Source organism: Trichomycterus rosablanca, chromosome 2 (assembly GCF_030014385.1).
Source record: "Trichomycterus rosablanca isolate fTriRos1 chromosome 2, fTriRos1.hap1, whole genome shotgun sequence".
NCBI classification, from domain to species: domain Eukaryota; kingdom Metazoa; phylum Chordata; class Actinopteri; order Siluriformes; family Trichomycteridae; genus Trichomycterus; species Trichomycterus rosablanca.
The window spans coordinates 21,183,963-21,328,141 of NC_085989.1; the positions used below are offsets into that span (position 1 = coordinate 21,183,963).

A 144,179-nucleotide genomic window follows, 5' to 3' on the forward strand; every position below is an offset into this window, starting at 1 on the left:
CCAGCATCTTCAAAAGGTTATTTGCTGTGATCTTCTTGGCTTGATGTGTGCTTTTCTTACCAAAGTACATTCATCCATGCATCTCCTTCCCCAATGGTATGATTGATACATTGTTCCATGGTGTTTAAACTTGCATATTATCATTTGAGCAGCATTGTTGAAGTCCATATAACTTTTTTAAATGTATTATTATTTTATGTCACTTATTTCTTTTGATTGTTCTCATGATGTTAAGCAAAAAATCAAGTATGACCTGAAGATAAGCCTTAAGATAATACTGCAACAGGTATGCCTCAAATTAACTTAAATGATACCAGTTAGCCTATCAAAAGCTTCTAAACCATGTTATCAGTGTTTGGTATTTTACAAGCTATTTAAAGGCACGTTTAACATGGTGTTTATTTAACTGAATTATTGAATTATAAGTGAAATGATCAGTTTATAAACATTTGTTTTAAAAAAAATGCTTGCCTTGTACAAGGTAGATAACCTAAACAACTTGCTAAAACTGTAGTTTCTTGACATGGAATCTCTAGATGGGATGATGACTTTAATATAAGTATATTTAAACTTTTGGCTTTAACTGTATAGCCAAGCTGACATGTGCTTACATGATCTAACCAACAGCTATTTCATTATTTAACCGGTGATCTGTATCAGGACAGGGCACCTAAATTATTTACTGACTGTTACTGGTCTGGTGTCCCACTACACCATGTCCACCAGTATAAGACCGTTGTGGTATGGCAAGTGAAATAATTCTAATGTCTGTTCGTGTGCATGATGATCAGCCCCCTGATGACATGACATGATACACTGGCAGATGGCGTGGTCCAGGTTCTTTCTGTGTGAAGTTTGCATGTTCTCCCAGTGTCTGTGTGGGTTTTCTTCGGGACCTCCGGTTTCATCCCACAGCCTAAAGACATGCAAATGAGGTGAATTGGAGACACATGATTGTTCATGACTGTTTGACATTAAAACTTGTGAACTGATGAATCTTGTGTACCCAGTAATTACCGTTTCTGTCAAGAATGTAGCAAAAGTGTAAAACATGACGTTAAAATCGTAATAAATAAATAAATATATTCAACGTCTGCAAAGGAGCTTTACTCTTTCTCATGTCAGTGTGTGATTTAACCATGCTGTGGTACCATGGGCTCTCTGACCCCACTTCTCTTTGACCCTTTTTTTTTTTTTCATGATTAGGAACCTCGCCTTTTTGGTAAGGCCTTCCTGTCACTGTGAGACACGTCCGCTAGATTATTTTCTCTTTGTTTATTTCTGTTTAGGGTCAAATGGACCCATAGTACCTTTCATGTAATATAGGTATTTTTCTCTTGATAGGTTCTGTGATGTGCGCAGCATAACACATTGGTGAAACAGAGATTGTCATGATAAGACGTTCTGGCATTTTAAGGTGACAGGAAAACCAAACCAATGCCAGGAGTACAAGTTAGGCCTACAGTGATGTAAATTAATTAAAGACTAACACATGAAGTGTTGTGCAATATTATTTGGATTTTGTAAAGTCAAACATTCTGTATCTGCTTTTATATAGGCTATTTCCAAATTCCTAACACATACACATCTGTTTGTCGATATTTGAGTACATTCATTTATTGTGTATTATAGTAGGTTCTTTACCATGGTCAAATTGACACCATGGTACTGTCAATGTAACTAGTTCCATCAGCATAAGACAGCATATGTTTTAGTGTAGCAAGTAATATAATTCTGATGTCTGCTAGTGTGCATGACAAAGCAGCTCTTGCTGACATTGATGTGCTCTACCCAACTTAGCCTTTACACTGGCAACTGTGAAGTTGCTGCGGTTTATCGGGGGGCAGGGGGTGGGGGGTTGTATCTTGTGTATCTTTAGAGAGCTTGTGTCACTTGTGAGCAAGCATTGTGTCCCCCCCCCCCCACACACACACACTTTTAGGGCATCCAATTTCTGCCCATCAATCATCCTCTCACTAATGCTGGTCCCTGCCCTTGATTGGGGAGGACGAGGCTGCTCCACACCCCCTCCGACACATGCACAGCGATCGAACATCTTATCACCTACACTTGACGAGTGCAATGCAGTACAGCGCTGTGTACGGACAGCCACACCCTCTACCACGCACTCCTTTCCCATCTTTGTGCAGGTGCCACCAACCAGCCAGCAGAGGTCGTAATCGCACTAGTCTGAGAGAGAGCCCCCATCCGGCTTAATCCCGCCCCTATCTCAACAACAGGCCAATTGTTGTGCATGTGGCCGCTCAGCCGGCAGGCAGAGCCGAGATTCGATACGATGTATTCGAGATCTCAGCTCTGGTGAACAGCGTGTGTTTTTATTGCTGCGCCACCTGAGCGACAATGTATACATTCGTTCAACATGGCTAATTGGCAGCTAGAGACAGAAAGGAGCTGGATATACTGGAGCTTATTACTGGGATTTGTCACTGCAATGAAGCATAAATAGGTTGCTTATAGTTAAGCCAATCTCAATCAAAATATTATTCATTGCTTATTGTTGTGGCTTTATTTAACATCACTGCATTGGAAATCAATGGTTTGATCACTGTCACTCCCTAGTGTACATGTGTCTTTATAAAAGATCCAACGTTCCTAATGGGACTTGTTTTTATTTGCAACCCACAGGGACTGTTCCTTAATTAATTAAACCCTGATCCGCAAAATACTTTACTCCCTGTGAAGAAGCAGTATGAGGATTAACCATGTGATTTAAATACCCATTTAACATCAGCTACATATTTACAGGGCACAGTTGGAGGCTTTCTCTCTTCCTCCAGGCCTGGTGCACAAGAGGGAATCTTGGGGTAGTACAGGCCAGGGCAGCTGCGTGCTTTAAACTTGCCAAGGACATTTAACTTCCCAGGCCTGTTCGGTGCCAATAAATGGGTCATTGAACAGCTAAATGGAGTCATTATAACGAGTAATTAAAAGAATAGCGCCCAACACTCCGCGACTCTCCTCTGCCTGATTCTGGGTTCCGCTGCTTTTGGGGTTTCGCAGACTCTTGCTACATAGCAGCTGCTGTAAGCACTTTCACTATCACTTCTTTCACTGGAATGCAAATCACATCTTTCCCAGTTAATTAAACCACATATCAAGGCTTCGCAGTAGCAAAATCCTGACTGGGCTTTAGATTTTCCTTAGGGAAACTGATTTCAGAATTCCAAAAGTACTTGTTGGTCTCAGATGTGGTTTTTCATTTAATTCAGTTCAACTTTGTCATTATGCCAGTTGTACAGTATATGAAATGATGTGAAGCTACTTCTCCAGTGAAGGGATAAAGAATGAGGAATATTAAGCATTTTTAGGGAGCTCATAAGACATAAGATACCCAATATACACCAATCAGCCATAACATTAAAACCACCTCCTTGTTTCTACACTCACTGTCCATTTTATCAGCTCCACTTATCATATAGGAGCACTTTGTATTTCTACAATTACTGACTGTAGTCCATCTGTTTCTCTGCATGCTTTGTTAGCCCCCTTTCATGCTGTTCTTCAATGGTCAGGACTCTCCCAGGACCACTACAGAGTAGGTATTATTTGGGTGGTGGATCATTCTCAGCACTGCAGTGACACTCACATGGTGGTGGTGTGTTAGTGTGTGTTGTGCTGGTATGAGTGGATAAGACACAGCAGTGCTGATGGAGTTTTTAAACACCTCACGGTCACTGCTGGACTCAGAATAGTCCACCAACCAAAAATATATCCAGCCAACAGCGCCCCATAGGCAGCGTCATGTAACTACTGATGAAGGTCTAAAAGATGACCAACTCAAACAGCAGCAATAGATGAGCGATCGTCTCTGACTTTACATCTACGGGGGGGGGACCAACTAGGTAGGAGTGTGTAATAAAGTGGACAGTGAGTGGACACGGTATTTAAAAACTCCAGCAGCGCTGCTGTGTCTGATCCACTCATACAAGCACAACACACACTAACACACCACCACCATGTCAGTGTCACTGAGAATGATCCAACACCCAAATAATACCAATTCTGTGGGGGTTCTGACTATTGAAGAACAGGGTGAAAGCAGGCTAAAAAGGTATGTAGAGAAATAGATGGATGCATCCTTGTAGGTGGTGGTCTGTTGTACAAGAAGTCCATGATCCATTTGCACAGTGCTTGATTTATTTCAAGGACATTTAGTTTGTGCACCAGTCTGGAGGGAATAATTCTATTAAAAGCAGAGCTGGCGCGGCACAGTGGCTAAGTGGGGTAGCACTGTTGCCTCACAGCAAGAAGGTCCTGGGTTCGATCCCCGGGTGGGGCGGTCCAGGTTCTTTCTGTGTGGAGTTTGCATGTTCTCCCCATGTCTGCGTGGCTTTCCTTTGGGAGCTCTGGTTTCCTCCCACGGTCCAAAGACATTCAAGTGACGTGAATTGTTGATACTAAATTGTCCATGACTTTGATATAAATGATGAATCTTGTGTAACGAGTGACTACCGTGTCTGTCATGAATGTAACCAAAGTGTAAAACATGACATTAAAATCCTAATAAACAAACAAACAAAAGCAGAGCTAAATTAAATAAACAGCATTCTGACAGGTGGTGTTTCCTTCCAGGTGGTTAAGAGCAGTGTCCATTGCCAAGGAGATAGCATTCTCAGTGGATCTGTTTAAGCGCTAGGGTCCAAAGATTTGAAGAGACTGCTGTTTGTGTGAGCTAAGATCAGTCTCTCAAAGCACTGTGATTATGGCTTTCTTTGGAACTGGAATAATTATTGTAGTTTTGAAGCGTACAGAGCTGTTGCTTTCCGAGTTGGGACTCATCAGTGTTCTCTTCGCCTCATCTTGTCAGTCTGAGTACTGGTTTAGAGTGAAGGCTTTGATTTTGTAGTCAGTGATTGCTTGGATCCCTTGCCACATGCGTTGTGGATTTGTGTTGGTATTAAAGTAGCCTGCGATTTGCGAGCTGTAATTGAGTTTTGCAGCTCTGATGGTTGTGGCTGGCAGTTTTAAGTTCTTCACTGTTGCCAGATTTGAAAGCTGAGTCGTCTGCTGTTACCAGACTGTAGACTTCACCGTTCATCCAGGGCTTTTGGTTTGGCAGTGTGTGAACTTGCTTTGTTTGTGTTACATAATTTACACGCTTCTTGATGAATCCGATACCGGATATTCATTTATGTCAACCCGAGAGTCTTTGGTGGCTGCATTTTTGAAAATATTACATGGAATGTTTTTATGTTGTGCATGGTCATAGCATTTTTCATTCGTTCAAATGACAAAATAGCATTTTATATAGGAAAGACTTATCAGTGCAAAAAAAAAACATTAAATATACAATGTCACACAGCGTATTACTCAGTGTGTAACAGCAAAATTCAGGGCCAAGTGAAGAAGTTACAGTGCAATCCTGGGCTTTGATATTACCACAATATGTGCTGCGATGCGCCTGAAAATAATGTTCAATTTACTAAGGCTGTAGCTCATGCACACCGTATGTCACACTGCATACTAATGTGCAGTGTTTCAAATTGTTAAATAGTAAAAATGGTCACTTTGCCAGGGGCACTGACACAGACCCTGGCTTTTGGACTTGTTGCTGATAACAGTCTGGATGGTCCTAGTCGTCTTTGGTCCGTAGCACACGACATCCATTTTTTTCCAAAAAAGACCTGGAATGCTGATTCATCTGACAACAATACACGTTTCCACTGTGTGACGGTCCATCCTAGATGCCTCCAAGCCCAGAGATGTTGACGCCGCTTCTGGACATGATTAACATAAGGCTTCTTTTTTGCACAGTAAAGTTTTAAGTGGCATTTGTGCATGTAACTCTGTATTGTAGAGCTTGACAAAGGTTTGCCAAAGTAATCCCTCACCCATGTGGTTATATCAGCTATTGTTGAGTGGCGGTTCTTGATGCAGTGCCGTGTGAGGGATCGAAGATCACGAGCATTCAGCTTGCACCCTTGGCCTTTATGCACTGAAATTCCTCCTTATTGTTTGAATGGTTTAATGATATTAGCATTGTAGAGGGAGAAATATGCAAATCCATTCCAATCTTTCTTTGAGGTACATTGTTTTTAAACATTTTAATAATTTTCTCACACATTTGTTGACAAACTGGAGATCCTCTGATCATCTTTGCTCATCAAAGTCTCAGCCTTTTCTGGATGCTGCTTTTGTACCAAAGCATGATTACAATCACCCTTAAGTTGTGAAATTATGAGAATAGAATTGTCAAGGACAGGACTGGTTTTGTTTCTCTAGACATTTCAGTAGTTCGAAAAAGGTAAGCGTCATCCTTGATTTGTTGACACCAACCATGTTTTATAGCTACTATTAGAAGTTTAATTAGCATTTTGTTTACAGTAGACATATTCTATTGAGATACAAGCTGTTGCTTGCCAATTTACACTACACGTAGTTTGAGCAGTTCTGCATCTTATATTTCCAATCCATTATTCATAGTATAGGCAGCACACTGACCATATGTACAAGACAGACCAGCAATGTACCTCCTACAGACGTAAAGATCCAATTTTCTTAACTCCCTTCATGCTTCATCAGCAATATATTATTCATGGGAGAAAATATTTTGAGTGAAAAGATAATATGCGCAATATGGGCGGTGCAGAAAATGGTGTAAGGTCTAATTAGTTGGGTCTGGCCTGCAGAAAGAAGGAAGAGCCTTTTAATTGAAGTATGAAATTCATTTGCATTAGGTCAGTGACTCGCAGAAAAGAAAGGTTCATGTGCCAGAATGGTTGTGGTGTGTCAGGAAACGTTTACAGTGCCATCCAGCTCTGATCAGCCTGTATCGATCCTCTGTCACTCATTGTGCTAAAGATACAGTGTTTGTATGCATACAGAAATTATTAGCATATATAGTGGAACTAGGTGTATAAGAGCTATCAATGTAAAGCAATGTGATGTGGTCAGAGATAGTTTAACTAGAGATCACAGGTACGTCTTGCCAAAACAGTATTGATTTTCTTGTATATGTAATCTAAAAAGAAAAAATGCCATATAGCTTTTACGTACTTTCATTGTTATTAAACATAGATAAGAAATCTAATACAAAGACAACCCCAAATCAGAAAAAGTTGGGACAGCATGGAAAATGCAAATAATAAAAACAAAAAGTTTCTTACATTTACTTTGACTTTTATTTGATTGCAGACAGGATGAAGCTGAGATATTTCATGTTTTATCTGCTCAACTTCATTTCATTTATTAATAAACATCCATTCCTGCATTTCAGGCCTGCAACACATTACAAAAAAAAGTTGGGACAGTAAAGCATTTACCACTTTGTAATGTTGCCATTCCTTTTCACCACACTTAAAAGACGTTTTGGCACCGAGGATACCAAGTGATTTAGTGTTTCAGCTTTTATTTTGTTCCATTCTTCCTGCAAACACGTCTTAAGATGTGCAACAGTACGGGGTCGTCGTTGTCGCATTTTTTCTTTCAAAATTCTCCACACATTCTCTATTGGGGACAGGTCAGGACTGCAGGCCAATCCAGTCCAGTGTGTGCAGCATGTGGTTTTTCATTGTCTTGTTGAAAAATGCATGGATGTCCCTGGAAAAGATGACGTCTTGAAGGCAGCACATGTTGCTCTAAGATCTTAATGTACTTTTCTGCATTAATGCTGCCATCACAGTAGTGTAAATGACCTTTGCCTAGGGCACTGACACAGCCCCATACCATGACAGACCCTGGCTTTTGGACTTGTTGCTGATAACAGTCTGGATAGTTCTTTTTGTCTCTGGTCCGAAGCACACGACGTCCATTTTTCTCCCAGTGAGGCCTGGAATGGTAATTCATCTGACCACAATACACATTTCTACTGTGTGATGGTCCATCCTAGATGCCTCCGAGCCCAGATAAGTTGCTGCCGCTTCTAGACATGGTTAACATAAGGCTTCTTTTTTGCACAGTAAAGATTTAAGTGTCATTTGTGCATGTAACTCTGTATTGTAGTGCTTGACAAAGGTTTGCCAAAGTTATCCCTCACCCATGTGGTTATATCAGCTATTGTTGAGTGGCGGTTCTTGATGCAGTGCCGTCTGAGGGATCAAAGATCCCGGGCGTTCAGCTTAAGCTTGCGTCCTTGGCCTTTATGCAGTGAAATTCCACCAGATTCCTTGAATCGCTTAATGATCTTATGCACTGTAGAGGGAGAAATATGGAGGAATAACTGCTATCTATTTTAATTTTATTTGTTTTATCTCATTTTAATCAGGACCCTCACACATAACAAAATTGGCAGAGAAGCCACATTTAGGTAAAAAAGAAGCCACAGGCCAGTTGTAAACTGGATGGACTTTAATGGGATTTGGCATTTCAGCCTTGTTAATAAATTGACTATTGCTTTTAACTGATATGAACACTAACTCATGTTTAGTCTCTGAGATAATATTTTTATTTCGTAATAAAAATAGACTGCAAAAATTATAAAAAATACATAAAAGATGGTAAAATTTTATTACTGAAACAATAATTTGGTCCATTTTGACATTACAGATCTTTCCTTTTCCAAATAGATTGGTTGTATTTATATGGAAATTACTGCTCTGGGGCATTTAAAAATGGCTTGTATGTGCCCCATACTTTCAACAGAGTTAGGATCTGATTGTAGAATTGCCATTCAAAAACATGATATTCTAAAACATGATTTGGGATGGCACAGTGGCTCAGTGGATAGCACTGTCACCTCCATAGCAGGAAGGTCCTAAGTTTGATCCCCAGGTGGAGTGGTCTGGGTCTCTTCTGTGTTGAGTTTGCATGTTCTCCAAGTGTCTGTGTGGGTTTCCTCCGGGAGCTCCGGTTTCCTCCTACAGTCCAAAGACATGCAAGTGAGGTGAATTGGAGATACAAAATTGTCCATGACTGTGTTTGATATTAAACTTGTGAACTCATGAATCTTGTGTAATGAGTAACTATCATTTCTGTCATGAATGTAACCAAAGTGTGTAAACATGACATTAAAATCCTAATACATAAATAAATAGTCATTAAACTGTGTTTGTCTTATATTTTAACATACAAAGAACATACCAAATTTTATGAGCGTGAAGAACTTGTGCAGAAGGTTTCACACAATGAACTGAGTATGAATTCAGCTTGTTAGTGTTGTCTTATTGAGTAGTCTATAATTGCAGCTTCAAGCACTTCATGTTTATTAAATAGAAAGGCTTTTCATTGATCAACTGTTCAATCAATAACAGTGATTTTATTTAAGGTGGAGCTATTATACAGTAAAATCATTTAGCTGTTTCTAACAAGCAGCCACAGAAAGCTTACCATGAAATTGTAAAATATTCCAGAGTTTATTTTATATGTAAGAAATGTATATAAACCTTTCAAAATGCTTTACTTCTGTTGTCTTGCATTTTGCTTAGAATTTGAAGGATAGCCGCTCAGGTGGCACAACAGTAAAAACACACGCTGCAACCAGAGCTGGGATATCGAATACATCATATCGAATCTCAGCTCTGCCTTGCCGGCTGAGGCTGAGCGGTCACATGAACAATGATTGGCCTGTTGTTCAGATGGGTGGGACTAAGCCCGATATGGGTCTGTCTTTGTCAGAATGGTGCAATTACGACCTCTGCTGGCTGATTAGAGCACCTACACAGAGATGAGGAAAGAGTTCTCTTAGGGTGTGTCTCTCCATACACAAAGCTAGGTGGCACAACACTCGTCAATGTGGGTGATGAGATGCATACGGCTTGCTGCCCACGTGTCGGAGGGGGCGTGGGTTAGCTTCGATCTCCTTGGTCAGAGCAGGGATCGGCATAGGCGGAGAGGAAGTGTGATGCAATTGGACGCGCTAAAAGGGAGAAAAATGCATTAAAGAAAAATAATTTGAAGGATATAAACTAGGTCAAAACGCAGATAGAGCCAGAATGAATGGCAATGTCCCTTTACCTTTAAACACCTAAAGAAAATAAACAAATCTAACCTACTGCGTCTTTGTGTTTCTCCAGAAAGCGAGAGAAGAGCCAGCTGTGAATGAAGGAGTAAGAGATGCGTGTTCTCACAGCAGTGTTTAGCCTGAACAGTGGGGGTAAGTCCTGCTTAGCATAGCTCCACACCCCTAGCTTTCACATGGTGAGAAACTGGTCGAAGCACCAGCTTTCTCACCGGATTACATCATTAATGCAGATTGGAGTCAAGCCAGTGTTCAGATAGAGTGTACCGAGAGACCTTAATAAGCTCCCTGGAAAAAAATGCATTCTTAATGATGGCCTTCCTTACCTAAACCATGGCTAGTACTGTCAGCAAAGGCAATGGCTCTCCACCAGGTGGGGTAAAACTAAACTAAAATTACACTGCTGTACAATAACACTATTAGAAAACATGCTGTCTTAATTATTCCATTTCAGTATAGCTGTTTCAAAGTTCAGTCTGTAGTGCTGATCACATTGTAATACACTGCATATGTGTTGTATAGTTAGGGCCCTACTAAATACACAGACAAATGTGCTTAATTTTACAGACCTTGTTCAAAAATCATAGATTTTTAAATAAAAGTGCCACATTTCACAGCAGTAATTAAATAACATACATTAATTAAATGAATGGAAGCTGCAATACACAGCACAGCCTACCTTAATAGCTCCCTCTCAAAGACAAAAATACTAGACTGTGTTTAAACATACCCCCCCACACCCCCCTTCATCAACAGAATTAGTTTTCCAAATTCAGTTACCCGAGTCGTTTTTAGCTGCTTTAGACGTCAACATCTTGGACATTTTGTCTAACCCATTGCTAGTGTAACCAAGCATCAAACTATAGACATAGACAAACTATTGGGAGCATAAAACTTTACTGGCTTGTTCTTTTGAGGCACAGCACTACACAGAGATATGATCACGTGTGTAAAGAAGCACACTTTTCCATTGATTATGGAATCCACAAAGGGACAAAATGCACTCAGTACGTAAATACGTACATCAAACATTGTCAGCACACCACACCTCTGAACAGTCTGTTACACTAACGTAATTGCTGTGTGATTGCTAGGACCGCCTCATATTGAATATCACGCCTCATATTTTATATGCTATGCAAATGAAAAATGTTAAATCGCTAATCATAATACACTTCACAGCAAATTGCATATTACACTGCCCGTGATGCAATTTTCATGGCTGTGAATTATGTAGGGACTTATGTATAAGTGAACGGTTAGTCAGTTGAAGCTGGGTGGCCCTGGTGGCCAAACGCTCCAGCGTGACACCGTGTTGGACCATGTTGTGTCTGGTGTATTACTGCATTTTTTAGCAGTGGTTATTTCCTTTTTTGTAAGAATACATAGCAATACAAATGATGGACACTATATGGACAAAAGTATTGTGACGCCTTTTAATTTTTTAATTCATGTGTTTTGTCCACACCTACTAATAGGTATTAAAAAAAATTATATAAAGGAAATTGTATGCTTCCAACTTTGCAGCAACAGTGGCCCTTTCCTGTTTCAGCATGATTGTGCACCTGAGCACAAGGTAAGTTCTGTAAAGACTAAAGCTCGATTTAAAGAAACTCCAGTGGCCTGCACAGAGCCCCGACCTCAGCCCCACGGAATAGATTTGGAATAAACTAGAACATCACTTGAGGTTTTCCTAACCAACATCAGTGCCTACAAATGTCTACAGACATACTTCAAAGTCTTGTGTAAAGCCTGGTTGCTGTTATAGCTGAGAGGTCACATATAGATCACTTTTAATACCATTTGTTTTTGAAATAGGATGTCCAACAAGCTTATGGTCATGACTTATATTTATTCAGAATACATAACCTTGAAAATATGTGTCTTGGATAGAACAAGGATACAAAGCATACTTGCTCTTCTTACCTGCAATACTAAGCAAACCCAAGTGAAATAAGTAAAATCAAATTGCCTCCATCCACAGGGCACAGGGGGTCATTAAATTGATTTACTGTATGAGTATGAAAATGCTATACTGTGTGCAATGGTGTGCTATTCCTCTGGTACAGTTCCCGAGACCTTATGCCCAAGTGGATTGATGCTGATCTGCTGTCTCGTGCTGGCCCAACATCTTTCTTAAATTTGCCTACTATCAGTAATTGTGTGCAATGTTACATCTATGATGGATGTGCTGCTCACTTCTTTTTATTCAAAAATCTCTTTCTGTGTTATCAATACAAAACCTATATATTTATGTTTGTCTACTAGGATTTTAGTCATGTTCTACACTTTGGTTACATTCATGACAGGACAGGTAGTCATAGGTTAAACATAAATCATCAATTTAAAGGCAATTTTGTGAATTTTGGGAGAACATGCAAACTCCATGCAGAAAGAACCCAAACCATTCCACCTGGAAAAAAGAATTTGCAAAATTACTTTTTAAAATAGGTTATATAGATTTTAAATATACGTATATTAACCCTAATACATGAAATATAAATAGGAAATTTAATAAAAATGCTCAAAATGATCATTTAAAAGCTGCATTTTGTGTTTACTTATGCCATCTCCATTTTACAGTGGTACTCAACGTCCCCTAATTGAAACTCGACACCCTTCATCAAGAAATTTGTACTCTTAAACTCAACGTTTCCCTTAAACTCAACGTTTCCCTTAAACTTGACGTGTGAGACTGCTGTTTTGTTCAGCGCTTGGCTTGAGCGGTGTGGTAAAATGTCATGCGAACATAAGACGAATCTGCATTTGTGTGGAATAACCATCAAATTTACTCTGAAAGCTCCACATGTATCTGTGTTTAACTGGATTTCACTTTTAAACTTGTGTTACAGCCCAGGGTTCTGAGAAATTGTACGAATTGGCTGTTTCCGAGTGAACGCTTATCATCATCATCATAAAAAATTTTTTTTTAACAGTGTATTAAAAGAACGACATAGAAACACTAAACCTTTCTTAATTATTACTGCTTATTAGTTCTCTTCACTAATTAAGAAGCATAAGAAAACAATAAAGAAGTAAAGGTAAAGTGCAGGTTTTCTATATTATATTTGTGTTATTTTCAGTGTAAAAACAATCCAATTTTTTACATTAGCCTAAAATATATGCAGTTCCACTGGACCATGGAACGCATTAACAGGTCTCCCATACATCCTAATGGGAAAAAACACCTTAAAACTCAACGCCTTTTAAACTCAACGCCACTCCCAGAGTTTCAAGGTACCACTGTATGTAAATTAGCACTAAATGCATGACTTTTTCACTGACGTCAAAAATCTACATTGTTAGTGTCTTTGAAATGCACACCAGAATGAGGACATGTCTGCTGAGGATAATACAAAGCAATTTAAGCAATTTTGTTATTCGCTCAGGACAAGAGTGTCTGCTAAATGTTAAAATGCATTACTGGCACTTAGTAGAGGTGAGAGACACCTAGTTCCTTTTCATCGTCCTTTTATGTGTTCTGATATATCATGATTAAGTGGCCAATAAGAAGAAGGATTTAATATTTGAGGCTGAATTGCTCAGATGGTTTGACTAGTTTAGGTATTATACATGTTATGCCAGGAATTGCACTACACAGAATTTTGCCTTTAAGGGATCCCTGTGTCACATGCTTACACACAACTGCGTTTAGGCCTCAGTGCTTGCATTCTAACTCAAACTAGCTGATGTAACCTTCGCTGTCTGAGGGGCAACTGCATAGAGATTAGATGCAGCTTCTCACTAAGAGCTCTCATTTTAACCTAAAATTGTCTACATTTCCTCATTATTTTAAACCAATTAAACCCAGTTGATGAATGATTTAAGGCTATTTAAGAGTATTTATAGTCCTTTTTTTATTACAAACACTAAAATCTCTCTCATTTAAAAAAGTATTCGGACCCTTTATTCAATATTTTGTAGAAGCACATTTAATGCAATTACAACTGCTGATCTTGACACAAGTATACAAGCTTTGCACACTGGATTTATGCACTTTATCCCATTTGTCATGGAAGCTGTGTTAGATTAAATGGTGAGCACCTGTTAATTAAGATCATCAGGTCTTTCCTTAGATGTTTGGTGTAAGTCTGGGCCACTCAAGGACATTCAGAGTCTTGCTCAAAAACCACTCCAGTGTTCTTTTGCCTGTTAAAAGGTGAACTGTCACATCAGATTGAGTTTGTTTGTGCCCTGGTTTGGGTTTTTGAGAGCTTTCCTGTATTTGGCTGCATTCATCTATCTCTTAATTTTTACCAGTCTCCCTGTCCCTACTGGTAAGAAGCTGCCACCACCTTGTTTTACCCTAGATATGGTATAGGTCATGTGATTAACAGTGCCTGTTTTACCCAGATACAGTATTTGCTGTTCCGTCAAAATATTTCAGTGTTTGTCTTATCAGACCACAATATCTTTTTGCCACAGGTTGCTAGAGTCCTTTATGCCCAGTTCACAGTACACCATTTTCGCCCTGATTTTCGCTCGCCGAGAGGTTGCCGGCTCAGAGGGCTCGAAACTCGGCTCTCGATCGCTATGTAGAAACTGTTCAACGACTCGATCCGAGCAGCTCGCAGAGCACTCGCAGACTCAAGAATAATATCTAGCATGTTAAATATCTGGACCTGTCAGTGAGTCAAAATCATGTAGTGTGAAAGGTGTTGCCTATCAGGTTGCAAATGCTATGTCGAACTATAGCCAATGAGAACGCAAGATGTGTGTTTTCATGACAAAACGTTGTTTGGTAAGTCGTGTAGTGTGAACTTGGCATTAGCAAACACCGATCAGGCTGACATCTACCTTCTATTTAACAGTGGCTTCTGGACGTTTATTATTTAAACCGTAGACTGGCCAATTATAGGCATTCACACTTAAAATAACCCAAAGATTCCCAGATTTCTGACACTCTTCCATTCACAATCCACACTTTGTTAAACCATTTATAAAAGTTTCATACTATGATACTGCAAAGTTTTTATTGTGCTTTTATAAAAGCACTATGATCCAAAAGATGTTGTCACACCCAACTGTACCAGAAACATTTTCATTTCTTTTCAGTTGCTTAAAAAACGAAATAAATAAATAACCCATGAGAGAAATTGATCTCAAATACCACACCTGGGTCTCTGTCTAAGCCAGGAACAGGATGCATTTTTCATAGAAAAAAGATTAAAGTCATGTTTGGAAACTGGCACCAGCGTTACAGTTTATCTGTAAGAGTGAATAAGCTAAGACAACGTGCATAAATACCAATGGTTCAAATGAAACATTTATTTCATGTATTTTTATGATGAGACATTATTTTGGGTTGACCTTCTACAACCCCAAATCAGAAAAAGTTGGGACAGCATGGAAAATGCAAATAATAAAAACACAGAGTTTCTGACATTTACTTTGACTTTTATTTGATTGCAGACAGGATAAACCTGAGATATTTCATGTTTTATATGCTCAACTTCATTTCATTTATTAATAAACATCCATTCCTGCATATAGGGCCTGCAACACATTCTAAAAAAAGTTGGGACAGTAAAGCATTTACTACTTTGTAATGTTGCCATGCCTTTTCACCATACTCAGTTTTGGCACCGAGGATACCAAGTGATTTAGTGTTTCAGCTTTTATTTTGTCTCATTCTTCCTGCAAACACGTCCTACGATGTGTAACAGTACGGGGTCGTCGTTGTCGCATTTTTTATTTTAAAATTCTCCACACATTTTCTATTGGGGACAGGCCAGGACTGCAGGCAGGCCAGTTCAGTACCCGTACCCTCTTCTTCTGCAGCCATGCCTTTGTAATGTGTGCAGCATGTGGTTTTGCATTGTCTTGTTGAATAATGCATGGACGTTCCTGGAAAAGATGACGTCTTGAAGGCAGCATATGTTGCTCTAAGATTTCAATGTACTTTTCTGCATTAATGCTGCCATTACAGAAGTGATTCACAACTGACAGCGTTATTTATTTAAAGCCGGGAGATTATTTTGAGGCCGAGTCATTGCCTTGCGCTTCTGGTATGGCCAGGGTTGCATTACTTCACTTACATAATTGGTCTGCTCTCTTTATTAAAACTTTAATAAGTGAACTTCTGTTGAATTTAGCTCGGTGATCCATATTCTCTTTTCAAAGAGGTTTAAAGAACCGACTCTCAGACCAGTTCCATTTTACCATTTTTCTGTTAGGGTTGAGGAAGACTCATTGTGGCTGTGATCATACATCTCTGTGTTGATGGATGGAGTAACTTACATACTGGTCCCAGTCGCAGTTCCTCCTAGCACTTTCGTCTCATAATTTCTCATATACTAGTCTTTTGTTTTATTTGGCTCACCCTGCCCATTCACATTCATGCTTTTGATTCACTTTATCCCTTTTGTTTGATGGATTGCCAGCTGCTTTGCTCTTTAGAATTTTTTATTAAATCATGCCGTGGGCAGTTGAATCTCTGCTTTTGATGCCCACATTCAGTGCATTGGATTTTTCTCTTTAATTAATAAAAATCATTACTTTTTAAGAAAGGCCATGTTGTGTGGGTGTCTCCATTTTTGTTCAGATTCTGTCCAGTTATTACACTTGGGTCTCACATTGAGTATGGAGGTTAATTTTGACTGTTGCCCCTAACCACCCTGTTACACTTTATAATAGAGTAAATTAAACTCTTGGTTATGTTTAATATCTTGTGGATGGTTTTATTTTATTTTCCAGACCCATGTGTATTTATAATTAGATTTCTGACTCATTTTAAATGCTCTTTGACTTTAATTTGTTCTGAGAATTATCTTAACATTTTTCTTTTGATTTTGTCTAATTTCCAGTTGGTTTAGTATAATAGTTGGTAGGCAGACCCACCACAGTGATGCTATAATTTATTAGTTAATAACATTACTAGCTAACACACATTATTGCTGAAATCATGGGGACAGTGGTAGCCTAGTGGGTAGAGCTTTGGGCTATTAACTGAAAGGTTGAGAGCTTGAATCCCAGCTCTGCCATGCAGCCACGGTTGGGCCCTTGAGCAAGGCCCAGGGGTGCCGTACAATGGCTGACCCTGCACTCTGACCCCAGCTTCCAAACAAGCAGGGATATGCAAAGAAAGAATTTTGTTGTACTGTATACGTATAAATTACAAATAAATGCATTACGTTCTATATATAGGTTGATTGACAAGTTTATTTGCTGTGTGCTTTCGACTTAAGCAAAGAGCCCAAGCAATGATTGGCCTCTTAATTTAAATTTTCCTTTTCTAATGATTCAGTGGACCTTAGCATTCATCAGTCCTCAACCACTAAACAAAACTCTTGATTTGCAGAACATTAACATGCCTTTTATGTGGATTAAATTATCTGGTATGAGGCTTAATGAAATATCGGAGACCAACAAGGCCACACAGTGGGTGACATGCATTTCTCCATGAATGAATAAATGTATTACCACTGGGAAGCTAATGTTTTCCTCTGCTATACATATTAGCCTGACTCATTGCCTAAATGCCATCATTTCTATGTCCAGCTGAGGAGCAGCTTTCTTCCTGCCACCAGAGTCATAAGTTTTCCAGTACTACCATCTTATTTATAGAGGGCTTGGAAAAAGAGGCATAATGTTCCATATGAGCTTTAAGTGATTTTTCATCTATAATGACTTATCTGTAGAGAGAACACCACTGCAGTCTCTAAAAAGTTTAATAAAATCAAAGATTAATAAAATCCAGTAGCAAATCGAGATTTGGTGGAAGATGGAGAGGCTTATCAGCCTATGTGTAATTTCCACTTTTTACAGAGCAGATGAATGAATCATGAACAGGTCTGCTCATTAAGCACTACATTATCAATCGACTTTACACATCACAGTCGACTGATAATGTAAACACAGAGAAATCTGAATATAAATCAGCAATTTTGAATCATACATTTATAAAGCATAAGTTTACCCACATGGAAATGTAATATGAGACACACATGCCCATATATCAATAATGTTTTTTCCACATATGTTACATGTAAAGGGTTATGCTATATAATATTATTATAACATACGCACTGTCCATTTTATCAGCTCCTCTTACCATATAGAAGCACTTTGTAGTTCTACAATTACTGACTGTAGTCCATCTGTTTCATTCAGAGCACTGCAGTGACACTGACATGGTGGTGGTGTGTTAGTGTGTGTTGTGCTGGTATGAGTGGATCACAGCAGCACTGCTGGAGTTTTTAAACACCTCACTGTCACTGCTGGACTGAGAATAGTCCATCAACCACAAACATCCAGCCAACAGCGCCCCATGGGCAGCGTCCTGTGACCACTGATGAAGGTCTAGAAGATGACCAACTCAAACAGCAGCAATAGATGAGCGATCGTCTCTGACTTTATATCTACAAGGTGATCTACTAGGTAAGAGTGTCTAATAGAGTGGACAGTGAGTGGACACGGTATTTTAAAACTCCAGCAGCGCTGCAGTGTCTTATCCACTGATACCAGCACAACACACACTAACACACCACCACCATGTGAGTGTCACTGCAGTGCTGAGAATGATCCAACACCTAAATAATACCTACTCTGTGGGGGTCCTGACCATTGAAGAACGGGGAGAAAGGGGGCTAACAAAGCATGCAGAGAAACAGATGGACCACAGTCAGTAATCGTAGAACTACAAAGTGCTTCTATGTGGTAAGTGGAGCTGATGAAATGGACAGTGAGTGTAGAAACAAGGAGGTGGTTTTAATGTTATGGCTGATCGGTGTATGTTCATGTATTACATTTGCGTATGGGTATGGATGAACATTGCTGGTTTATATTCCAATTTCTCTGTTGCAGCAGTACTGTCCTATAAGGGGTGAGAAAGTGTTTATTTACAGAAGTCATTCAGGCACATAGATGACTTTATGATTTATCTGAAGTACCTTTATCACTCCTGCTAAAGCAAACATTGAAATCCTTTACCTAATGCAGTCCTTTTATATTAGCCACTAGATGAAAAAGGGGGAAGAAAAAATGATCCACTTTAATCACACAACAGCACAGTGGGGATTTTATTTTGGTTCATTTCCAAACGCAGTGCATCCCACCCAGATCCCAAGGAAAGTGTACAAAACATTTATACATTTTACTGTTTTCCTCTGGTTTAAAATTGGAAAAAAGAGTGATTCTTGATATTTCTCGTTTAAAACATTCATAATGCTTTATATTATCCAGTGTTCACTGCAGCACATCTCTGCAACCATAAGGCACAAAGGTTCATTTCATATGGACTGCTAATTAATTAAAAATAGTATTCACAGATTAGCTAACCATGCAATTCTGAAATTGCTGAGTCTTAGTAAATGTATCTAGGTAATCTGAAACTAACAGTTATTGCATATTATTTTGTCATTTACTTTTTCTTCACCTATATTACAGATTTAAAAACACTGCTGGACAATGGTGAGAGTGGACTATTGTTAAACTCTCAATTAATGTGCTGTCTGTTCCCTAGCCACAGCCATGTTCCAAATTGTGTGTAAAATGTGCCACCATGAGTGCTAGGGGCATAACTAAGCATACACCGCTGTGCTCTGTGGCCAGTGCTAATGACATGTGGGTAACTAAATATTTTAAATTAATAAATACTAAATACTTCACTACAAAAGCACGCATGCTTTAATCTGGAGTCTCCACTTCTAGCCATGCCTAGGTATTTTTTTAGGAAATTAATGCAGAGCACAAGGCCAACAACCTCTCAGCTTGATGTCATGCCCCTTTAGAGAGACTCTTGATATTTTAGGCCCTCCTATTCTGAGTATTATTAATGCCTGCCTAAGCAGTGATACAGTGACATGCAGCAGTTACACCTCTGCTAAAAAGCATAACCCAAATGCTACAACGTTCGCAACTTCTCCTCATCTGCTGATATGATTTGTGTTGTTCCACAAGGCTCCATACTAGGACCTGTGCTCTTTTCTCTGTACATGCTCCCATTAGAGAATTTTTTTTGAAGCACAGTGTCCGCCTTCAGTGTTATGCTGATGATATACAGGTCTACCTCCTTGTTAGACCCAATGGTAATGGTTCTTTAATGTCTCTCAGTAACATTAAGCTGGATTGGTGACAGTTTTCGGTCAGAGATCATTCTATTCAGTGCTTCTTATCTCTGATAATATTAGTATCTCAGATATTTTTAGTAACTTGTCAAATGTAATGTGTCAAATCTTCAGTAAGAAGTGTTGATGTCTTTGACTCAGACCTCAGATTTGATTGACAAGTCAACTTTGTGTTAAGAAGCAGTTTCTCTAGCTTAAGCCATTTCTTGTGTTTTCTGACCTGGATAAAGCTATTCACGCATTTATTTATTTCAGAATTGACTACTGTTACATTTTACTCAATGGGATTAACCACTCTTTATTGCAGTGTTAACAGGTGGTCCAAAATGCTGCGGCTAGGTTAGTTACCGATACCAAGACGAGACCATATCATACCTTGCTTTTCTTTTTGGCCTACCAAATTCTCCCAAACAGTTTTGTTTTTTTATTATTATTATTATTTTCTTTATGCATTTTCTCCCCTTTTTCTCCCTTTTTAGCTCGTCCAATTGCCCGATTGCATCATGCTTCCTCTCTGCTAATGCCGATCCCTGCTCTGATTGAGGAGAACAAAGCTAACCCACGCCCCCTTCGACACGTGGGCAGCATGTCGTATGCATCTTATCACCTACACTTTGACGAGTGTAGTGCAGCTCAGCACTGTGTACGGAGAGACACACCCTGAGAGCACTCTTTTCTCATCTCTGTGCAGGCGCCATCAATCAGCCAGCAGAGGTCGTAATTGCACCAGTCATGAGAGAGAGAGACTCCATCCGGCTTAGTCCCGCCCATCTGAACAACAGGCCAATCATTGTTCATGTGGCCGCTCAGCCTTAGCCGGCAGGCAGGGTACGAATACGATGTATTCGAGATCCCAGCTCTGGTTGCAGCGTGTGTTTTTACCACTGCGCCACCTGAGCGGCCCAGTTTAAATAGCTTTTATTTGTTTTTAAATCACTGAATGGCTTAGACCCCTCTAATATTAGCAATTTGCTCCACAAAGCGATCTCTGAGGTCATCCTTACAGAATTTATAATGCATTTACAGTTTATGTTCCATGATTGTGAAACTTCTTCCACCCACTATTTGCCAAGCGCCTTCAACCTTACCTTATTTTAGCATGATTGTGTTCCAGTGCACAAAGCAAAGTTCATGAAGACTTGAGTTTGGTGTGGAGGACGATTCTTTTAACACCTTTGGAATTAAATGAGTGACCCCCCGTGTCCATGTGGGTTTCCTCCAGATGCTCCAGTTTCCTCCCACAGTCCAAAGACATGCAGGTGAAGTGAATTGGAGACACCAAATTGTCCATTACTGTGTTTGATATAACCTTGTGAACTGATGAACCTTGTGTAATGAGTAAGTACCGTTTCTGTCATGAATGTAACCAAAGTGTAAAACATGACGTTAAAATCCTAGTAAACAAACAAACGAGTGACCTTACAAATGCTCTAAAAAGGCACAAGTTCTGACAAGTATGCCAGTATTCAGTGCATGCTACACAGGTTTATACATGTTGCTGTTCAGTAGGCACTATATGAATCAATTGCTTGCAGTTTTTACTTTGTAATCATAATGTCCTGAGCAGTGTGATCAGTCACTGACGAAGGCTATTACAACCTGAAATGTACCTACTATGTAGGCTGTTCTTTGAAAATTGTAGATTAAATGCTAAAATGTGGCCAGAATAAAAATTATTCAAGCAAAAAAGAGTAACTAAAGGATGAAAGATTGGCTGATGAGACACTGAAGGCAGATTGGCAGTATAAAAAGTGCATGAATAAGTCTGCTGTGACACAGCTCTGCTTCATGTTAAAGCCGGTACAGTAAGTTAAAGATACCGTCAAGCCAGAAAGTCTGCACACCCGTTTCACCTTCTCCACATTACATTACATTACAGACTCATTCTATAATAGATTGAGTTCTTTTTTTGTCACAGAATTCTACACAAAATAGATACAGTGGCCAGACAGAATCCACTCTTTAGTAAAAAGCACATGACAGCCTGCTTGGAGTTTGCCAGAAGGCACCTAGAGGACTCTTAAACCATGAGAAACAAGATTCTCTGGTCTGATGAAACCAAAATTGAGCTTTTTGACCTGAATACCAAGCGTCACATCTGGAGGAAACCAGGCACCGCTCATCGTCCCTACAGTGAAGCATGGCGGTGGCAGCATCATGATGGTGGGGATGTTTTTTAGCAGTGGGACCGGGGCAGCTAAGTACACAGAGATCCTTTTTTTCATAGTAAATGCACTCTTTTATGAACGCTGTACTTTTAAGTTTGTTTTTCCAGCTCTGTTACTAACTAGAATTCCAAATAAGCCTTGGATAGTAAACACTAAATGACTTGACTGATGATTTTAAACATCTTGGACAGTATTGTAGCCCTAATGACTGATCGGCATTCTGATTTCTAAGTAGTGCACACTACTTATTGGGGGAAGCTTAACCCAACATTAGGCATCAACTAAAAACTCTGACTTAACTAGGCATAAGGGCACAGAGATTTCAAACAACCTTCGTCCTAATTCACTGGTTTATGCCACCTTAAAAAATGCAAATAAGCAAAAATCCATATATAGTTTCTTCATAAAGATTTAATTGACTTGGGTGCATGCTGTGACTGCATGTAGTATTTAGAGGAAGACAAAGCCATTAGCCTGTGGTAGAACTAATTTAGTGTATTGCTTAGAAAGGGTAACACTGCCAAGGGAGATTAGGTGATGACATCTGATATATGAGAACCCCATGCTAACCCAAGAAAGGCTCTGACTTAGTTTTATAGAGGAGTGAATTAGAGACCGCTTTCCCTCCCAGGGAAAAGACTCAAAAGAATCACAGAGACAAAATGAAGCACTGAGAGACACTTTACACCTCACCACACAAGCTTCCCTGAGCAGTCTCAATATACTGTAGTGTCAATATAAACTGTGCCTGCAGGATTTTAAACTCCACTGCTCCTGAAAAAGCGCACACAGTATAAAAGTCACGATTCCGCCCAAAGGTTAAAAAATTGACATTTTAAAAGTTTAAGAAGTTATCCATCATAGGCGTACAGCTAGACCTTTTCTGTGCCTATCAAACCAAAACCCTTAGGTAATAGATTCATTCCTTTCAAACCTTGTCATGTTCATGTTCAATCAGCGAGCAAACAGCTTTCCTAAAGATCATCCGGGCAGAACAGCATTAGCATGGTGCGGAGTAGTTGCTCCAACTAAAGTCACTGCTCTCATGGTAAAAAGTAACAGAATCAACAGTTATTAAAGAGCTATGTTCAGAGAGCAACACTAATAAAAAAGCAAAAGTGTGTTCATGTAGCCCACAAAATAAATACATAAAAATAATTAATACACTACAAAAGATTGTGAAGAATTCAGAATCAGAAATTTTCATGCTTGGTGTACATTGTTGCACCCTATGTCTAGTTCACACTACACGATTTTTACCTTGATTTTCGCTTGCTGACTGGTCACCGCTGACTTGGAAGCAACTCGGCATTCGCTCGGGGCTCGAAAATCGGCTCTCGATCGCTACGTATGAACTGTTCAATGACTCGATCCTAGCAGCTCACCGAGCGCTCGCAGAATCAAGAAAAATATCTAGCATGTTAAATATATGGACCTGTCTGCAACTCAAAATCATGTAGTGTGAAAGGTGTTGCGATCAGGCTGTAATTGTTATGAACGCAAAATACGGAAGGGAAACCAAGGGGGAGGAGTTGTAAAGATGTGGAACAGGGGCATAATATAGTTTCTATTAGAATACATCGGCACACACACAAGCTTTACAGTATTTGTGACTTCCATGCCAAACCATAAGACCAACGTTGCATTGCGTCCAATTGCCCGATTGTGTCATGCTTCCTCTTCACTAATCCGATCCCCGCCCTGATTGAGGAGAACAAAAATAACCCACGCCCGCTCTGACACGTAGGCAGCAGCCGTATGCAGTGTATGCACCTACACTTTGCCTAATGCAATGCGGATCAGCACTGTGTACAGAGAGACACACCCTGACGGCACTCATTTTCCCGTCTCTGTGCAAGCGCCATCAATCAGCCAGCAGAGGTCGTAATTGCATTAGTTATGTGAGAGTCCCGATTCGGCTTTTAATATCCCACCCCTGTATGAACAACAGGCCAATCGATGTTCATGTGGCTGCTCAGCCCAGCCGGATGGCGGAGCTGAGATTCGAAACGATGTGTTCGAAATCCCAGCTCTGGTTCCAGCGTGTGTTTTTACCACTGCGCCACCTGAGCGGCATATTTGACTTCTAACTCTCTCTGCAGAACAGACAATCCCTGCTGGACATGTAGCCAAACCCGCTCCCTTCTACTTGCTTTTACGCTACACATCAGCGCTCAAACAACAACATGATATCACTAAACCCCTTGTCACTTCTCGTGTGTGTTTTCGTGACGCAGTTTGGGAGACCAGATAGACTCGTTTGAGATTCCTCATGGTGATAGATTGTGTAGTGTGTGACACCCTATCACTGGTCAGTTGTGTAGTGTGAAAATTACAACTTAAAAGACTCCTGATTTCAAGAGATCCAGTTGTGTAGTGTGAACTGTACAGCGATCTGACAGCTCCAAAAGTCGTGTAGTGTGAACTTGGTATAAAGTAAACAGTGGAATTCTAAACGTTTTCAGTAGCGTTTTGTTAGTTTGCATGAGTGTACAAACTGCCTGTAGACATAATAGCTTGTTTGGGCAGACGTGTAGGATTGAGTTCTCCTGGGGTATGATGGACGGAGTAGAACAGCTGCAGTCTTTGAAGGGGGTGAATGGGGTGTTTCACTGACTCATGTCTTTGCTGGAGGGTAAAACCTGAGAATGCTTGATGGGTTTTGAAACGGGTCCCACCAGTAACATTTAATGAAACCAGTGTTGGCAGGTGCTTAAACAGAGAACATGATGGCAGCAGAATTGCTTATTAAACAATGAATAGACAATTCATCCTCATTTAAGGTTCTAGCATATTTTGTTGCTTTTTAGAAGCCTGTCTGAAATGTATTGTCATCTGATGTGTCAGGTAATCTTTAGATCAATCTTTCTTTCAGACTCTGACTAATAGAGATAACCTACAACATGATCAACAGCAATAAAAATGCAAATTGCAAAGTTTTCAACACAAAACTTGTCAAAATGTAATGACTGCTTGCCTTTTTTGTGATTAGCATTTTACGTAAACTGAATTACCAAAGGTTTCAGCTTTGCAACATATGACAGGTGCATTTTAAGTGTTGTTTGTTTGTTCTCTCTCTCTCTCTCTCTCTCTCTCTCACTCTCTCTCTCTGCCATATTTTACAACAAAGCTTTTTTGTCATTAAGAATAAAATGCTGGTGCCGCTCAGGTGGCACAGCGGTAAAACATGCTAGCACACCAGAGCTGGGATTTCGAACACATCATTTCGGATCTGGCTGGACTGGGCGGCATGAACAACAACTGGCTGTTGTTCACACAGGGTGGGAAAGCCAGACCAGGGTTCCTTCTAACTGGTGCAGCTATGACCTCTGCTGGCTGGTTGATGGCGCCTGCACAGAGTCGAGGAATAATGCGTTGATCAGGGTGTGGCTCTCCATACACAAAGCAAAGCAGGTGAAAAAAGATGCAGTCGGTACTGCACATGTGTTGGAGGGAGCGTGTGTCAGTTGCGGCGCTCCTCAGTCAGCAGTGAAGGGTAGTATCGGTAGTGGGGAAGTGTAATGCAATCAGGGTAATTGGATACAACTAGATTAGGGAGAAAATTGGGAGAAATTTTGCAAAAAATAATAATAAAATGCTAATAAAAAAAGTAAATGTGAGTTGCCAAAAGTGAGCTTCAAAACCTGACTGTGTTGTACTTTTAAAAAATACTGTACTGAGTGCGAAAATCTGACTACTGTGCTCCAAACCTTTCTGTACAAAATCTGATTGGGCTGAGCTTCATTATATGACTGTACTAGATTTAGAATCTAACTGTACTCATCTAAGAGAATAAACAGTCTAATGTCTAACAAGTAAATGCATAAGAAATGTTTTCATTCAACACTTGTATAAAACAAAGCAACAAAGCTGAATCAAGCAACATACTGACATTCTCCCTATTCCTTTCTATTGTATAAGGATGATGCATAATCAACTACATTTAACATAAAGTACAGTATGAAATCGGATTAGTAACACATCTACCAGTCCATAATAGCAGCTCTACATAGACATCATAAAATTATATATTTAAATAAGTAAATAAATAAAATAAAATAAACAGCTTGAACATATTTAATGATTCAGTGAAAATAGATGTGAGATGACATGTAGTCATTTACAGTATCAGCATTTAGCAGATGCCTTTATTCAAAGGTTCGATCCCCAGGTGGAGCAGTCCGGATCCTTTCTGTGTGGAGTTTGCATGTTCTCCCCGTGTCTGCGTGAGTTTCCTCGGGGAGCTCTGGTTTCCTCCCACAGTCCCAAAGACATTCAAGTGAGGTCAGTTGGAAATACAAAATTGTCCATGACGGTGTTTGATATTAAACTTGTGAACTGAAAGTTCAGTTATAGCTCAGTGGTTAAGGTACTGTACTGGTAAACAGAAGGTTGCTGGTTCAAGCCCCGCCACCACCAAGTTGCCACTGTTGCGTCCCTGAGCAAGGCCCTTAACCCTCAATTGCTCATCGTGTTCAGCTCATTGTGTAAGTCGCTTTGGATAAAAGCGTTTGCTAAATGCTGAAAGTGTAAATGTAAACTTATGAATCTTGTGTAACCAGTAACTACCGTTTCTGTGATGAATGTAACCAGTGTGTAAAACATGATGTTCAAATCACAATAAATAAATAAATAAATTATCCAAAGCGACTTACAGTGTTGTGACTGTTTATGGTCTGAGCAATTGAGGGTTAAGGGGCTTGTTCAAGGGCCCAACAGCAGCAACCTGCCAGTAGTGGGTCTTGAATCAGCAACCTTCTGATTACTAGTCTTGAATCAGCAACGTTCTGATTACTAGTCCAGTACCTTAACTAGGCTAGAACTGTCTTTTATTAAAGAAAAATTTAAGCAAAGAAATAATAGAAATAGTGCTTTATTCTTCATTAACAAAGAAAAATGATAATAATAAAAAGTCTTACGTAAAGATACTTATTGATTATATTGTGCACAGATTTGTAACACACGTTGTGTAGAGGCAAAACTTTAGTCTAGAAAGATTTTACTCCACATTAAAGGAGCAAATACTGGTTATAACATTTCAGTAGTGTTGCAAGTTAGTAAGAACATGTCCATACCATGACTACTCAAATCTCTCTCTTAATTATGACAAATGCCATTCTTGGAGTGGTTCTTCTATTCCCCCTTTACCCCTGCGTAACTTATAATCTTTACTCCACACACTATCTCGTCTTTACTCTACTCTGTGCCTGCAGGCAAAGGGCATGCAAAATGATTTCATTTAGAAGAGGCAAAGAAAAACAATCTTATTTCCCAAACGAGCCATCTGCCAGGACAGCTCATAATGTTTATATTCACATCCACTCAGTTCAGATCTTTTATCTGCTCTCTGTGGCTTCCATCATCACGGATAGATCACATGTGTGATCTGGAGATGGGGTAGGTGGTTGGAAATTTCTGACACACCCAATGTCGTTGCTGCCACTGTGTTTTCTGTGTGATTGATTCCATTTCTTTCTCCAACATCCACTCACCGCGCCTTTGCCTTTCACATTTCTGCTCAGCCATCATTTGCTATTTATACGGTATTTCTCGGTTGAGGGAAATGAATTTAAGTGAAACAGATCGCACACCGCATTAAAGGTGTTGGCATCAGAGATTCTGCTCAGCTCATATCTTTTCTGCCGCACAGGAAATGGAAATACAAAAAGAACAATTGAATGGAACAATGAACAGGAGGGCTTTTTGTGAGCTGGCATCTCAAAGATGCCAGGCTACGGTGAATTATTTTGAAGACAGCTTTGCGGTTGTCGAGCGGCTTGGGGCTTTAAGCAATGTTTAAAGAAGTTTTGATGAAAAAGTGAAAATGTTTGAGTGTAGCAGAATTTAAAATAAAAGCTCTTAATGAGTGGACCTAGGGGCTGCTATTTTAATGTGTTATAAAATCGTTAATGTCTGACCATCATTTCTTTTATTACGTCATATGGCTGGTGGCAAGGGAAAGTGAAAAAGCACAGTGCCATTGTGCTTAGAACAATACAGCATTTAAATTGTCATCCCACTGGATTACTTAAGGGGTGATTAATGGTGAAATTATGGTGATACTGTGAGAAAAGCAGAACAGCTGGAGCCAAAGGCTTAGCTGTGATTCATAGAAAGCAAAAGAACACTGATAAAAAAGACAACAATTAAATCACACACCAGATCTTGATGAATGAAATATTCAAAAAAATTTTCATCACATCATTTACTGTTATAAATTATAATCAGAATCAGGCTTTATTGGCCAAGTATGCTCACACATACAAGGAATTTGACTTCGGTTACACGAATGCTCATAGTTACACACAACTCACTCTCTGTCTCACACACATTCACACATTTATACCTGTAAACATTCACATGTGCAATTCACATTATTGGTTAAAAGGTGCAGTGTTTCTTGTGCAATATAGAAAATACAGAAACATTTTATATATATATATACAGTGTATCACAAAAGTGAGTACATCCCTCACATTTCTGCAGATATTTAAGTATATCTTTTCATGGGACAACACTGACAAAATGACACTTTGACACAATGAAAAGTAGTCTATGTGCAGCTTATATAACAGTGTAAATTTATTCTTCCCTCAAAATAACTCAATATACAGCCATTAATGTCTAAACCACCGGCAACAAAAGTGAGTACACCCCTTAGTGAAAGTTCCTGAAGTGTCAATATTTTGTGTGGCCACCATTATTTCCCAGAACTGCCTTAACTCTCCTGGGCATGGAGTTTACCAGAGCTTCACAGGTTGCCACTGGAATGCTTTTCCACTCCTCCATGACGACATCACGGAGCTGGCGGATATTCGAGACTTTGCGCTCCTCCACCTTCCGCTTGAGGATGCCCCAAAGATGTTCTATTGGGTTTAGGTCTGGAGACATGCTTGGCCAGTCCATCACCTTTACCCTCAGCCTCTTCAATAAAGCAGTGGTCGTCTTAGAGGTGTGTTTGGGGTCATTATCATGCTGGAACACTGCCCTGCGACCCAGTTTCCAGAGGGAGGGGATCATGCTCTGCTTCAGTATTTCACAGTACATATTGGAGTTCATGTGTCCCTCAATGAAATGTAACTCCCCAACACCTGCTGCACTCATGCAGCCCCAGACCATGGCATTCCCACCACCATGCTTGACTGTAGGCATGACACACTTATCTTTGTACTCCTCACCTGATTGCCGCCACACATGCTTGAGACCATCTGAATTAAACAAATTAATCTTGGTCTCATCAGACCATAGGACATGGTTCCAGTAATCCATGTCCTTTGTTGACATGTCTTCAGCAAACTGTTTGCGGGCTTTCTTGTGTAGAGACTTCAGAAGAGGCTTCCTTCTGGGGTGACAGCCATGCAGACCAATTTGATGTAGTGTGCGGCGTATGGTCTGAGCACTGACAGGCTGACACCCCACCTTTTCAATCTCTGCAGCAATGCTGACAGCACTCCTGCGCCAATCTTTCAAAGACAGCAGTTGGATGTGACGCTGAGCACGTGCACTCAGCTTCTTTGGACGACCAACGCGAGGTCTGTTCTGAGTGGACCCTGCTCTTTTAAAACGCTGGATGATCTTGGCCACTGTGCTGCAGCTCAGTTTCAGGGTGTTGGCAATCTTCTTGTAGCCTTGGCCATCTTCATGTAGCGCAACAATTCGTCTTTTAAGATCCTCAGAGAGTTCTTTGCCATGAGGTGCCATGTTGGAACTTTCAGTGACCAGTATGAGAGAGTGTGAGAGCTGTACTACTAAATTGAACACACCTGCTCCCTATGCACACCTGAGACCTAGTAACACTAACAAATCACATGACATTTTGGAGGGAAAATGACAAGCAGGGCTCAATTTGGACATTTAGGGGTGTAGTCTCTTAGGGGTGTACTCACTTTTGTTGCCGGTGGTTTAGACATTAATGGCTGTATATTGAGTTATTTTGAGGGAAGAATAAATTTACACTGTTATATAAGCTGCACACAGACTACTTTTCATTGTGTCAAAGTGTCATTTTGTCAATGTTGTCCCATGAAAAGATATACTTAAATATCTGCAGAAATGTGAGGGGTGTACTCACTTTTGTGATACACTGTATATATATATATACAGTATATATTTATATATTTATATACTGTATATATATATATACAGTGTATCACAAAAGTGAGTACACCCCTCACATTTCTGCAGATATTTAAGTATATCTTTTCATGGGACAACGCTGACAAAATGACACTTTGACACAATGAAAAGTAGTCTGTGTGCAGCTTATATAACAGTGTAAATTTATTCTTCCCTCAAAATAACTCAATATACAGCCATTAATGTCTAAACCACTGGCAACAAAAGTGAGTACACCCCTTAGTGAAAGTTCCTGAAGTGTCAATATTTTGTGTGGCCACCATTATTTCCCAGAACTGCCTTAACTCTCCTGGGCATGGAGTTTACCAGAGCTTCACAGGTTGCCACTGGAATGCTTTTCCACTCCTCCATGACGACATTATGGAGCTGGCGGATATTCGAGACTTTGCGCTCCTCCACCTTCCGCTTGAGGATGCCCCAAAGATGTTCTATTGGGTTTAGGTCTGGAGACATGCTTGGCCAGTCCATCGCCTTTACCCTCAGCCTCTTCAATAAAGCAGTGGTCGTCTTAGAGGTGTGTTTGGGGTCATTATCATGCTTGAACACTGCCCTGCGACCCAGTTTCCGGAGGGAGGGGATCATGCTCTGCTTCAGTATTTCACAGTACATATTGGAGTTCATGTGTCCCTCAATGAAATGTAACTCCCCAACACCTGCTGCACTCATGCAGCCCCAGACCATGGCATTCCCACCACCATGCTTGACTGTAGGCATGACACACTTATCTTTGTACTCCTCACCTGATTGCCGCCACACATGCTTGAGACCATCTGAACCAAACAAATTAATCTTGGTCTCATCAGACCATAGGACATGGATCCAGTTATCCATGTCCTTTGTTGACATGTCTTCAGCAAACTGTTTGCGGGCTTTCTTGTGTAGAGACTTCAGAAGAGGCTTCCTTCTGGGGTGACAGCCATGCAGACCAATTTGATGTAGTGTGCGGCGTATGGTCTGAGCACTGACAGGCTGACCCCCCACCTTTTCAATCTCTGCAGCAATGCTGACAGCACTCCTGTGCCTATCTTTCAAAGACAGCAGTTGGATGTGACGCTGAGCACGTGCACTCAGCTTCTTTGGACGACCAACGCGAGGTCTGTTCTGAGTGGACCCTGCTCTTTTAAAACGCTGGATGATCTTGGCCACTGTGCTGCAGCTCAGTTTCAGGGTGTTGGCAATCTTCTTGTAGCCTTGGCCATCTTCATGTAGCGCAACAATTTCGTCTTTTAAGATCCTCAGAGAGTTCTTTGCCATGAGGTGCCATGAACTTTCAGTGACCAGTATGAGAGAGTGTGAGAGCTGTACTACTAAATTGAACACACCTGCTCCCTATGCACACCTGAGACCTAGTAACACTAACAAATCACATGACATTTTGGAGGGAAAATGACAAGCAGTGCTCAATTTGGACATTTAGGGGTGTAGTCTCTTAGGGGTGTACTCACTTTTGTTGCCGGTGGTTTAGACATTAATGGCTGTATATTGAGTTATTTTGAGGGAAGAATAAATTTACACTGTTATATAAGCTGCACACAGACTACTTTTCATTGTGTCAAAGTGTCATTTTGTCAGTGTTGTCCCATAAAAAGATATACTTAAATATCTGCAGAAATGTGAGGGGTGTACTCACTTTTGTGATACACTGTATATATTTTTTTTGTGTGTGTGATTTCAGACAGGATGAACCTGAGATAGTTCATGTTTTATCTGCTCAACTTCATTTATTAATAAACATCCATTCCATCAGGCCTGCAACATTTCACAAAATGTTGGGACATTAAATCATTTACCACTTTGTAATGTTGACGTTCCTTTTCACCACACTTAAAAGCCATTTTGGCACAGAAGATACCAAACGTTTTAGTGTTTCAGGTTTTATTTTGTCCCATTCTTCCTGCAAATACATCTTAAGATGTGCAACAGTACGGGGTCGTCGTTGTTGCATTTTTTGCACACATTCTCTATAGGGGACAGGTCAGGACTGCAGGCAGGCCAGTCCAGTACCTGTACCCTCTTCTTCAGCAGCCATGCCTTTGTAATGTGTGCAGCATGTGGTTTTGCATTGTCTTGTTGAAAAATCATGGGAGTGTAAATGACACTAACAGCATAAAAACCAGCAATAAAAATTCACAGTAAGATTCTATATACATGTAAACATTAGTCTTATGGTGCATGCATAGCATACAAAAATGTGTGTATTTATTAGATATTTATATGTAAACATTGGTCTTATGTTTACATATAAATACCTGATAAATACCTACATTTTTGTATGCTATTCATGCACCATTAGACTAACGTTTACATGTATGATGCTGATTCATCTGACCACAATACACATTTCCACTGAGTGATGGTCCATCCTAGATGCATCTGAGCCCAGAAAAGTCGACACCACTTCTGGACATGATTAACATTAGGCTTCTTTTTTGCACAGTAAAGTTTAAGTGGCATTTGTGCATGTAACTCTGTATTGTAGTGCTTGACAAAGGTTTGCCAAAGTAATCCCTCACCCATGTGGTTATATCAGCTGTTGTTGAGTGGCGGTTCTTGCAGTGCCGTCTGAAGGATGGAAGATCACAGGTGTTCAGCTTAAGCTTGCGCACTTGGTCTTTACACACTGAAATTCCTCCCAATTCCTTGAACCGTTGAATGATATTATGCACTATAGAGGGAGAAATATGCAAATCCCTTCCAATCTTTCTTTGAGGTACATTGTTTTTAAACATTTTAATCATTTTCTCACGCATATGTTGACAAACTGGAGATCCTCTGATCATCTTTGCTCATCAAAGACTTTCCTGGATGCTGCTTATGTATCAAACCATGATTACAATCACCTGTTTGAAATCACATCCTTACTCAGTTTTTTCACCTGATTACTAGCCCTAAATTGCCCATGTCCCAACTTTTGTGGGCAGACCTGAAATGCAGGAATGGAGGTCTATTAACAAATGAAATGAAATTGAGCAGACAAAACATGAAATATCTTGGATTCAGTAAATGAAAGGAACACTCCATTTTTATTTTATTTGCATTTTCCATACTGTCCCAACTTTTTCTGATTTGGAGTTGTAAATAGGAAATAAAGTTTCCTTTTTACTTTTTACTTTTTACTTTTTACTTTTTAAAGTTAACTTGAAAAAGACCAGTGTATGCAATGCTGTGTGTCATTATATAAATTTAAATAGGTAATTTGGTCTTCATGTGGCAAGAACCTCATTCAAAAAATGACATAGCGGTCAGTCTGCATAAATTTCATCACAGCAACTCATAACGTGACTCAGCAGTGTGCATGGCCCCCACGGGCCTGTACACACTCCTGACAACATTCGGGTATTCGGGTCTTGATGAGATGGTGAATGGTGTTCTGGGAAATCTCCTCCAAGACCTTGATCAGGGCATCAGTGATTAGTTTTGTATTTAAATCCTCAGTGTCTGACTGTGCAGTGTTATTGTTTTTGTTAGTGCTTTTGTTGTTTCAGGTTACTAATAGTCTTTTTTGACCAACATGGAATGGATTCTGTTTCCAGTTTAGGGCAGTGGTAGTTGTAGCAATGTCAGTTACTGGACTAGTAATTAAAAGATTGCTGGTTCAAACCCAACTACTGCCCGGTTGTCACTGTTGGGCCCTTGAGCAAGACCCTTAACCCTTAATTGATAAGACAATATACTGTCACAGTACTATAAGTTGCTTTGGATAAAAGTGCCTGCTAAATGCTGAACATGTCAATATTACAAAGAATAGGTTCTTAAGCACAAACAGTAACAACATCCATGGGTGTGTCAGTTGTAAAGACAAGAAAATGTCCTTAAATCATTAATAGTTTATCAAAGCTTGCTTTTTGGATGAAAAAAAACCTCATGTAACATATGTTTGTAATCTATATGCTTTGCCAACCTACTACTTTTTACTTTCATTGTGCAGCTGTGTTGATGACGCAGCCTACGTTCCAATAAATATTGGTGCAAACACGGACGGTTCTCTGAATAGCACCAAGATTCTAAGAAGCCTGAACAGAACCAGTTTAAGATCCGGAGTTATTTCTATTAAAAAGGACTGTAAGTTGTGTTTTTGCTTAGTTCTTTGTTTCATGATTTTGCTGTGCACAGCCTTCGCTGTGGAATATGACGCTGATTATTTGAACATTTCCAGTAAAACACTCACTGGGGTTCCACATGTGTCTTTCTTGTCTCTTCTTGTCTCTTCTCATTGCCTTGCAGAACAATTTGCCAAACAATGACACAGCAATACTTACATTTGCATTTTTGGCATTTAGCAGACGCTTTTATCCAAAGCAACTTACATTACTGTGACAGTATATCGTCTAAGCAATTGAAGGTTAAGGGCCTTGCTCAAGGTCCCAACAGTAACAACCTGGCAGGCTTGAACCAGCAACCTTTTAATTACTAGTCCAGTACCTTAACCACTATGCTGCAACTGCTCTACTTGATCATAAATACTTGATCATAAAGTACATAAAGTTCTGTTCACTAAGAAACAGAACAGCGACTTCTGATCAGATCCATCCAAAATAAGACTACACAATTATAGTCTCAAAGGACAAGTAGTACTCTCTAAACCACTTCTCAGGAAGGTAAACAATGCACAAGATGCTTGACACACTTAGACATACACCTACAATTCACAGTAGATGACTGGAAAAAAGTCATATTCACTGCTGAATTTAAGTCCAAGTTTAAGATGCCAGTAACAGAAGAATTAATAAAAGGAGAAAAACAGGAAATAGATTAATACCACAGTGTATCAACACAGCAGTGAAGCATTGTGATTGGAAATAATCAAGTCTCAAGGTATTCTGCCCACTCTTTAATTGGGCACCTGCACAGAATCAGCCACATCCTGACATCTTGAGAATTGCCACTCTATTCTTTAGACACATGCTATACCCTCTTGTTTAGATAATTGTGAACAAAAGTTTATAGTGCAGCAGTATAATGACCAATAACATACAGGGGTTGGACAAAATAACTGAAACACCTGGTTTTAGACCACAATAATTTATTAGTATGGTGTAGGGCCTCCTTTTGCGGCCAATACAGCGTCAATTCGTCTTGGAAATGACATATACAAGTCCTGCACAGTGGTCAGAGGGATTTTAAGCCATTCTTCTTGCAGGATAGTGGCCAGGTCACTACGTGATGCTGGTGGAGGAAAACGTTTCCTGACTCGCTTCTCCAAAACACCCCAAAGTGGCTCAATAATATTTAGATCTGGTGACTGTGCAGGCCATGGGAGATGTTCAACTTCACTTTCATGTTCATCAAACCAATCATGTGCATTGTCATCCTGATACACGGCACCGCCATTGGATGCACATGGTCCTCCAGAATGGTTCGGTAGTCCTTGGCAGTGACGCGCCCATCTAGCACAAGTATTGGGCCAAGGGAATGCCATGATATGGCAGCCCAAACCATCACTGATCCACCCCCATGCTTCACTCTGGGCATGCAACAGTCTGGGTGGTACGCTTCTTTGGGGCTTCTCCACACCGTAACTCTCCCGGATGTGGGGAAAACAGTAAAGGTGGACTCATCAGAGAACAATACACGTTTCACATTGTCCACAGCCCAAGATTTGCGCTCCTTTCACCATTGAAACCGACGTTTGGCATTGGCACGAGTGACCAAAGGTTTGGCTATAGCAGCCCGGCCGTGTATATCGACCCTGTGGAGCTCCTGACGGACAGTTCTGGTGGAAACAGGAGAGTCGAGGTGCACATTTAATTCTGCCGTGATTTGGGCAGCCGTGGTTTTATGTTTTTTGGATACAATCCGGGTTAGCACCCGAACATCCCTTTCAGACAGCTTCCTCTTGCGTCCACAGTTAATCCTGTTGGATGTGGTTTGTCCTTCTTGGTGGTATGCTGACATTACCCTGGATACCGTGGCTCTTGATACATCACAAAGACTTGCTGTCTTGGTCACAGATGCGCCAGCAAGACGTGCACCAACAATTTGTCCTCTTTTGAACTCTGGTATGTCACCCATAATGTTGTGTGCATTGCAATATTTTGAGCAAAACTGTGCTCTTACCCTGCTAATTGAACCTTCACACTCTGCTCTTACTGGTGCAATGTGCAATTAATGAAGATTGGCCACCAGACTGGTCCAATTTAGCCATGAAACCTCCCACACTAAAATTACAGGTGTTTCAGTTATTTTGTCCAACCCCTGTACATCAAAGCTTTGAAACAACAATTTGACCAAAAAGAAGATAAAGGACTTTCCTTCACAGTAACCTGACACAAACCCCATCAAGCCTTTATGGGGGTAGGCCAACTTCAGAACAACGATAACTAGGAATTCAATAACATCACATTTACATTTTCGGCATTTAGCGGACGCCTTCATCCAAAGCGACTTACAGTTGTGACAGTATACAATCTAAGCTATTGAGGGTTAAGGGCCTTGCTCAAGGGCCCAACAGTTGCAACCTGGCAAGGCTGCGGTGAGGCTTGAACCGCCAACCTTCTAATTACTAGTCCAGTACCTTAACCACTAGGCTACAACTAAATATCACAAAGTGCTATTTAGAAAATGTTAAAATTGTGGTTGGGTAATATGAATTATCAGATTATGCACAAACTTGTGGAGTCCATGACACCTTAAATACGTGCAATCATTACAGAAAAACAGGAACATACCAAATACTAAGATGTGCTGCAATTCTAGTCAATTATTTAAAAATTTACTAAAATGTACTTTACATATTGTTATATTGATTATATGATTATATGGGCAGCACGGTGGCTTAATAGGTAGCACTGTCGCCTCACAGCAGGAAGGTGGGTTCGATCCCCAGGTGGAGCGGTCTGGGTCCTTTCTGTGTGGAGTTAGCATGTTCTCCCCGTGTCTGCATGGATCTGTCTGTCTGTCTATCTATCTATCTATCTATCTATCTATCTATCTATCTATCTATCTATCTATCTATCTATCTATCTATAGTTATTTATAGTACAACTATCTAGACATAATTAAATAATGATTTTAATTAAAGACCTGATTTTAGTTACGTATAATAAAAACAGACTGACAACATGATGGAACTCATAATATTGACAGTTTCAGTGCTGTCAGCTTTTTCTCTATATTCTTATTTTATATTTCATATATAATACCCTGGGAGGATGAGCTGTTCTGAATTATTCATTTAAAGAAATTTAGTTTATTTGTATTCACTGAAGCACAATTAATGAGGCCTGGAGGGGAACTTGATTCTAGTTTACACCTTTATGCAAATAACTTTGTTTACTTATTTACATCTTTAATTGTTTAAAAATGTAGTTAAAAAATAAACTTCAAAGATTTAAACTGCAAAAATTCACCATGGATTAGATTTGTTTTTATTTATGTGTGTTATATTATATTAGTATTTTATGTAAAACTAATTGCCACTGTTCCCTGGAGGCTGGTAACAATATGCTTTTTACATGCAGGCTTTGTGCCCAGAACCTATTGAAGGATCTTTTATGAATTCACTGAGGCTTTGTAAGACGTTTCTATGGTGGCTGCACAATTACCTATACTTTATATTTAAGGTCAATCTGTTTGATTCTGTGCTGAGTAAGTAAGTAGGACTTTGCTGTCTTTTTTATTTAATAATTTTGGTGGCAAATTAACACTGGTGTTGGCACAGACAGACACAAAGAACAAAAGACCTTAATAAATTACAAACCCTATTTCAGATAAAGTTGACAAACGAGGCTTATCTGACCACAGTACTCATGTCCATTGTTGTTTGGTCTATCTGAGATACACAATATGGACAAAAGTACTGGGACACACCTCTTAATCATTGAATCCGGATGTTTCATTTAGGCCCATTGCCACAGGTGTATAAAATCAAGCACCTAGCCATGCAGTCTGCCTTTGAAAACATTTGTAAAAGAATGGCTCATTCTAAAGAGCTCACTGAATTTTAGTGTGGTACTGTAATAGGATCCCACCTTTGTAACAAGTCAGCCTATGAAATTTCCTTTGCCCTGGATATTCCATGATCAACTGTGAGTGGTATTATCAAATGTGGAAGCATAGGCCGCTCAGGTGGATCATCAGACACATCCCTTAGCATGAAGATCTGTGTGAACGGTGATTGGCCTTGGGTAGCTAGGATGAAGGGTGAACGTTTAGAGCAAAGACCTCCAATGGTAAAAGGCATGTTATTGAGGCAAAATATTAGTTCATGTACAACATGTTATTTTAGCTTGTAAGAGCTGCCGTTTGCTCCCTCTTCTCAGCTGCTTTTAGGTGTGTGTATACTGTAGTCAATCCAGTTCTTACACCAGCATTCATATTACATTCACTAAATCTAGCAATACATTCACACTAAGCTATTTTTGTCCATATTGTACAGTCACACTGCTCCGTAAGTTCTCTCTGACAGCCAGCTTAACCTGAGCACTGACACCTTTCATAATTCATAGTCAAGCCCAACCCATCCATTCCCTGACTAGCAAATGTTCAGCGGCGACAGCAGGCTGGTGAAAGAGCTGGCAACGGCCCATTTGAAGCAGAATGTGGATCTCCCATAGTGCGTTCAGGATGGGGTTGGCCGAGCAGAGCGGTGTGCTGCCATGTCCTGAGTCAGCAGAGGAACACCCACAACCCCCCTCCACCTTACCCCATTCCAATCTAACTACTTCTATAGTGTAGGGCCACAGCACTGCAGCTTGATGGACTAGTAAATTACATTACAGTCTGCAGGTCTCATTTCTGCCTCTTTCTTGATTACAAGTGCTGAGCAGAATTAAAGTTAAAACTGATCAATTATCTGGTTTTAGTGTAATTACTTTTATATACAGGTTGCTGGCAGGCATCACCATTAAATATATGGGTAGATAGAAAAGAAATACATTATTTTACTTTTGTAATTATGTATTAGCATATTTAATTATGTAACAAATCAATTATTTATAGTTTATGCAGCATGTATAATTGCAGTTATGTTTATAAAACTAAAGCCCAATGCAGACATGATAGTACATGAAGAGGCAGGGTAAAGTAATTACTACTGTAGTCATTTTAGTCCTGTCTAAGTGAATAGATTTCAGGGCTGCACAATCATGTCTGAAAAATAGTGCCATGTTTTAATTAAAGTAATGCCCTGTAGAAATAACCCTTGGTGGCACATGAGTTTTAATTTCAGCAGTGCTACTGGCCCAGCCGAGCATTTAACAGACACAAGGTTTCAGGGAGTTTTTTTTTTTTATTATTGCTGCTGCAAATGAGACCTCTGCTTTCTGGTCAATGGGCCGCCATGAGTATTCAGTGATACACATAGGGCCTACACAGACCAGGCATAACAAAATGACCACTGACAGGTGAAGTGAATAACACTGATTATCTCTTCATCACGGCACCTGTTAGTGGGTGGGATATATTAGTAAGCAAGTGAACATTTAATCCTCAAAGTTAATGTGTTAGAAGCAGGAAAAATGATCAAGTGTAAGGATTTGAGTGAGTTTGACAAGGGCCAAATTGTGAAGGCTAGACGACTGGGTCAGAGCATCTCCAAAACTTCAGCTCTTGTGCAGTGGTCAGTATCTATCAAAAGTGGTCCAAGGAAGGAACAGTGGTAAACCAGCGACAGGGTCATGGTTCATTGATGCACGTGGGGTGGCAAAGGCATGGAACTGGAACCACTGGACTAAGGAGCAATGGAAGAAGGTGGCCTAGTCTGATGAATCATGTTTTCTTTTACATCACCTGGATGGCCGGGTGCGTGTGCGTCGCTTACCTGGGGAACACATGGTACCAGGATGCACTATGTGAAGAAGGCAAGCCGGCGGAGGCAGTATGATGCTTTGGGCAATGTTCTGCTGGGAAATCTTGGGTCCTGCCATCCATGTGAATGTTACTGTGACACGTACCACCTACCTAAGCATTGTTGCAGACCATGTACACCCTTTCATGGAAACAGTATTCCCTGATGGCTGTGGCCTCTTTCAGCAGGATGATGCGCCCTGCCAAGAAGCAAAAATGGTTCAGGAATGTTTTGAGGAGCACAACAACGAGTTTGAGGAGTTGACTTGGCCTCCAAATTCCCCAGATCTCAATCCAATCGAGCATCTGTAGGATGTGCTGGACAAACAAGTCCGATCCAGGTAGGCCGCACCTCTCAAATTACAGGAGTTAAAGGATCTGCTGCTAACATCTTGGTGCCAGATACCACAGCACATCTTCAGGGGTCTAGTGGAGTCCATGTCTCGACGGGTCAGGGCTGTTTTGGCAGCAAAAGGGGGACCAACACAATATGAGGAAGGTGGTCATAATGTTATTGCTGATTGGTGTAGTGTGAATCTTTGTTTCTTATTTGAGAATCCAATGTTGGCTGATGTGGTCATTGGTCTGCCAAGCCAGCATAGAGGAATTGAAAATTACTAGATTTAGAGAGATCGGCAGAAAATGTGTAAAGAATATGCAAGGAAAAAAGATATAACGGCAGGTTATACAACTTGCATCCTAAATGAAATGTTGATAGTAATTTTAGAATGTCAAATTGGAATGTATGAGGAATAAAGTAAATCCAGAAAGCTCTCTTAAGAATGCTCTCTTCTGCCCAAACCAAAACCAAGTATTGCCAAAATTCTAATATTAAACAATAAAAAGATTTAACATAAAATCATATGCATTTTTTTTTTCCATAAACAAAGACGGAGCTTAAGGAAAATGCAGCTTCTGAGTTATAGCTTCATAACCACAGTATATAAGCATTAGTGTAATTGCATTGCTTTGCTTACACTATGGTAAGTATTGCACAGTACTTTCATCTCAACCTAATAACAGCCCATAATAATAGTTTATAATGTTTTGTTTGGTTGAAAGAGAAGCTACATGTATTATGCATGGAGCTTTTAGTACGGTGGAATGTGTGCCTCCAGCAGACTTCCATCACTACTTCTAATTTCTAAGAGTTTTATTATTATATAGGGGCAGCACGGTGGCTCAGTGGGTAGTACTGTTGCCTCACAGCACGGTAAAATCCTAATAAATGAATATTATTATTTGTAGTACAGTAGACCCTTGACTTACGAATTTAATTGGTTCCGAAGGGCTGTTCTTAAGTCAAAATGTTCGTTAGTTAAACCTATTTTTCCCATAAGAAATAATGTCAATAGAATTAATCCGTGCCAGACCTCCCAAACCACCCCCTTACCTAACCTTCCTAATGTCTTCAATTGTCTTTTTTGTTATAAATACAAGTATATTTTCTTTAAATCTGAAATGATAGAATAGACATTCCTGTAACAAACAATAATAAACAACAATACACAGTAGTACTGTACATAAACACACACATCATATTTCAGTACAGTATGTGTGCTGTACCATATATCATAATAAATTTCCTTCTTTTTTTATAAAATGTATCTACTAGAAACAACAATAACTCTCATATTTCTCTATTATTTCCTTCTTTATTTCAATAGTGTTGTATTTTGTAGGTGTAATTGCACGAAAGAAAGAATGCTTTACTCGGCGATTACCTTCTTCTCTCTCACTCACTGTCCCCTCTGTCTGATACACAGTAACACCTACTGGCAGGAGTAATTGTACAACAACAAATAGTAATAGATTTGTTCATTTTCTCATCACTACGCTTTCTCTGCACATTCTTTGAGGCCATTTTAATATAGAATTTTACAAAATATAAAGAAAACACCGTCCGCTCTCTGCTCACTGTATATATATATACAGTATATAGAGAGAGAGAGACAGTCGGAGTTAACTTGTTCATGATGTCACGTGTTTCGCGAATTTCGGTTCATAATACAAAATTTGTTCGTACGTTAAGTTGAAAAAGATCATTCATAACACAAAATGTTTACCAGGGTATATTTGTCATTTTCATCCCATCTCAATATGTTTAAAATGTTATATTAACTCAATCAATAGTCAATTGTTAACATAATTCAGCAAACAGTGATTAACATAAGCCATGACAGACTGTCTCATACATTTATTATTACAGTTATTGCATTTATCTGTTATTGTGTGCTGTAGTTTCTTTTTCTTCTTCTTCATCTTAATTTTTTATTTCCTCTTGTTATTATTATTATTATTAGTAGTAGTAGTAGTAGTAGTAGTAGTATTTATGAAGATCATTTGTGGATGTAGCATCGGTGAAGAAGGCTAATTTTACATTAGTTAAGCTACTCTAATTTTTTACTGTACCTTACTAGCTACCTAACTAGCTATCTAGTCTAAGAGCAATCATTGCAGATCTCCTGTGGTTACATTCATAAAACATACGTGAATCAAAAAGTATTTCATAGACTACATATTAGTATTTGTTGCTTAAGATTATTTTATACATTGTATGTTACTGGACTTGTTTACAACCCCAAATCAGAAAAAGTTGGGACAGTATGGAAAATGCAAATAAAATAAAAATGCAGTGTTACTTACATTTACTTTGACTTTTATTTGATTGTAGACAGTTTGAACCCAAGATATTTCATGTTTTGTCTGCTCAACTTCATTTCATTTGTTGATATACCTCCATACCTGCAGTTCAGGCCTGCAACACATTCCAAAAAAAGTTGGAACGGGGGAAATTTAGGGACAGTAATGATGTGATTCCAAACAGTTGACGTCAACAAGGTGATTATAATTATGGTTTGGTACAAAAGCAGCATCCAGAAAAGGCTGAGTCTCAGAGTAGATCTTAGAGCACTATATGCTGCCTTCAAAACGTCATCTTTTCCAGAGACGTCCAGGCATTTTTCAACAAGACAATGCAAAACCACATGCTGCACACATTACAAAGGCATGGCTGTGGAAGACAGGAACTGGACTGGCCTGCCTGCAGTCCTGACCTGTCCCCAGTAGAGAATGTGTGGAGAATTTTGAAACGAAAAATGTGACAACAACGACCCCGTACTGTTAATCATCTTAAGACGTGTTTGCAGGAAGAATGGGACAAAGTAAAAGCTGAAACACTAAATCACTTGGTATCCTCGGTGCCAAAACGGCTTTTAAGTGTGGTGAAAAGGAGTGGCAACATTACAAAGTGGTAAATGCTTTACTGTCCCAACCTTTTTGAAATGTGTTGCAGGCCTGAAATGCAGGAATGGATGTTTATTAATAAATTAAATATTTCAGGTTCATACGTAAGAAATTTTCCATGCTGTCCCAACTTTTTCTTATTTGGGTTGTATTTTTTGGTATAAATTTGCTAATATATTTAATTTTCAAAATCTGTTTTAAGTAGAGTGGTACGCACATCTTAAACTGTGCTGTTCAAAATAGTTTTATGCTTTTTATTACAGGCCTGAATATGCCAAACTTTGTAGTCTTTAAAGGGTATAGTGTTTACTGAAACTGTGTTTGTACTCCTAATCATGTGTATAATTAGTTGTCTGGCATTCAACTTATTGCCATGTTAAAATGTTCCGCCACTACAAACAGGCCTTTTTAACTCATTAACAATTCCAACACTGACAAAAACAGCAATGCCTAATGAGTTGCATAGAATTTGTATATTTATAGCAGCTTGTTTTGGGGGAAACCCCAGAATACAAATTCCAGCATTAAAGTTTAAACACAAACACAGTGGCCAGTTTATTAGGAATGCCATATTAGGTCTCCCTTTGCTTCTAGAACAGCCTCAGTTCAGTGTGGCATACATATCATAGAGTGTTGGACTATTTTAATGATTGCATCATGTAACTGCTGCAAGTTTTGTTGCACATTCAGACTGCAAATCATATGTTTTATTAAATCAGCGACTGGGGAGGCTATTGCATTGCTTGATATATGAATATCACACTGGCAGTAACTATTTTAAAATGGTAAATCGTTGCTGCACATTGTCTGGCACCAACAACTAAGTAATGATAACTTAGGCTTTTGGCTCATGTCTGGATTATGTTATGCTGTATAATTACATAAAAAGCTGGTGTAAAGGTAATATATTTACTTTTATTTAGCTTTGTCTTGGTCAGCTTTGAACCCCAAACACAGAAGGTTCAGAAATACACATTGGACAGGTTGGCCAGCACACATTAGACACTCCTACCCAGTTGGTTCACCTTGTAGATGTGAAGTCAGAGACGATCGCTCATCTATTGCTGCTGTTTGAGTTGGTCATCTTCTAGACCTTCATCAGTGGTCAGGACGCTGCCTACGGGGCGCTGTTGGCTGGATATATTTGATTAGTGGACTATTCTCAGTCCAGCAGTGACAGTGAGGTGTTTAAAAACTCCAGCAGCGCTGCTGTGTCTGATCCACTCATACCAGCACAACACACACTAACATACTACCACCACGTCAGTGTCACTGCAGTGCTGAGAATGATCCACCACCCAAATAATACCCGCTCTGTAGTGGTCCTGGGAGATTCCTAAGCATTAAAGAACAGCATGAAAAGGGGGGTAACAAAGCATGCAGAGAAACTACAGTCAGTAATTGTAGAACTACAAAGTGCTTCTATATGGTAAGTGAAGCCGATAAAATGGACAATGTGTGTAGAAACAAGGAGGTGGTTTTAATGTTATGGCTGATCGGTGTATACTTGACTGAAGTAACTGCTGTATCCTGGTCTGGGCCATAATGGTCTGGAGATGATCTGGGGTCAAAATACACCCTAAAAAGAAAATCAGTTAAAAGCTCAAATACCACAACCTGCATCATTGCCCCAACAAAAGTTATTAACAGCTTTATGTTGGTTAGCTTTATTGTATGTGCTGAGCCAATCTAGGGTACCTGGTGATAAAACACCCCTGACAGGGTGCCAGGCTATTGAAAAGCTTTGCAACCTCAGCCATTCACTTTTACCAATTTATAGAGGCAATTTATACTAGCCAGTCTAGCACCTGGAAAGATTTAGAGAAAGGAAAGGAAATCAGAAAAATAACCCAAACACATTACCCAGAGATAAGAACCTGGGACGCTGGAGCTGTACATCACCCAGACTCACAGTGTATAATGTGTGAACTGGCCGTCCTTTAATGCTTATTAAAAACCCAAACATTTGCTTAAATTTATCCAACAATGCACTGCTCTAATGTAGATTCTACAAGGTCACAATAAAAAAAATGCCATGGGGAAAGAGGTGTGTCCTCCGGCTTCCATTTATATGTGGAGGCAGGCAATGGAAGGAGGATAAGTCTTTGTCTGAAAAACAAATAAATTTAAATCACAGCAGGCTAGCACAATACCTTTCACTTATCTGTGAGCTAAAGTTAGATAAAGATAATTAGTGTGCTTTGCCCCGTGGCTGTTCATGCTCTTGACTGAAGGGTCAAAGCAAAAACTCAGCTGTATTGAAGAAGCGTTTGTCATAAGCGAGAGACTAACCTTGCTGTGGACAAATCAGTCCTGGTGAGTGCGCTAACACTCACTCATATGCAAAGTTCTGTCAAACAAATTTATCCCTCTTTATTTTTATTTAATTTACATTAACCACTTTATCCTGGTCAGTCAAGATGAAAATACCTTGGACAGGGTGCTAATCCATTGTAGGGCTTTGGCCACCCCCTCCGTCCATTTCCCAGATAGCCAATTATGTCTATGTAAATGACTGGGCAGCAAATAGGACAGTAATACACTGCTGTTCCACTTGTGCACTCTTTACCCCTCTTTCCTATGTAAAATAATTTAATTACAGCTTAATTGTTCTAGCATATGCACAGTCGCTCTTGTACATTCTGACCCACATATGCTACATTACATTACATACACCGATCAGCTATAACATTAAAAACCACCTCCTTGTTTCTACGCTCACTGTCCATTTTATTAGTTCCACTTACCACTTAGAGAAACACTTTGTTGTTCTACAATTACTGACTGTAGTCCATCTATTTCTCTACATACATTTTTAGCCTGCTTTCACCCTGTTCTTCAATGGTCAGGACCCCCACAGGACTATCACAAAGCAGGTATTATTTAGGTGGTGGATCATTCTCAGCACTGTAGTGATAATTACATGATGGTGGTGTGTTAGTGTGTGTTGTGCTGGTATGAGTGGATCAGACACAGCAGCACTGCTGGAGTTTTTAAACACCGTGTCCACTCAGTGTCCACTCTATTAGACACTCCTACCTAGTTGGTTCACCTTGTAGACGTAAAGTCAGAGACGATCGCTCATCTATTGCTGCTGTTTGAGTTGGTCATCTTCTAGACCTTCACCAGTGATTACAGGACGCTGCACACGGGGCGCTGCTGGCTGGATATTTTTGGTTGGTGGACTACTCTCAGTCCAGCAGTAGAAGTGAGGTGTTTTAAAACTCCATCAGCACTGCTGTGTCCTATCCACTCATACCAACACAACACACACTAACACACCACCATCATGTAATTATCACTACAGTGCTGAAAATGATCCACCACCCAAATAATACCTGCTCTGTGGTGGTCCTGGGAGAGTCCTGACCATTGAAAAACAGCATGAAAGGGGGCCAACAAAGCATGCAGAGAAACAGATGGACTACAGTCAGTAATTGTAAAACTACAAAGTGCTTCTATATGAGAAGTTGGACAGTGAGTGTAGAAACAAGGAGGTGGTTTTAATGTTATGGCTGATCGGTGTACATTAATGTAATATAATGACCCCATATACTACATTACATTACATACAATAATGCTTCCAAATAGATTATACACAGTGGACATTATGGTGGAACAGAAAAGATCTGTTTTAGCCTTTAGTGGTAGTGATGCTACTTCATTTACTCAACATGCCCAATTCTCCACTTTGGTTCCCAACTTGGGTTTGGTTTGCATGTCTACTGAATCAAATGGACATTTTTTTCTTATTGAGCACATTTAAAACCAAGATACAGATGTTGATACAAAGATAGATACACGCACAGATCAAGAATAACATTATGACCACCTTCCTAATATTGTGTTGGTCCCCCTTTTGCTGCCAAAACAGTCCTGACTCATTGAGGCATGAACTCCACTAGATCCCTGAAGGTGTGCTGTGGTATCTGTCACCAAGATGTTAGCAGCAGATCCTTTAACTCCTGTAAGTTGCGAGGTGTGGCCTCCATGGATCAGACTTGCTCGATTGAATTAAGATCTGGGGAATTTGGAGGCCATGTCAACACCTCAAACTCGTTGTTGTGCTCCTCAAACCATTCCTGAATCATTTTTGCTTCGTGGCAGGACGCATCATCCTGCTGAAAGAGGCCACAGCCATCAGGGAATACTGTTTCCATGAAAGGGTGTACATGGTCTGCAACAATGCTTAGGTAGGTGGTACGTGTCAAAGTAACATCCACATGGATGGCAAGACCCAAGGTTTCCCAGCAGAACATTGCCCAAAGCATCACACTGCCTCCGCCGGCTTGCCTTCTTCCCATAGTGCATCCTGGTGCCATGTGTTCTCCAGGTAAGCGACACACACGCACCCGGCCATCCACGTGATGTAAAAGAAAACGTGATTCATCAGACCAGGTCACCTTCTTCCATTGCTCCGTGGTCCAGTTCCGATGCTCACATGCCCATTGTTTGCGCTTTCGGCAGTGGACAGGGGTCAGCCTGGGCACCCTGACCGGTCTGTGTCTATGCAGTCCCATATGCAATAGACTGCGATGCACTGTGTATTCTGACACCTTCTATCTTCCAGAGTCACCACCATGTGCAGCACGGACAGCAGCTAGACAGGTTTGGAGTGACTCAGTAAGGTCATGGTAGGTTGTCACAGGTATGTGAAGCCATGCTGACTGCTGGAAGGTGCGTGGGGGAGGATCCATAGAACGAACCCGACGATTGAGGTGGTCCCAGATGCTCAATTGGGTTCAAGTCTGGGGACGGATGGATTCATACTTAAATTGGTTGAGAGTGCCTTCCACATAGATGCATGGGCTCAGAATGCCACAAAAACATTCCCCAGACAATAACACTGCCACCGCCAGCTTGTGTTCTTCCAGCAGTGGTTGCAGGGTGTTTATTCTCTGATGTTTCTCGCCTGACACACCAACATCTATACGTTCGATGAAGCAGAAAACATGACTCATTGGAGAAGGCAACCCTTTGCCAGTCACCGGAGGTCTAATTCCGATACTGCTGTGAAAATTGAAGCTTTTTCCGCCAATGCAACTTAGTTAGCAGAGGTGCAGTGACCATCTGTCTGCTTCGGAGCCCCATGCACAGTAGGGTTCACTGAACTGTTGTTTTAGACACACATCTGGTAGCACCCTGGTTCATTTTGGCAGTGAGCTGCTCCACTGTAGCGTGTCGGACCGCCCTCATGCACCTTCGTAGCTGATGTTCTCCTCTCACATCAATGGCACGTGGTGCTCTGCAGTTTCCACATCGCTAATTAGCAGTGGTGCCATTTCGAACAGTTCACAAACTGTGCAGTTCTTAGAAATACTGCCACCCTTGGCCCGGAAGCCAATAATCATCCCTTTTTACCCATGACAGCAATGAGGGATATATGTGCAGACAGCCTTTCACACACCTTATATACCCACCAATTCAGCTCATGAATTGTGACTTCCTTCATGAGCTATGCGCTGTTGTTATTGGGTGTCATGGTGACACTGCTGGCCACAAAGCTCTTTCACCAACTTGCTTTTGTCACTATTTTAGTCACAATCTGAAAATACATCTAGTTATAGTGTGCCTACTTAGATTTACCAACATTTAATTACCAACATTTTTCAAACAAATGGCTTTGGTCTATATTAGCTAGATTTTTGTATAGTCACTTGTAACATTATTGACTACTTTTTAAAAAGTAGCTTGTAACTGATAATATGGAGAGATGGTAGATAAGAAAAAAGGGGCTGCTGAGGACCAAGATAAATGAGAGAGGTCCCTTGGTACAGAGTATTAAGGTAATTAGTAGGTGAAAGAGAGGGAGGATCCAAAGACAATAAAGAAGCAGATACAGGAACGTCTGCTAACCCCGCCAGACTGCATAGTCATTAGCTACCTATAATCTAAGACATAATCTTGTTGGAAGAATGGACTCTAATCAGGATTGCATTATTACTACTTAAAAAAACCAGTGGGTGTCTGGCAGGGTTACATAAAGGGTTATGTTACATAGCTGTTTTAGTCACTTTAACCTTATATAATTGGGTAAAAATGACTCATGAAAATGACTGGCTGAATCGAATCTTACTTTGGAATCGAATTTGGATGACTTGGAAGTTGGCTTTTTTGTTAAAGTAAAGGCTGTATTGGGATTCACCTTGCTACCACTACAATCTTTGTCTAGTTGATGTATCTGTGGATGTACCAAGCCACAGTAAAATACTTTGGGTGTAGTGTGTTTCTCCATGCATGTTACGGCTTGGTGCTGATAAACAGATCTGACATCTGAAGGACTCTATGATATCTGGTACCAGGGCATTACCAAAAGGTCCTTCAAGTTCTGTATGTTGCATTGTGGATCATCCTATAGTGTGTCCTGGTGCCACCTCTTCTCCACATGTGTCTGGACATCCACATAATCTGTCCAGTTCTGATGCCTGCCTTCCCATTAGAGTTGCTTTTAACAGTGGACAGGAGTTATCATGGGCACTTGGACTGGCCTGAGACAGCCCCATATATGTAAGGGTTTGATGCACCATATATTGTGCAATTTAAGCCACAGTAGCTCTTCTGCTGGTCTGTATCATATGTCAAAGCCACCTTCTTCTGATTTAGTAACAGTAGTAATCACCCCAACATTTATTATATCCCTAACAGTTTAACACATGCACACTTTTTTTAATAGAACTGGCATTGCCATGGGGCAGTGGCATGTTGGGGTGTGTTCCTTATGTTTTAACTGATCTGTGTATCTGTGAGGTTGCCTTTGGCTGGTGCACAAGGCCGATGGCTTTATCAAACTTGAGTCAGAGAGAGACGTGTTAGTCTACGCCCACCTTGGCCAGGTTGATGTCGTGGGTGGGGCTGACAGTACAATTATGTACATTTATATTTATATGTTTTTATTCAGTATAAATAATATAAAACAAATTAAAGACCCATTTTGTCCCTTGTAACAAATTGTGTTCCTATCCTGATATGTCCAAGTTCCCAGCCACCTCTAAGACAGATGCCCTTTCATGGTGTCCATGTGGATTCTTGTTACTGCTTCCACAAGACACCAGGGTGACAGTTATTCCACCTAGCTTAGAGTACATTCTGTCAGGACTTTTTTCAGAGCAAGTTCTCATCACAGAGAAGAGGGGCACTGAGGCACAGACTGCACAGAAGAGCTTGATCTGTTTCTGTCCCAATGCAGCTTTAAACAGAGTGGCTGGCATCGAATGACCTTTGTCTCAGCAGGCCCTGCAGGATGTGGCCACTGCATAGAATGACTCTTCTATTTAAATAGCAGCACAGCTGCTTCTGTTCTAGTCATCTACCAAAACCTGAGTGAAGTGGGTCATATTGGGACACGTTCCCAGCTACACTTTCAGACTAGAGAACTCTATTTACAGATGTGCTTGTGACTGTTACCTTTCCAGCTGTTACCTGTTCACACTTGAACAGAATGTATTCAGAGAAAACGTAAGACCATGACGAAGCACCTGCATTTGGAGTGAAGAGAAGAGGTCATGCTGTTGTGTAGAGTGCTTGTTGTTATGACAACAACTTTTCTGCCATCCAAATCCAACGTAATTTGCATCCTTATGTTCACTCGAGAATGTGATGGTGTCAAGCACGTGCCTGTATGTGAGATGTTCTTAACAGGATCTGAGTTATGTCATCCATGCAGTGTCTCTGCAATGTATTGTACACCTCATTTGGCAAGCTGCTAGAATTGCAAATTAATGGAAATTTCTTTTTAACCACATAAATTGGCTACACAATAAATTCTAATGCCGGGTTGTCATGTAATCCTTGTCTGAACAATGAAAAAGCCATCATTGCTTAGGCCAAAAGTTGGGATTAAAGGCATTCTATTATTAAGGAAAGAACAGCATCAATTTCCACAAGCAGAGGTGGTGCCACGTAGCTTCAGTGTCCAGAGGACCTGGGTTCCATCCACACATCTGGTTACTGTCAATATCATACTCTTTATATGCCCGTTGTATTTTTTCCCCTGAAAAAAACATTTTTGAATACATTTTATCGAATCTCAGCTCTGCCATCCGGCTGGACTGGGCTGGGCATCTGCATGAACAAAGATTGGCTGTTGTTCATAGGGTAGGAAAAGCCGGATAGAGGCTCCTCATAACTAAGCGAATTACGACCTCTGCTGGCTGGTTGATGGCGTCTGCACAGAGTAGAGAAATAATGTGATCAGGGTGTGGCTCTCCATACACAAAGCTGATCGTCATATGAACTCGCCTCGTGCAGGTGAAAAGATGCAGTCGGCTACTGCGCACGTGTCGGAGGGGGCGTGTGACAGTCTCGCTCTCCTTAATCGGGGCGGGGATCAGCTCCAGTAGAGAGGAAGCATAACGCAATTGGGTAAAAATTGGAAGCGCAAAAAAATCCAAGGGGACAATGCATAAAAACATGTTGATAGACATACTCGATACTTCAGATTTACCCAGGGTCTAAGTCAGTAAACTAATGGATGAATGTATGATGAACTACCAATGGTCGTAATCATGATAACGTTATTGCAGATAAATAAATAAATACACCGATCAGCCATAACATTAAAACCACCTCCTTGTTTCTACTCACTGTCCATTTTATCAGCTCCACTTTCCATATAGAAGCACTTTGTAGTTCTACAGTTACTGACTGTAGTTCATCTGTTTCTCTGCATGCTTTGTTAGCCCTCTTTCATGCTGTTCTCCAATGGTCAGGACCACTACAGAGCAGATATTATTTGGGAGGTGGATCATTCTCAGCACTGCAGTGACCCTGACATGGTGGTGGTGTGTTAGTGTGTGTTGTGCTGGTATGAGTGGATAAGAAATCGCAATGCTGATGGAGTTTTTAAGCACCTCACTGTCACTGCTGGACTGAGAATAGTCCACCAACCAAAAATATCCAGCCAACAGCGCCCCTGAGCAGCATCCTGTGACCACTGATGAAGATCTCAAACAGCAGCAACAGATGAGCGATCGTCTCTGACTTTACATCTACAAGGTGGACCAACCAGGTAGGAGTGTCTAATAGAGTGGACAGTGCATGGGCAAGGTATTTAAAAACTCCAGCAGCGCTGCTGTGTCTAATCCACTCATACCAGCGCAACACACAGTAACACACCACCACCATGTCAGTGTCACTGCAGTGCTGAGAATGATCCACCACCTAAATAATGCCTGCTCTGTGGTGGTCCTGTGAAATGAGGTTAAAAATGTATGTAGAGAAACCGATGGACTACAGTCAGTAATTGTAGAACTACAAAGTGCTTCTATATGGTAAGTGGAGTTAATCAAATAGACAGTGAGTGTAGAAACAAGGAGGTGGTTTTAATGTTATAGCTGATCAGTGTAAATCACAAAATAATCCAACGAAATTCATGGGATTCCTTAGCCAGACAGAACTAAACACAAAGCTAAGCAGCATCAGAAAGGTCAAAGTGGATTATAAATAAAGAGCAGTGGTGGCTCAGCAGTTATTGATTGAAAGGTTAAAGGTTTGAGCCCTACCACCACCAGGCTGCCACTGTTGATTAGATTGTATCCTGTCTCAGTTGTAAGTCACTTTGGATATAAATCTCTGCCAAATATGTAAAAGGCACACAATATACAGGTAAAAAGAGCAGCTACAAGGGGTTGTATATCCTACCAGTCCTAATATTGGTTTAATTAATGCATAATTTGCCAGATTGATTATCAGATTGAGTACCAGATCAAGTCAAAGGGTCAGTGTAAAATAAATGAGCCTAAACCCATTAGTTTTTTGTTTAGCTTTATATAGTCCACACCTACAGGGGGTCTGAAGGGAGTTAGGATTGGGTCAGGACAATTTGTTGTCTCTGACATTCTGTTTACTTTAAAGGTCACAGAGCAGCAGTTGTCGAATGGAGTCTGTTTTGTTTTACACTCTTAAAGTAAAACGATGCCTCAGTGCACAAGGACCACCAGCAAGTTCTTCTGATTTATTTCATGGACACTTGAGTTCTTAAGATAACCATTTTTGATTTAATTCTTCAGCAGATATGACATATCTTTTTGTTATCTATAACTTTTTGATACCAGGTGGCCTGTGTTCTCACCTAACATAACTGCAGCAAATAAAATGAAAACAATGGCTCAGTGCTGCTGTGAGCCAGTTTGTTGGTAATTAGCGCCACTGGATTCAAGGCTCTGGGGTTTAGTTCAGTTTCGTAAATGTCATCCTCACTAAGGCCATCTCATGTACATCAGATGGCTTCAACAACAATGCCTCTGACATTTGAAGCATATGGCTGGCCTGCTGTGGTGCAATTTAGAGCTGTTTTTCACAATACATTGAATCCATAATGTATTTATTTCTAACAATGCAATAAAAACTACTATGTACTGTACAGTATCTTTCAAATATTGAACTCACACACTGTATTCAGGGATGGAAAGTAATGAAAAATGCATTTGAGACACGTATTTCAAGGTATTTCACACATAAGTACGCACATAATATACAATAATATATATATATATATATATATATATATTAGGGCTGTCACACGATTAAAAATGTTAATCGTCGATTAAAATTTTTAATCGTGTGACAGCCCTAATATATACTGTATGTATTCATCTCAATTAATCGCAAACTAATAATTAAGCAAAATTTGAACAGTTATGCACATTGTTATTGCAAGAACGTGTTTACCAATAAAACATTCATAAAATATGATAAAATTATTACATCTAAATTCATTGTAGAAAGCACATTATCTGACAAAAGTGAGGATATTTTCCTGTTCATGACCCTGACACTGAAAACAGGTGCACCAACCATAATGTTTTGATCTAATATAAGGCATCAATAAAGCATCAAAACACAGATATGATTATTTCATAGATCTATTAAGAAAACCCTTTAATACTGTGTTTGTGCAGAAAGAATACTGGGAAATACTGTTCTAAATGACCATTTAAACACCTATAAATACCTGAAACAGTCAAGTTAGCAGACATTATCTATAAGTAATTGACTAGCTATTAAAAAAGTGTTAATTAAAACAGTCCATGTAAACGCTTAGTCCATATAAATATCAGATACGAATGTGTTTTTAGAAAACTACAAACATCACAAATATAAATCATGTTTATAACCATGTGATAGAATAAGCTGAATAAACTGTGGAGATGAAACATCACACAGAGTTTCACTTTTTACCGGAGGGAAGGGAGGCGGAGCTACGCGGTTTTGATGGACAGCTCTAGCAGCCAATGGAAATACTCGTTACAAAGCTTGCGCGGTTTCATTCATCTTTTCATCAACACGTAAAAAAAGTGAAAACCGCTAAAAGTAGTTTATCATCGGACAGTTCATGCGCTTTACATCCTAATTCATCTGAAATACAGTTAATTACCACAGAGACACACATGTATGTGGCACAAACAGCCAAATAAAAATAGTTAGATAAAATTTTTTAATCTTGATTAATGTTTTTAATCGCGATTAAAATTTTAACGTGTTAATCGCGTTAATTAACGCCCTAATATATATATATATATATATATATATATATATATATATATATATATATATATATATATATATATATACAGTGTATATACTGTATATATATATTTATACTGTATATACACACACCAACCAGGTATAACATTGACCACTGACAGGTGAAGTGAATAAAACTCATTATCTCTTCATCACGGCACCTGTTATTAGGTGGGATATATTAGGCAGCAAGTGAACATTTTATCCTCAAAATTGATGTGTTAGAAGCGGGAACAATGAGCAAGCGTAAGGATTTGAGCGAGTTTGACAAGGGTCAAATTGTGATGGCTAGACGACTGGGTCCGAGCATCTCCAAAACTGCAGCTTCTGTGGGGTGTTCCTGGTCTGCAGTGGTCAGTATCTATCAAAAGTGGTCCAAAGAAGGAAAAGTGGTAAACCAGCGACAGGGTCATGGGTGGCCAAGACTCACTGATGCACGTGTGGTCCTACCTAAGCATTCTTGCAGACCATGTACACCCTTTAATGGAAACAGTATTCCCTGATGGCTGTGGCCTCTTTCAGCAGAATAATGTGCCCTGCCTCAAAGCAAAAATGGTTCAGGAATGGTTTGAGGAGCACAACAATGAGTTTGAGGTGTTGACATGGCCTCCTAGATCTCAATCCAATCGAGCATCTGTGGGATGTGCTGGACAAGTCCGATCCATGGAGGCCCCACCTCGCAACTTACAAGAGTTAAAGGATCTGCTGCTACAGCACACCTTCAGGGGTCTAGTGGAGTCCATGCCTTGATGGGTCAGTGATTTCCACATAACAGACCTACAATTATGTACTTATAACAGCCATACTGAATGAAGCTTAACACAAAGTGAATAAATAATTGGTAAGTAAAAACAAGACATTATTAAAGTATGTTGTGTATATTTACTCAGTTTACAATTATTTAGTACTGTGTATCGGTCAGCACTACACTTATCTTTTGGTCTTGTGCCTTTACTTCTACAAGTTTCTTTTGGCTGCTCACTCCTTTGTGTGATAAGTAAAGTAATTGCCTGCAATAGACTGGCATCCTGCATTGACACCCTATGCCAACGTCTATTAAAATGGAGCAGTTGCTATCGATGAATGAATAAACACATGACAAAGAGCTAAGCAGCATCATAAAGATTAAATAATTATGTATGCTAAACACATTTTGGACACTGTAATTATTATACAAAGGACCAAGGGTAGCCAAGTAGGTAAAACTTTGGGCAATCATGTGGAATATTGTGGGTTCTAACCCCAGCTGACATGCAGCCACTGTTGGCCCTTGAGCAAGGCCCTTAACCCTGTCTGCTCTAAGGGGTTCCATACACTAGCTTCCAAAAATATATATGGTATATGCAGAAAAAGCATTCTACTAAGTGTATATGATAATAAGTATACATGACAAATAAAGGCATTCTATTCAGACAAACAGTAGCCTAGTGGTTAAGGTACTGGACTAGCAATCAGAAGGTTGCTGGTTCAAGCCCCACCACTGCCAGGTTGCTGCTGTTGGGCTCTTGAGCAAGGCCCTTAACCTTCGGTTGCTCAGACTGTATACTGTAACTAATGTAAAATAATTTAATTAGTCATTACTCTTTTCGGGCGGCACGGTGGCTCAGTGGGTAGCACTGTCGCCTCACAGCAAGAAGGTCCTGGGTTTGATCCCCAGGTGTGGCGGTCCAGGTCCTTTCTGTGTGGAGTTTGCATGTTCTCCCCGTGTCTGCGTGGGTTTTCCCCGGGAGCTCCGGTTTCCTCCTACAGTCCAAAGACATGGAAGTGAGGTGAATTGGAGACATTGAATTGTCCATGACTGTGTTCGATATAAACTTGTGAACTGATGAATCTTATGTAAATACCGTTCCTGTCATGAATGTAACCAAAGAGTGTAAAACATGATGTTAAAATCCAAACAAACAAACAAACATTACTCTTTTCAAAGTTTCCTGCCCAACCCTAAAAATGTAGATTTACCTGCATGCACATCCACAATAGTTCTGCTCTGAATTATGATTGGACTGTAAACCAGAGTATAATTGCTTCAGCCTTAGTGCTGTTGGCTGGAAGGCTGCACAGACATCAAAACTATGGGCCTGCCCCAGAGCACTGGAATGACTGATGCCAGAGCCACACAGACCCGTGGGCCCATGCCACTAACCCTGTACCCTGTGCCAAGCATATGGCTGCCTGTGTTCCTCCAGGGAACTGTGAAAATAAAGCTCATCTCTGAAACACTGCCCAGTGGCTACACATGATGTCCTGCTCTGAAAAATAATAATACAGCTTAGAAAACCTATAGAGGGTTAAGAAAAAATATTACATGAGGAGACTACCTACTTTGGTACCAGTTTTAAATTTTACTTTAGAGACGTCTAGGGATCCTGTTTATGTATAATGCAAAAACAACTTGGAAATGGTAGTTCTGGTTATCTCTCCCTCAGGTCTTGTTCAGCTCCTAGCAAATAAGCTTTGTTACAAAATACTGCTCTGTAACTCTGTTCTAATGCCCTGTGCAGCGCTCATGTGCCGTTTGCAGATGGTAAATTTTTCATCAAGTACGTGTAATTTGGAGCCTCAGTAACACTCTGTGGAAATATTTCAGTTTATTGTTTAAGCTTTTGTGCTGCATCTCATTTTATCTGTACATCCTAACTGTTGAATTATTGTTGGTATAATTAATATGGCTGTCTTCCAATTCAACCCATAGGTTAAATTACACCCCCAATCCTTACCAAGTCCTAATGGTTTGTCTGATTGATGTAATATATAAATTTGCTCGGGTGGTGCAGCAGTAAAATATGCTAGAGGTCGGGGATGCTTTTGTCAGATGGCTCTTAGTGCCGGTTCCAAGCCAGGATAGGGAGGGTTGCATCTGGTAGGGCATCCAGACTGCCAAATGAGGTATGAAATGCATTAACGCTGAAATCTGAAATTTGTTCATTCACTTGAACCTTTATTTAACAGGCAAAAGGATGATTTTCAGTGTTTTTAATGACTGATGTAAATCTATTTGTTAAATATAAACAAATGTAGAAATTGACACCCTCAAAAAAGCCAGGACTGAGGTATGTTCTTGAGGAGTCTTATCGTCTTTTTTATCATTTAAGAATTAAACATACTATTTTTTGCAGTTTTGCAAGTAAAATTTTACCCGTTATTGCTATATATAAGACTTGAGCTGCTAAAAAGTCTGTGGCCGCTACCATGGTCTGATTGTCCTCTTCATGATGTGCCATACATTTTTTTTTATCATAGGAGAGATTGGGCAGGCAGGCCAGTCAAACACACACTGTATATCTATAACCACACTGTTGTTTGTTTCTTTCTTTCTTTATTAGGATTTTAACATCATGTTTTACACTTTGGTTACATTCATGACAGAACAGGTAATTACTCATTACACAAGATTCATCAGTTCACAAGTTTTAACGTCAAACACATGGACAATTTTGTATCTCCAATTCACCTCACTAGCACGTCTTTGGACTGTGGGAGGAGACTGAAGCTGCCGAGTTACATTCCGAACCGAGTTACATTTATAACCTTGGTGTTATTTCGCCTCTGTCCCAACCTTTCTGAGTGTGTTGCAGGCCTCACATTCTATTTTTTTTTTCTAATAATGTGGTTGGTCACTGCAAACACTGAAAAAGGTTTCTTTGTAGTTTTGTTAGTTAAATAAAAAAATTAAGTGACAAAGTTTTCATTGCATTTTTGAAAGTGCCTCAACTTTTCTGGAAATGGGCTTTGTACAACATAACAGCATATACAGTATATACATACACTGATTAGGCATAACATAACAAGAGACCACCTCCTTGTTTCTACACTCATTGTCTATTTTATCACAGCAGTGCTGATGGAGATTTTACACACCTCACTGTCTCTGCTGGACTGAGAATAGTCCACCAACCACAAACATCCAGTCAACAGCACCCCGTAGGCAGCGTCCTGTGACCACTGATGAAGCTCTACAAGATGACCAACTCAAACAGCAGCAATAGATGAGCGATCATCTCTGACTTTACATCTACAAGGTGGACCAACTAGGTAGGAGTGTCTAATAGAGCGGACAGTGAGTGGACAAGGTATTTAAAAACTCCAGCAGCACTGCTGGGTCTGATCCTCTCATACCACCATGTCAGTGTCACTGCAGTGGTAAGAATCATCCACCACCTAAATAATACCTGCTCTGTGGTGTGGTCCTTTGAGGGTCCTGACCATTGAAGAACAGGGTGAAAGCAGGCTAAAAAGTATATAGAGAAACAGATGGACTACAGTCAGTAATTGTAGAACTACATAGTGCTTTTATATGGTAAGTGGAGCTGATAAAATGTAGGACTGTAAAATGTAGAAACTAGGAAATGGTTTTAATGTTATGGCTGATCGGTGTATATAGCAGTGGCGGCTGGTGGTTGTAAAAGTAGGGGAGGAAGGAACGTAGGCTTGGTGGGGGCTTGAAGATGTGGTACTGAGGTCTTATAAGTGGATGTAAAAGCAAAATGTAAGTTTATATAATTTGTGCTTTATTAAATGGATGTTTACATGATTTGTAGTTTATTAAATGGAAAATGTGACCTATATTGCAAGTATAATATTGCGAGAGAGAATTTTGGTAGAATTGTTTTATATTATTGGTGCAGAGAGTACCATTTTGACTTTAATGCTTATAAAAAGAACTACAGCAGCTGTAGCTGCTATCATAGCACTATTAAGAGCTCAGCACCTGTAAGTTCAGGACCACTTTTTATACCTAATTTACCAGACATATTTTGTTTTACTATAGATGTTCTGTGTCGTAGGCTAGCCTGTCCCCTGCATGTTCTCCAGAGATCATGCTCCTTCCTTCTGTTCCTTCCATCTGTGAAGCTGTACATCCATCCTAGTGTTTAGGTTTGTGAAGGCATAAATAGAACCAGACACTTGTTTTAATAATTTATGATGCCACACAGTCTTCAGTACTTTCACCCTGTCTTCTGCTCCCTAATCACAACAAATTTTGAACCAAATGCACTATGTTACAGCATGTTCCAAGCTTTAATATGGCCACCTTCTACACACTGTTATGTTCATCTACATGTGTAGCAGAGTAGCAGATCTAGTAAGAATGGCACATTCGGCTGCCCACGTTTAACACATTCAACTTAACTTCTCCTGCAGCACTACTCGGTACATTTGCCATTTGCTTTACAGACAAAACAAATGTACAGAGACAAAATACAAAACAGCATTGAATTTGCTTTAGCCAAACACACCAGTTTGAAATGATACAGTATACACCGATCAGCCATAACATTAAAACCACCTCCTTGTTTCTACACTCACTGTCCATTTTATCAACTCCACTTACCATACAGGAGAACTTTGTAGTTCCACAATTACTGATTGTAGTCCATCTGTTTATCTGCATGCTTTGTTAGCCCCCTTTCATGCTATTCTTCAATGGTCAGGACTCTCCCAGGACCACCACAGAGTAGGTATTATTTATGTGGTGGATTATTCCCAGTACTGCAGTGACACTGACATGGTGGTGGTGTGTTAGTGTGTGTTGTGCTGGTATGAGTGGATAAGACACAGCAATGCTGATGGAGTTTTTAAACACCTCACTGTTTTAGCAGGCTAAAACACTATGCAGAGTAACAGATGGACTACAGACTACAGTCAGTAATTGTAGAACTTCAAAGAGCTTCTATATGGTAAGTGAAGCCAATAAAATGGACAGTGAGTGTAGAAACATGGAGGTGGTTTTAATGTTATGGCTGATCGGGGTATAGCCAAAAACGTATTTAGACTCTTGATTATAAGCTTGTTAGACACCCTGTTACATATAGTATTAACATAGTGACCTGTATGTGATCTTTTCAGCTATAACAGCCACTCTTTTAAGAATACTTCTCACAAGAAAGCCTCAATTGATGTTCCAGTTCATTCCAAAGCTGATCAGTGGGGCTGAGGTCAAGGCTCTGTGCAGATTACTGGAGTGTCTTAAACCAAGCTTTGCTTCATGTTTTTACAGACCCTGTTTTGTGCACATAGCACAGTCATTCTGAAACTGATAAGAACCTTCCCTAATGTTGGAAGCATAGAATTTCCTTTATATAATTGATTTAGTAAAACTGTTAGCATTTGTTGTGACTGAAACACATTAATTAAAAATCAGAAGGGGCGTCCCAATACTGATCTGTAGGATAAAAAGAATATTGACGAATTTTCCAAAATTTTACAGCCGAGAGAAAATCTAATATATTCTGAATTTAGGCTACGATCTACCTTATGTCTGTGTCGCTGATCTGTCTTAGTTGCTCCTCTGGCATAATGCAGATTATTGAATTTTAGGAGAAAATGAATGAGTAAGAGAATTTAATCTGACACTAAAATGTAGTCAAAAACTGAGATGCATGGCAAAGATAATAGAAAGTTATGCTGTCTGGGGAATTTTTCTCTAGGGTTGTAGACATGCAGAATTACATATCTGTGTGGATATTTGCTGACACTAAACCTTCTGGCACAGTTTGACATGACAAATCAGGTGATTATACAACTCAGCATCTAATAAAGAATGAAAACAGCATCTTTACTTTTAGTCATGTAGTGTGAAATAGTTTTAAATAAAGTTAGATTCAATTAAACAGATTAATTAGTTGCCAACAAACTTTATCACTGCAATATTGTACATTTCATTTAGGTATCTGATTTAAAAACAGTATCGTTACTACTGCAGTAAGTAATCTGTTGCAGAAGTACTAGTGGCCTGTCAACATTGTTTCCTTTATATTTATTATTTATTTATTCTAATTATTTATAACTCACATTTTCAGTACACTGATTTATTTAAGCAGCATGTAGTGTCACACTGCACCAGGTTCTTTAGGATTTAACGTCAAAGCCTGCTTTTTTAACCTTGTCAAATCTATGTGTTTTGGCTACTCTAAATCGCCCTGTTAGACAAACAAACAAACAAGTAAATAACTTATAGTACTTGTTCAAATGAAGTACAAACCCCACTTTTGAAGTAAAAGGGAAATTATGTAAAATAAAGTAGAAAGAATAATCTGTGATTTGTTCATTCTCTTCTGTGATTTGTTCATTCCATCTTTATTTAACTGACAAAAGTAGAAAAAGAAAGATCTCTAATGTTTTTACTGATCAACTTCATTGTGTTTTGTAAATATGAACACAATTACAATTTGATGCCTACAACACGCTTAAAAAGTTGTTACCGAGGCAAAATATGAGAGAAAAGTTTATAAAATATCTATGTTACTGCTTTTGAGGGACAGAAGAATACAAATAAATTTTGAAATATCCTTGATGCTTTGATGGGCTGGGCGGCTAAATGAACAACGATTGGCTGTTGTTCATCCAGGGAAGGGAAACATATAGGGACCTCATAACTGATGCTGGCTGATTGATGGCATCTGCACAGAATGGAGGAATAATGCTGATCAGGGTGTGGCTCTCTGTACACAAGGCTGATGGCATGTGAACTCGACTCATGCGGGTGAAAAAAAGCTACTGCACACGTGTCAGAGGGGGCGTGTGTCAGTTCGCTCTCCTCAATCAGATCCTTTTTAAATATCTAGTGCGTATGCAAATTTAGACTAGCCAAAACAACACAAAGTGGTTTGGGGCACCTTTATGAATGTCCTTGAGTGCCACACCCATTGAACATAAGTGAAAAACCTAAAGGTAGCAGCCCATATATGCTTGAAAGTTCTGCCAAAGAAAAGGGATAAACCTTCCGTTCCTTGTTACAGTGGAGTTGGATGAGTCTGTTACTGAAAGTGCTCCGCTGTCTGACTAGCAGGTTATGGAGAGGGTGTGATGAGTTGTTAGGTATAGTAATGAGTTTGGTAAGGAACTTCCTTCCAACCACCAACTCAAAACAGTCAAGTGAGCAGCCCAGGACTGAGCCAGCCTTCTTAATGAGTTTGTTGAGTTTACTTGCATTTACCGCTCTGATGCTGCCTCCCCAACACACTGCTGCAAAGAAGAAGCCCCTGCAACAACAGACTGTCAGATGGTCAACATCTTGCTGCACACATTCACATTACTCAAAGTCTCAGAGAGTCTGCTCATCCCCTTCCTGTACACAGCCTCTGTGTTGGCCATCCAGTCTGTTGTCAAGCCAGACACCCAAGTACCTGTAAGTGTCCACCAGTTCTTCTGTCAGATCCATGGTGGTAACAGGACTGATCGTGGTCCTCTTCCTCCTGAAGTCCACTAACATCTCCTTTGTTTTGGATACATTCAGGAGCAGACAGTTCCCCATGCACCACTGAAGGTGTTAGAGGTCTGACCTGTACTGGAAGTTGGTGGTGGTTCCCTGTGGTACTCTAATGCTACTAATCGGGTGATCAGACTGGCAGGTTCCCAGCTGCACATACTGGGGTCTTTCAGACAGGTAGTCCAAGACCCAGGTGATCATGGCTTTGTCCGCTTGCATGTTCTCCATCCTCTCCCCCATTATGAAAGGTTGAATTGTATTGAAAGCGATTCTCACTGTGGCATTGCTCTGGTCCAAATGGGAGTGAGCCCTCTGCAGTAAGTAGATAACAGCAACATCCACACCTACCTGCTGTTGATAGATGACTTACAGCACTAATTGCTGTCAAAGAGGATTATACACAGTATTAAATAAAGGGTCTGAACACTTTTTAAAATGCAATATAATACAGTAAATGACTGTAGCTTCAGTCAAGCTGTGTTTGCTACATAGCTTAAGATAAAGCAGGTCAATTTTTAGAGTAGAGCTTTTACCACAAACCTTGCTTTTCACTTTACTGGCTAAACTCTACAAAAAGCAAAACTCACACTTGAAACCTAAATTGATATTTGCAGCACAAATTGAATGTTACAAAGTGACATAATAATAGAGTACAATAAAATAATATTGGATTTTTGAAGCCAAACGTCATTTTTAACCTGTAAGTAAGCACTTTAATCCTTCAATTTTCTATTCCTCAGCCCAGCTGGGACAATCATGTCCTTACAGCTAAGTAAATATTATGCTTGTCTAACATATAAATCTTTTAGTACTTGGGATGTAGAAACCCTATCTAAATCCACTGTCGGCCTTATACAGATTTAAGAAGTGCAGGTATTGGTGCACTTAGGAAATGCTTTCGGCCCCTCTCTGACAGCACGCCGCGCTGTATAATTTACTTTTAGCTGGCTTGTATAAATGTAAATTAAGTTCACAGCTATAGTCAAGAGTGCTCTCTCTCTCTCTCTCTCTCTCTCTCTTTCTCTTTTTACCCCTCTATCCATATCTCTCTGTCATTCTCATTTCCATACAGCTAGCAGAAGCAGCTAAGTTATGTGAGGCCTTGGCTTATGAAGAGCCATTTAAAAAGTGTAATTACAGCAAGCAGGCACTGAACCCTATGAAAATCTAACTCAACCAATCCAATATATGGGGGTGGGTGTGTGTGTGGGGGGGGTTTATCATAAATCCAGGTTTAAGATTTACAAGGCTCTAAGCAGGTTGAGAATGCAACATGTCACAATTAAAGCTTTTTTGAACGCACCTTGTTTCTTTGTGAACCTTTCCTAAATCTGCTGTAACACCCTAGGGAATCTTACGCTGTTACTTTAAGCCATCAGGTACTCTTAATACTGATTTTGGTACTTTTATTGTATGTATGAATGTATGTATTTTTCCTCCAAGATTTGGCCTATAATGAAAGAGTTTAAAGAAACTTCCAGTAAGTCAGGTCCTCCATGACTATTTCTTCTTGTTTCAATTGGGTATGAATAGGAGGTGAGACTACAGGAGATGAGACCGCAAATTCTCTTTAGTCATTTGTTAAGATTAGTGAAGAAACAGAGAACAGACACATAAAATAAGCCAAAAGTGTGTTGACATTTTTAAATCAGACAATAAGAAGAAAATAGCTTGGTGGATAGCACTGTCACCTCACAGCAAGAAGGTCCTGGGTTTGAGTCCCAGGTAAAGTGGTCCTGGGTCTTTTCTGTGTGCATGTACTCCGTAGGTCTGCATGAGTTTCCTCCAGAAGCTCTGGTTTCCTCCCACAGTTTAAAGACATGCAGTCAGGTTAATTGGAGATTGTCCTTAGATGTGTGTGTGTGTGTGTGTGTGTGTGTGTGTGTGTGTGTGTGTGTGTGTGTGTGAGGGGTGTTAGTGTGAATGTGTTTGTGTGTCTGCCCAGAGATAGACTGACGCCCTCTCCAGGGTGTTTCTATGTGCCTTGCACCCATTGAGTGCTGGGATAGGCTCCAGCACCCCCTGCGACCCTGGCTGGGTTATGACGCTTAGAAAGTCAGTGAGTGACAGCTACACATTAAAACAGATCCATGGCAACCACAGCTTTAGTTAACCTGCCTGGCATATTTCCTCCATACACATGAGGAGGATGGTTAAAGAGGCAAGGATTTCTTTAATGATGATAGTTGGAAAGTGTGCCAAAACAGTCCAAAACATTCAAACTCCCTTTATATTATATATTCTTCTTTTATCCAGAACCTTGCATTAATCCCTTCACAATAAGGCTGAGCCACCTATTGGATTTTTGAAACACTGAACAGGGTTTGGGGGCATCAATTATTGTCTCATTACGTTATTCATGAATGATCAAGCAGCATGGCATCCAGAGATCTGTGTTAGATCTTTTCCTCTGACATTCCCCATGCATGCTGAAGGTAGATAGGTTACTCTAAAGTGGGGCGATGGGGTAGCACTGTCGCCTCACAGCAAGAAGGTTTTCGGTTCGATCCTCAGGTGGGGCGGTCCGGGTCCTTTCTGTGTGGTTTGCATGTTCTCCCTGTGTCTGCGTGGGTTTCCTCCCACAGTCCAAAGAAATTGAAGTGAGATGAACTGGAGACACTAAATTGTCCATGACTGTGTTTGATATAACCTTGTGAACTGATAAACCTTGTGTAATGAGTAACTACCGTTCCTGTCATGACTGTAACCAAAGTGTAAAACATGACGTTAAAATCCTAATAAAACAAACAAACAATACTCTAAAGTGCCCCTTGGTATGAGTAATTGAGTGAATGGTGAGTATATGGTGCCCTGTCATGGGTTGGCAGCCAGTATTTCTGTGTGGTACCAGACCAGTGCCTATTAGTAAGGCACTACCTAATTCATGGCCGTGAAAATCGCGTCACAGACCATGAAATGAGCCTTTTCCGATGTAATACACAATTTACTGTGAAATTCAAAATTTAAGGTTTGTGTTTAGCGTGGCATGAGTAAGTGCCTTACGTGTACTGGTTAATTTGCACTATGAGGTGGTCCTAGTGTAACAGAGCGTTTTTCGGGAGCATAATACTTTACTGGCTTGTTCTTTTGAGGCACAGCACAGACAACAGAGAGACGATCACACGTGTAAAGAAGCACACTTTCCAGTAGATTATGGAATCCCCAGAGGTACAAAATGCACTCAATACGTAAACATATACATCAAACATTGTCAGCACACTACACCACAGAAAAGTCTGTTACACTAACAATCCTACGGCAATTCAGTTAGCAAACGGTTAGTCAAAGTGTCCAAGGTGTTGAAGTCTAAAGCAGCTAAAAACACAACTCACGTAACTGAGTTTAAAAAAACTCCCAACTAGTGTTGTGGACGCAGGAAGTTGGGGGGGGGGGGGGGGTCTAGGTTTACATTCAACCATTAAAGTAGGCTGTGCTGTGTATTGTAGCTTCCATTTATTCTATCATTCAATGTATTAGTGTTATTTAGTGACTGCCATGAAACGTGCACAATGTAAAGCAAAATCCTTTAAAACTGGCTGTAAATATTTATCATGGACCTATCATGGACCTTGTGTTGTTCACTGGGTACAATTTGTTGAATAGGAAGGGCCTTGCCCACAGCGTTTTCACAATGTTGACAGCATATAACACACATACTCACTGAAGTTAAACGATATATGCCTGTCACATACAGATGTTTGGAAAACCTCATGTGTAGTGAGATAAATACAAACTTTTGCTTTAATACCAATGTTCATCCCCACTGAGCTCACAAAATAATTCATGATGTAGTCAGTGAAGCCCACAGCTGCCTAAATGTGGCTTTTAAACTTGCTGGGGTGTCTGTGTGCTGAACCATGTTCTTCTTACTGTGTCTGCTGCTCTGCAAGGTCTACCTGCAGAGTGCTTATGCAAAAAGAATTTACGCTTTTAATGTGTGTTTATTCATTGTGCAGCCATGTCTGTTATTCATAAGAGCCATTTTATGACCTCATTTATTGAGGCCAAAGTTGAGGCTGCGTTTAAAAGGATGTTTTTGGCATCCATCAGAAATGCATTGATGACATTGGTTGTAATGAGAGCTATATAGACGGATCATACACAAGGATGCATGGCTGTGTTTTAAAATGATGCTTAAAAAAATAATAAATAAAGGAGAGTGACAAATCATACCTCATCCCTTATATAATATGAAACTTAAATAATATAACAGGTTAAAGCACAAACCAATATTTAAAATTTTTGACACAAGTTGTACATCTTGTCATGGAAAAATTAGATATTATGCGTCCAGGTAGTGCAGCGGGTTATTCCGCTAGCACACCATCGCTCAGATTCTGAACTCGGTAGAAAATGGGTGAAAATGCATAAATATAATAGAAAATGCTTGTGCATTAAATACCTATAGTTGTTAAATCCTTATGTGGCTGCTTGATATGTGGCTGGGAGTCTAAAGTACAAAGATAAGCAACATGTCTGTCATTAAGCTGATGTAAAATGTTGTAAGCAACAACAGGTAGCACAGAATGGAGGTTCCAAAGTCCAACACCAAATGCGATGTGACTAGAGCAGTATAAAGGCAGGGCCACAGTTCTGTCCTTTGTTCTTCAGCTATTCCACTGCTGTAGGAATCCACAATCATGCCAATAAATTATTCAATCTAGTCAACTGTATTCTTTGTTTTCTTTTATTATCTGACCTTATTTTTCCATAAAAATCTTTAACTGACCTAAATGCATGTGCCTTTTAATTTCTATGTCTAGTATAAAGTTATTTACTTTCGAACATAGATGTGTCCCAATGCACGTCACACTGTAGTAAATGCATGACAAATAAATACACAACCACCGATCAGCCATAACATTAAAACCACCTCCTTGTTTCTACACTCACTGTCCATTTTATCAGCTCCACTTACCATATAGAAGCACTTTGTAGTTCTACAATTACTGACTGTAGTCCATCTGTTTCTCTGCATGCTTTGTTAGCCCCCTTTCATTCTGTTCTTCAATGGTCAGGACTCTCCCAGGACCACAAGAGTAGGTGTTATTTGGGTGGTGGATGATTCTTAGCACTGCAGTGACACTGACATGGTGGTGGTGTGTTAGTGTGTGTTGTGCTGGTATGAGTGGATAAGATACAGCAATGCTGATGGAGTTTTTAAATACCTCACTGTCACTGCTGGACTGAGAATAGTCCACCAACCAAAATTATATCCAGCCAACAGCACCTCGTAGGCAGCGTCCTGTGGCCACTGATGAAGGTCTAGAAGATGACCAATAGATGAGCGATCGTCTCTGACTTTACATCTACAGGTGAACCAACTAGGTAGGAGTGTCTAATAGAGTGGACAGTGAGTGGACACGGTATTTAAAAACTCTAGCAGCGCTGCTGTGTCTGATCCACTCATACCAGCACAACACACACTAACACACCACCACCATGTCATTGTCACTGCAGTGCTGAGAATGATCCACCACCTAAATAATACCTGCTCTGTGGTGGTCCTGTGGGGCTCCTGACTATTGAAGAACAGGGTGAAAGCAGGCTATACAAGTATGTAGAGAAACAGATGGACTACAGTCAGTAATTGTAGAACTACAAAGTGCTTCTATATGGTAAGTGGAGCTGATAAAATGGACAGTGAGTGTAGAAACAAGGAGGTGGTTTTAATGTTATGGCTGATCAGTGTACAAGGCTAGCTAATGTGAACCTTTACGCTAACAGTTTCTCTAAAAGTCAAGTGTTTTAATAAACAGATTAGATATATTTGTATGCGTTTTCCAGACTGTCCCAACTTTTTCTGATATGAGTTGGTACAAAAATATCAGTGCTAGCCTTCTGCAAGTTTTCACTTTTTCATATCATGCTGTGGTTTTGAGGTTACTCTTACCTGACATTAAAGTGGTTTGTCTTTTGTAAGGTTCAACAAGCTGTAAAAATACATTGCCCATATCTGGTATTTTCAGTGTCAGTGTGAAATTGATTAACTAGTTTCATAAACCGCTTGCTGTTTCCAGGGAGCCATTTTACAAGGCACGTTGTAATTGATCTGATGCGGCACCTAAGCATTGGTTCGTCTCAGCCTGACAGTCTCACATTTAATGGGGTGAAAAATAGGGACACTCAATTTTTCCCAACCTGTCAACTGGTAATTGGCCAATGGTTTCCCATAATAGCAATATGCCACGGAGACTACACTTCTTAAATTGTCTACCAAATAATTGGATGGCTTAGCAACTAAAACAAAGCGATAAATAAAAATCCACTTTGAATTCACACAATTACATTAACTAAATATGGTAAGTATTGCGTTTTGCAGACCACTAAGGTTCCATCCTATCAAACTCATCAAACTTAGTTTGTTATAGACATCTATGAGCCTCTTATAGGCCTTTGCCACAAAACTTGTGGATAAAACACCTAGTAGTGAGTCAGTAGTAGTGAGTGCTGTTCACATACACTGTAGGCATTGTGTGGGAACTATTTACAACCCCAAATTAGAAAAAGTTGGGCCAACATGGAAAATGCAGATAATAAAAACAGTGTTCCTTACATTTACTTTGGCTTTTATTTGATTGCAGACAGGATGAACCCGAGATATTTAATGTTTTGTCTGGTTAACTTAATTTCATTTATTAATAAACATCCATTCCTGCATTTCAGGCTTGCAACACATTCCAAAAAAAGTTGGGGCAGTAAAGCATTTACCACTTTGTAATGTGTGCAGCATGTGGTTTTGCATTGTCTTGTTGAAAAATGCATGGACGTCCCTGGAAAAGATGACGTCTTGAAGGCAGCATCTGTTGCTTTAAGATCTCAATGTACTTTTCTGCATTAATGCTGCCATCACAGAAGTGTAAATGACCTTTGCCAAGGGCACTGACACAACCCCATACCATGACAGACCCTGGCTTCTGGACTTGTTGCTGATAACAGTCTGGATGGTCCTTTTCGTCTTTGGTCCGGAGCACACGGCGTCCATTTTTTCCAAAAAAGATCTGGAATGCTGATTCATCTGACCACAATACACATTTCCACTGTGTGATGGTCCATGCTAGATGCCTCCAAGCCCAGAGACGTCGACGCCACTTCTGGACATGGTTAACATGAGGCTTCTTTTTTGCACAGTAAAGGGTTAAGTGTCTTTTGTGCATGTAACTCTGTATTGTAGTGTTTGACAAAGGTTTGCCAATGTAATCCCTTGCCCATGTGGTTACATCAGCTATTGTTGAGTGGCGGTTCTTGATGCAGTGCTGTCTGAGGGATCGAAGATCACGGGCGTTTAGCTTAAGCTTGCACCCTTGGCCTTTACGCACTGAAATTCCTCCCAATTCTTTGAATCGTTTAATAATATTATGCACTGTAGAGGGAGAAATATTCAAATCCCTTCCAATCTGTCTTTGAGGTTCATTGTTTTTAAACATTTCAATAATTTTCTCACGCATTTGTTGACAAACTGGAGATCCTCTGATCATCTTTGCTCATCAAAGACTCAGTCTTTCCTGGATGCTGCTTTTGTACCAAACCATGATTACAATCACCTGTTGACATCAGCTGTTTGGAATCACATCATTATTTAGTTTTTCCACCTCATTACTAGCCCTAAATTGCCCCGTCCCAATGTGTTGCAGGCCTAAAACGCATGAGTAGAGGTATATTAACAAATGGAATGAAGTTGAGCAGATAAACCATGAAATATTTTGGGTTCAAACTGTCTGCAATCAAATAAAAGTCAAAGTAAATGTAAGGAACACTGCATTTTTATTTTATTAGCATATTCCATACTGTGTATATATAAAAATAAACATATTTTATTTAAAATGATATGGTCAGTTTTTTTTTTATAGATATAACCCACCATTTGTGTGATTACTAACCAGCACGTTCTGTGTCTTCCACAGGGTGTACCTTTGTGTCCATGAATGAGACTAAAGCGATGGAAAAGCGGAAAATACAAGAGGATGAAAGCCATCAACAATGTTTTCCCAAAAGAAAATAAGCACAAACTAAGGTGGCATTGCTCCTGTATAAATACTCAAGATTAGGGTAAAACCTTCAGAAATCCATTTCATGTATGGACACTGGGAATCTACTGCACCTTGTCTGCATTAGGCAAACAACAGACCATCCTGCCAGAATACTGTGAGGCTCAGTCCAGCCTGGTTATAATCTATTCTACATCTTTAGCTGATACCCACTAGCTTTGCTCATGGCTTCCAGGAAGGCATCCATGGCTTGTAGTGGAGGCATGTTGATGAGTGCCTTTTTCTGGTCTGTGGCCATAATCTATCTGACTCAGATAGGGGGAGTGAAAGGAGACTGCTGGCTTATTGAAGGGGAAAAGGGCTTTGTGTGGCTGGCTATTTGCAGCCAAAACCAGCCACCTTATGAAGCCATCCCCCAACATATCAACAGTACCATTGTGGACCTTCGTTTGAATGAAAATAAGATCAAAAGTATCCACTACTCTGCCCTTAGTCGCTTTGCCAACCTTACATACCTGAACCTGACAAAGAATGAGATTAGCTATATAGAGGATGGGGCATTTTCAGCCCAGTTCAACTTACAGGTACTCCAGCTGGGTTTCAATAAGCTGCGCAACCTAACAGAAGGGATTCTCAGGGGGTTGGGAAAGCTGCAGTACCTCTACCTCCAAGCCAACCTAATTGAGACTGTGACACCCAATGCCTTTTGGGAGTGCCCAAACTTAGAAAACATAGACCTTTCTATGAATCGCATTCAGGTGCTAGATGGGTCCACCTTTACCACCCTGACCAAGCTGACCACCTGTGAGCTCTACACCAACCCCTTCAACTGCTCTTGTGAGTTGCTAGGGTTTGTCAAGTGGCTGTCGGTCTTCCCCAACAGAACAAACGAACGGATGGTGTGCGATTCACCCGCGGGAGTTTCTGGTTACAGTCTTTTAAGCCAGAATCCAAACAATCCAACTCAACGCAATGCACTACATATGCTGTCCACTGTGTGCACGGAGGACTATGTGACTCCGTATATCCCTGTGCCTCCTGAGACCACAACTTTCCTTCCAGATGTTACCCCTTGTGAGCTGGAGGACTGTCCCTCTGGGAGTGAGCCAGAGGAGATCAGTATTCGCCCTACATTTCCAGACTTGGATGTTGGCCCGGTTATAAGTCTGAAGCAGGTCTCACAAACAAATGCAGTCATTACTGTTCAGATTCCTCATCCCTATGACAAAATGTACATCCTTGTTCTGTATAACAACAGCTTTTTCACAGACATTCAGAACCTGAAACGACAAAGAGAAGAAATTGAACTTAAAAACCTGTTACCTCGTACTGAATATACATACTGTGTGGCTTCCATACGCAATTCTTTGCGTTATAACCATACGTGTCTGACATTATCAACGAATCCCAGAATGGGAAGAGTAAGAGAGGCTAATAATGCAACCGCCACTCACTACATAATGACTATTCTAGGTTGCCTTTTCAGCATGGTAATTGTTTTAGGAATGGTCTACTATTGCTTACGAAAGAAAAGGCACCAAGATGAAAAGCACAAAAGGACAAGCAGTATGAAGAAGAACATAATTGAGCTCAAATATGGTGGTGAACTTGAGGGAGGAACTATATCCAGGGCCTCTCAAAAGCAACTGATGGCCGGAGAGAGTATGGCTCGCATGCCATATTTACCCTCTGGGAGTGAGATGGATCAATACAAGATTCAGGATATAAGTGACACACCAAAAATGGCAAAGGGCAACTACATGGAGGTGAGAACAGGGGAACATCCAGACCGTAGAGAGTGTGAGATGTCTATGCCAAGCAATAGCCAAGGCTCTGTTGCTGAGATCTCAACAATTGCGAAAGAGGTAGACAAAGTGAATCAGATCATAAACAACTGCATCGATGCCTTGAAGTCAGAGTCAACATCTTTTCAAGGAGTTAAATCTGGAGCTGTTTCAACAGCGGAACCCCAGTTAGTGTTGATCTCGGAGCAGCCCCAGAGCAAGTCAGGCTTTCTGTCTCCTGGCTATAATGATAGCTATCACCACTCTTTACAGAGACACCACTCCTCTAATGCCTCTCCAAAGCGACCCAGCACGGCCACAGGTGGTCCAATGCGGAGTCCAAGACCTTACCGTTCTGAGTCTAAGTACATCGAGAAGACTTCACCTAAAGGAGAGACTATCATGACCATTACCCCAGCTGCCGCAATATTAAGAGCAGAAGCTGAAAAGATCCGTCAGTACAGTGAGCATCGTCACTCTTACCCCGATGCCCAAATTGAAGAGCTGGAAGGACCGGACAATCGCAAAACGTCCATCTTGGAGCCCCTGACACGGCCCAGGCCTAGAGACTTGGCTTACTCTCAGCTTTCTTCCCAGTACCACAACCTGAGCTATTCCTCCAGCCCTGAGTATTACTGCAAACCAACGCATAGCATCTGGGAGCGTTTCAAACTTCACCGTAAACGTCACAAAGATGAGGAATACATGGCAGCGGGTCATGCCCTGCGTAAAAAAGTGCAGTTTGCAAAGGATGAGGACTTGCATGACATTCTAGATTACTGGAAAGGTGTGTCAGCCCAAAATAAATCTTAATCTACTTCATTATTTCCTAAGGCCTTGCTTTTTTAGCTAAATGAAGGTCACAACTGAGGTAACAATATGATTGATAGCCTTCTTGGATTAAAGGGGGGTTGGGAATAGAGTTGTAGGTTTGTGAATTTACCCAAATTAAAGGACGTTAACACATGAGACCAAGGACACAGGGAAAATTTCAAAATATATATCTTGAAGTGGATTAAACGTATTTGGTTTCGCATGGCCAAGACCTGTGATAATAGATTTTTTTTTTACTGTGTAAGGTGAAAAATTATTTAAAAAAAGAAAAGAAATATGACGTCTTCTAAATTCTCTTTACTGTTCACTGATTACTGAACAGTCCCCCTATATATTGTGTTATAAATACAAAGAGACTAATGTACAGATAGTGTTTTTATATTTGCAGTTTGGATATGGTGTGTGTGTGTGTGTGTATGTATGTGTATGTGTGTGTGTGTGTGATTCAGGGTTAGAACATGTATTTTGAATTAAGCTCTTATAGCTTATTGAATGTTTGGAATGCTGACGAACATTGTCAGCATGCTGACTCTAAAATGATGTATTTTCCTTCAAACTACAGTTCAGTTTAGTCTTTATGATTTATTTCACCAACCTGAATGCACAACATTGCATTTATATTATTCAATACTGGACAATTTGCTAAATACCACAAAAACAAAATGTATAAAACATCTACAGTGGTACCCTAAACTCAAAATCTTTAAAACTCAACAGCCTTTGTTGAGAAATTTGTACCCTTAAACTCAACGTTTCCCTTAAACTCAGCGTGTGTTTGACTGCTGCTTTGTTCAGAGCTTTGCGGTAAAATGTCATCAAAGTGCGAATATGACACAAATCTGCATTTGTGTGGAATAATCATCAAATTCACTCAAAGGCTCCACATGCATCTGTGTTTAGCTGGATTTTCTGTCTGTTTCACTTTTAAACTTGTGTTATAGCTCGAGGTGCTGAGAAATTGTGAGAATCAGCTTTTCCGAGGGAGTCTAAAACGCTTAATGTTAAAAAATGCTTAATGTGACTTAATGTATTAAAAGAACGACATAGAAACACTAAACTTCTCTTAATTATTACTGCTCGTAAGTTCTCTCCACTAATTAAAATTAGAAAACAAGAAAACAATAAAAAAGTAAAGGTAAAGAGCAGGTTTTATTATAGTTATTAAACTGTTTTAAATTGTATTTTAGTGTTTTTTATATTATATTTGTGTTATTTTCAGTGTACAAGTGTCAAAACAGCCCCATTATTTTACATAAGCGTAAAATATAAGCAGTTCCATGGGACCATGGAACACATTAACAGGTTTCCCATACATCCTTATTGGAAAAAATACCTTTAAACTCAACGCCGCTCCCAGAACCAATTGACGTTGAGTTTCAGAGTACCACTGTATTTCACCCTAAATTGGAAAGAAATTATGAAGCAACATTTGATAAGCAACCAACCAAATACTATTTTGTAACCTAATTATTATATTGATGACAAACCTTTTTTTTCAGTCTAGTATTAGTTTAGCCAGCAACATATGTAATAGTTTTAGGCATTTTTCAATCATGTTGGCGAGTTGTGGGTAACAACATTTTTATTTCCGCGATTTTAATTTTATGTGAAACATTTTGTCAATGAAAAATAATCTAAAGAGAAAATACATTCAACTTTTATGTTTATATTCCTTCCTGTTAGAAGTCAGGGTGATGATTTTTAAAAAGGCTTAGGAGTTTTCTAAACAGATAAGAAAAACACAGTGAGTTAATAAAAATCTTCAGATTAGATAACGCAGGAATAATGTTTGTGGTTGAGCTTGTTAGCAATGCGCTTACATCGTCCTCTCAGTGCAAAAATACCATAACGTCAGAAATGAAAGTCATTACATTTGGCAAATGGGAAAATGCAACAATGCAGCATTGATGGCATGGGTCTGTCACACATTTCCATCAGCGGAGTGATCACGCAAACAATTACAGCTCTCTCAGAACCTCATATCGTGTTTCAGTTCATTCTGTTCCTACATTCTCACCTTGCAGCAATCACAGTAACTGAAAAAGAGCCATTTCTCTCCAGTTAATAGCAAATACAGCCTTTTTATTATCAAATAGATCATTTCATTAATTTTATTGACGAATTAGTTAATTTATTCATTCATTGTTTTGTTTTACCTTTGTTTTATCTTGGTCAAATAGATTACAATTTTTTTTGACAACCAACCACTGTCTTTGAAAGAATTCTTCATACCTTGCAATGGGGTCAGCTTAGTGTTGCTCTTAAGCTAAAACTCACAGCTAGAGTTTTTAAGTTAAGAGCTAGGAGCTCTCTGAGAGAATTTTTAGAATCTTTATGAATATGGCCCCAGATCACTTGCTGTTGCATATTTCCATTACTGCCTTCCTTCCTTCTAGTGTTTCTTTTTTATTGATGTGTGAGAAGACCCATAAACGTTATTTAATAACTTACACAGAATACACTATATGGGATAACTATAGTTCAGATACTCTAATAATTACAGCTCTAATACAGAATATATCTATTATAATAATCCACTGATTTTAAAGTAATTGCTGCATATTGCAGTGAATCAGTTAGACCAGTTGATTCAATATATAAGTCTCACAACCTACTAAAATAAAGTTAATCCTAAATGACTGAATGAATCCTAAAAGGTAAATCAGCAAAGATATAGTAAAATAATACCCACCTGGACTACAAATTATTAAATCAAATTTAACAAGTTTGAAATCAATCATGAGGCTGATGGATCGGAATAAAATAAATGCCCATGTTACAATTAAAGTAAAATAGGTTAGCACACCAGAGCTGGGATTTTGAACACATTGTTTTGAATCTCAGCTCTGCCATACGGCTGGGCTGGGCGGTTACATGAACAACGATTGGCTGTTGTTCACAAAGGGTGGGAAAGCCGGACCAGGGCTCCTCATAACTGGTGCAATTATGACCTCTGCTGGCTGATTGATGGCGCCTGCCTGAGTTGGGGAATAATGCGTTGACCAGGGTGTGACTCACCGTACACAAGGCTGATCCACATATGAATTTCGCCTTGTGCAGGTAAAAAGATGCAGTCGGTACTGATCATGTGTCGGAGGGGGCGTGTGTCAGTTGCGGAACTCCTCAGTCAGCAGTGGGGGTAGTATCGGTACAGGGAAAGCATAATGCAATTAGGGTAATTGGATACAAACAGATTATGAAGAAAATTGCAACAACAAAAAAAGTCACAGTTAAATTGCTAACCAAACCACAATGGCAAGCTTTCAAATCTAACATCTAGTTTTACCTTGATTGCGCCAGTGACATAAATGTACATTTTCTCATGTGACCAGGCATTGGGTGTGGTCATCATCTAACATAGACATTAGTGTAGATCAGAAACAATACAGGTCATTATTGTATCTAGTAGTGTACAACGCCATATGGCTCTGTGCTCCTTATACAGTTTGGGGCTTATACATCCTTTACAGTGCACTACATATCAGAAATGCCATTTATTTTAAATTTTAATTTAACACAACTGTAAACTTTACTGTTTCCTTCTACTATAACTCAAATTCATTTGCAGAGTGATTAAAAAAGCAGGGGAAAAAGTTTCAATTTCCAACTGACATTTTTGTCTTATTTTATTAGTTTAGAAAAATATACTATTTATTCCTATTAGACGTGTTTTCACATGTTCTATTTTTGTTATTAAAAAATGACATTAAAAATGACAACAAAAAAAAAACTTTTGTTAACAAAATGAACACAGGTAGGGCCCCAGATATTTACTTTTGCTTTAACCTTACAATGTTTACCATAGTAGGAACACAGATTATTTCACATTTCACATCTGGTGGTCAGTCAAAGTGCTTGGGTGACAGCTCCTCAGCTCATATCCTGAAGTTTGTCTTTATTCTTCAGCCCTGAGGATGAATGTATTGCATACAGTACATGATAGTATAATGCAGTTCATTTCAGCTGCATGCTTTGTTAATAGTGTTTCTTTATTTACTTCTGTTCCCTACAGTACTAAACCCACTAGTAGAAATAATAAAAGAAATGTGGGTATTATATGTTTTCTACTGTTTAACAGAAAATAAATACTTTTACAATGATTGAAAACTCCACATTGAAAAGGATGTGAGCATCAGGCATACAAGGAGAAAGACACTTGATTTACTTCTGCCTCACTCGGTTGGATTTGGACATCACTGGAACATTGTAATAAGAAATGACTGGGACATCAGATTTCTTATTTCAACAGCCTTAAACTTCTGTATGTGTAACTGCATTTTTCTTTCTCTTAAAGTGTTGATGTTTTTGAAAAGTCTTAATTTGTTGTCTTTTTTAAAAAGCAATTAATACATTTCAAGAATTGTCCAATTTATAGGCAATCTAGTGAGTAACCAGTGTGTTTTTTATATTGCATATTGTAGCACTCTTATATATCATACCAGATACAAACGGTCGGACAGTGTGAACTGAAGCAGCTGTTGCTGACATACATCCAGAGACATCCAAGAGCACAATAAAATGTTATTTTTATTTTTATTACTGTTACTTGCTTTCAGACTACTGTGAATTAAGAAATCATTCATGCATTGAAAACCTTAATGATAACATTATTTATTTTGTGGTGTCCAGTGATATACATTTCTAAACACTATAAACTGTGATGAATGTGAACTAAATGAACTAATCTATACAAACTAAATGAGCTCTGTGTTTGCTGCTCTTTTTTAATTTATTTCTCATGAACTCATTCAGTTTGTAAATGTATAAAATAGGTATCATATGAATATAAAAAGGTTTACTTCACATTTATTTAAAACATTCTGATAATATTACATAAGGTAATATATTTGCAATGCTTTTAGATAGGAAACTTGTTAAACACTCCTTTCTTCTTCATTCACTCTTCTTCTTTCCTTCGTGTTATTGCCATTGTTGCTCTGATGGATCCAAAAAAGGATCAACTCTTTAAAGTGTTAAATACACTCACACCGATCAGCCATAACATTAAAACCACCTCCTGGTTTCTACACCCACTGTCCATTTTATCAGCTCCACTTACCATATAGAATCACTTTGTAGTTCTACAATTACTGACTGTGGTCCATCTGTTTATCTACATATCTTTTTAGCCTGCTTTCACCCTGTTCTTCAATGGTCAGGACCCCCAGTGGACCACCACAGAGCAGGTATTATTTAGGTGGTGGATGATTCTCAGCACTGCAGTGACACTGACATGGTGGTGGTGAAGATCTAAGATGACCAGCTCAAACAGCAGCAATAGATGAGCGATTGTCTCTGACTTTACATCTACAAAGTGGACCAACTAGGTAGGAGTGTCTAATAGAGTGGACAGTAAATGGACATTTGAAAACTCCAGCAGCGCTGCTGTGTCTGATCCACTCATACCAGCACAACACACACTAACACACCACCACCATGTCAGTGTCACTGCAGTGCTGAGAATGATCCATCACCTAAATAATACCTGCTCTGTGGGGGTCCTGACCATTGAAAAACAAGGTAAAAGCAGGCTAAAAAAAGTATGTAGAGAAACAGATGGACTACAGTCAGTAATTGTAGAACTACAAAGTGCTTCTATATGGTAAGTGGAGCTAATAAAATGGACAGTGAGTGTAGAAGCAAGGAGGTGGTTTTAATGTTATGGCTGATCAGTGTAAGTGTTTCATCAATTTAGTATTTATTTAATGTTCTTTCAGGGCATACATACAGTATTGTGTACCTGTAAACTGAACGTTCTATATTTAAATAATGTTTACTTAATTTCCCAAGGGTTACAAGGTTCTCTTTACACCCCCAATTTCAAAATTCTGTATACATTTTTGCTTTTTTGAAATTCAGTCAAATTATTATTAGTCCAGGAACATGGCTCCATTCCTATTTCTTTATATAACATGTTATACCCCAGTGCTTATTGCAGAAGCAGCCATATATCAAGATGGAAACACTTCACTGTTGTTATGGTGCTCCTAAGATCTTAAAGGTAACCCTTCTTTTTGCAAACATGCCTAGCTGAATTACTGCCAAACAGTTCTATTTTGTTTAATCTTATCATTGTTCAGATCTTTCATTAAATGTATTTTTTCTTTTAACAAAATAACAGCTAAATAAAAAAGGATGATGCCCCATTTAGAGACTTATTTTCCCATTTCATTTGCTAAAATATCATTAAATAGATATGATATGGATGAATACCAATAAACCAATAGGGCAGTGGTAGCACAGCGGTTTAGGTACTGGACTTGTAATCAAAAGGTTGCTTGTTCAAGCCCCATATCTGCCAGGTTGACATTGTCATGCCCTAAGGTCCCTAACCCTCAATTACTAGGATTGTATACAGTTATAATTGTAAGTCACTTTGAATAAAAGCATCTTCTAAATGCTAGAAATATGAATGCGTAAGTGTGTGATGCCCTGCAGCAACTAGCACTCTGTCCACAGTGCATTCCTGCTCCGTGTTTTCAGAAGAGACTTAGTCATTTGAAAATAAGAGCTGAAAGCAGTGTGTTAATGCAAATTATGCCATGAATGTTAAGATTCATGGTTTCCCCCTTTCCATCCTCAGAGATTAGCAAACATTCATCTATCTTATCACAAACCTGAAGTTAGGATGATTTTTCCATCTGCTTCAACAGCCAACTCAGCAGATATAAAATGTTTTCTTCTATAGGAATTTTATGATTTTATATGATAATGCTAACACGGGTTGCCTCCAGTTACAAGAATTCACTGAAGTGTACCTTAGATTTCATGAATCAAATTAAATCACCATGTGTGTTTAATATTGGTCGGGACAATAAGGGTACTGAAGTGTCGGCCTGATGGAAGGCGCTAAAACAGGTGATGGCCAGGGTGAAACAAGTCAGTGATAATTTTCCCTGCACACTTCATGGAGGCATGCCATGCAGATCCAGCAGTGTGGGCAGCTTTACACCAATGGTCCTCTCTGTAGACCTGATGATGCACTGTAGTCTGTTGGTGTCGTGTTCGGTGGCTGAGTGTAGAACTGCACCATCAACTCTTGGGGAAGGTTAAACTTCTTCAGTTGGTGCAAGAAGTACATCCTCTGCTGAGCCCTCATGATGGAGTTGATGTTGCTGTCCCACTTCAGGTCCTTGGTGATCGTCATACCCAGGAACTTGTAGGACTGATGGTAAGAGTTGGGGAGCTCCTCCTGTAGTGAACTGTCATCTCTACTTTTTTTTTTTTTTGCTGTGTACTGGTGTTCTGATATCTATGTATATGTATCCAATGTATGTATATACTGTACATACATAGACATAATGAATTTCATTTATTAAAGGAAAGCCAATGTTCAGGCCCTATCTGGCCCTATGTTGCCCCGTTAGCTAATAAATCAAGCGGTAAGCAAAATCCAATTGACAATTGTGTTCAATTTTACTAGCCACAGCCAATAATGATGACTGCCAGACCTGTTGAATCTAAACATACTTAAATTGAACCTGTCTGGCACTGTAAAGCAGACTAGAAGGTCTCAAAAAGCAGCACATGATCCAAGAACTAACCACAGATCTTCTGTAAATGTAGGCTTGCTCCAATCCTTCTGTATGTAATCCCAGACAGACTCAATGATGTTAAGATCACTTCCAGGACTCCCTGTTCTTTACACTAAAGAAAGTTCTTAATGACATTTGCTGAATGTTTGGGGTCGTTGTCCATCTGCAGAATACATTTGGAGCCTCTCAGATTGTATCACATGATGGATAAGTATCTGCCTGTTTTTTTCTCAGCATTGAAGACTGACCTAATCCTCTACTCCATTTGCTGAAATGCAGCCCCAAACTTGCAGGGAACCTCCACCATGCTTCACTGTTGCCTGCAGACACTCATTGTACTGTTCTCCAGCCCTTCAGCAAACAAACTGCTTTCTGTTACAGCCAAATATTTTAGATTTTGACATCACTCTAGAGCACATGCTGCCATTTTTCAGCACCCCAGTTCCTATGTTTTAGTGCACAGTTGAGTTGCTTGGCCTTGTTTCCACATCAAAGGTATGGCTTTTTGGCAGCAATTCCTCCATGAAGACTTCTGGCCAGACATCTCAGAACAGAAGATGGGTGTACCTGGGTCCAGCTGGTTTCTGGCAGTTCTGAACTGATGGCACATCATCCGATTTTGAAGGGAGGTAAGCATGATGGGTCTTTTATCTGATGCACTGATGCAAGTTTCCTTGGCTGACCACTGCATTTATGGTCCACACCATTGCCCATTTCTTTGAGCTTCTTCAAAAGAGTCTGTAGAGCACATCTTGAAACCCCAGAGTGGTTTGAAATCTTGGCTGGAAGAGACCTTGCTGATGACATGAAACTGTCTTCCCCAACCTCACCTTTGTAACAGAGTTTGGGTGTTCCTCGCTCAGTTTTAAGCCCCCTACACAGATATTACTGTTTCAGTTAATGATTGTGTTTTAACCTACATATAAAAATGATAATCATTATCACCTGTTCGGTATAATTGGTTAATCATACACCTAACTATACGTCTACAAATGTCTGACTTTGAGCAAGTGTACCTAGAAGAATTAATGTATTTTTTATAAGATATATATTTATATATATTTATTTTAAGATAAAGAGCAGCCACTTCAGCTTCTGTCTGTTTTTAGGGAGTAAAAGGAAACTGGAATACAAAGGAAAAAAGTACAGTAATGACATGGGAAGACTATGTGACTGGACAACAAGCAGACAGTGATTGGAGAGAAAACTCAAACCCAGTAGTCCAGGATTCTTGTGTAAGTTGCTGTGCAGCACCCACTTCACCAGCTTTGCCACTGTTATTAGAGTGTTTTCCAATGTCTGTGTGGGATTCATTTACTCACTTCAGTGTTATAGTTTCCTTTTACTTCTCAGAAACATTCAGAAGGTGAATAGATTGCTTTACACTGTGAAGTAGATTTGAGTAAGTAAACGGTTGCGTGTGTGATGATCTGCAGTTTACCTCGTGTCAAATATGCCTGGGTAAGATCTGCACTCGCCACATCTTTGATCAAGATAAAGCAGATACTGGAGATGAATACATGAATGAATGTTTGTCATTTGGTTAGTGGTTAAGGTACTGGATTAGTTATAAGTCAAGTATTGAAAACCACACTACTCCCAGAGCCACCACTGTTGGGCACTTGAATAAAATGCCTAATGTCAAATTGCTTGGGTTGTATTTTGTATATTTCTAACTGTGTTTTTCATTAAACATACCTACAATAAATACAATAAATAAATGAATAGATAAAAAAATTAACTTATCTCAGTATGTCCCACCCTTTTAGCCTTCTTAATTAATGCATTTGTCTTTTACTACAGACCTATACATTTGACAGAACTGATTTAGGAAGTTACATCCCAGATGTATCTTTTTACCAGGAGGAAAGCTATAAACATAAGAAAATAAAGAAGTGTGTAAGGTCTGTAGATGTGCTTTGTATTAAGGACACATCGGCAAAACAAAAATCCATATATCTATATTTGCAAACCACAACAAAGCTGCTGTTTATAATGTATTAAAACAATTTGGTAATTAATTGCTAGAGCAAATCTATTATAAATTCAGTTTCACAAAGTGTTAATTAGTATTACAATTAGAGTATTAATATTTACAATGATATTTGCTTTTGCTACTTCATACTGGCACCTAGCATTTAAAATAATCCAATCTAATTAAAATCAAATTGTATTTCAGATGTGAAGACAACAGAATGATGAGTTATGATCACTCAATCAATGGCTAATTAGGTTAATAATTTAGCAGTGTGTAGCCTAAAGCAAGGGTGCAAGTGATAATAGCTACATTATGGTTAAAGGGGAAAATCATAGTGGGAATAGTGGATGTCTCTCTGACAGTCACCATACATCCCTGCAGGGATGCTGACATCAATCTAGTGACATGCTGCATATTCTTTTTGAAGTCAAAGAAATAAAAGGCTATGTAGTGTCACTGCAGATCATTCAGAAAAGAACTGATGAGGCTGATAAAGTATGTTCCTGGGTTTCATGGAAAATAAGATAAATCTTTCAGAATGCATACATGGCCGTATTTATTGGGTCGGCTTTGGCATGTCTGAGGAAATATGAGAAAACAAAGATTTTAGGCAGAGAGGAATTAGCCAGAAAAAGCCGGGGTTTCTGGAACTGAAAATGTTTCTTCCACATTAGAAACTTTGAACATAAAACACCATGCAGACGTTATTTAATGAACAAAAGTAAGAGTTAAAAGTTCATAGAATAGTCCAGTCAGACAGTGTAAGAAATAAAAGGTTGGGTTATTAGTAATTGCTGTGTGTGTGTGTGTGTGTACTGTATATACAGTATATACCACTTTGTATTGTTGCATTCCTTTTCACCACACTTAAAAGACGTTTTGGCACCGAGGATACCAAGTGATTTAGTGTTTCAGCTTTTATTTTGTCTCATTCTTCCTGCAAACACGTCTTAAGATGTGCAACAGTACGGGGTCGTCGTTGTCGCATTTTTCATTTCAAAATTCTCCACACATTCTCTATTGGGGATAGGTCAGGACTGCAGGCAGGCCAATCCAGTACCCGTACCCTCTTCTTCCGCAGCCATGCCTTTGTAATGTGTGCAGCATGTGGTTTTGCATTGTCTTGTTGAATAATGCATAGTCCCTGGAAAAGATGACGTCTTGAAGGCAGCATATGTTGCTCTAAGATCTCAATGTCCTTTTCTGCATTAATGCTGCCATCACAGAAGTGTAAATGACCTTTGCCAAGGGCACTGACACAGCCCCATACCATGACAGACCCTGGCTTTTGGACTTGTTGCTGATAACAGTCTGGATGGTCCATTTCATATTTGCTGTCAATTTTCCCAAAAAAAGACCTGGAATGCTGATTCATCTGACCACAATACACGTTTCCACTGTGTGATGGTCCCTTGCCCGTGTATATCAGCTATTGTTGAGTGGCGGTTCTTGATGCAGTGCCGTCTGAGGGATCGAAGATCACAGGCGTTCAGCTTAAGAATCAGAATCAGAATCAGATTTATTGGCCAGGTATGTGGATACACACAAGGAATTTGTTTCCGGCTGATGGTTTCTCTCTAGTAATGGTACGATACAGTGTACAAGCAACGTATACATTAAACATTAAACACAAAATCACAAAAATTATCCAAACTATAAGATTATATACACACAATATACAGATAGGTAATTTAGCAGCATCTGAAATATTTACAAAACAGTAAAGTGCACAACATGTAGGATGAGTACTACAGTGTAGTCAATTTGGCAGCAGATTAATATTTTTACGCTTACGTGTTATGTATTATCAGTCATTTATTTATTTAGTAGGGAGATCGCCTGTGGGAAGAAACTGCTTTTAAATCTGGTGGTTTTAATGTGGATGGATCTATAGCGCCTGCCGGAGGGGAGGGGTTGGATAAAGTAATGTCCAGGGTGTGAGGAGTCAGTGATAATTTTCTCTGCCCGTTTCTTGGTTCTTGAAGTATACAAGTCCTGGATAGAGGGCAGAGGAGCACCAATGATTTTTTCAGCTGACTTCACCTGTCGCTGCAGTCTGTTCCTTTGTTGTGTTGTGGCTGCACCAAACCAGACTGTGATGGAAGTGCACAGAACTGATTCGATGGCCGCAGTGTAGAATTGTCTTAGCAGCTCCTGTGGCAGTCCCAGCTTTCGCATTTTCTCTGTTGGGTTTTCTTGATGGTGGAGTTGATGTTATACTCCCACTTCAGGTCCTGGGAAATGATAGTGCCCAAAAACTTGAAGGACTCCACAGTTGAAACAGGACTGCCTAAAATTGTGAGTGGGAGCCGTGCTGGTGAGTGTTTTCTGAAGTCCACTGTCATCTCTACAGTCTTGAGCGTGTTAAGCTCCAGGTTGTTCGTACTGCACCAGTGCACCAGCTGGTCGACCTCTCGCCTCTCGACCTTAAGCTTGCACCCTTGGCCTTTACGCACTGAAATTCCTCTCAATTCCTTGAATCATTTAATTATATTATGCACTGTAGAGGGAGAAATATTCAAATTCCTTCCAATCTTTCTTTGAGGTACATTGTTTTTAAACATTTCAATAATTTTCTCATGCATTTGTTGACAAACTGGAGATCCTCTGATCATCTTTGCCCACCAAAGACTCAGTCTTTCCTGGATGCTGCTTTTGTACCAAACTATGATTAAAACCACCTGTTAACATCACCTGTTTGGAATCACATAATTATTTAGTTTTTTCACCTTATTACTAGCCGTAAATTGTCCCCGTCCCAACTTTTTTTGGAATGTGTTGCAGGCATGTTTATATATCAACATGGGCTTAGAAATTCAACCTGAAGCCTACTTATAAACTCTGCCAAATCCGATGAACCAAAATGTTTAATCATAAATAAAAAAATAATGTGTCACACCTTTGGGCACTTGTAGAAATTATTCTAAAGAAAATGCAATTAAAGCAGTATTTTCTCAAGTTCATCTGAGTCATTAGAAGCTCAAACAATCATCAATTTCTTCTCTTCTCTTCTCAGGAATAAAAATATGAGGTGACAAAAAAGCCAAATTCTTCTTATCATCCATCACCATGGGGGAAAAGTTACAGAAAACAAAAATGAAACCAGGCAACAGTCTGTTAACCATTTATGCACTAGCAATAAAATAATAGTGAAATGCCTACAATAGTCATGGATTTTATAGAATAAAAAAAACAATTCACACTGTTAAGTATGGTGGATGATCTGTGATGTTTTCAAGCTGGACTGTAATTGAAAATAAACATCCACATCCATGCAAAATGTGTTTCATGAGTCAGTCCCAAAATACTATTCTCTTAATATGAATTTACTTCAATTCAAGTTTATATTGCACTCATTTTTTCAGTCTAGATGAAGGTAATGAACCAAACTATTCATATTTTTACCTTTTTTGTTGTTTTGTGTTTGGGTGGAGGCCAATATTTCTTAATTCAAGTATACAGTTTACAAATAAATTACATTTTTATGGCCTACTGGTTTCTCATTAATATTAACTAGCCAAAAACAACCTTTATTTTTTTTAACGCCACTAATGTTTAATGGCCCTATATCACTAAGACTATTTTGAATTTTGAGATCTATTTTATTAGCAAATCTTTATTTAAAAGCCGAATTTAGTTTAACATTGTTTTTGTTTCATGTCTAGAATGACTCTTCTAGACCAGTGTTTACTAGCTGAAGTAAGTTTTGGGTTAATCTAAGAATTTTATTTGCTTTTTGACCTTTCTGTCAACCAGTTTGATGGAATCATTAATATGTTCAGCAAAAGTTACAAAGGTCATGTTAGTCATATGGAGTAATCCATGATAAATTAGTCATGATAAAAAGTCATGTCAATTAACTAAAGTTAACCACAGTGAAGTGTGTGTGTGTGTGTGTGTGTGTGTGTGTGTGTGTGTGTGTGTGTGTGTGTGTGTGTGTGTGTGTGTGTGTGTGTGTGTGTGTGTGTGTGAGAGAGAGTAAAAACAGCTGAGATGAGTTCTAACAAGTCATAGATGATGTGCAGTTATATATCATTCTGGTAAATGAATCATGGCCTTCCAGATGTCTGCATGTATTTGTTAAAGAGTGCTTAGGTAATACACTGAGAATCACTGCCCACATACACCTACAATGATGTTATGAAGCTAAATGCTAAATGTTCTTAAATTTGCTTTAGATATGTATAAAATATGCACCTTTTTATTATTATAAGATGCATTTGACATAAATTAAAACTTTTTACTTTTATTTTCCTAGTCCCAACTTTGTAAATATGTCGCAGGAATGAAATTAAAAAATGTGTTTATATATTTTTTTTAAACAAATACAATGTTAGTCAGTGAAAATGTTGAAAAATCTGTTTGTTTCTCTTTGTTCCTTTGCCAGTTAAATAAAGTTCAAGAAAATTAAGAAATCCGCTTCTACAACCCCAAATCAGAAAAAGTTGGGACAGCATGGAAAACGGAAATAATAAAAAAAGTTTCTTACATTGGCTTTTATTTGATTGCAGACAGTATTAACCTGAGATATTTCATGTTTTGTCTGATCAACTTCATTTCATTTATTAATAAACATCCATTCCTGCATTTCAGGCCTGCAACACATTCCAAAAAAAGTTGGGACAGTAAAGCATTTACCGCTTTGTAATGTTGCCATTCCTTTTCACCACACTTAAAAGCCGTTTGGCACCGAGGATACCAAGTGATTTAGTGTTTCAGGTTTTATTTTGTCTCATTCTTCCTGCAAACACGTCTTAAGATGTGCAACAGTACGGTGTCGTCGTTGTCGCATTTTCCGTTTCAAAATTCTCCACACATTCTCTATTGGGGACAGGTCCAGTACCCGTACCCTCTTCTTCCACAGCCATGCCTTTGTAATGTGTGCAGCATGTGGTTTTGCATTGTCTTGTTGAAAAATGCATGGACGTCCCTGGAAAAGATGACGTCTTGAAGGCAGCACATGTTGCTCTAAGATCTCAATGTACTTTTCTGCATTAATGCTGCCATCACAGAAGTGTAAATTACTTTTGCCAAGGGCACTGACACAGCCCCATACCATGACAGACCCTGGTTTAAGGACTTGTTGCTGATAACAGTCTGGATGGTCCTTTTCGTCTTTGGTCTGGAGCACACAGTGTCAATTTTCTCCAAAAAAGACCTGGAATGCTGATTCATCTGACCACAATACACATTTTCACTGTGTGATGGTCCATCCTAGATGCCTCCGAGCCCAGAGAAGTCGACGCCACTTCTGGACATGGTTTACATAAGGCTTCTTTATTGCACAGTAAAGTTTTAAGTGGCATTTGTGCATGTAACTCTGTATTGTAGTGCTTGACAAAGGTTTGCCAAAGTAATTCCTTGTCCATGTGGTTATATCAGCTATTGTTGAGTGGTGGTTCTTGATGCCGTGCCGTCTGCAAAGTACAGTGTATCACAAAAGTGAGTACACCCCTCACATTTCTGCAGATATTTAAGTATATCTTTTCATGGGACAACACTGACAAAATGACACTTTGACACAATGAAAAGTAGTCTGTGTGCAGCTTATATAACAGTGTAAATGTATTCTTCCCTCAAAATAACTCAATATACAGCCATTAATGTCTAAATCACCGGCAACAAAAGTGAGTACACCCCTTAGTGAAAGTTCCTGAAGTGACAATATTTTGTGTGGCCACCATTATTTCCCAGAACTGCCTTAACTCTCCTGGGCATGGAGTTTACCAGAGCTTCACAGGTTGCCACTGGAATGCTTTTCCACTCCTCCATGACGACATCACGGAGCTGGCGGATATTCGAGACTTTGCGCTCCTCCACCTTCCGCTTGAGGATGCCCCAAAGATGTTCTATTGGGTTTAGGTCTGGAGACATGCTTGGCCAGTCCATCACCTTTACCCTCAGCCTCTTCAATAAAGCAGTGGTCGTCTTAGAGGTGTGTTTGGGGTCATTATCATGCTGGAACACTGCCCTGCGACCCAGTTTCCGGAGGGAGGGGATCATGCTCTGCTTCAGTATTTCACAGTACATATTGGAGTTCATGTGTCCCTCAATGAAATGTAACTCCCCAACACCTGCTGCACTCATGCAGCACCAGACCATGGCATTCCCACCACCATGCTTGACTGTAGGCATGACACACTTATCTTTGTACTCCTCACCTGATTGCCGCCACACATGCTTGAGACCATCTGAACCAAACAAATTAATCTTGGTCTCATCAGACCATAGGACATGGTTCCAGTAATCCATGTCCTTTGTTGACATGTCTTCAGCAAACTGTTTGCGGGCTTGCTTGTGTAGAGACTTCAGAAGAGGCTTCCTTCTGGGGTGACAGCCATGCAGACCAATTTGATGTAGTGTGCGGCGTATGGTCTGAGCACTGACAGGCTGACCACCCACCTTTTCAATCTCTGCAGCAATGCTGACAGCACTCCTGCGCCTATCTTTCAAAGACAGCAGTTGGATGTGACGCTGAGCACGTGCACTCAGCTTCTTTGGACGACCAACGCGAGGTCTGTTCTGAGTGGACCCTGCTCTTTTAAAACGCTGGATGATCTTGGCCACTGTGCTGCAGCTCAGTTTCAGGGTGTTGGCAATCTTCTTGCAGCCTTGGCCATCTTCATGTAGCGCAACAATTCGTCTTTTAAGATCCTCAGAGAGTTCTTTGCCATGAGGTGCCATGTTGGAACTTTCAGTGACCAGTATGAGAGAGTGTGAGAGCTGTACTACTAAATTGAACACACCTGCTCCCTATGCACACCTGAGACCTAGTAACACTAACAAATCACATGACATTTTAGAGGGAAAATGACAAGCAGTGCTCAATTTGGACATTTAGGGGTGTAGTCTCTTAGGGGTGTACTTACTTTTGTTGCCGGTGGTTTAGACATTAATGGCTGTATATTGAGTTATTTTGAGGGAAGAATAAATTTACACTGTTATATAAGCTGCACACAGACTACTTTTCATTGTGTCAAAGTGTCATTTTGTCAGTGTTGTCCCATGAAAAGATATACTTAAATATCTGCAGAAATGTGAGGGGTGTACTCACTTTTGTGATACACTGTAAATGTAAGAAACACTGCATTATTATTTTATTTGCATTTTCCATACTGTCCCCACTTTTTTTGATTTGGGGTTGTAGTTTTATTTCAATTTACTAAACAGCCTAACTTTTTAGGGTTGTAGGGTTTGTTAGCAACTTAGATTTTGTAATGGTGGTATGAAAAGCTTAACTATGGATGATAACTGTGCATATATAAAAATTTCTAGTTTGACTGTATCCATTAAAAAAAGAAAAGAAAAAAACAGTGGTCTCTGCAAATCTTTACTGATATAAATTGTGTAATTTATTAAGAACAAAATGACATAACAACAGTCAATGGAAACCAAAATCATCAACCCACTAAGACCTGAATTCAAAATCACACTGGAAATCAAAGAAAAAAATCCTGTTTGTATGAGTTTCATCACAGCAACTCATAATGGAGTCAGTAGTGTGTGTGGTCCTTACATTCCTGTATGCATGCTCCTGATGAGACGCCAGATGGTGTCCTGGTGGATCTCCTCTCTGAACTGGATCAGGGCATCAATAAGGTCCTAGACCGTGTGTGGCACTACCAGGTGGCATCAGACACACTGATATACATTTACATAATGTCCAGTAATGTTTAAAGTTCAGTGTTTTTTTTCCCTTATATTACAACCCCAAATCAGAAAAAATTGGGACAGTATGGAAAATGCAAATAAAATAATAACACAGTGTTCCTTACATTTACTTTGACTTCTATTTCATTGCAGACAGTTTGAACTCAAGATATTTTATGTTTTATCTGCTCAACTTCATTTCATTTGTTAATATACCTCCATTCCTGCATTTTAGGCCTACAACACATTCCAAAACAAGTTGGGACAGGGGCAATTTAGGGCTAGAAATGAGGTGGAAAAACTAAATAATGATGTGATGTCAACAGGTGATTTGGTACAGAAGCAGCATCCAGGAAAGGCTGAGTCTTTGATGAGCAAAGATGATCAGAGGATCTCCAGTTTGTCAACAAATGTGTGAGAAAATTATTGAAATGTTTAAAAACAATGTACCTCAAAGGAAGATTGGAAGGGATTTGCATATTCCTCCCTCTACAGTGCATAATATCATTAAACCATTCAAGAAATCTGGTGGAATTTCAGTGCGTAAAAGTCAAGGGTGCAAACTTAAGCTGAACGCCTGTGATCTTTAATCCCTCAGACGGCACTGCATCAAGAACCGCCACTCAACAATAGCTGATATAACCACATGGGTGAGGGATTACTTTGGCAAACCTTTGTCAAGCACTACAATACAGAGTTACATGCACAAATGCCACTTAAATCTTTACTGTGCAAAAAAGAAGCCTTATGTTAACCATGTCCAGAAGCGGCGTCGATTTCTCTGGGCTCAGAGGCATCTAGGATGGACCATCACTCAGTGAAAACCTGTAGTATGGTCAGATAAATCAGCATTCCACGGTGTCCTGGGGGATCTCCTCTCAGAATTCGATCAGGGCATCAATAAGGTTATAGACTGTGTGTGGCACTACCAGATGGCATCAGATGCAGCATTCCAGGTCTTTTTTTTTTTAAATGGACGCTGTATGGGAAAAATGCGACAACGACGACCCCCTACTGTTGCACATCTTAAGACGTGTTTGCAGGAAGAATGAGACAAAATAAAAGCTGAAACATTAAATCACTTGGTATCCTCGGTGCCAAATTGTCTTTTAAGTGTGGTGAAAAGGAATGGCAACATTAAAGTGGTAAATGCTTTACTGTCCCAACTTTGTTTGAAATATGTTGCAGGCCTGAAATGCAGGAATGGATGTTTATTAATAAATGAAATGAAGTTGACCAAACAGAACATGAAATATCCTAGGTTCATCCTGTCTGCAATGAAATAAAAGTCAAAGTAAATGTGTTTTTTATTATTTGCATGTCCCAATTTTTTCTGATTTGGGGTTGTAGATATGGTTTGTAGACAGTAGCTTTTGTAATAGTAGCTGTAGCCTGTAGTAGCTTTTATAGCCTTTTTTAATGTGTTTTTTTTTTTTATTGTCTTAAAAATCATCTAACCATCTCCAGCAGACTCGAGTTTTACTAGTGTGTTACTTTTGTAGAAACGGGCACTTTTACCACCAAAAGCTTTTAATATTATTTTATTACTTGATACAACCAACTTTTAGAGAAGTTGTTTGTTTAAAGGTTTTTTTAAACAGGACTTTGAAGTATTATTCAGTGTTTAAAGACATAAAATGTACATTTGTGTGTTAATGTGTGGTATTTGTGGTATTTTAAAAATAGTAGTAAATTACTTTAGTTTGACTGTCTTACTCTGTAGTTGCTCTGCCAGTCTTAAGCCTCTTTGGTCTCTGAGCAGCACCACCTGGATGTGGAGTCCAATGAGCTTTGCTCTGCACATGGTGTAGAGAGCATTAATCAGCTGTCTACAGAGCGTGACTACAGCTTAGAGAAGCAGCCTGGATAAGTGCAAGAGAGGGAATGTAAAAGAAACTGTGAGCAAAAAGTTTGCTGGACTTTTTCAAGACCTATCGCTTAATTGGACATGGGTGACCGGGCATGGCTTGTAGCCGAGTCTGTAACACAGGGCGAGGCTTAACTGGCTGATCCAAAATGAAACACAACTGATTTTTTGAAGGTGGGTAATATGTACATTAAATAGCACACTGTAGAAGTGGTGATTGATTTTTATGTGGTGTATTATTATGTGGTCAAGTATCAGTGGACACGCAATTACAAGCAAAGTGAATAAAATGGAAAAAAAAAAAAAAAACATACAGTATATAAGTAAAAAAGCCCCTAAAGCTTAGCATTAACATATAGCAGACTTACTTTAGACTTTTCAGAATTTGAAAAATTGAAACAAATAGAGACAAATGCTGGTGCTAAAATGTAACTCTTGATGCATGGATTTTGTATTGCCTAAACAAACAAATCATCAATGTAAGTAAGTAGCATTATTTCCCAAAATGTATTTGGTTAATAGCAAAAATGATATAAAATGTAACAAATAAATAATAAAAAAACCATCCAGACTGATTCCATCTACAGAGAAAACCAAATAAAACAATAAAAGCTGTTTGCTGTATGGTCAGATTATCGTCAGTTTATTTATCATGCTCTAATTAAAATACCTAAAAAAAATAAATACAGGTGGACGAAGTAGCTATGGTTCGACTGGAGCACCAAAATCAACAGTGTGACAGGGGTTATGAAGGCACAACCTGTTTGTCAATATGTTCAGACAAACTTCTGATTGCTCACTTAGAGAGAGTGCATCAGCCTTTCCCTTCTCTGAAACTGACAGGGTGAATGCTCTGTGGCGGATTTTGCAATAGATGCAGAAAGTATCTGGAAAGCTAAGGCCCTCATCGCGACCTCCTGGAGGGGTTATCAGAGAAATTAAAGAATGAAAGGGCCACCAGAGACCCACCATAAGCAAGTCATTGGCTAACATCTTGTCTAAGCCTGGACAACCGCCTCGATGAACACCATTATAGCTGGGGGTGACAGCTTCCTGGTGCCCTATGGCCAACGGGTATCCCTCAAGGCTACCCACTCTACCTCTGCCATCTACCTCAAGCTCTGCTGAGATGGTAGATGAACCCACCAGCAGGAACCAGGTCAAACCACTGACTGTGACCGCCTAGCCAGTGCTTCAGGGTAACAAACCATTGGGCTCAATTTAAATACCAATGTCCATTTATTGCACGTAGTTCATGATATCCTGGTTTATAGTAAGGATCAGGTGCCAGGTGCATCCTACATCTTCTACTGAAGAACAACTGGAGAACAACCAGCTTCTCTTCTGGGGTTTGTGGTGTCTGGAAAATAAAATTGCAGATGGATTCAGTCAAACCAAGGTCATTTCAGAGTGGGCTCATCCCACATAGGTACAGCTAGTTTAACACAATTTTAGTCCCATCCAGGACCACTGACTGAACTCACTTTGGGTCTGTTTAGTTGGATACCCAAAACTCAGACGGCCTTTGATACAATTGAGGTTTGTCGTGGAGGTGAATGCCTCTGACAAAGGGGTCAGAGCCGTTTTGTCCCAAAGCACAGGTCATGTTACCAACTCAATCTTGCACTCAACATCTGTCTCTGGCTAAGAGAAATTATATTGTTGGAAACAAGGAACTGTTGGTGATCAAGTTTGCTTTAGAGAAAAGGAAACACTGGCTAAAGGGGGTGAAACATCCAAGACACTACGAATCTTAATCCCTGCCAGGCCAGAAGGGCTCTGTTCTTTGGACACTTTGACTTAGTTCTATTATACTGGCCAGAGTCACCTCCAGGCAGTGGGAAGTCTCAACCTCCTCTTCCCCCAGTGGGCTGATGAATTCTACTTCTTCTTATTATTATTATTATTATTATTATTATTATTATTATTATTATTATAGGATATGCAAAGTTGTCCTGTAGATATTTTGTGAATCCTAACCTTACAATTTGTGCATTTATTGATTGTACTATGTTTCTTTTTTTTTCTGAATCATCTACCATCTACCCAGGCACTGCTGCCCCCAAGCCTGCCTCTAGATGTTAGCCAGAAGGTAATGTATTTGCCTGTTGTTGTGAAGTTGCCTGTTGAAATGAAGTGGACAACATTTCAAGACTAATTGATTCAGAAACCCTCAACATTTTGTAGATTTTATAAACTTTTCTAGCAGCTTTTGTAGATATTGTATAAATCAGAAAATAAAATATAATGATAAAGGTAATTACCATAAATGATGGCAATTTTCTGTTTTAAAAGATTCTGAAACAGACATCAATTACTGCAGTGTGGGTGGTTTCTGAAAAAAAGGCAATTTAAACAAGGTGTCATGGACATTTTATTTAAAAGTAGACAGTCCAGTGTTGATGTTTATGTAAAACCCCTCAATAATTGAAGTGTCAGGATGATAAATCATTGATGTATTGAAAAAATATGCAGTTCAGCAAGGACAAACTGAAATGCTAGCTGGGGTGAAAGTAAATGAGTAAACATCTTGTATCAGTTGTGAGCAATGAAGTGCTTGCTCCACACAAAGAGCGGATGAATAATTTCATCATTACCATAAAAAGCATTGGGGATTTGATGTATGCAATGTATGGGATCATTAATTTGGGGCTTTCCATCATTGTTAGAGAAAACAGGTATAGATGGATAAGTCTGGTGTGCCCAAGCAGCTTAGAGTGCCCAGGAACCCGGGAACAAAAGGTCTCACTGAGGTGTCGCTCTTTTCAGAAAGGCCACATTTTACCATGTCTTATTAAGGACCACAAAAATAAAGTACCTATAAAAAATACACCAATCAGCCATAACATTAAAACCACCTCCTTGTTTTACACTCACTGTCCATTTTATCAACTCCACTTATCATATAGAAGCACGTCTGTTTCTCTGCATGCTTTGTTAGTCCCCTTTCACCCTGTTCTTTAATTGTCAGGACTCTCCCAGTACCACTACAGAGTAGGTATTATTTAGGTGGTGGGTCATTCTCAGCACTGCAGTGACACTGACATGGTGGTGGTGTGTTAGTATGTGTTGTGCTGGTATGAGTGGATAAGACACAGCAGCGCTGATGGAGTTTTTAAACACCTCACTATCGCTGGACTGAGAATAGTCCACCAACCAAAAATATCCAGCCAACAGTGCCCCTGGGGAACGTCCTTTGACCACTGATGAAGGTCTAGAAGATGACCAATTCAAACAGCAGCAATAGATGAGCGATCGTCTCTGACTTCACGTCTACAAGGTGGACCAACTAGCTAGGAGTGTCTAATAGAGTGGACAGTGAGTGGACACGGTATTTAAAAACTCCAGCAGCGCTGCTGTGTCTGATCCACTCATACCAGCACAACACACCACCACCATGTCAGTGTCACTGCAGTGCTGAGAATAATCCACCACCAAATAATACCTTCTCTGTGGTGGTCCTGTAGGGGTCCTGACCATTGAAGAACAGGGTGAAAACAGGCAAAAAAGTATGTAGAGAAACAGATGGACTACAGTCAGTAATTGTAGAACTACAAAGTGCTTCTATATGGTAAGTGGAGCTGATAAAATGGACAGTGAGTGTAGAAACAAGGAGGTGGTTTTAATGTTATGGCTAATCAGTGTAAAGCCTTAGCAAAAACTAAAATTACTTGCCTAAACAGATCATATGAACTTTTTTTGCTGCTGATAATGAGCGTTCCTCATTGGGTCCTTGCCAGACAAAGGCTCTTCTGATCATGGTAAAGTACAAATGAGACAGATAGGAGTAGGAAGAAATAGCACCATTCTGTCAAAAGACTTTAATTATGTCCTCCTTGTAGCTGAGAGTTTGCTTACAGTGGAATTCTGAGGTGTGAGCTTTTAATTGCTGCTTTGGATAGATAAAATGCTTTCGCTCCTAATGTTTGTAAAATAAAATGTTAATTTGCAAAGATATTATATAGGGAGTAAGTGCACTATTTTCTTGCCACTCATACTTAAAAGACAGCTTCTTGTTTGCAAAAGTTGCAGAAGAAGTGACTCATCATCACTAATTTTAAATTGTGTCTCTTTATCTATTAAATACAAGGCAAAACAAAGACATCAGACTTGTACTGTCTGTTAAATACTCCAGTAAAAATCATGAAGGGTTAAGTACAAATAATAGTACAATAGCCCTTTTCTGACTGCATCTGGTATTGCAAATCTATCACTGCAAATGTATTTAAATAAGTCCAGTTATTTAACAAGTGAAAGTGGTAGCTCAATGGTTAAGGTACTGGACCAGTTTAGGGGGCAGTAGCAGCTCAGCGGTTAAAATACTGGACCAGTTCAAAGTGCAGTGGTAGCTCAGCGGTTAAAGTACTGGACTAGTTCAGGGGGCAGTGGTAGCTCAGTGGTTAAGGTACTGGACCAGTTCAGAGGGCAGTGGTAGTTCAGCAGTTAGGGTTCTGGACTAGTTCATGGGGCAGTGGTAGCTCAGCGGTTAAGGTACTGAACCAGTTCAAAGTGCAGTGGTAGCTCAGCGGTTAAAGTACTGGACCAGTTCAGGGGGCAGTGGTAGCTCCGCGGTTAAGGTACTGGACCAGTTCAGGGGGCAGTGGTAGTTCAGCAGTTAGGGTGCTGGAACAGTTCAGGGGGCAGTGGTAGTTCAGCAGTTAGGGTGCTGGAACAGTTTAGGGGGCAGTGGTAGCTCAGCGGTTAAGGTACTGGACCAGTTCAGGGGGCAATAATAGCTCAGTGGTTAAGGTACTGGACCAGTTCAGGGGGCAGTGATAGCTCAGCGGTTAGAGTACTGAACCAGTTCAGGAGGCAGTGGTAGCTCAGCAGTTAAGGTACTGGACCAGTTCAAGGGGCAGTGGCAGCTCAGTGGTTTAGGCACTGGACCCATATCAGGGACAGTTGAAGCTCAGCACTTAAGATACTGGACCAGTTCAGAGGGCAGTGGTAGTTCAGCAGTTAGGGTTCTGGACTAGTTCATGGGGCATTGGTAGCTCAGCGGTTAAGGTACTGGACCAGTTCAAAGTGCAGTGGTAGCTCAGCGGTTAAAGTACTGGACCACTTCAGGGGGCAGTGGTAGCTCCGCGGTTAAGGTACTGGACCAGTTCAGGGGGCAGTGGTAGTTCAGCAGTTAGGGTGCTGGAACAGTTCAGGGGGCAGTGGTAGTTCAGCAGTTAGGGTGCTGGAACAGTTTAGGGGGCAGTGGTAGTTTAGCGGTTAAAGTACTGGACCAGTTCAGCGGGCAATAATAGCTCAGTGGTTAAGGTACTGGACCAGTTCAGGGGGCAGTGATAGCTCAGCGGTTAGAGTACTGAACCAGTTCAGGAGGCAGTGGTAGCTCAGTGATTAGAGTACTGGACCAGTTCAGGGGGCAGTGGTAGTTCAGCAGTTAAGGTACTGGACCAGTTCAAGGGGCAGTGGCAGCTCAGTGGTTTAGGCACTGGACCCATATCAGGGGGCAGTTAAAGCTCAGCACTTAAGATACTGGACCAGTTCAGGGGGCATTGGTAGCTCAGTGGTTAAGGTACTGGACCAGTTCAGAGGGCAGTGGTAGTTCAGCAGTTAGGGTTCTGGACTAGTTCATGGGGCAGTGGTAGCTCAGCGGTTAAGGTACTGGACCAGTTCAGGGGCAGTGGTAGCTCAGCGATTAAGAAACTGGACCAGTTTAGGGTGCAGTGGTAGCTCAGTGGTTAAGGTACTGGACCAGTTCAGGGGGCCGTGGTAGCTCAGCAGTTAGAGTACTGGACCAGTTCAGGGGGCAGTGGTAGTTCAGCAGTTAGAGTACTGGACCAGTTCAGGGGGCAGTGGCAGCTCAACACTTAAGATACTGACTAGTTCAGGGGGCCGTGGTAGCTCAGCAGTTTGGGTACCTGACCAGTATAGGGGGCAGTGGTAGCTCAGTGGTTAAAGTACTGGACCAGCAATTAGAATGTTTCTGGTTTACGTCTCACCACAGCCAGTTTCCCACTGTTTGGCATTTACTTTTTTTACAGTATCGTATAATTTTAAGTATCCCTGACAATGTTAATTTAAAACATTAAAATAACCTATTTACAATGTTGTTTTGGGAACTTTTTTAGGAACTACTAAAATGGTCTAAAACATCACTACACCTTTACCCTCATTACAAATAAGAGGATCCACAAATATGAATAATTTTCACATGTTTCCAGTGCTATAATGTGTTGAAAACACATTATTGTCCTTTTACATCCTTAATTGCAGACTGGTTAGCAAATAAGCTAACAAACAACATTTTGTTTTTGTCGCTGGTAGATACAAGTGAGATTTTATTATTACACACTAAAAAATGCATTACATATTTGTGCAACAGTCCTGTCTAAAATGCATTTAGATTCATTTAGAGTCCATTACTCACTGTTACAGAAGTTCTAGTAATAAACAGAGCATCCAGATGAACATCCACTATTTTTGCACTGAAAAGTCAAAATTTTACACTACCACACATTTTGATAATTATTGCTGCACACTATACAGTTTGAAATAGTAATAATCACAGTATGATTAGGCATAACATTATGACCACCTTCCTAATATTGTGTTGTTCCCCCTTTTGCTGTTTTTAGTTTGTAATAGCATTTAACATACTGATGTAAATATTTTATTATATAAAATTAATAAATATCATTATCCCTGACATCAATATCTTACTGTGAAGAATTAGTATAATTCTGCATATCCAGTTAAATCTTAGTGCTGGATCACTCAGGGGAATTGTTATGTGTGATTGCATTAAATGTTTTAAAAGTGCAGTTAAAATATCATGCTCATGTAATCAGTAACGAAGCTTTATCGTGTAAATGAAAAGTCTTCACAAGCAACATACTCCACAGCTGCAAAAACTCAAAATTGCAGAAAGAAAATGTGCTTTAAACACACGTATTGCTTAACTGTATAGACTCTACAAGACCTAGACGGGTTGAGAATAAAAGTAATAGGAGTTTTTCATTATGAATAGGTCTCGATTTCCAGTGCATAGTATGATATATAATAAAAGCTTGAATGAATCTGCATCTAAAGACAAGTCAAAATGAATAGATGAAGAAGTCATTTACATAGTGAATGCTCTTCTTTTTTCCTGCCAGAAACATTCATGCAGTGTGGTTAGAGCTAAGGGCTTCTGGCTGATTGCAGTCGACTCCTCTGAAGTGGTAAGAACAATAAGCCATAATGACATGGCCATCTCCAAAATATTGTGCACAATAGTGGAATACAGATGAACTCCACACAGGTCTGCATGACCTACATGTGCCAGCTGTTCTTTTTAGATTTCCTCAGTTCTGTCAGCCCTCCTTTTCTCTAATTATAAAAACATGTCTTCGTCTTTGTCATCCTACCATGCTTATACTGAGAAAAAAACACAAACGCCCAAGGAATCGACAAATCCTACTTAACTGATATAAATAGAGGGAGTACACATACTGAATGTACCCTTAGGCTGGGTCATTGGAATGAATGCTGACATTAGATAAAAGCTGATTTGTGCATAGGGCTGTCACGATTGCACATTGTCAACTTGGTAAACAGAGATCCTAATGATCATTCCCTTCATGCTGTGAGATGTGTCCAACCAAGAACACCATTAACCAGACTTGTACATAAGTGTGATACACCGCCTCAATCAAGATGGGGTCACCATTGATTTTATTTGAAACTAACACACTAGGTGCTTTGATTGATCAATAGCCTATTCTCATTAATGTTTCTAAAAAGTACTCATTGTGTTTCTGTAATAGCTTTCCCAGTTGTCAAAAATGTAACAGGTAAACACATACATATTACTAAAAATAAATAAATTCACATTTCTATACATTTCTCTTGCATTATCCATTTATATGTATATACGTATGTATATGGATATGATCAGCCATAACATTAAAACCACCTCCTTGTTTCTACACTCATTGTCCATTTTATCAACTCCACTTACCATATAGAAGCACTTTGTAGTTCTACAATTACTGACTGTAGTCCATCTGTTTCTCTGCATGCTTTGTTAGCCCCCCGTTCATGCTGTTCTTCAATGGTCAGGACTCTCCCAGGACCACTACAAAGTAGGTATTATTGAGGTGGTGGATGATTCTCAGCACTGCAGTGACACTGACATGGTGGTGGTGTGTTAGTGTGTGTTGTGCTGGTATGAGTGGATAAGACACAGCAGCACTGATGGAGTTTTTAAACACCTCAGTGACAGTGAGTGGACACTGTATTTAAAAACTCCAACAGCGCTTCTGTGTCTAATCCTCTCATACCAGCACAACACACACTAACACACCACCACCATGTCAGTGTCACTGCAGTGCTGAAAACCATCCACCACCTAAATAATGCCTGCTCTGTGGTGGTCCTGTGGGAGTCCTGACCATTGGAAAACAGGGTGAAAACAGGCTAAAGATAGTATGTAGAGAAACAAGTGGACTACAGTCAGTAATTGTAGAACTACAAAGTGCTTCTATATGGTAAGTGGATACATTTATGTTTACGCATGCTGCATAATTTGACATATATTTAATTTAACACATATTTCAAAATGTTCCATTAAATGATGTAATTTTAGCGTATTGCTAACAGTTTGATTAAGTAGCCCAGGATGTTGTTATCCTCATCATTAACATTTCATTATTTCATTTCATTATAAAACACTTGTTATACTTATATTTAAAATCATGTTTTTGAGTCTAGGGAACCTTTAGATGGTAAAATGTATTATCAGATAGCTAGAAGTTTCAGTTCAAGTGCACTGAGCATCAAGCAGCCATGTAGAGGAGTTTAAAAAAGGGGAGAGAAGACTAAATCCTCTTAGTGCTGGGTGGAGAGTGTGCTCTGCATTTAAAGAAGACCCTACTTAGCTTTCAGATTTCATTTCAGCATTTCAAGTGCTCTGCGGCTCCTGAGGACCTTTTTCTTTAAGATCCAGCTCACATAGAGATCCAAAGACTGGACCATTTTTAATGGTGAACTTTTGAACTAGCAATGAATAGAAAAAGATTTGCAAAAGATTTTCTTACTGAGAAGATAAAGTTAACAAAAGCAAGACAAAAGTTAATAATCAGAATTACCTATTTCTTCTATTTCTACATCGGGTGGCGCAGGGGTCTGTTATGCTAGCCAACCAGCACTGTGTTCCGGGTTCAAAAACGGGTACTGCCTTGTACCCAGTGTTTCATAGTGGAACTGGAACTGCTGCAACCCTGACCAGGATAAAGCGTTGATTAAAAAAAACGGTTAACCACCGCTCAGGTGGCACTGTGGTAAAATACGTTAGCACACCAGAGCTGGGATTTCGAATACATCGCATCGAATCTCAGCTCTGCCATCCGTCTGGGCTGGGCGGCTACATGAACAACGATTGGCTTTTGTTCATCCGAGAGGGAGCCGGATAGGGACCTCATAACTGATGCAATTACGACCTCTGCTGGCTGATTGATGGCGTCTGCACAGGTGTCTGCCAGGGTGTGGCTCTCCGTGCACATGGTTGGTCTGCAAATGAACTCGCCTCGTGCAGGTGAAAAGATGCAGTCGGCTACTGCTCACGTGTCGGAGGGGGCGTGTGTCAGTTCGCTTTCCACGATCGTCAGCACCAGTAGAGAGGAAGCATAACACAATTGAGTAAAAAAAAGAAAGAAACAAAGAAACAAAAATGATCTTATCAGGATAAAAACACTGTTCTTAAACACAGTTTTCATTTCTGTATTTAACACAATAACTAATCATGTACAATTCAGTCTGAAGAAGTCTGTAAACCCTTGGATTTAGTAACTGGTGGAGACATTGTAATATTGCAATAATATAGCAGTGTTTCCTCTTGCTGCTTATCAGACTTGCATAACAATGAGGATGAATTATAGACCATCATGGGAATCCTTGCATAAACAGCCTTTTAGGTCATGCCACATAATCTAATCTGTTCTGTTTATTTACTTGGCTTGCCTGTCATACAACTGTAAAATTCCATTAAACTAATTCTAATTTATTGTTCTTTTAGTAGTTTGTATATATTGTCTATCCACAAAACCTTGTTCCAGAGCTGCTGTGTAGCAAAAAAAGAATAGTAATGGCTTTCTCTGTGATGTTCTTCCAATACAATTGGGTTATTCTTTTAGTTTACGAGTGAACATAGTCTTACACTTTTAACCTTTTTTCCACCGTCTGCTTTTTAAAACTGTCTACTTCATAAAAAAAAAAAACACCCACTCCTTTTTTTAACACCCACTCTTAGTTAGAATACTAACAGTACTAAATGTTCTTCCTGTTCTGACAATAAGTCTTTATGTATTATTGAATGTCAGAGTCTGCTTCACTTCTTTCCTTTTTTTTCCCCATTTTTCTCCGATTCCCCCCCCAATTTTCTCCCCAATCTAGTCGTATCCAATTACCCTAATTGCATTATGCATTATGCTTTATCTCTATCGATACTACCCTCCACTGTTGACTGAAGAGCTTCGCAACTGACACACACCCCCCCTCCGACACATGTGCAGTACCGACTGCATCTTTTCACCTTCACGAGGCGAGTTTATAAGCGGATCAGCCTTGTGTATGGAGAGCCACACCCTGTCCACATTATTCCTTAACTCTGCGCAGGTGCCACCAATTAGCCAGCAGAGGTCGTAATTGCACCAGTTATGACGTCCCTCTCCGGCTCCCTAACCCTGTATGAACAACAGCCAAACGTTGTTCATATAGCTGCCCAGCCCCAGCCAGATGGCAGAGATTCGATACAATGTATTCGAAATCCCAGCTCTGGTTCCAGCGTGTGTTTTTACCATTGCGCTACCTGAGCGGCCCTTCCCCCAATTTTCTCCCCAACCTAGTCGTATCCAATTACCTCTAGAGATACTACCCTCCACTGCTGACTAAAAAGCTTCGGAACTGACTGTACCAACTGCATCTTTTCACCCTCATGAGGTGAGTTTATATGTGGATCAGCCTTGTGTACGGAGAGCCACACCCTGTCCACATTATTCCTCAACTCTGCGCAGGTGCCATCAATCAGCCAGCAGAGGTCATAATTGCACTAGTTATGAGGAACCCTGGTCAGGCTTGTCCCACCCTGTAAACAACAGCCAATCGTTGTTCATGTAGCTGCTCAGGCCAGTCGGATGACAGAGCTGAGATTCGATACAATGTATTCAAAATCCCTGCTCTGGTGTGCTAGCGTATTTTACCGCTGCACCACCAGAGCAGCTGCTTCACTTTTTCAGATTTTTTTTTTTAGTTTGTTTAATTCATAACAAGGGGCGGCTCGGTGGCTCAGTAGGTAGCACTGTAACCTCACAGCAAGAAGGTCCTGGGTTTGATTCCCAGGTGGAGCGTTCCGGGTCCTTTCTGTGTGGAGTGTGCATGTTCTTCCCGTGTCTGCGTGGGTTTACTCTGGGAGCTCCTGTTTCCTCCCACAGTCCAAAGACATGTAAGTGAGGTGAATTGGAGGTACAAAATTGTCCATGACTGTGTTTGACATTAAACTTGTGAACTGATGAATCTTGTGTAACGAGTATCTACCTGTTCAGTCATGTAACCAAAGTGTATAAAATATGACTTTAAAATCCTAACAAATAAATAATTTATAACAAAGTAATTTATAACAAAATAGCATCAATGGTTAACATTTTTGCTAACAAATATATTTTTGAGCCCTGTTCTAGTTCTTAATATCATTAAACCATCATCCTGGAAATATAATAAGGATGCAAGAATGAGCAGAATACATGTGCCAAGTGCTAACAGCGCTGAAAAATGATATGATCTAATTAGATAAATTACATGAAGGCAACACTTCATGCGTCTTTTTGCATCCTTACACCTGATGGGTAGGTAAAAAAAAAGATAAAAAGCCGTGGGAAAGCTTTTTGAGCTTTTTGCAGTGATTAGTGCTTGATGACTGTAAACTTTACATTTACTGGCAAACTGTGCAAATGAATACATAACACATCACTGTATTTATGAAAATCTTAAAGTGGAATAAATGTGCATATTTCTTTACCTGTAGAAAAATTGACAGTTTCAAATCTGTAGGAGCAATCTGAGAAACAGTGACAAATAACACAGACATAGAACTAGCTCTCTGTAATCACCTTGTGACTCAAGGTTCATGGTGTATTTCACGCTTGCTTTGCGATCTAAGGTGACGAGCACCTTATCAGCCTTCCAGTAATCCACTGTGATCTAGAAATATGGGGCCTACTGACTCTGTGAACTTCAAAAGCTTCAGATCTGTGAGATATGTGCATAGCTGTATATAATATCTCGATTTAGACTTAGTGTCTCAAAAAGCATACACTGTAACAAATTTCTGTAGTTTTTACAGTATTACTACTGTAGAATGTTAAAATTCTTACTGTAGAACCTGTACACAGCATTTTACTGTAGATCTGCAAAGGATCAAGGTCAAGATTCAGTGGTGGGCGAATTCTACAGTAAGCATATTTCTGCTGTGAATCACAATACGGTAAGTTTAAGTGGGATTTTTCTTTTTCTGTCAGTTTAAACAATAATCCGTCTTTGGTAATAGTACAGTTTGCATTATATCTAACACAAATACTAGTTTTTTTTTATCACTCAGACAGAAAGACGTCTTTATATCATCAGTAACAGGTACAGAAATTAGAATTACTTGATAATAGTCACCAACTCTTTTAAAACGCTATCAAGACAGAAAGCGAGCTAGCTCGCTAAACATAGAACTAATCGGCCAGTTGATAAACAACTAGCTAATGGTCTAGCCAAAAGTGATACACTAGAGAGCGTTCATAACATTACCAAAATAAGCTATTTGTACATGATATTTTGTTATCTGGTGATATTTAGTTGATAACGGCATCAGTTGAATGTATGTAGGAGTAACAACACTGTTCGTAATGTTTGTGTGTATATGTGGCTGTGCTGTAGCTCCATGTTTTATGTGGTGAAACTCGTCACTCGTTTTTTTCTAGTTACCGTGAGGCATGTCTAAGTAGCCTACTGAAGTGGACTAAAGCAAAACAGAGCCCCAAAACAGGTAAGAATTTTAAACAGCACATTTTTAATAGTAGAATGTGTTTATTAATGTGATATCTTTAATGGGAGGTTAGGAATTAACTAAATTGTCATAGTCTCCAGTCTTGTACAGTATATACATTTCTACAGCAGTAACAGTAATTCCTTGTTTTATCTTTACAGTCCAGGGAAAAAAACTTCAGCCCAAGATCTGGATTCCAGCAAATGTAAAACAAAGCACTTGCACATTTTTGTTTTTGTTCAGAACAGCTGTGTTTATAAAAATATGAATTTATTTATTTAATTATCTATGTATTTTTAAAATGTTGAAATTCAATAAATGATTTTTTGTTACAAATGCAGTGTCTTAATTTTTACAATGTATAGTTATTTTTCGAATATTATTTTAGTGTTAAATGCTGTAATGCCTTTAAAGTAGTCTGATATTTGCTGTAATTAAAAGACTGTGATAACAATGACAGTAAAGTGATTACTGCTGTAATAGGTTACAGTAATGTGAAATTACTGTAAAAAGAGCTACAGTACTGATTATTACTGTAATAAATATTACAGTATTTTATAGTTACTGTAATTAAATTTGCAGTATGCGTCTTCTTTTTTACAGTGTATATACAGTATATACAGTATATATACTGTATATATACTGTATATATACACTGATGAGCTATACTATTAAAACCACCTCCTTGTTTCTACACTAACTGTTGATTTTATCAGCTCCACTTACCATATAGAAGCACTTTGTAGTTCTACAATTACTGACTGTAGTCCATCTGTTTCTCTGCATGCTTTGTTAGCCCCCTTTCATGCTGTTCTTCAATGGTCAGTACTCTCTCAGGACCACTACAGAGTAGGTATTATTTGGGTGGTGGGTCATTCTCAGCACTGCAGTAACACTGACATGGTGATGGTGTGTTAGTGTGTGTTGTCATTGTAAGTGCAGTGCTGAGAATGATCCACCACCTAAATAATACCTGCTCTGTGGTGGTCCTGGGAGAGTCCTGACCATTGAGTAACAGCATGAAAGGGGGCTAACAAAGCATGTAGAGAAACAGATAGACTACAGTTAGTAATTGTAGAACTACAAAGTGCTTCTATACGGTAAGTGGAGCTGATAAAATGAACAGTGAGTGTAGAAACTGTTATGGCTGATCAGTGTATAATATTTTACACAGGCATAACAGACTATGTCTTGGGGCATAAAAAATCATGATAAATGTAATATTTAGTCAAATTGTCTAACATGACATTGAAATGCCAGGAAAGCTACATTTTGAGTCCAACAATATTTATGGTTATTTATTCGTTTATTTATTTTTACTAACCACTTTCATTTATTGCTGGCCAACACACATACTCGTTTTCATCTTTGACATGTTTTTAACCAAACCTGTGGATATACATGTCAAACTTCTCTCAGACAGTGACAGCAATTGGCAAAGGTAATTTACATTTTTGTGATAGCAGCATCAAAGCAGAAAAGTACATGACAACTTTTCCAGGGACGTCCATGCATTTTTCAACAAGACAATACAAAACATAAAATATCCTGGGTCCATACTGTCTGCAATGAAATAATGTGTGTGCAGCCTGTGGTTTTTGCATTGTCTTGTTGAAAAATGCATGGTTGTCCCTGATAAAGATGTCATCTTGAAGGCAGCAGATGCTGCCCTAAAATCTCACTCTATTTTAATGCTGCCATCACAGAAGTGTAAATTATTTTTGCCAAGAACATTGACACAACCACATTCTATGACAGACCCTGGCTTTTGGACTTGTTGCTAATAACAGTCTGGATGGTCCGTTTCGTCTTTAATCCGGAGCACACGGCACCCACTTCTTCCAAAAAAAACATCTGGAATGCTGATTTATCTGACCACTATACATGTTGTCACTGTGTGATGGTTCATCCTAGATGACTATGAGACCAGAGAACTTGGCACTGCCTCTGGACTTGGTTAACATAATGCTTTTTTTTTGCACAGTAAAGTTTTAAGTGGCATTTGTAAATGTAACTTACAATATAAATGTATTGTAATGCTTGATAAAGGTTCGCCAAAGTAATCCCTTGCCCATGTGGTTATATCAGCTATTGGTAAATGACGGTTTTGGAGATAACTGGTGTTCAGCTTTGGTTTGCGCACTTGTTTTTTATGAAATTTCTCCCCATTCCTTGAATCATTTAATGATATGATGCACTGTAGTGGGAGAAACATGCAAATCCCTTCCAGCCTTTCTTTGAGGTACATTGTTTTTAAACATTTCAATCATTTTCTCACGCATTTGTTGACAAACTGGAGATCCTCTGCCCGCCTTTGCTCCTCAAAGACTCGGCCTTTCATGAAAGCTGCTTTTGTACCAAATCATGATTAGAAATACCTGTTGACATCACCTGTTTGAAATTATATCATTATTTAGTTTTTAATTGTACTGCATTACTAACCCTAAATTGCCCAGTCACAACTTTTTTTTTTATGTGTTGCAGGTTTGAAATGCAGAAATGAATGTACACTGATCAGCCATAACATTAAAACCACCTCCTTGTTTCTACACTCACTGTCCATTTTATCAGCTCCACTTACCATATAGAAGCACTTTGTAGTTCTACAATTACTGACTGTAGTACATCTGTTTCTGTACATACTGTTTTTACCCTGCTTTCACCCTGTTCTTCAATGGTCAGGACCCCCACAGGACCACTACAGAGCAGGTATTATTTGGGTGGTGGATGATTCTCAGCACTGCAGTGACACTGACATGGTGGTGGTGTGTTAGTGTGTGTTGTAGTCGCTGCTGGAGTTAAATAATACCTACTCTGTGGTGGTCCTGGGAGAGTCCTGACCATTGAAGAACTGCATGAAAGGGGGCTAACAAATCATGCAGAGAAATAGATGGACTACAGTCAGTAATTGCAGAACTACAAAGTTCTCCTGTATGGTAAGTGGAGTTGATAAAATGGACAGTGAGTGTAGAAACAAGGAGGTGGTTTTAATGTTATGGCTGATCAGTGTATAATAACAAATGAAATGCAATTACAATGAAATTAAATTGTTCAGACTGTCTGCAATTATTATTATTTAATTTAGTTATTATAATTATTATTTTATTATTATATTATTTATTTATTTTTATTTAAATAGTTTGTATACCAGATCAACCTGACCTTTTTGCTGTACAGATCACATAATAAGGCCTGTACTGAAGTACAGTTAAATCAGTAATATTAAGTGCTCCTAAAGCACTCCACAATTTCAATTTTCGTACATTTTAAGAATATGGCAAATAATACCCTGTCTTATTAAATGATAAGAGCAGAGACAGGAAGTTCCTCTCTATGATATTTGATAGAGTATCTTTTGCCATATTGTGGGTTTGTTTAGTCTTAGCCAAAAAAAGATTCCTCAGCTGCAGTTTCTAGTTCAGCTAATTGTTGTAATATCTTCTAGGCTACTTTAAAGATCTGCAAAATATAGCAGTGTTAATTTTTACTATCCATTTACTCAAATGCAATGATAACCTCCTTTTGAAAATACATCTTGAAAGTTTTTCCATTACAGAGCCTAGGGTTATCCCTGATCTAATTTATAAATCTAATATATTTTTCCTCCTACTCAAATTTGTCCCACTCCCTCCTTTAAGAATTCTCCCCTTATCATCTCTATGTCCACGTATTGTCTTATTACCATGTCATTTCTTGCTGCTTATACACCGATCAACCATAACATTAAAACCACCTCCTTGTGTCTACACTCACTGTCCATGTTATCAGCTCCACTTACCATATAGAAGCACTTTGTAGTTCTACAATTACTGACTGTAGTCCATCTGTTTCTCTACAACTACCATGTCCACTCACTGTCCACTCTATTACACACTCCTACCTAGTTGGTCCACCTTGTAGATGTTAAGTCAGAGACGATCGCTGATCTATTGCTGCTGTTTGAGTTGGTCATCTTCTAGACCTTCATCAGTGGTCACAGGACGCTGCCCACGGGGCACTGTTGGCTGGATATATTTTTGGTTGGTGGACTATTCTCAGTCCAGCAGTGACAGTGAGGTGTTTAAAAACTCAATCAGCGCTGCTGTGTCTGATCCACTCATACCAGCACAACACACACTAACACACCACCACCATGTCAGTGTCACTGCAGTGCTGAGAAGGACCCACCACCCAAATAATACTTACTCTGTAGTGGTCCTGGGAGAGTCCTGACAATTGAAGAACAACATGAAAGGGGGCTAACAAAGCATGCAGAAAGTCAGATGGACTACAGTCAGTAATTGTAGAACTACAAAGTGCTTCTATATGGTAAGTGGAGCTGATAAAATGGAAAGTGATTTTAATGTTATGGCTGATTGGTGTATGTGTACAACTTTTGAAATGGACACCATTTAACTGATTTCTAAGAAATATAAGATCTTATCTATAAAGCTGTACAACAATTTACAAAATGTCAATACTTAGAGTATTCTGATGTGGGTGTTGGGTACATCAGAAGTCAAGTTCTGATCAGTTTAGGCTTTTGTTGAGCTGATGGAGGAAATACTGCTCTTTCACAATAGTCACTGGTGAGTTTTAGAGATCATCCTTTGCATCAGTAAGGATTAAACACCCAGACCCATTCCCTGGTCTGGAGCCCTTAATGCAGAGGTTGTAGCTCCTCTGTTGCTGGTTCCCTATTATAATTGTGTGCTCCCTTAACCCCTGATGTACTTGTTCTATCCACTATTGCAAGGCAATGACGTAGGTACCTGAGGGCTCCTCTTGAATCTGGTCATCTGGTGGCCGGTCGAAGATCAGGTCCAATGGGGCACCATCATGCGTGATGCTGCTGGCCATCAACCAAGAGGGCAAGCTAAGTTTGAGTGTGCAGTTGAAACACTGCAGCGAACCCGTCACTCTGAGGTTTGAATTGAGTGCTCTATGTCCCATATTTCCACCAGCCATTTAGTGACTTTATTGTGTGGAGCAAGTGAGGTTCTGCCTGGCCACTGCTCGAAATAGCCCATTTGCTGTACTGTTTATGTTGCTGCTGAATTGTTTATTCTATGTTTATATATAATATAAATTTTTCTATAATTTAATTAGATGTATATATGTTGACATCTGCACCAAAAGAAATTCCTTGTATATCTGGTACTTGGCGAATAATAAAGATTCTGATTCTGATCACTGACCTGCTCCTTTGACTACTAGGCTTGGCTCCCCCATACAGGAGCTCTGGTATTCTTGCTCAGTTCTGTCTCCCTTGCAATCCCAACTGCCCTTCTTTCTACAGCAGTGCACTTAGCACAGACTCCAGCCAGACATGGACACCGAGACAACCTATCAATTTTGGCATGCTTCAGGCCCACCCAGTGTACTGTATCAAACTGGAAAGCTTGCAATGCCTCAAGCCATCTTGCCAAATGTTCCTCTGGAGATTTAAAGTTCAGTATCAGTTCAGTTCAGCAATGAGTCAGTGGCTGTCCATAGAGTTAAAGACAAAAGTGTATCACAGCTTCTACCACTGCCAATAACTCCCTCTGTGTTACACAGTAGTTGAATTCCTGCTGACTTAGCACCTGCCATAAGTACACAACATCTGTTTCACCGGTTTCACCTGTCTGACTGAGGACAGCTTTAATGCCCTGATCACTGGAATCTGTGTCCAGAATGTGCTTTTCCACCCCCAAGATCAGTCCATTGAAAGGGGCTTTTCTGGATAAAGTATGTATGACAGATGACAGTGGCCTGCACCACCTCTTCCTTCCAGCTTTCACCCATAAGACACATTTCTTTCATGCTGTCTGGTTCTCCAGGATTGCATTAATTTCCTTCACTCACAGCAGTGCTTCTCAATTTTTTTAGCCATAGCTATTGCTATAAGTGGATTGGCTATGTTGCCCTTAGGAACACAAGGAATTCTTAATAGGCCGCCCCCACCATGCTCAAGAGGTCGGCAGCATCTCTCACCTCCATCAATCATGCTGGTAAAGCTTCCTCTGGAGGCTTCATGTGATACTGTTCTCTGACAGGAGGTCTACTAGTGCTTGTAACGCCAATCCTTCAGGCGCGGCACCCAACTGCACCATCTTGACCAGGTTGTTCCAGTCAGCTCAGGTGACCTCCAGCTTCCAGCTGGCATTGCCATCATAGTGGCATATCCTTGGCCATCTTTGGGAGGGTGGAATCTTTTTCCCCAGGAATCCTAGCCTAGTTCTTTGCAATACTGGCATCTTTAGGTCCCCTGAACTAAGAATCAACCTTAGGAACACAATGAAAAAGTGTGCCAATCGATACTATTGGAGGACGTCGAGGATGACAAAAACAAAATTGGATACAGATCATATTGCAACAGGACTCTTATTAGTGTTGAGTTTGTGTAAAATTACCCACACATTGATGGTAAGATGGCCATCAAATGGTCTAGTAGTAAGAATATAGTTGTACCAAGAACACTAGTGCAATACAGACTCTTCCCTCTTCCTCCCTATACTGATTATTACTAAATGAGTTTAATAATAACTAGGCCAGGGATTCTAAACCTTTTCTACACCAAGTTTGTATTTTTGTATTGCTTTATGGCCCCCCATTTGACTGGGATGCAGTCACAACCTTATATCTTTATTTTTCAAGGTTGATCGGTCCATCAAAAGTTCCTCATCTGATAGGGTAAAACAACACTCTAGATACTGGACTAGTAATCAAAAGGTTGCCGGATCAAGCCCCACCACTGCCAAGTTGCCACTGTTGGGCCCTTTTTAAGCTTTTATTTACAGTCAAAAACTATTGTAACACATCTTAAAATGTGCGATTATCAAACTTTTATATATTTCCACCACCATCTTTCACCACCCACCCCAGCACTCTAGGCTTTTCAGTGATGGGAGTCAATCCACACTCTCTTTCCTCACACCCTTGAGCTCTGAGGCTTTCATGAAACGCATCTGTCCCATTGTAGATATTAATGCAATATCGAGCCCTTCACAGAGACTGCATCCAGGACAAACCATCACTCTTATACCATGGTTTGCAAATTTCTCAATGACCTCTCGAAGCTTGAGGCACATGGTGTCTTTCTTCTTGTGGTTAATGTAACTTGTTCAGCCAACCCTGCTAACTTTACATGAATCATTCTCCCTCATGTATTTATTTTTTAGGGCAATGTGGGCTTGCAATGGGTTTTTTTCTGTCCCAACTGTCTCTTTATGAGAAAAGTATAAAATGACAGCGTGGGGAAGATCTGGGGCAGTGTGAGGCCCTCTAGAGATTTAATATAAACTTTTGTTCACTCAAGATTTTATGGAAAATTATTTTCAAAACATGCCAAACAAATGTATTAAAGTTTTAACAAATACAGTTGATTCAGAAAGTATATTTTGACTTTTTGCATTTGTTATTGTGTTGTGAATTCAGTTGTGAATTGATATAATTGCCATGTTTACCCATTAATTAATTCAAATTAAAATCTAATTTATAAAGGTATTAACACCCTTAATTCAAGACTTTGTAGCTCTCAAATACATCTCTACAAGCTTTGCACACCTGGATTTGGTCAGTGTGTCCCATTCTTCAAGGTAGATTGGATGGTGAGCCACTCAGGAACATTGTCTTGCCTCATTGTTATATTGAATGGTGAACTGTTGCCTGATTTTTTCAAGGATGTTCCTGTATTTGGCTGCATTCATCCACCCCTCGTATCATCAGTCAGCCACCTGCAGCAGAACATGTATCTATTAAAGCTTCTCTAGCTACCTTTCTACACATTAATTCTGAATATTTGCCTGAACTTCATTAATTACTTGACTTCTTTAATTAATATTCACACTTATTTAGTTCAGTATGTATTTTGCTTTATTTCTCTTCTTTTTTTTATTATTTTACTGGTGTACTTTATGTACTTTACTTACATTTTATGTGTGTGTATTCGTCTATTGTAACAATGGAGTTCCACAGACTAACAAAGAATCTATTTTTAGGTAGCAACGTTCAAAGGTTGCAACATTCTGGATCTAGAGCTGTCACAAACATCCTTCAGCCTTCAGTCTCCCCCTTTCTAGTTCCTGTGGTGAGTGTTTGACCTGTTCTCTCTGGTGGACTGAATAAATATACAACTTCAAATCAGAAAAAGGAAAAATGAAATAAGGAAAATGAAAATCAGTGATGAAACAGTGTTTCTTACATTTACTTTTACTTTTATTTCATTGCAGACAGTATGGAGCCAAGATATTTGTTTGTCTGGTCAACTTCATTTTATTTGTTACTACACATTTATTCCTGCATTTCAGGCCTGCAACACATTCCACAAAAGGTGGGTTGGGGGAAAATGTAGGGCTTGGAATGAGATAAAAATAAACAAATAAATAAATAAGCAGGTGATATCAACAGGTGATTGTAATCATGGTTTGGTACAAAAGCAGTATTTATGAATGGCTGAGATTTTGATGAGCAAAGATGGGCAAAGGATCTCCAGTTTGTCAACAGATGTGTGAGAAAATTAAGGAAAGGTTTAAAACAGTGTACCTCAAAGAAGAATTTTAAAATAATTTACATATTTTCCTACTACAATGCACAACATCATTAAACAAGCCTAAACTGGACACCGATCATTTCTGATCCCTCAGACATCACTGCACTGAAGAATCATCATATACCGAGTTAGTTATTTTAACCATGTCCAGAAGCGGCGTTGAGTGCTTAGAGGAATCAGGATGTACCATTACACAGTGGTAACATGTGCTGTGGTTAGACAAGTCAGTATTTTAGATCTTTTTAACCCTTTGATGCACACGCTAAGCAAACCCCTTCTAATGCACAACATGGGTCAAAAATGACCCATATTCATCCATTCAAGAATATTTTCATATGCACATTTGTCAGTTATTCATGTATTTGCTGTCTTAGCTATTAAAAGCTATCTATACTAGAATATGTAAACAGCTAGCAAGCAAATAGTATTGGACATATTCAAGAGCCTAATCTTTGGTTGTCTTTCAAAAGATCAGTAAATATGTTTTTGACTACAAACACTTACAAATGTCAGTAGTTTCTGTCAAATTCCATAGTAAATACATAAGGGTCATTTTTGACCCATGTTGTGCATTAGAAGGGTAGTGATACAAAAATGATTTTTATTAAAAAAGCAAAAAATATAAAACTGAAATAAGGATTTTCAAGTTAATTGAAAAATTCATGGAAGCTTGAATGACTAAATTAATTTATTGCAAAGATATAGAAAATTAAATCTCAGTTGGGTCACTTTTGACCCAGGTTGTGCATCAAAGGGTTAAGAATAAAAAGGACACTGCATGCTCCAGACCAAATATATAAAGGACCATCCAGACTTTTACCAGCAACAAATCCAAAAGTCAGTGTCTGGTATGGTATCAGTGCCCTTGGCAAAGGTAATTTACATGGACTTCCATTCATTTTTCAACAATAAAATGCATGCTCTAATTTGCCCCATCCCAACTTTTTTTTGGAATGTATATATTAACAAATTAAATAAAAAGACCAATAAAAGATATATATATATATATATATATATACAGTATATACAGTGTATCACAAAAGTGAGTACACCCCTCACATTTCTGCAAATATTTTATTATATCTTTTCATGGGACAACACTATAGAAATAAAACTTGGATATAACTTAGAGTAGTCAGTGTACAACTTGTATAGCAGTGTAGATTTACTGTCTTCTGAAAATAACTCAACACACAGCCATTAATGTCTAAATAGCTGGCAACATAAGTGAGTACACCCCACAGTGAACATGTCCAAATTGTGCCCAAAGTGTCAATATTTTGTGTGACCACCATTATTATCCAGCACTGCCTTAACCCTCCTGGGCATGGAATTCACCAGAGCTGCACAGGTTGCTACTGGAATCCTCTTCCACTCCTCCATGATGACATCATGGAGCTGGTGGATGTTAGACACCTTGAACTCCTCCACCTTCCACATGAGGATGCGCCACAGGTGCTCAATTGGGTTTAGTCCATCACCTTTACCTTCAGCTTCCTCAGCAAGGCAGTTGTCATCTTGGAGGTTGTGTTTGGGGTCGTTATCCTGTTGGAAAACTGCCATGAGGCCCAGTTTTCGAAGGGAGGGGATCATGCTCTGTTTCAGAATGTCACAGTACATGTTGGAATTCATGTTTCCCTCAATGAACTGCAGCTCCCCAGTGCCAGCAACACTCATGCAGCCCAAGACCATGATGCTACCACCACCATGCTTGACTGTAGGCAAGATACAGTTGTCTTGGTACTTCTCACCAGGGCGCCGCCACACATGCTGGACACCATCTGAGCCAAACAAGTATATCTTGGTCTCGTCAGACCACAGGGCATTCCAGTAATCCATGTTCTTGGACTGCTTGTCTTCAGCAAACTGTTTGCGGGCTTTCTTGTGCGTCAGCTTCCTTCTGGGATGACGACCATGCAGACCGAGTTGATGCAGTGTGCGGCGTATGGTCTGAGCACTGACAGGCTGACCTCCCACGTCTTCAACCTCTGCAGCAATGCTGGCAGCACTCATGTGTCTATTTTTTAAAGCCAACCTCTGGATATGACGCCGAACACGTGGACTCAACTTCTTTGGTCGACCCTGGCGAAGCCTGTTCCGAGTGGAACCTGTCCTGGAAAACCGCTGTATGACCTTGGCCACCATGCTGTAGCTCAGTTTCAGGGTGTTAGCAATCTTCTTATAGCCCAGGCCATCTTTGTGGAGAGCAACAATTCTATTTCTCACATCCTCAGAGAGTTCTTTGCCATGAGGTGCCATGTTGAATATCCAGTGGCCAGTATGAGAGAATTGTACCCAAAACACCAAATTTAACAGCCCTGCTTCCTATTTACACCTGGGACCTTGACACATGACACCAGGGAGGGACAACGACACATTTGGGCACAATTTGGACATGTTCACTGTGGGGTGTACTCACTTATGTTGCCAGCTATTTAGACATTAATGGCTGTGTGTTGAGTTATTTTCAGAAGACAGTAAATCTACACTGCTATACAAGCTGTACACTGACTACTCTAAGTTATATCCAAGTTTCATGTCTATAGTGTTGTCCCATGAAAAGATATAATAAAATATTTGCAGAAATGTGAGGGGTGTACTCACTTTTGTGATACACTGTATATACTGTATATTCTGCAGCAGTGTGGTTACAGGCAAAGAGGTTTGATGAGAACCTAGTTTAAGTATTTTCACAGCTGGTGCGCTCTACCTGGGGTGCAAGTAGACAAAGCTTCTGTTTGGCAGTAATTGCTCTGCAACAACTTCCCTACTGACTACAGAAAGTTCCTAATCGCTGCATGCAGCCATAGCCCCCACTGGGAGAAAATAAGCTGCCTAGTCTCCAAAAAACAGCATCTTATACTCTGGTAGATACTCTCCTGTCAAGGTTGTTTAGAGCTTCACTGTCATTAGACAATAACATGTGATTACATTAGTGAAAGTGCTACTTTAAACAACAACTGGAAACAACTGTGGGTTGTATGAAGAAAAACAGTCCACAATTTCAGCAGTAAGAAACTGTGATCACACCTGATCTGATCTTAGCTCTGGAAATATTAACAGACCACTGCATAACTATCAGCTTCTCTGGTTTTACTATTATCAGGTATGTGATTTCAGTAACATTAACTTTATTGTTTTAGTCTATAAACTACTGACAACATTTCTCCAAAATTTCAAAAAAAAAAAAAAAAAAGATATTCATTTATTCTTTGTCTGTTTTACCACCTCTTGATCCTATTCTGGTTCACAGTGGGTCCAATTCTAGAAAATTTTAATTTTAAAAAGTTTTAATTAAATAAATAAATAAATAAAATGTTGCAGTGTTCTCAAAAATGCAATGAATAATGCAAACAGTTCTTATTTATTTTCAAAGAATACTAAACTATTGTTTTTACTTGGTAAGAGTTGAGAAATCAATATATGGTAAAATAACCCCATTTTTCTACCACGTCTTTCACATAGCTGTTGGGTGATTCTATTCAGCTTGGCTTTGTTTGATGGCTTATGACCATTAATCTTTCTTTTGCTTACTCTGATCACATTCCAGAGGTTTTTCATGGGATTTGGCAATCATCCTGGTCAGTAGAGAGTCTGCCAGGCTGCCATTCTGTAGCTTTGTTGTCCTTAATGTTTGCTGCTTGATCTTGTTCTTATCAACTGCCATATTTGCAATCTTGTGGATATTGACTCTCACTGTATCCCTCTGTCAATAACCCTTCTTTTTCTTACTCAAAAGCTTTTGCATGGTCAAAAGATATTTTTGGTTCCAGTTACTTTGGAGATACTACTAGCAGATACTACTTCTACTAGATACACTGATCAGCCATAACATTAAAACCACCTCCTTGTTTCTACACCCACTGTCCATTTTATCAGCTCCACTTACCATATAGAAGCACTTTGTAGTTCTACAATTACTGACTGTAGTCCATCTATTCCTTTACATACTTTTTTAGCCTGCTTTTACCCTGTTCTTCAATGGTCAGGACCCCCAGAGGACCACTACAGAGTAGGTGTTATTTAGGTGTTGAATCATTCTCAGCTCTGCAGTGACAATGACATGGTGGTGGTGTGTTAGTGTGTGTTGTGCTGGTATGAGTGGATAAGACACAGCAGCGCTGCTGGAGTTTTAAAATACCGTGTCCACACACTGTCCACTTTATTAGACACTCCTATCTAGTTGTAATCTAGCACCTTGTAGATGTAAAGTCAGAAACGATCGCTCATCTATTGCTGCTGTTTGAGTTGGTCATCTTCTAGACCTTCAGCAGTGGTGACAGGACGCTGCCCATGGGGCGCTTTTGGCTGGATGTTTTTGGTTGGTGGACTATTTTCAGTCCAGCAGCAACAGTGAGGTGTTTAAAAACTCCATCATCACTCATGATCCACTCATACCAGCACAACACACACTAACACACCACCACCATGTCAGTGTCACTGCAGTGCTGAGAATGATCCACCACCTAAATAATACCTACTCTGTAGTGCTCCTGTGAGAGTCCTGACCATTGAAGAACAGCATGAAAGTGGGCTAACAAAGCATGCAGAGAAACACATGGACTACAGTCAGTAATTGTAGAACTACAAAGTGCTTCTATATGGTAAGTGGAGCTGATAAAATTTAACAGACATTGAAATGGAATGGATGCCATACATTTAAGCTGTGTCCAAAACTGCACACTTAAACAATACGTACTAAATTGGAGGCAGTGCGCACGGATTGGCCGGTAAAGCAGTAAGCTTTTTCAGTACACAAATGTGCAGTATGCACGCAACCTCATGGCTGCTGATGCAGTAGGTCATCCGGGTACTTTTCGCATACTGTTTAATCAATACTATGTATTCAGACACCCGCTGTCGCGTACTGCTTTCGCATACTTTTCAGTACTGTTTTTAGAGCTGTATATATAATGTAATATAAATTAACGTAATATAATAATATACAATTTACCAACCACTTTATTCTAATCAGAGTGGGTCAGGAACACACCCTGTGCACGCCACAAAGAAAGATCTGTATGTGTTAACCAAGCACTGATAAAAACAAATCCCAGAGGGCTGTAAAAGAAGAACTGTGAAGATATGTAAAAGTCTGTAAAAGCATTTTAAAAGATCTGGGTGTCCATTAGTAAATATAGTGGGTTGAAAATGGATTGAGGATAATGTAAAATGTTAAAGCCTTAAATTGTAATAGAATTTCTCGAACGCACACATACACAAAAAATGCTACCTCTCCTAATGGTTTTGTAGCGTAATGGTTTTGAAAAAGTGTTGATTTTAGGCACAGCCTGTAGAGGGCGATTAGCCATGCAAATAGAGAAGGCTGGTTGTGGAATATTCAGGCCAGAACTTTTCACACTAAACTGTGTGTTATTGTCTCTATATAAATGATTCCTTTTGGATGCTGCCATTATTTGTTGCCACAGCGGATCATTCATCCCCATATTGACTTGGCACAGTTTTTTTTCATGCAGTTGCGGTTGCTCTTTCTGTTGCAACCCCTTAGGGGTAATTACCTGGGCTTGGGACCTGCACTGAGTGTACAGTGATATGTGTCAACCATGTGGCTAGATTCACTTAATGCCATGCACCTTGTGTATTTGTAAGCTCAGCCTTGGACAATAACCCCTCGAACTGTTACCAACAGCAGGGCTCTTACCATTATGCCACATGATGCAGGGATGTAATCATCTCTGAAACAGTTAAAATACTTTGTAAAAGGTAATAGTGTATCATGTTGAAAAGTGATTTATAAGTGATTTAGCGTATAACTGTTTTAGTTAAAGTTAGTCCATGAATGAAACATCAAATGAATGTTGGCTAGTGCGCTGTAATTAAGAGTACCAATTCAGGCACCCAGGTGGCACAGCGGGATATTCTGCTAGCATACCAGCGGCTAGATTCTGAACTCCTCGGCGTTGCCGCCAGTCGGCTGGGAGCCATCTAGCGGGCATAATTGGCAGTGCCTGCAGCAGACACGCTTCTGTTAGGGCAGGATGACCGGACTATGTGGGTGGGGTCTTCAAAACGCTTTGTTAGATTGCATGGGTGAAAAAGGGTTCAGGTAAGGGCTGCGAGCGGGTCGGAGGAGGCGTGAGCTGCAATATACCCACCTCGACTGCAATCAGGGATCCCCCAGCAGCAGAAGACAAATTGACTACGCCAAATTGGGAGAAAAATGAGAGAAAATGCATAAATAAAATAGGAAAAAAGAGTGCCATTTAGTAGTCTTTTTTAATAACATTTATTAATGTTTGTGATTTAAAAGTAGAGTGAAATGTTTATATTTCTGTACTGTTATTTTAAAATAGTTGATAGTTTACAACTGCAATAATATAAACTTGCATGTTTAAAGCATTGTTATGTATGTTCAGAAAGAATGTTTTATTAGGAACGTTATAAAATGTTTATTTTGTATTTAAAATGTGATAGAACATCAAATGAGAAACATCAATTAAAAAAAGATTCCAGTGTTTTATTTTTTTAGGAGAAAGAAAAGTTATTAAATGCAGATCAGAACACACTAAACTGTGTCAGTCTAACTTTGATCTTGGTAACATTTACAATGAGATGAATTATCAAATAATGAAAACAATTAACTACTATTACAGCTCTGGCTACGTGTAGGCATGCTTCAATTATCATTCCACGAACAAAGGATACAAATGTTAATGAAGGTAAAAAGCAATTAAGGAAAGCACCAAAAGACCTCCAGATATCTCTAGATCTTGCTAAAGTCTTTGTTCATGTCTGCTGTGAGAAAAAGTTTGATTAAAAAGGTATTAATAAAATAACCACAGAGAAAACCTTAAATGTCTTTGTAAAACACCGTTTAAATAATCCACAAAGGGTCTCTAACAATAATGATAAGATATTTAGCTACATTATTTTCTGGCCACAATGCATGTTTGCACTGCACACCAAAACCTCATCTCTGCTGTAAATCATAAAGAATAGAACATCATGATTCACAAAACAACCCATTTAAAACTGTAACAATGAATGCATACATTTATAGATACAGTACAGCTGTCAGATTAATGGTTATAAGACGTAGCATAAACTTAAAAGGTTATTCATGCAAGAAATACCAAAAAGGCTTAATATGCTCCCCAAACACTGTGCACTGATTAGCAGAAAGAGAGAAGGAAAATGCTTCTAAAGAGGTTTATTTATAATGACAAGGGTGAATATCAGACTTTTTATTGAGGAATAATTCAGAAATCCTGAAACTGGTAATACAAAGGTGTGTTTTTCTACATTTAATTTCAGACTAGTTTGTATTAGTCTAAACAGCTTGACCTTAGTTATGCTCTTATTTTCAACAGACATGTTATTGGGTACAAATCTGATATCTATTAGAAACATTGGAAAACTGAAGGTCAAATGTAGATAACAAAGCAATTTTAGCTAAAACATTTGTATGTAGGTATTACAATCTAAAATCAATCGTAAAAATATGAAACATTAAGAAGTATACATAATTTGGAATACATTTCATTAATAAGGTTATACACTAGCACACCAGAGCTGGGATTTTGAATACATCAGATCGAATTTCAGCTTTGCCATACGGCTGGGCTGGGCGGCTATATGAACAACGTCTGGCTGTTGTTCATACAGGGTTAGGGTGCCGGATGGGGACTTCATAACTAATGCAATTACGACCTCTACTGGCTGGTTGATGGCGTCTGCACAGAGTAGAGGAATAATACTGATCAGGGTGTGGCTCTCCGTGCATAGGGCTGATTCGCATATGAACTCGGCTGGTGCAGGTGAAAAAATGCAGTCGGCTACTGCTCACGTATCGGAGGGGACGTGTGTCAGTTCGCTCTCCTCAATCAGGGGCGGGGGTCAGCACCAGTAGAGAGGAAGCATAATGCAATTGGGTAAAAATTGGACGTGCTAAAAATCGGGAGAGAAAGGAAGAAAAAAAAAAACATTTATATTAATTAATAAGGTTATTCTATTTGACTGGGTCATTATAACATAATTTAGTGCACATTCCTAATAGTATTAACACTCCTTTTTCTCTTTATCCAAATGAACAAGATAGACCTTACCATGCATGTAGATATTGTTTGAGCTGGGCAGTGAACAGACCGGCAGTCTTCCAAAGAGCCTGGAAGAAATCAGCTGTGAAATGGAAATACGTCAGTCTATGACAATCCCTGAAACTTTACTTCTGCAGGGGTTCATTCATCCAGCAAATATTTAGAATTTGTCCAAAATAACCTTGCAAAATGAAGACTGCTGCAATGATTTTTTCTGGAAGGTCTATTTGGAATAATGTCATACTATGTCTTTCTTAAATAGCATATATAAAATAGATATTAAATAGATCTATTGAATAAATAGATCATTTTACTTAAAAAGATGTTCTATAGATTGAATCACTGAGCTAAAGTAACAGAGAACAATAGAAACAGAGTGATGTGGGAAGGTTCTCAACCTCTACACATCATCTGTCCCACAATCATTACAGCCTACTTTGCAACACTCTAATTATAGGCCAAAGGTGCAAATTATATACTTACACCTTCATAACTGAATTTAGTGAGATGTATAAAAAAAACGTGCTAATATAGATTTGTGGGTTGATCTCATTTATAATAGGTCTAAAAATGTACTACTTCTGCCTTATTTTGCTGGACCATTATCATGCTGTTAAATGCAATTATGAGATCAGAATGTTATATTAGATTTAGGCTTCGCGTGAGCTCGAATTTAGAGGGTTAACAGACAAGTCCTAATAGGCCTAATTCAAAATTACTCTGATTTAGAGATTTTAACTTCTTAATTTTTTTAGCGCGTCCAATTGCCCGATCGTGTCATGCTTCCTCTCCACCAATGCCGATCCCTGCTCTGATTGAGGAGAACTAAGCTAACCCATGCCCCCTCCGACACGTGGGCAGCATGCCGTATGCACCTTATCACCTACACTTTGACGAGTGCAGTGCAGCTCAGCACTGTGTATGGAGAGACACAACCTGAGAGCACTCTTTTGTCATCTCTGTGCAGGCACCATCAATCAGCCAGCAGAGGTCGTAATTGCATTAGTTATGAGAGAGACCCTATCCGGCTAAATCCCACCCATATCTGAACAACAGGCCAATCGTTGTTCATGTGGCCATTTAGCCTAGCCGGCAGGCAGAGCTAAGATTCGATACAATGTACTCGAGATCCCAGCTATGGTTCCAGCGTGTGTTTTTACCACTGCATTACCTGAGCGGCGAGATTTTAACTTCTTAAAAAATATAAAATATTGAAATGTTGCACCGGACAGATGATTATCAATGCAAGGGTCAAGGGAACTATCAATCAGTAATATAGAAACCTTTAGTCACTATAAGTAGTATTTAGAGTGGGAATGCATGGCTACATCAAATATTTATTAGTATTTATTTATTAGGAATTTAACATCATGTTTTACACACTTTGGTTACATTCATGACAGAACAGGTAGTTACTGGTTACACAAGATTAATCAGTTCACAAGTCTTGAATGTCAAATACAGTCATTTTTGTATCTCTAGTTAACCTGACTGCATGTCCTTGGACTGTGCATTCATAAGTGATTTATAATTAACTTTGTCTTATTTGCAGTCCATAATTCATTTTAATGGTAACTTGTATCTCAAAGTGTGTAATTTTTGATCATTATTCCATATATCATATGCATGTATTCAATTGCTTAAATCATTGTAATATTTTAAATTTATTAGGTACATTTGTTCATGCTCTTCCACATGTTTTGTCACTATCTGTTGCAATTTTGCAAGTGTCTATTTTGACCATTAATGGTTAATACTAAAGATTAGGTGCTCAACTATGCATATAAACTCTCCTCTATATGTATTGCCATACATTTTCAATCAGAGACAAACATAGACTGCAGGCAGGCCATTCAAGCACAAGCACTGTGTGTCTACAAAGCCTCTACAACTCTGTTGTAGTGCAAGCAAAATCAGGTCTGTCATTGTCTTATAGACTTCCTAGATTTATCTTATAATAATTCCAATATACAGGATTTTAAATATATGACTATAAACACATCTGCACATCAGCACTGATAGACCTCCACACCTTGACAGATGTTTGCTAATGTAAACAGATGTTGAAAAACAGTCTGGATGGTCTTTTTTGTCCTCGGCACAGAGAACTTGACTTTCGTATTTCTTAAAAACAGACTGAAATGTTTGGACTCAAAGAGCTCTTAATTGCACTTGCTTAGGGTGCTTAGGTAGTACAGCGATAAAACACAGTGGTAAAGCACACGAGAGCTGACATCTCAAACTCGTGAGTTCAAATCTCAGCTCTGCTAACGACAGTCTGGGCGCCTTTACGGACAATGATTGGCTCATCCGTCGGGTTGGATGCCGTTGGGGTTTCCTTATAATTGATGCAATTACGACCTCTGCTGGCTGATCGATGGCACCTGCACAGAGACGAGGGATAATGGAGATCAGTGCGTTACTCTCTGTGTGTAAGGCCAAGCCCCATATGAATTCGCCTTGTGCAGGTGAAAAGATGCAGTCGGCTACTGCACACGTTTCGGAGGGGGCATGTGTTAGTCATGGCGCTTCTATGTCAGGAGTGGAAGTCATCAGCAGTAGAGAGGAAGCAAAATGCAATCGGGTAATTGGATACGACTAGATTGGAAGAAAAAATGGGGGGAAATTTTGTAAAAAATGCACCTGCAATTTAGACACTCAGTATAATTGCAATTTTACACTTAGTATAATTTTTAATCGTGTCTTTAAATAATTTTAGTGACATATTGTCACTAATAAAATGTTATGTGGTGTTTTATGTGAAACAATAAACTGAAAATTAGAAAATAAGATTTCCCCAAGTAAGGTAAGGTCCCAAGTAAAATCCATCCACACCTTAAACAACAGTATCAATTTTATGATTATTTATGATCATTAGTATGTGCTAAATAATGTTATCATCTGCTAAGTACTCTTAACTAGCAGCTTCTTCCCTATCTGTGATCTAGACTGATGGCTGGTGTGGGCCTGCTGACAGGTGACGCTGCAACTGTCCACCTCTTTGAAATACTGCCCTTATTTGTTTCTCAGTGTCTGATCTAGCACCAGAGACAGCTGTTTGTCCAGATGTGTCTACACTTATCAGTTAAACACCTGCAGGATTGAAAAGCAGGACCCAATACAAGCTATTATATCTGAAAAGTTCACCCAGAGGAACCACATCAGAGTCTTGTCAGTGTGAGACATTTACGTCAATTAATTAGAATGTTATCCTGTCTTTCAGTTTGAATGATGGCTGGGAAAATTTGGTAAACTAGCTGCCTTTTAATTAGTAATGCATCCACAATGGAAAAAAAAAGTTTAGTATATAAATATTTAGCTGGATTTACCTCTGGATTTGGGTAAGTAATTATTTGGTGTGTAACTCCATGTTCAAGGTGCAATTTTTTAACTTGCACCCAGTGTTTCTCATTAGCAACGGACACACTGTGACATGATCAGGATAAATTGTGATATTTATCAATAAAAGAATATATACTGTTAGTGCTTTTAACAAAAGATAGTACATATTTGGATAAATCATTGGAATGTCAGTTATTGCTAAGCCCACTTAAATTGCCATGCCATTTATTGTGGCGTTACAAGTAAATGTATATCTTGCATCTATTAATTAAACCTTTGATTACTGCATGTGTATTAGGATAAAGTTATTACTAACTTTATATGGATGGATGGATGGATGGATGGATGGATGGATGGATGGATGGATGGATGGATTGGATGGATTGGATGGATTGGATGATTGGATGGATGGATGGATGGATGGATGGATGGATGGATGGATGGATGGATGGATGGATGGATGGATGGATAGATAGATAGATAGATAGATAGATAGATAGATAGATAGATAGATAGATAGATAGATAGATAGATACTAGTCTAGATATTATACATTATATAGCCAAAGTATGTTTCAGCTTGAATGTGCTTTTGTTCAAGTCCATGAAAATATGGTTTGAGTTTGGGAAAGACAAATTGTGGTCTATACAGAGCTACATTTAACCCAACAATGTAGCACCAGAAAAAAGACCACTCCTTTATTTTTTTTTAAGACATAAAGACGTTATATTTAGAACATTTAGAAAGCTTTAACATTCTAACCAATTTTTAAGAGCAGGGCGAATAATGGATTTCCTTTTCTTGTTTGTCTATAACCTATAACCTTTTGATTGTTAATGAATTAAAAATGAATAAATACAGTAAATAAAACAAAAGATCAAAAGTCAGCACGGCACCACCACATGAATTCATTCAGCTAGGACAGTGCACAAACAATATCACAGTCTTTAGTTCTGTCTTACTTGCTGCATGCAGGCAAAGCAAAGTGATGGCTTCCTCTAAGTGCATATGCAAAATTAAACACCAAAACATCATCTTGCTTTTACATCACTTATGCATTTTTAGAAATTTAGGATGCATGATGCATTTAATTATCTTAGAACATCTCATCTCTAGGGTTCAAGTTTTCAAATACAGACAGGCAAATTTTAGTTAGACTCACAAAGGTTTAAATGTACGGTACTGTAAAAGTATAATTGAGGGTTTCTTACTGAGTTTATGCTAATAAAATATGAGCTAAACACTATAACTCTGTATAATTAGTCAATTAGTTTGCAGTACTTGGTGGGACAGTTTTACTAAAAAAAAATCTTAAAATCATACAACTTATGAAAGAAGAATACTATGTACAGCACCCATTGTAATAATGTGAAGAACTTAAATTACATTAAAAAAAATTTACTCTTTCTCTATATATTTATATATACTTTAAATATTAAATAAATAAACTTTAAATAAACTTTATGTTTTTAAGCAACCTTAAACCTAACAATATTTTACATATTTATTACATACATAAACCATAAATATCATTCATTAGTAACAACTTACTTGTCTTGCTTTTTCATTTAGGTTGTTACAATGTTGCAATTTTACCTACCTATATATGTTTTTACCTACCTAATTCTATATTTTTTTCATTGTTAGGTTTATGGACAAGCTCCTTGCTCCAAATTTTAACCAGAAACAGAGGCAGACAGAGTTGAGTTTGTAAGTTATCTTTTCTCTTTGCATAATAAGTTTTATAGAAACATTGTAACAACCTAAGTAAAAAAGCAAGACAAGTGAGTCTTACTAAATAAAAGCCTTACTTTATCTATTTTTACATTGGTGTTAAACAAACTAAAAGACTTATTAAAGACTCAGTAATTCATTATGGGTAAAATCCAACTAAACAGAAATTTTAATATATATATATTTTAATGTTGTCAGAAAATAACTTGAGAACCACAGCAATTCAACACACACACACACACACACACACACACACACACACACACACACAATATTTACACTGATGTTTTCCTCTGGGCGTTTTCTTTGAAACCAGTCACACTCATATTTGTCCATTTATTATTAATCTGTAGTTTTGTCTAAAGTGGAAAGGTCATTCAAATGTCACATAAATAAAAAAAAACCCAAACATATTCTAAAATGATTCATATAATTTTCACTCACTTCCATTTATGTTAGCTAAGGCCTATTAAACACACTGCCTGGGAGCTGTGTACAGCCCATGTCAGTGATTTATGCGGTCCACCAGGCTGCAGCCAGTTAATAATAGTTATTAATATAAAATGTCAAACATTCAAAATGATAAAATTCATGGTGAACTAGTGGGACTCTTAGTCCTCGAAATGCTAAAACGTGTTTAAGTTATTTCTTTACACACAACTTTTTACTATATACTTTTTTGTGTTAAAAGTCAAATGATTTTAGCAGATATATGTGCTGCAAGTATATTAAATAACTTGATTAAATTTGAAATGCAAAGTGTACAATTGTATTTACATTGTTTACTTTATTTCAATTGGAATTATTATTAAATGTACTATAGTACTATACTTGCCGTGAAGTTTATATTAGCTGTGTCCTTTATTCTACTGCCACATTGTTGAATGAAGATTGTATTTATTTATCCTGTATTTATTTTTTGACAGTTATTTTATATTGTAGCCAATATCTTACTCATAATAATCAATAAATCCTTCGGCCAGCTTCCATGCTGTGACCTTCCAAGCAGCCATAAAAAGTTCTAAAAAATTATAAAGTGGCCAGACCATCACCATCAATTTCCAGATATATATATATATATATATGCCAAAACAGCCCTGCAACTGCGATGCACTGTGTATTCTGACACCTTTCTATTAGAACCAGCATTAACTTCTTTAGCAATCTGAGCTACAGTAGCTCGTCTGTTGGATCAGACCACACGGGCCAGCCTTCACTCCACTGTTCCTTCCATAGATACTGACCACTGCAGACCGGGAACACCCCATAAGAGCTGCAGTTTTGGAGATGCATTTTTCCTGCTTCTAACACATCAACTTTGAGGATAAAATGTTCACTTGCTGCCTAATATATCCCACCCACTAGCAGGTGCCGTGATGAAGAGATTATCAGTGTTATTCACTTTACCTGTCAGTGGTCATAACGTTATGCCTGGTCTGTGTATACAATGTGACTTAAAATTACCCCCACCCTTTTTAAATGCCGTGCTTCTTCACATATATAACTCAACTCGACCCATTCAGTCAATACATAATATTAACTCTGAACAATGGGAAAATAATTCCTAATATTATAGCACCAAAGCTCATCACTGTGCTGGTCCAGTGTTTTTGGGCAGCCATACTACTAATCCTTAGCTACCTCAACCAGATATGCCCTCCATCATATGTTGAATGTCAGCCCTGACCTGTCCTTGGAAGCTCTGTTAAATGTGCCTGTCATCTCCTGGTACGCAGAAGACAGTCATGAACTTTGGGGTGAGGCTTCTACTAATTATTTCCACATCAGACAGGGAGTATTGAGTGCACTATACAGGTGGTGAGGGAGGCGCACTAAATCGTTAGCAGGATACCAGGAAGATTAATGGGTCACTGAATAAGATGTACCCTGCCCAGAGGCAAGAAAAACAACATGAGAAAGCAAGAGCTCTTACATATAAGTATATACAACACCTCAATAAGCAAATTCACTGCATGTAAATTTTATTTTGTACAAAAAGCAATTTTATGCTTGGGGTAACATAAAATAGAGCTTTTACCTTATTTGGGAGATATAATTATGCACATTTGCATTTACAATTACATTTACAGCATTTAGAAGATGCTTTATCTGAATTTGTGACCTTATACAGTCCATGCAATTGAAGGCTAATGGTCTTGCTCAAGGGGCTTGGATTACTACTCCAAATAAACGTCAAATACTTAGATGTTGTTTATGTTTTTCATATTATTATTTGGAAAGAATCACAGTTATCTTGGCAAATAAGAGAGACTTTAGAAAGCCACTTGTATAAAGACACATTTCACATTTCAGTAAAATGTGCAGCATCTGCAATGTCACTGTTACAATTCCTACTTATGCACAATCATTTATCACCCTGTTCTCGGTCATAACTATCTAAGTGTTAAGCATACCCTTCATCACAACTGACAGGCCTATTTACCATGCTGACTAACATAGGGTATTCTTACATAGCAGCTCATGGACAAATCTCACTTACAGCTGGGTCAGAGGCACTGCCAGGATCTACATCCATCTATCTTGCATCCTGACTCTTACATAATTTAGGATGTCGCTGGATGATAATTTACACCTGACTATATGTCCTTTGGGTTGATCTAGCTGCATAGTGGCAAGTCCAATATTTTAATTTTATCTAAAGTAAGGGAATTGCAGGAAAATAGCATGTGTGTATCCTCTTCCATGATAGATGCAATAATAATACAAAAATATTTGTACTAAATTGCATAAAGTGTCACAACCGTCCAAGTTTGATTGTCAATCTACATCCATACTATTCATACTTCCATGTCACTTTCATTAACTGTTATAATGTGCTGGCCAAGGACTATAACCTGGTAGTCCAATACTCTAGGGTAAATATGTTTTTATTGCCATCATGTAACATATGCTATTATTCAGAACAACTAACAAAAGTTCATTGTTTTTTCTACCATAAGCATGTTTCACTATCATACAAATAAGCAAAAAATAACATGATTTATCTTGGATATAAATGTTGGCAGGAGAATTCATTTTAAAGTTATTCTAACAATACATGGTCTGTGTATTTGTGTATTTTTTATTTAAGATTCAAAAAAGAAAAAAAAAATCACCTGTAAATGAAAGGGTTTTCTTTTTTACCAGTTTAAACACTATAAGCTGAAATACCTATACTTTAAAGTTTTTGTGCAATTATACAATTTTGTTGTAATGCAAGCAAGAATTCCATTGAATACTGTATACTGTAATTGTGCATATGTCAACAAAAAACTGTCATGGTCTGTTGGGGGGGGGGGGGGTAAAAACATAAATAAGTGCATTTTGCATGCACACACTAATCAGATAAATAATTAATTTAAAAAAACCTACATAATGAGCCAAATGAACCACAAACAGAACCAAACAAACAATAATACAGGAAATCTGGTAGGAAATCAGCAGAACATTGCCCAAAGCATCACACTGCCTCCGCTGGCCTGCCTTATTCCCATAGTGCATCCTGGTGACATGTGTTCCCCAGGTAAGCGATGCACACGCACTTGGCCACCCACGTGATGTAAAAGAAAACGTGATTCATCAAACCAGGCTACCTTCTTCTATTGCTCCCTGGTCCAGTTCCGATGCTCACGTGCCCATTGTTGGTGCTTTTGGCGGTGAACAGGGGTCAGCATGGGCACCCTGACTGGTCTGCGGCTATGCAGCCCCATACGCAACAAACTGTGATGCACTGTGTATTCTGACACCTTTCTATCAGAACCAGCATTAACTTCTTCAGCAATTTGAGCTACAGTAGCTCGTCTGTTGGATCGGACCACACGGACCAGCCTTCGCCCCCCACGTGCATCAATGAGCCTTGGCCACCAATGACCCTGTTGTCGGTTTACCACTGTTCCTTACTTGGAGCACTTTTGATAGATACTGACCACTGCAGACTGGGAACACCCTACAAGAGTGGCTGTTTTGGAGATGCTCTGATGTAGTCGTCTAGCCATCACAATTTGGCCCTTGTCAAACTCGCTCAAATCCTTACGCTTGCCCATTTTTCCTGCTTCTTACACATTCACTTCACCTGGCAGTGGTCATAATGTTATGCCTGGTCGGTGTATAAACAGGCACCCACAGGTGAAAGACTGAAGCTAAATAAAGCACAGAGAATGCTTTTGAATTGCAGTTTAAATTTGGTACAGCGAGTGGACACAGTACAATAATGTATTAGTTACATATGTAAATTTCTTAGTTACATAAGTCAATATTCTCAAATCTCAACTATGTACTTCCATGTAAAGTGGAATTATTACATTTTAAATTTATTATTCCTCATTTCTCAATTAAACCTTACTCTGATTCTGTTGAAGTATAATGTTTAAATGACCTTTTGAATAATCAAATTACAACCAGAACCTGATTTTTTTTCACAAAGCTTTGAATTTAATGCAGGTAGCTGCAGGAAGCCACTAGAATAAATGTAGAGAGATAATACAGGAGTACATGGGTTCTAAATCAATAGCATCCATGCATCCATTTATTACTTCTTAAACAGAAGCTACAACTTTGATATTTCATCTTGGTTTTGTAACTGCCCATGTTTATGCTCTTTGTAAAGTCTTTATGTGTCTTCTAAATGCTACTTTGATCTCTCTGTCCACTTTTGGTCCTATTTAAGACTTAATGTTTTATTGTACACATATAGCAGCTTCTGACAAATGTTAGGTTTAGCCTGCATTTCCAGTCAAACATCTAATTCAGTCTCATCTGTCCTCTCACAAATTCATCATCTCTCCCTGCTGTAGTCGCTAGTTTGATCTATTCGGATTTTAGTACTCCTGACCACTACTGAGGCCAGCTACTGTCTCTGTCACAAAATTAGTATTTAAATCTGTAGCTGCCGATGTATCTATTACATTGTCTGTCTCAGCCTCTGTCTCTGACCTAACATCTGTCCCAGCCCTCTTTTCCATGTTTTTTTACTCAGCCACAAGCCCTCTGATGGCAGAACTGTGTCATTTGCTGTGTCATCCCATGAACTGTGTCATTTGCTTATTTTAATCATTCTCTGTCATTCTTAGTCACATACCCCTCCTGAGCTCCTATCTTTCTGATCTCAGGTCTTTCTTTTAGTTTGTCAGTCTTGGAACTTATTCCCCTTTTTGTTGTTATTCACTGGCTTAGTAGCAGTCCTAGAGTCAGCCTGAATGTGTCCTGGCACTCACAGATTCTTCACTTTTTGAAGCCCAGTTACTGATCCTTTTTGTGTGTAGGCATCAGTTACAGATGCTTTCTAGTATCAACATCAGTTACTGGATCTTTTCCTTGATTGAACTAAGGTCCTGATCTTACACCAATGTCAGTAACTGCTGTTATGCCATGAATACAGTCACTGATTTTGTCCCAATTCCAGAGTCAAAAGGGGTATTAAGTCATAAATACTCAGTTAATGTGTCCATTAGTGGTCCAGTCTTTGACACTATAATTCATTTGACTCATGCATGTGTCTAATGTACAAACCTCATTTCCAGGAAAGTTGGGACACTTAAATGCAATAAATCTTAAATCTGTTATTTGTTAAATCAATGGAACTTTTATTTAACTGCTAAAAGTACAAAGAAACACATTCACTTTTTACTTACAAACCAAATTGTATTTTGTAAATACAAAAACAATATAATGTGACACTAGCAACACATTCAAAATCAAAATAAGGACAGATGAGGTTATACAAGTAATACTGATTGGTTTGACAATTAGCAGTTTAACTAGAAGAGAATTCATGAGAGAATTGTCAGTCAGCTCAATGTTTCTCACTGCAGGATTACAAATATACAGCTCATAATATCATAAAAATGATTCAGGAAAGCCGTTCAAGTGGTGCAGCGCAAAAAAAAAAAAACACGCTAGCACACCAGAGCTGGGATTTCGAACACATCGTTTCGAATCTCATCTCTGCCATCCGGTAGGCTGGGCGGCTACATGAACAACAATTGGCTGTTGTTCATATAGGGTGGGACCAGGACCAGGGTTTCTCATAACTGATGCAGCTTCAACCTCTGCTGGCTGATTGATGCTGCCTGCACAGAGTCGAGGGATAATGTGTTGATCAGGGTGTGGCTCTCTGTACACAAAGCTGATCTGCATATGAACTCACCTCGTGCAGGTCAGTCAGCTACTGCACATGTGTCGGAGAGGGCGTGTGTCAGTTGCGGTGCTCCTCAGTCAGCAGTGGAGGGTAGTATCTGTATAAACCTTTGTATAAAGCTATGATTTGGATGGTAGACAGGACTGTGCTAATTCATAATTGATTTGTAATTGATTTGGGAATACACACTTTGCTCACATCTCACATATCTGTTATTGTTTTTTGTAATATTTTTACATATTATTATGGCAGCCTTTAGCCTATAAACACCTGCCGCCTGCAGTCATTTGTATGTATATTTGTATATTTGATTTTAGCTATAGCTGTGGAATAAATAAAACACTTTTTTAAATAAGCAGTAAGGGCCAGTGCAGACCTCGAACAGAACAGAACAGAAAGAGCACCCGGGGTACAGTAGTAGTTAAAAGGCTTCTGGACTACATTTCTATTCCATCTATCCAGAGTGACGCAGGTGTGCTGGGTGCACTGAGCGCAGGAAAGGCAGCCAGCCCTTAATGAATTGGCTCTGCGTCACCAGTTTATGGCAGCGCTCCAAGTGCCATCTTAGAGAGCTGCTCTCTGTGCACATCAGGCATCTCGGGTGCACACATAAAAAAATCTAAGCTCATGGGACCTGGAGCACGTCATTGCTGCACGGCATTCCAGTAGTGCCATAGCACAGTTGCTCTGGAAGGACACCATCACCTGCTCTCAGTACGGCACACTCATGCTCACAGTCTGGCCTAGCGAGGACACAGCTGATGTTCAGGTTCATTAAAGTTGTCCTTACACAGTACAGAATAAAATACAATGCACAAAACATTGTATCATTTTTAAATTTTATCATGTTAAATGTGTTTTAACAAAAAAATTAAAGTAAAGGTAAAGTAATTCAACAATGTACACCGATCAGCCATAACATTAAAACCACCTCCTAGTTTCTACACTCACTGTCCATTTTATCAGCTCCACTTACCATATAGAAGCACTTTGTAGTTCTACAATTACTGACTGTAGTCCATCTGTTTCTCTGTATGCTTTGTTAGCCCTCTTTCATGCTGTTCTTCAATGGTCAGGACTCTCCCAGGACCACCACAGAGTAGGTATTATTTAGGTGGTGGATGATTCTCAGCACTGCAGTGACACCGACATGGTGGTGGTGTGTTAGTGTGTGTTGTGCTGGTATGAGTGGATAAGACACAGCAATGCTGATGGAGTTTTTAAACACCTCACTGTCACTGCTGGACTGAGAATAGACCATCAACCAAAAATATCCAGCAACAGCGCCCCGTGGGCAGCATCCTGTGACCACTGATGAAGGTCTAGAAGATGAGCAACTCAAACAGCAGCAATAGATGAGTGATCGTCTCTGACTTTACATCTACAAGCTGGACCAACTAGATAGGAGTATCTAGTAGAGTGGACAGTGATGGACACGGTATTTAAACACTCCAGCAGCGCTGTTGTGTCTGATCCACTCATACCAGCACCAACACACACTAACACACCACCACCATGTTATTGTCACTGCAGTGCTGAGAATGATCCACCACCTAAATAATACCTACTCTGTAGTGGTCCTGGGAGAGTCCTGACCATTGAAGAACAGCATGAAAGGGGGTTAACAAAGCATGCAGAGAAACAGATGGACTAGAGTCAGTAATTGTAGAACTACAAAGTGCTTCTACAGTGGGGCCAAAAAGTATTTAGTCAGCCATTGATTGTGCAAGTTCTCCTACTTAGAAAGGTAATTTTCATCATAGGTACACTTCAACTATGAGAGACAAAATGAGAAAAAAAATCCAGGAAATCACATATTAGGATTTTTAAAGAATTTATTTGTAAATTATGGTGGAAAATAAGTATTTGGTCAATATCGAAAGTTCAACTCAATACTTTGTAACATAACCTTTGTTGGCAATGACAGAGGTCAAACGTTTCCTGTAAGTTTTGGCCCATTCCTCCATGCAGATCTCCTCTAGAGCAGTGATGTTTTGGGGCTGTCGCTGGGCAACACAGACTTTCAACTCCCTCCACAAATTTCTATGGGGTTGAGGTCTGGAGACTGGCTAGGTCACTCCAGGACCTTGAAATGCTTTTTACGGAGCCACTCCTTTGTTGCCCGAGTGGTGTGTTTGGGATCATTGTCATGCTGGAAGACCCAGCCACGTTCCATCTTCAATGCTCTCACTGATGGAAGGAGGTTTTGGCTTAAAATCTCACGATACATGGCCCCGTTCATTCTTCCCTTAACACGGATCAGTCGTCCTGTCCCCTTTGCAGAAAAACAGCCCCAAAGCATGATGTTTCCATCCCCATGCTTCACAGTAGGTATGGTGTTCTTGGGATGCAACTCAGCATTCTTCTTCCTCCAAACACGACGAGTTGAGTTTTTACCAAAAAGTTCCATTTTGGTTTCATCTGACCACATGATATTCTCCCAATCCTCTTCTGGAACATCCATATGCTCTTTGGCAAACTTCAGACGGGCCTGGACATGTACTGGCTTAAGCAGGGGGACACGCCTGGCACTGCAGGATTTGAGTCCCTCTCAGCGTAGTGTGTTACTGATGGTAGCCTTTGTTACTTTGGTCCCAGCTCTCTGCAGGTCATTCATCAGGTCCCTCCGTGTAGTTCTGGGATTTTTGCTCACCGTTCTCATGATCATTTTGACCCCACGGGATGAGATCTTGCGTGGGGCCCCAGATCGAGGGAGATTATCAATGGTCTTGTATGTCTTCCATTTTCTTACAATTGCTCCCACAGTTGATTTATTCACACCAACCTGCTTGCCTATTGTACTGTAGATTCACTCTTCCCAGCCTGGTGCAGGTCTACAATTTTCTTCCTGGTGTACTTCGACAGCTCTTTGGTCTTGGCCATGGTTGAGTTTGGAGTCTGACTGTTTGAGGCTGTGGACAGGTGTCTTTTATACAGATAACGAGGTCAAACAGGTGCCATTAATACAGGTAATGAGTGGAGGACAGAAGAGCTTCTTAAAGAAGAAGTTACAGGTCTGTGAGAGCCAGAACTCTTGCTTGTTTGTGGGTGACCAAATACTTATTTTCCACCATAATTTACAAATAAATTCTTTAAAAATCCTACAATGTGATTTCCTGGATTATTTTTTCTCATGTTGTCTCTCATAGTTGAAGTGTACCTATGATGAAAATTACAGACCTCTCTCATCTTTCTAAGTAGGAGAACTTGCACAATCAGTGGCTGACTAAATACTTTTTGGCCCCACTGTATATGGTAAGTGGAGCTGATAAAATGGACAGTGAGTGTTGAAACAAGGAGGTGGTTTTAACGTTATGGCTGATCGGTGTAACTACATGTGGTACTTTGTGCAACCTCAATTTGTCAAAATAATAACTTTGTCATCTCAATGCTTGATAATAAATAATGTAAAACAATCCCCCATATATATATATATATATATATATATATATATATATATATATATATATATATATATATATATATATATATATATATTTAGAATTTCTACAGATCCTTTTCCTCACGTTATCATTCTGGCACTTAATGGGGTCCATGATGGTATGCATAGTAATGAGGTAACAAGTTCCCAATGCCTTTGAATTTAAAACCTATTTTTAACATTCTTAACAGTGGTGATTAGGTTATTTTCTCAATAAATATCTTTTTTTTTTTCATTTCTTTTTTCACAACCCACCTTGAATGTTGTCTAAATCAGAGCCGGAGAGAGAGAGAGAGTTGCGACATACTGTAGGTCGTTCTTCTTAACACAGTACATTATATTAGCATACATTACATAATGTGATATAATTCAGTAGTAGAGACAATATACAGTACAGAGATTAAAGAGGTTTTTTTTTTTTTTTTTGGCATAAACTAATCTCCCTTCACTTTCCTGAGGATTCATAATAATAATAATCATTTTGGCTAAACACTAAGCCATGTGGCTGGATTCATAATGTTTGCCTGCTCTGAATGAACAGATTCATAAACACACTACCGTACCTTTAACATTATAGTGCAGGTACATGAAATAGCATGAATTCATGTCTTATTTCATGAGTGATTAATAATTCATTCCTACATGTAATACATTAATGAATTCATTATGAATATGCACAAGTTCATTTTGTCTAATGTAATTGGTGGAGAAGGTACACAAACCATGTAGTTGAGTTAAAGTAGAGATAGCCAAGGTAAAATATTACTCCAGTAAAAGTAGTAGTAAAAGTAAAAATAATCTTTACCTCCACTTGAGTAAAAGTACTAAAGTATTTACCTTCAAATGTACTTAAGTATGAAAGTAAAAGTAGCATGATTTATTATGGCTCTAATGTTTAATGATCATTTCTGTAACAAGACTTGATTAATCAACTCATTTTAGGTGAAAAGACTCTAGTGTCATTAATTTAGCTTAACTGACTAAGCTAAATTCGGTTATACCTATTAATTAAGATAAACATGTAACATTTAGTGCTGAGCAAATGCTAGACAATAACAGTATTAAGTATATTAATGACATCAAATTCATTATTTTTTTAAACAAAGCAACATACAGCTGAAAATGCTTGCTAAGTAGTGAAAATGAATGGGGCTCTATGGGATGTTTGGAACTTTTCAGAGCTCCACAACCCGGACGCTGCGCAAAAAAATGTCCCGCCCCCCTTACAATGGTTCCCTATGGGAGTGTCGCCACTCTGTTCTCTCTACAGCTCTGGTCTAAATGTAGTTCTAGCAAATTTTTTTGTAGTAACTATTAATCTTGGAGACTTTCATTTGTGGTTAAATGAAAGAAAAGACTGTATATTTGGTTATGTGTTGACCACAAAATGCTACTATGTTCTGGAAATATCCAACCGCAATACTTACTTCGTCCTTCATTCATTCATTGTCTGTTTCACCACTGCTTTATCTGATTCATGGTCGCAGTGGGTAAAATTGACTGGGTGAAAGGTAGGAAACCCCCTGGACAAGTTGCCAATCCATCACAGGGCAAACACACATACACACACTCATACCTGGGGGCAATTTAGTATCTCCAATTAGCCTGACTGCATGTCTTTGAACTATGGGAGGAAACCGGAGCTCCTGGAAGAAACCCACGCAGACATGATGACAACATGAAAACTCTACACAGAAAAGACCCAGACCGCTCTATCTGTGAATCAAACCCAGGACCTTCTTGCTGTGAGGTGACAGTGCTACTTACTGAGCCACCAGTTATCAGTTATCTATTGATCATAGTCAGGAGGGAATTAAGAAATAGTTCAGGCATTGCAAACATGATTACTGAGACTTTGCTATAAGGGATCAAGGTAGGTCTAGCAACTCTCCAAAACACTAAGCACAGGGCAGAAATGCACAACAATCCCTCATTGGAAACCACACACCTACCCATACTTAGTCATTTACACCCAGGGGCAAATGATCCAGGAAAACCACGCTGACCGAACAGGCCAAATTTCTCACAGACAGTGACAGAGAGTTTGAACCAGGTCCAGAGAACCTGGTGTTGTATGACACCTGCATTAACTGATGTAGCTTCATGCTGCCCTAATTTATTCTTAAAGACATTTTAAGATAAAACCACCAGCTATTCTTTTATGTCTGAAATGATATAGAAAGTATATATATATATACAGTGTATCACAAAAGTGAGTACACCCCTCACATTTCTGCAAATATTCCATTATATCTTTTCATGGGACAACACTATAGACATGAAACTTGGATATAACTTAGAGTAGTCAGTGTACAGCTTGTATAGCAGTGTAGATTTACTGTCTTCTGAAAATAACTCAACACACAGCCATTAATGTCTAAATAGCTGGCAACATAAGTGAGTACACCCCACAGTGAACATGTCCAAATTGTGCCCAAATGTGTCGTTGTCCCTCCCTGGTGTCATGTGTCAAGGTCCCAGGTGTAAATGGGGAGCAGGGCTGTTAAATTTGGTGTTTTGGGTACAATTCTCTCATACTGGCCACTGGATATTCAACATGGCACCTCATGGCAAAGAACTCTCTGAGGATGTGAGAAATAGAATTGTTGCTCTCCACAAAGATGGCCTGGGCTATAAGAAGATTGCTAACACCCTGAAACTGAGCTACAGCATGGTGGCCAAGGTCATACAGCGGTTTTCCAGGACAGGTTCCACTCGGAACAGGCTTCGCCAGGGTCGACCAAAGAAGTTGAGTCCACGTGTTTGGCGTCATATCCAGAGGTTGGCTTTAAAAAATAGACACATGAGTGCTGCCAGCATTGCTGTAGAGGTTGAAGACGTGGGAGGTCAGCCTGTCAGTGCTCAGACCATACGCCGCACACTGCATCAACTCGGTCTGCATGGTCGTCATCCCAGAAGGAAGCTGATGCACAAGAAAGCCCGCAAACAGTTTGCTGAAGACAAGCAGTCCAAGAACATGGATTACGGGAATGCCCTGTGGTCTGACGAGACCAAGATAAACTTGTTTGGCTCAGATGGTGTCCAGCATGTGTGGCGGCGCCCTGGTGAGAAGTACCAAGACAACTGTATCTTGCCTACAGTCAAGCATGGTGGTGGTAGCATCATGGTCTTGGGCTGCATGAGTGTTGCTGGCACTGGGGAGCTGCAGTTCATTGAGGGAAACATGAATTCCAACATGTACTGTGACATTCTGAAACAGAGCATGATCCCCTCCCTTCGAAAACTGGGCCTCATGGCAGTTTTCCAACAGGATAACGACCCCAAACACAACCTCCAAGATGACAACTGCCTTGCTGAGGAAGCTGAAGGTAAAGGTGATGGACTAAACCCAATTGAGCACCTGTGGCGCATCCTCAAGTGGAAGGTGGAGGAGTTCAAGGTGTCTAACATCCACCAGCTCCGTGATGTCATCATGGAGGAGTGGAAGAGGATTCCAGTAGCAACCTGTGCAGCTCTGGTGAATTCCGTGCCCAGGAGTGTTAAGGCAGTGCTGGATAATAATGGTGGTCACACAAAATATTGACACTTTGGGCACAATTTGGACATGTTCACTGTGGGGTGTACTCACTTATGTTGCCAGCTATTTAGACATTAATGGCTGTGTGTTGAGTTATTTTCAGAAGACAGTAAATCTACACTGCTATACAAGTTGTACACTGACTACTCTAAGTTATATCCAAGTTTTATTTCTATAGTGTTGTCCCATGAAAAGATATAATAAAATATTTGCAGAAATGTGAGGGGTGTACTCACTTTTGTGATACACTGTATATATATATATATATATATATATATATATATATATATATATATATATATATATATATATATAATGTGCTTTAAAATCCTTCTCATTTTTTAGCTTTGTTCCAGTAAAATTACATGTATTGTATATCCTCTTGAAGCAAATTTTAATAACCTTCATTTTGTGACTTTTTTTATCCCGAGGCATAATCTGTGAGGATATCTAATATTTTAACATAAATGCGCAGACTTCAGACACTCTATAAACTCAAACATAATATATTTTGGCTCTTATGAGCAATCAAAGTTCTCCATATCTCCATATTGCATTGATTAGTGGAACAATTTGGCCTGATTACTGATTGCATGTCGACTGATATCATTGTTGCGGATGTTAGCAGAGGCGCTTCCTCTGCCACCTGCAGCTATCATCCAAAATAATTGCATAGGAGTGTTTCTACAAATTATATTAAATGTTAAGAATTTAGATAGAATTGATCTGCATCAGTATTTTAATACCAGTCAACAAGTACTTCTGTCTTTTGTGCTGTGTTTAAGGGTCCATGAGGTTAAAAACTAGATCCAAATAAGTTTAAAAGGGTGAGTTAATTCTTAAAAAGTGGATATGAAATGCTTTTGTAACTGCAAAAAATGTGGTTATTATGTTTGACTTTCAATTATTTATTATAATTAATATGAGTTTATTTCTGTTTTTTTCTGCATTTTCTGCATTTTATTTCCCAATTAGTTATGCTTCCTCTCTACTGGACCCTGACTGAGGAGAGCAAAACTGTCACGTGCCCCTTCAACACGTGTGCAGTAGCCGACTGCATTTTTCACCTGCACGAGGCGAGTTCAAATGCCGATAAGCTTTTTCATATGCTGATCAAAGCATTATTCCTCAGCTGAGGCTCAGTTATGAGGAGTCCCTATCCAGCTTGTCCTACCCTATGAACAACAGCCATGATGTATTCGAAATCCCAGCTCTGGTGTGCTAGCATGTTTTGCCACTGCACCACCTGAGGAGCATTTATTCTGTTTTTTATCATCAGTCTTACGAAACAGAAAGTTAGGATGCATCCACATATTACTAAAATATTTTAAAAATCCTGATCCCATAAAACATAAAAATAAGAATAATTATTATTACCATTATTTTACCTTATTTAAAAAAAAAAATTTTGTTTATGCATTTTCTCCCCTTTTTTTCCCTATTAGCGCGTCCAATTGCCCGATTGCGTCATGCTTCCTCTCCACCAATGCCGATCCCTGCTCTGATTGAGGAGAACGAAGCACTTTGACGAGTGCGGTGCAGCTCAGCGTTGTGTACGGAGAGACACACCCTGAGAGCACTCTTTTCTCATCTCTGTGCAGGCACCATCAATCAGCCAGGTCAGAGGTCATAATTGCACCAGTCATGGAAGAGAGACCGCATCCGGCTTAGTCCCGCCCATATCTGAACAACAGGCCAATCGTTGTTCATGTGGCTGCTCAGCCTAGCCGGCAGGCAGAGCTGAGATTCGATACGATGTATTTAAGATCCCAGCTCTGGTTCCAGCGTGTGTTTTTACCACTGCGCCACCTGAGCGGCTTATTTGACCTATTTTAATAATAAAACTAGTGGCACTGATACTTTCACAGAAACCTGCTACACAGCACAACAATAAACATTTACAGTGTTAGATGAAGTATGCAATACTTAACTTTCTGAGAAATCCTTCCAATGAAAATAAAAGTAGCTGGGTCTGAATATATTTCTTCATTTGTTTATTTATTTATCAATTCATTCTGTTAGTAATTTAGTTAGTTTTACATCCTCATCAGGGATACTGTGGGTTCATTGCTACCCTTAAACACTGAGCAGAAGGCAGAATTACACCCTGGGCACATTTACTTACTCGGATTTAATTTGAGAAGCCAATTTAACTTTTGTATATATTTGAGAAGTGGAGGGAACTACTTTTTAGTTTTTTTCTCATTATTGTAGGCTAGTTTTGGTGTGATTTTAGCTGGCCAAAAATGACAAATAGTGTTGTTGTTCCAAATCTTCAGGCTCCCAAATTCAGCTTTTCTAACAGTCTTGGGTATGGAGTGTAAGAGTGTAAGTATGAAAACACCCTAACTGCTTTTCTCTTGTAGTGCTCTTTCAGGATTGCAGAGCATTCATACTCGTCGTTTGCACCATTATGAGAGAAGAAAACAAAAAACACCCACGGCATCAAAGTTGTTGGAAGAGCACTAATGGTCTCATGGGTGTAATGGTGGCGGGGGCTAATGATGGTAGCATCTTTGAATCGTCATTCAGCAGAAGCAGCAACAAATGTAATGTGTTTTATGCTGGTGCACAGATGACTAATAGAGCCTGTGTGAGTCATAACCTCCAGACTAAAAGCACAGACAATGACTAATGTATTAAGACATGGGATCTCCCCACAATCTGTAATTACTGTAAAGCATGTATAGATAAAGTGGGGGGAAAGGGATCTTGAGTGACACCAGTGACAGGCCTTCAGGACTCAGGGAACAGAAAGCATTACATGATAAAATGCACTATGAGCCCACATTACTCAGCCTTGAAGGCACTACCGTCTCGCCTTGTAATGTATAAAGAAAGAGAAGACTGATGTTGAGAAACCTAGCATCACGTAAGTTTTCTTTGCTGAGTAAAAGTGTCCAAGCTGGACCATATTCCTTTACATGACTGGCAATTTTAGTCAGTTGATAATGGCTAAATGGCAATGAATCTCTTTAGTGAAACTGATGTTTCTTCTTCTTCAACAACAACACAGTTTTATATCTGAAACAATTGCAATTTGTTATTATTGTTGCAATTTCCCCCCCATTTTCTCCCTAATCTAGTTGTATCCAAATACCCTGACACGTGTGCAGTACCGACTGCATCTTTTCACCTGCACAAGGCGAGTTCATATGCGAATCATCTTTGTGTATGGAGAGCCACACCCTGCTCCACATTGATTGCGAAGGTGCCATCAATTAGCCAGCACCCTGTATAAACAACAGCCAATCATGGTTCATGTAGCTTCCCAGCCCAGCCGGATGGCAGAGCTGAGATTCGAAATTATGTGAAAACCTGCTTTTGGGGTTTTTCAATAATTAATTAAGAATCATTACATTAAATACTCAGACTGTTTGCTGTAGCATTCCAGATTGTAGTCAGGTGCACCACATTTGCTTTAATTTTCCTCAAGATGGGTAAAGAACTCAACTGGAATTCACTTGCTGCAATTTTAATTGACTTAGTTACATAGTTTTGAAAGGCACACACTTGGGTCTATAAGCCCACAATTTACATTGCCTTTTACGAAGAAACACAAGTAACATGTAAACATGTAAATAAAAGGAACTGTTTGTGGATTTCTGTGGTCAATTTATATATAATTTTTAATCATTTGGAAACTAAGGATACTAACTGTTGCAGTTTGTTGCAAGTGAAATTTTATTTTTTGTTGTACTGGATCTCAGATG

General features: G+C 39.4%; 1 protein-coding gene across 1 annotated transcript; it reads left to right on the top strand.

Moving 5' to 3' along the window:
- The first annotated feature begins 71,263 nt into the window (after window positions 1-71,263).
- On the top strand, window positions 71,264-73,834 carry elfn1a (extracellular leucine-rich repeat and fibronectin type III domain containing 1a). The gene has a single exon (XM_062990386.1). It carries the CDS (start codon window positions 71,264-71,266, stop codon window positions 73,634-73,636), a length of 2,373 nt encoding a protein of 790 aa, XP_062846456.1. The 3' UTR covers window positions 73,637-73,834.
- Window positions 73,835-144,179: the final 70,345 nt, after the last annotated feature.

Coding starts and splice junctions, on each gene's coding strand:
- elfn1a (XM_062990386.1), top strand. CDS start 71,264: ATGGCTTCCAGGAAGGCATCCATGGCTTGTAGTGGAGGCATGTTGATG.